The 110,000-nt window shown below is 40.0% G+C and overlaps 3 protein-coding genes across 4 annotated transcripts; all 3 read right to left on the bottom strand.

Moving 5' to 3' along the window:
• Positions 1-8,105: 8,105 nt before the first annotated feature.
• mmaa (metabolism of cobalamin associated A) lies at positions 8,106-18,818 on the bottom strand. Its single transcript, XM_017462762.3, has 7 exons — positions 18,613-18,818; positions 15,954-16,363; positions 14,122-14,244; positions 12,980-13,150; positions 12,720-12,805; positions 12,478-12,627; positions 8,106-10,469 (listed from the first exon to the last, which is right to left on the bottom strand). Exons 2-7 carry the CDS (start codon positions 16,342-16,344, stop codon positions 10,182-10,184), a joined length of 1,209 nt encoding a protein of 402 aa, XP_017318251.1. The 5' UTR covers positions 16,345-16,363; positions 18,613-18,818; the 3' UTR covers positions 8,106-10,181.
• Positions 18,819-46,277: 27,459 nt separating this feature from the next.
• On the bottom strand, positions 46,278-77,622 carry smad1 (SMAD family member 1). Its single transcript, XM_017464841.3, has 7 exons — positions 77,491-77,622; positions 60,687-61,244; positions 57,417-57,695; positions 56,989-57,105; positions 53,669-53,890; positions 52,614-52,870; positions 46,278-51,557 (listed from the first exon to the last, which is right to left on the bottom strand). Exons 2-7 carry the CDS (start codon positions 61,084-61,086, stop codon positions 51,414-51,416), a joined length of 1,419 nt encoding a protein of 472 aa, XP_017320330.1. The 5' UTR covers positions 61,087-61,244; positions 77,491-77,622; the 3' UTR covers positions 46,278-51,413.
• A 12,166-nt stretch (positions 77,623-89,788) lies between these two features.
• Positions 89,789-101,192, bottom strand: LOC108262828 (ATP-binding cassette sub-family E member 1). 2 transcript variants are annotated; one of them, XM_047153876.1, is made up of 19 exons: positions 100,245-101,093; positions 99,857-100,154; positions 98,937-99,103; positions 97,867-97,952; positions 97,615-97,712; positions 97,387-97,504; positions 96,977-97,114; positions 96,812-96,881; positions 95,931-96,027; positions 94,632-94,721; positions 94,080-94,201; positions 93,128-93,349; positions 92,805-92,864; positions 92,669-92,727; positions 92,453-92,563; positions 92,235-92,377; positions 90,684-90,806; positions 90,479-90,590; positions 89,789-90,143 (listed from the first exon to the last, which is right to left on the bottom strand). In XM_047153876.1, exons 3-19 carry the CDS (start codon positions 99,037-99,039, stop codon positions 90,096-90,098), a joined length of 1,800 nt encoding a protein of 599 aa, XP_047009832.1. In that variant the 5' UTR covers positions 99,040-99,103; positions 99,857-100,154; positions 100,245-101,093; the 3' UTR covers positions 89,789-90,095. The 2 variants fall into 2 exon arrangements, with proteins under 2 accessions (XP_047009832.1, XP_017318664.1); XM_017463175.3 differs by lacking the exons at positions 99,857-100,154; positions 100,245-101,093 and adding an exon at positions 101,100-101,192.
• Positions 101,193-110,000: the final 8,808 nt, after the last annotated feature.

Genomic DNA, 110,000 nt, shown 5'->3' with positions numbered 1-110,000 from the left:
TCTCCACGGGGGGTCCGGCCGGTCTTGAGCGGGGTGTAGTTCTGCTGCTGCTTCTTCTTGAAGTCCACAACCAGCTCCTTGGTTTTTTACAGATTTTTCAAGCAGAGACTGTTAGCCTGGAACCCAAGCTATGAGTTTCTCCACCTCATCAAGGTAGGCGACCTCGTTGTTGTTGGAGATAAGGCCCATAACCACTGTGTCATCAGTAAACTTGATGATAGATGATATCTAACTAGATATCAAACTAGACAATATTGATCTTTCTGTCTCTCGTTATAATAATAATTATTATTATTAATATTATTATTATTATTATCATTATTATTGTATTGTTCATAATTCAATGGTTTATGTGGGTTTAAAACAGCAAACATTCATCATCGGTAACAGCTTTATCCTGGTCAGGGTCACAGTGGATTCTGAGTCTTTCCCAGGATGGAACGCTGGTCCATCACAGGACATCATGAACACACATTCACACATTCAATTTCACCTAGGGACAATTTCAATGAAGCGTGTTTCTTTTGGAAGGTTGGAACGTGCAAAACACCATGCAGACTGTAACTCGAGTTTAGGATTGAGCCAGGAACCCTAAAGCTGTGAGACAGGAACCCTGGAGCTGCGAGATGGGAACTCTGAAGCTGTCAGACGGGAACCCTGGAGCTATGAGACGGGAACCCTGGAGCTGTGAGACGGGAACCCTGGAGCTATGAGACGGGAACCCTGGAGCTGTGAGACGGGAACCCTGGAGCTGTGAGACGGGAACCCTGGAGCTATGAGACGGGAACCCTGGAGCTGTGAGACGGGAACCCTGGAGCTATGAGACGGGAACCCTGGAGCTGTCAGATGGGAACCCTGGAGCTATGAGACGGGAACCCTGGAGCTGTGAGACGGGAACCCTGGAGCTGTGAGACGGGAACCCTGAGCTGTGAGACGGGAACCCTGGAGCTGTGAGACGGGAACCCTGGAGCTGTGAGACGGGAACCCTGGAGCTGTGAGACGGGAACCCTGGAGTTGTGAGACAGGAACCCTGGAGCTGTGAGAAGGGAACCCTGGAGTTGTGAGACAGGAACCCTGAGCTGTGAGACGGGCACCCTGGAGCTGTGAGACGGGAACCGTGGAGCTGTCAGACAGGAACCCTGGAGCTGTGAGGGGAACCCTGCAGCTGTGAGACAGGAACCCTGGAGCTGTGAGACGGGAACCGTGGAGCTGTCAGACAGGAACCCTGGAGCTGTGAGGGGAACCCTGCAACTGTGAGACAGGAACCCTGGAGCTGTGAGACAGGAACCCTGGAGCTGTGAGACAGGAACCCTGGAGCTGTCAGACAGGAGCCCTGGAGCTGTGACATAGGAATCCTGGAGCTGTGGGACAGGAACACTACCTGCTATAGCCAACAAATGGATTAAATTTCTGCTTTGCCTACACTCGATTAAAAGGTTAAATCTACAGCTCTTATGTAATTATTTGGGGGGGGGGGGGGGGGGGTCTTCAAGGAGAACCTTTAAATGTTCTATGTAGGACAACAATGTTTCCCTGTCACAGAGCTTTTTTTTAAGTATGACCATTAAAACTTGTATCGTGGACGTTCCATAACATTAAACATTGCTACAGTAGTCTCCGAAAAAAATTAATAAATAAATAAACTGTACCTTTCCTTGTCACTAGGGTGGAACGTTTATCTTTTGTAACTTTAATATGTATCATTTACCTGGATAACACGACTATAATTTACCCGTAAATACAATCTAAAGGCACAACAGGTGTACGCATGAGAGTAGCAGCACAGCGACAAGGAAAAGTACAGTTTAGTTCCCTTATATAGTATAATTTTTATTATTTATTTCTTTATTTATTTTTAAAACAATAACACATGAGTTCATAAGTTGTAATTGTTGGCAAACTGTTGTGGTATAAGAGAAATAAAACAGTTTTGCAGTTATGGGAAACAGTAACTCCACATCAGGCCTCATCACACCACACAGTCGTTGATTATTTTCCCATAACAGCACAACCTCCATTGTTTTATTCTTTACTTAACACTTGCTACTATATAAACAGAACTGAACATTACAGGCAGCTCGGTGTAGCACGTTCAAGCGCCTTGATTTAGACTGAAGGTTGTACTTTTCCGGTTACAAATGAGTGGATAATTATATCACATCGCAGCCCAGAGTCCTTTAACCTGTAAGACACACTCAACATATTTAGATGATTCCTTTTGCCTAGAGCAGATTGCACTGTCCAATAACGGAGCAACACGGGGTTCAGAGTTTTTGCTCAAGGGCACAATGGCAACAGTTTTCAGCGGGGATGAAACCCCTGACTCGATCAAAGCCGCTGGACTAGCACTCCAGATCCACAAAGCTAAGACGATGTTCGAAAGGAAGGCCAAGAGGGAGGGACACACTGCACTTCCTCCCTGTCCACTGCTTTATTATATCATCCCTACAAGACAGAGATGAAGGAGTCAGGCGACGGGCGCAGAAGCAACCTGCAACCTCTCTTGATGTCTCCTTTTCCGCTTGGGAAACGATGCGTCACAGAGAACCGGGTTCACCTCCTTACCAGGCACGCTGCCATGCTCTGATCTTCCTTTTCTTATTTATTTATTTATTTATTTATTTATTTATTTTAAAAATGTGTACATCTGTATGATGATGTTCTGGCCTGCAAAGAAAGGTTTGTACTGGCTTTGCAGTCAGCGAGCAGCTGTTTTCTCTTAAACTGGCAAAGTGGAGCAATTAGAGGGCGGATCATAAAGTATTGAGTTCCGTGGCCCGAGGAGGATCCGGGCGCCATCTTGAGATTCTTTGGTATCGCTGTGAATGAGAAAGGGCTGCCAGGATAAATGAGAAGACCACAATGCGCATATCTCAGTCGAAAGAGGGCAGTTTTGACATCAAAGATATGGGGGTGGAACCACAGGAAAGAGTCGTTCTCTTTTTCTTTCTCTCGGAACGGCCAACCCGGGAGACCCCAGTCTGATCCAGCCCTGATTTTGTGATACAGACCAGATGGAATTCATTAACTGAGCGCTGGCACTCTTCTCTTTTATGCCAATGAGTCATCCAGTGGAACTCATCTGTTTTTTTTTTTTCTTTCTTTCTTTCTCGATACCATCATCCAAAGCTGTACCTCGCAATAATTATTCACTCAGATCCATTACCAGAGGTCTACTGCGTTCGCCTGCTCTCGCTGTTAAACTCTGATTATTCTCGCCAGTGCTTCCTCTATGGGATCAGCACTCAAACACAGCCCAGAGGCAGACGGGAGAATTACAGAGATATTGAGATACACACACACACACACACACACACACACACACACACCATTAGCAAGACGAGCTTTTCCTTTGGCGACTAATAAAGCCTTATCGCATTGACCACCTACAGGCATGTCAGGTTTTGCATGAAAATGAAACGGTAACATGATCTGTTGATCTTCCTATTGCCGGAATGCTTAATGCCATAAATGAAATAAAAAAATAAATAAATAACAAATAAAAAAAACCCAAAACAAAACACGACGCACTGATCGTTTAATTCTCAACCGTGGCCGAAGGGATACCGAACTGGGTCTGTGTTACAGCCTTTTGAAGCTCCAGTCTTCTAACGTTCCTGCAGCACAACTCCAGCACCATTAGGCTTGTACTCATGGGCTCATTTGCAGCAGCTCAGCTCCCGAAACAGAGCCCACCACCCTGGAGGAAATGCTTTACACACTCATCTGTCATGAGAGAGAGAGAGAGAGAGAGAGTGTGAGAGAGTGTGTGTGTGTGAAAGAGAGAAAGAGAGGTAGACAGGCAGCCAGTTGAGCAGTCACTCTGCGTGTGTGTGTGTGTGTGTGTGTGTGTGTGTGTGTGTGTGTGTGAGGAGAGTACAGCAAACACAGCAGGGAGATGGAGGCTTTTGTCAGGCTCCAGAGCGTGACCAGTCTCCACACACTGTACACACAGAACAGTTGCACTTTTTATTATTATTTTTATTTTTACCCATTTAACTTAAAATGGAGCGTTATTTACTGTGATTACTGCTGCTCGTAAAACTAATCACACAGGGAATGGCAACAGAAAAAGTCAGCATGATCCACACGTGAATTTTGTACATTTTGAACACACGTAATGTTCCACACATTTTCCACCTGGAGTGCATGTGGTTGTGTTTTTTTTTTGTTTGTTTTTTAAATTGTTTTTTTTTTAAATGTATATAATGTATATTTATAACCAATACTCTCTCTTCTTTTTTTTTTTTTTTGTTTGCACACGTGACCTTTTCAAGATTCATTCTCACATTTGATTCATGTTCACGTGGACCCCGCCAATCTATAATTTATTTTCACGCGATTCATTTTTCTACACGTGCAATTTCAGGCCATGATACGGTGAAATGTGCTCTCACGTTTTTATACTCTCTCACGTTATTCGTATAATAATCACGTTGTGAAACCCTCGTGATCACAAGGTTGGCGTGTTATTTCTCTGTACGGGTTTGCCGTGTAGTGATTTACATACACGTGATCCAGACGTGCAGGTTCACAGATTCGCAGTGAGAAGAGAAACATGCTCCAGATGAGCTTCAGTACATGAAAGAAAGAGAAGAAAAGAAAAACCCACCCTTCAAATTCTCACAGAGGCCCTGCTGTATATACAGTACACAAGGTAAAGCAGGATAACACAACATGACAGACAAATTGCGCTGTATGAATTCGAGTCCTGCCAGGTTTAGATCCACTCACAGCCCGAGTAGGAGATGAAGATCCTGTGTGTGATTGATGGCGAGGGAGGTCCTTAGGCCTTAAGAGCTTATTAGTATTCACGCCGCATTCAGCATGGAGTCATAAGACAGAGGGCACATGCATGAGAGACAGGGGACACACACACACACACACACACACACACACACAGCTTGTAGCACAAAGGCACAGATTGTCGTATGCACATGCAGTTCTGTATTCATCAGTGCAGAATCAAGGCAGAAGGTCATCCAAACACAGACCTCGAACATTATGAGGTAATGTTCAACAGCACACTTTTTCCCCCCTCCAGTGTGATCACGTAGACAGGAAGCGAGAGGGTTAACGGCACACACACACACACACACACACACACACACACACACACACACACACACACACACACTGCATGCCTCAGTGGCACGACACACTCATGACACACACCACTGCGGACTGAGACACACAGCTGTGGCATGCAGAGAGAGCCTTATTTACATAATGACCAACACTCTGTCCGAGCGCATGGCGCCATCTAGCGTCAGCACAGAAACAATTCAACTACCGAAAAGTCAGATTACTCCAAGTTCACGGCAACGTAAAGATATCTGACGCTAAAGTTGGTGTCTTGCATAAGTATTCACCCCCTATGTGAACTACCCCCCCCCCCCCCCCCCCCCAAACACACATTTTGTTGTGTTATAACCTGGAACTGAATTGGACTTAATTGGGATTCTATATGATAAAAATGAATTAATTCATTAATTAAATAACTGTACTTTTAAAGATAGAAACAAATCAATAGAATTTGTGCAAAAGTGGTGATTGCATAAGTATTCACGCCCACTGCTGCAACTAAGTCACATAATTAGTTACACAGAGTCCTGTGTGTGTGCGATTAAAGTGTGATGTTAAAGTCGCACTGTGTATACACATATTGTTGTTCACCAGAGGTGGTTAGGGAACTGAACTAACAGCATCGTGAAGCCCGAGAAGCTTTCAGAACAAGTCCAGGCCAACATTCTGGGAAAGTATCAATCAAAGTTTGGTTATATATGAAAAATCCAATGGCACACCATTAAATCAATTATTCAAAAATGGAAGGAATACGGCACAAACGTGACTCTGCCTGGTGGAGGCCGTCCACCAAAAGTCTGATGAGGTATAGAGGGGATTAGACAGTGTTTTGTGTAGATTCATGACATACAGGTTTGTTTTATCCCGTAATTTAATTCAAAAAGTGGAACTTTCATTTATTCTAGACTCATTACACGTGAAGTGAAATATTTCAAGTCTTTTTTTTGTTTTAATCTCGATGATTGTGGCTTACAGCTCGTGGAAATCAAAAATTCAGTATCTCAAAATATTGGCATAAAGAATTTATAATACAGAAATAAATGTCGACCTGATGAAAAGTATGTAAATTTATGCACTCGATACTCGGTTGGGGCTTTAACCCTTTTGCATGAATTACTGCATCAGTGCGGCGTGGCATGGAGGCGATCAGCCTGTGGCACTGCTGAGGTTCGCTTTGATAGCGGTCTTCAGCTCGTCTGTATTGTCGGGTCTGGTGTCTCTCGTAGATTCTCTATGGGGTTCGGGTCAGGCGAGTCGGCTGGACAATCAAGCACAGTAATACCATGGTCAGCAAACCAGTTACTAGTTTTGGCACTGTGGGCAGGTGCCGAGTCCTGCTGGAAAAGGAAATCATCATCTCCATAAAGCTCGTCAGCAGATGGAAGCATGAAGCTCTCTAAAATCTCCTGGTAGATGCTGCATCGACTCTCGACTTGAGAAAACACACTGGACCAACACCAGCAGATGACCTGGCAACCCAAATCATCACTGACTGTGGAAACTTCACACTGGACTTCAAGCAGCTTGGATTCTGTTCCTCTCCACTCTTCCTCCAGACTCTGGAACCTTGATTTCCAAATGAATTGCAACATTTACTTTCATCTTCCCCGTGATTGTGGTTGTGTACTGAACCAGACAGAGAGATTAAAGGCTCAGGAAACCTTTACAGGTGTTTTGAGTTAAATCGCTGATTAGAACTCTTCTCAGGTATATTTTGAGATACTGGATTTTTGATTTCCATGAGCTGTAAGCCATAATCATCAAGATTAAAACAAAGAAAGACTTGAAATATTTCACTTTATGTGTAATGAAAAGTTCCACTTTTTGAATTAAATTACAAGGGAAAAAAAACAAAACTTTTCCACGATATTCAAATATATATATATATATATATATATATATATATATATATATATATATATATATATATATATATATATATATATATATATTTTTAGATGCACCTGTATAATCCCTATTAAATGCATTTTATTTGCAGGTTATAACACTACAAATTGTAGAAAATTTCAAGTCTAATTGACTGCAAAAGTTTGACTGCATCCCCAAGAATTTCTCAAAAGAAAAGATTGTGTTTTTGAAGTGTTCTTAAACCATACAGCACAAATCTTACAGGAGTTATGTTCATTAGCAAGATGAAAAGTCTGAGTCTTGTTGACCTGATCTATTTAAATGCGCTCCATCGAGACCTTTAATGACTTCACAATCAACAAACGTTTTATCAATTCAGTTCATATTCCCTGAGTAATTAAGAGTGCTAAACAGTGCTAGGCGTGTTTACAGGATGTTCAGTATGAGCGTACTGGATTGAACACAGGACAGTCTTTATAATTTACAGCAGCAGCGCTTAGGTATCCAGATGAGATTATGCACAGAGAAAACTGAACTCAGCAGTCCACACTGACCTTTGAAAGAGATGGTGAAAGGGACAAAGAGATATAAAAGTGCAAGTAAAGCATATAACGGAAGAAGCCAAAGACATGATTAAAGAGTGTAAGGAAAAGTAACGGGGGGGGGGACTGACCTGCAAAAAGACCTGCAAATAGCAGGATACCTGAAAAAGTCATTGGGGGCCTTAGAATGGAAAAAGTCCACATTTATATAATTCGGGAATAAACTTCCTAGACAATATCTGTGACTATTCCTTCCCTTGAGCTTATAATTTTTGTGTACATACACTTTTTGGTTCTTGAAGTACATTGTAAAAACCTAACTTTTCAGAGTAAGGGTGCGCAAACTTTTGCTCACAACAGCGTAATGGTTATCAGCTCAAAAGTGCATGCTGAAAGTCTTTCTACATTTTTCTATGCCTGTCCCCCATCCCCCCCTTTCCCACACATACTTATTGCTTCTGTTGACATTTTTCTGGCCCAGAAATAAGCTCCGCCCCCAGCTACGACATAGCAGCTCAGTTCTGCCCCTTTTCCCTAAAAGGCAACTCGGGAGGCATGTGAAGTTTCCACAGAGAGGGTGGGATCACAACAGGAGAGGGAAAGGAAAACTAGAATTCTTCAAGATGTTTTAATTGAAACAGCAATTCACCTCACAGGCAGTAGAGGGCTGTAAAAATGACAGACTGCACCTTTAATGCTAGATGTCAGTTTCAAACACACACCTCCAGCGGAAATGTACTTCAATATTAACTACAGCGATTACTGTTTATTCACAACAGCAGTCACACACAGTATATAAAAGGCAGTAGATCGGAATATAAAATAAAAACCTCCACAAGGTCATTTACCTGTCTGTTTATACTCATCTTTACAAAAGAAGTCGGTCTTCAGCGCTGAAAAGAAATATGACGAACCCCTTGAGACTAAAATGAAAGGGGGGGGGGGGGGGACGACAACAAAAAGCCTTCTCAACATAAATGACTATTAATGAATTCAACATGCTGTTTGTTTGAATAGTGCGTATTTAAAACCCGGACAAAGAGGATCGAATGATAGTACGTTTTAACTAATTATTGAATTCATTTCTATCCCTTTTCATCTTCAAGTAATTAAAATACAGCAATCATTAAAACCCAATATAATGTACAAGTGTCAAGGTTTGATACAGTATATTATATATTAAGCAATATTCAGAGAAGGTAAATATTAAACTTCTCCGTCAGTACATTCTGGCTCATTCGTTTTGTCTTCACATTGGAGAGGAATATGATACAAATTGTGACCTCCGTTACAGCACTGGAGGAACAAACCTTCATTTAAAAAAAAATAAAAAAAAAACAACAAAAAAAAACCACTCAGTTGAATGAATTTGAATCCAAATATGAATTTGGATTTTGGGTTAGCATCTCAAATCAAAAGTGAGCTCGCTAAGCAATATCTCCTTTTTTATTTATTTTATTTTTTTTTACACACATTGTAAAGCTGCAGAGTTGCAAAGTGTGTTCCTGCTCTACACCACAGTCATCACACGGGGCAGGGTGGACAAATCAGTAACCCGAGCATCCAGGACATTAATAGTTACTTCGTGGACACGTGGAGGACACGGTAGCTTAGTGTCAGTTTCAAAAGTTTGCCTCGCACCTCCGGGGTTGGGGGTTCGAATCCCGGGTTTCTCCGGGTACTCCGGTTTCCTCCTCCGGTCCATGCGTTGTACGCCGAATGGCATTTCTAAATAGTTTGTGGTGTGTGAACGTGTGCAATTGTGCCCTGCGATGGGTTGCGACCCTGTCCAGCGTGTCCCCGTGACCCTGTGTAAGATAAGTGGTATGATGGATGGTGGACAAATAGGTTCGGTAGACTAGCAGTCATCAGCGTTTTTTTTTTTTCCCCACCTTGCCTCATGCAACAAACAGAGAAAGTAAAAAAAAAAACAACCAAAAACAAAAAAAAAAAACACCGCTATAGGTTTTGGTGTTATAGACGCTGGCGTAACAATACTGCACCTATGGCGCATGCTGCTTGTTCTGAATCCCGCCTCCTGCTGCACTACACACATCTGCTTTTACTAGGTGGATTAATTAGCCCTGCATGATATATCGTGACATACGATCTTGATAAGAATCGGAAATAAAATAAAGTGCAAATCTGTCATGTACTGTAATTCTCCTGCTGGCAAAAAACCGCCCCCCACACATTAAAGAATGTCGAGAGAACATAAAGATCGTATTCATACTTGAATGAATAACTTTCACGTGCACTGTGAAAGCGTCAGCCAATGACGAGGCGCAAACAAGACGCTACGTTAGGAAAAGGATCACTGTGACCGAGTCGTCTCCTATCGACAGTATGCAAGAATTTACATACTAATGTGTGTGCACTTAACTAACTAACTAAATTTTGCATTTGGTATATTAGCTACCACTTGTTTTTTTTGTTTTTTGTTTTTTTTTTTAAAAACCTTGTCAGTTAGGTTTCGGGGCAAAAACATGGGACTAGGCAGCGCACTTTTACCACTTTTATGACCTGTCCACCACTGCTTCATGATTTCAGATTTAAGATGTACAGTATAAGAGCGGGGAGAACCGCAAACTGCACCGTGATTACGCCGACCCAAATACCAAAGCTATGAAACCAGAATCACGATTCATTCCTCACATATCGCTTCTTCACGGAATGGGTTTTCTATCACTGTGTGGTCCTGAAGGCCCTCAGCAGGAGATCGGCTGCCAGTCCGGGAGAGACGTCTCCTTGTGCCACCCTGCGCTCCATCTCGGGAAGCGCCGCCCGTACCTCTGGATGTTCCTGAAAATGGCGGAGGGCGTTTTCCTGGATCAGGCTCCACAGCCAGACCTTCTGCTGCTCACGCCTGCGGGTTTGGAGCTCGCCGCTAGACAACACGGCGTCACGATACTGCAGCATGATGTCCCAGAGCTCGGGCACACCCTGTCCTGTCTGAGAGGAGACCCGGACCACCTGACCATGACGTCACAGAGAAAGAAAGAAAGAGAGAGAGAGAGAGAGAGATTTTATCAAGGGTTCTTTGGTTGTATTGTTCTACACATTATCTTCAATGGTTTTCCAGCTGAAGGACCATTTAGGGTGTCACATTTATTTGAAAAAAACACATTTATTTGAATTTCAAATGGCAATTAATGCACGACTTCAACTCTGTCACATCAAATGTAGGAAGTACTGCTGTAATTTCAGCAATGTGCAGCCACGCGGTCGTCAAGGAAGCTTGCGTATATGACAAAGTTCGTGAACCTTGAAATGGGTTCACTGTATGCAAAAAAAAAAAAAAAAAAAAAAGACGGAATGTTGACTAAACATTTTCGACAGTAGCTTGCAGAAAAACAAAACATTTTGGAAATGAAATATTGATTTGCAGATTCAGCTCGTTTCGCTTCGACACGTGAGCTGAGGATTTGAACAGATAATACATGCAGGACGTCGGCATTTACGCTTATGTCGAAGGAAAGACTTTTTCTCCTGCTTGTCAAAATTCCGATACGAACGGGTCGGAGATACACATCCGGCATGTTAAAGCGACGTGGTAGAAATACTTCGACGGGATAAAGTTAACATCGTCTTTAAACACGCTGATGAAGCTGGACATGCAAGAAGGTTAAGCACACCCACACAGGCCTTCTCGATTTCAATGACTGATGAACTACAGGGCTGGAAAGTCTTCAGACCAGGGGAGAAAAAAAAAAAAAATCAATACGGCTGAGTGAAAGGGATGCTGCACTGAGAGCCCTCTGTGGATATGGAGACAAAGATGTGAGCGATTCTCATGCGAGTGGGTGGCCTCTAATCAGTGAAATGCCATGCTGGAGCGCTGCCAATAGGCAGATGTACTGCTGTGGGGATAGAAGACAAAAGGGATGCGTGCATGTGTCCAAAAGGCAGAGTAGAGCATGCTGGGAATTAGACATTACAGCATGTTACATACATAAACCCCTAAGCTCAATCAGTGTGATGAAAATGTGAAGGAATAGGGGTGGACTGCGGATACCACAGCTGCGAGCTGCTAAAAAAGTCCCTCGTTTAGCAAAATGTTATGTGTGGTGTTAGCGCTGCTGGCATCCCAACCCCAGTGTAAATCAAAGACGATGGATCGGTCCTCTGGTATAAAGGCGAGTATTCACAGGCAGGAATGTCCTCGGAGCTCAGCACTCCATCACTGAGACGCTCTGTGAATAGCAGCCCTGGACTGTTTAACGTATTCTGGACGGGATACGGGTTTCCGGCTCAGGCTGACATCTGCGGACCACATGTGCCGAGCAGAAGCGTCTCAAGCAGGACCGATCCAAAACAGCCTCCACTGCTGGCCACAGGGCCAGGACAACAAGACAAACATCATTTCCTGATAGATTAGAATGAGTTTATAACGAAGAAAGGTAAGGAGGATAGGATCCCAAGACCGTTACAGAGCCAATGTTGAGCTTAAAGAAAAATTTAAATCCATCTTGAACTACTTCCATCAATATTTATATTCTATTCATGGGCACAGGCTCAAGCCCAGTGGGCACAGAATCATCAAAACTGGGTACTTGAAGACAGACGATGTTTTTCCCCAATCTTCAATTGTCCAGTTTGGCGGATCCTGTACCCACTGTACTCGCAGCTTCCTGTTCTTGGCTGACAGGAGTAGACCTTGATGTGGTCTCCTGCTGTTGTAGCCCATCCGCCTCAAGCTTCGACATATCGTGAGATGCTTTTCTGCTCATGACGGTTGTAACCAGTGGTTATTTGAGTTACCGCAGTCTTCCAGTCAGCTCATTCCATTCTGTGTAAACTCCAGAGACTGCGGTGTGTGAAAATCCCAGCAGTTGCGCCAACAACTAAGCCACGGTCACTGATGAGAACTCTAACTGAAGCTGAGTGTATATAAATAATTTAATCTTCATGTTATTATTTGCTGGTGGGTGTTAAACGTGAGCGTCTTAAAAACGAGGACCCACTCGAATGGGATATGTACCTTAGGTGTCCAGGTTTTAGATTTCTTTCGGAGCAGCTTCAACGCGCTCGTGTACTCGGCTTGAATCCTGCGTGCCGGAACGACCAAATCCCCGTCTGACTTCGTGACCACGACCAGGTCGGCTTTCTCGATGATACCTCTCTTTATTCCCTGTATTCCCAAATAAAATAAAAATAAAATATAGAGGAATTATATTCATCTTACCATGTTTAAACTAGAAATAAATTAAGTGAAATCTTAACCTGTAGCTCGTCGCCTCCTGCTGGTGGAATCAGCAACACAAAGAGGTCCACCATATCAGCCACAGCAAACTCAGACTGTCCAACACCTCAACACACACACACACACACACACATCAACATCCAGTCAAGTTAAAAAGCACATATATTAGGGGAAATTCTAGATAACAGTATGCATTTGTTCATATTTTAAGTCAAAAAGCATTATTTTAACTAAATAAATAAAATAAATAAATATATCTTGTAATGAAATAAGTCCTTACCCACTGTTTCTACGAGCACGATGTCATAACCTGCTCCCTCACACAAGACTATGGCCTCATTGGTGGTCCTCGTGACCCCGCCGAGTGTGCCCGAAGATGGTGATGGCCGGATGAAAGCGTTCATGTCTCGTGAGAGCTCGGTCATCCGTGTCTTATCCCCCATCAGCGAGCCTGCGACAGCACAGAGGCTTTCACATTGACATCGCTTTTATTTATATATTTACTTATTTATTTTTAAACTGATAACATCGACGTGTAATAGTATTTAAACCACAGTGCGGTTGAATTCCCGATTCTTTTCGGTCAGAAGGTGTTCCAGTCACAGGCTTTTTATGTTTTATGTTATCATTTCTATAGTAATAAGTAGTTCACAGGGACTTGTATGGCAACGGCTCCACTCTTGAGGTTGACCGATAGTGGATTTTCGCCGATACAGATAACTAAGTTGGCCGGTGCCTAGCTGCCGATAACCGATAATTTATACTTCAATGAAAACATAACACTCAAAGTAAAATAAACAATACTGACTGTACCATGAAAATGTACTGTACTTTTTAAAAATGAAATAAATATATAAATATTAATATACACTACCGGTCAAAAGTTTAGGCACACTCATTCTTTATTTATTTTTTTTTTTCTCTCCACATTTTAGATTAAAAAAAAAAAAAAAAAAAAACTCATCAAAACTCTGGAGTAACACAAATGGAACTATGGGGATTTTGTTGATCAAATCTATGTTGTATGTTAATAATTTATTTATTGTGATTGTCAGCAAATCGCTGTGGTATAAGATGAATAAACCAATCAGTACGTGGCGTTACAGAAAATTAATCAACTTCGGGGTAGTAACAGTGAAGTCCACTTCTCATCGGGTCACATCACTCCACCCTGTCGTTGATTATTATCCTACGACAGAATGCCTCCCCAAGAGTTTATTCCTTACATCATGCTTTTGTTATTAGCTCGAAGCAAAACCAGAACCTTTCATCCAATTCCAGGTCACATGACTACCACAAGTCGAGCTGAGATCGGACTGGTTGCTCATAATGAAAATAGAAGGCTACACAATCCAAGCCTATGTGGTTGTTTGGTCTGAATTGGATTGTATTAGACACCGTCCTGTGTGTTGTGGAGCTCACCTCCAGTAGTGCACGAAGAAGGGTCCACGGCCAATACCGAGACATTGTGGCCTTTTCCCGTCAGCATTTTCCCCAGCACCTCAATGAAGGAGGATTTCCCAGCACCGGGAGGACCAGACAAACCTGCAGTCACAAACACAGCTTGTTACATTTCATTGTCTGAGTATTTTGCAGGATTTCTCTACTTGCTTGACCGCCCACTCTGCTACGCTGTACTCGTTGCCAAATGACTATATGTAAATGACTGGTCGCTTAGATCAGTATGACGGAAGCTACCATAGCTGGAGATGCAGCGAGACAGTCACACTTCACCATTTTTAAAGCTAATTAAATTTGAATGGGATAGTTAGAGTGCAATCATGTTCAGAAATACAGTAAAAACTATATATATATTTTTTTTTTGTATCAGGCATTACTCCTGCGCTGTACTTCATAAAGCCACTCCATTCGTATCAGACTCTACCTCATGCGTTTACGCAGAAAAGACACCCACGCCGCAATCGTTCTGATTATTCCTGTGTAACGTTCATTCATTTTCCTTCCGCTGTTCCTGGTAGGAGTCGCAGTCCCAGCAGACAGAGAATGTCGGTCTCCTTGGCCGTAGATTCCAGCTCCTCCTGGGGGATCTCCAAACATTCCCAAACCAACTGCTAAAAGTTTGTAGACACCTGGCCATAACACTTATATGTGTTTGTTGAGCATCCTATACCAGATTTATTCCCTCTTTGCAGTTATAATAAGCTCCACTCTTCTGGGAAGGCTTTCCACTAGATTTTGGGGCGTGGCTGTGGGGATTTGTGATCATTCAGCTACAAGAGCGTTAGTGAGATCAGACACTGATGTTGAGATGTTGAGGAGGTCAGGAGTGTTCTTCTAGTCGAATCTTTCACTCCAGCCATGTCTTCATGGAGCTCGCTTTGTGCACAGGCGCATCATCATGCTGGAACAGGTTTGGGCCTGTTAGTTCCAGTGAAGGGGAATTGTAAATCTACAGCACACAAACACATTCTATACAATTGTGTGCTTCGAACAGTTTAGAGAAGAACAGCATACGGGTGTGATGGTCAGGTGTCCACATACTTTTGGCCATATAGTGTAATTAGTGTACAGTTCTTTTTTTTTTGTTTTTTATTTTTAATACATTTGCAAAGATTTCAAACAAACTTCTTTCATGTCTTTATGGGGTATTGTTTGTAGAATTTTGAGGAAAATAATGAATTGAATCCATTTGGGAATAAGGCTGTAACATAACAACATGTGGGAAAAGTGAAGCGCTGTGAATACTTTCCGGATGCACTGTATAGATGCTCTGTAGCAGGTCCTGGGTCTGCCCCAGGGTCACCAACCAGTGTAATATACCTGATACAGCTGGATGCATCCTATGTAAGGTGATTCAGAGGAGCAGTGGGGCTACTCTGAGACTTTGTAAAGCCTGGAACCCTGTGGAGGAACTTTACTTCTTATTTATTTGGGCCGCTCAGCGGTGCAGGTCCTGGGTCCCTGGTTTGATCGTGAGCTTGTGTGGCGTTTTGCATGTTCTTCGGTGTCTGTTCGTGTTTCCTCTGGGTTCTCTGGTTTCCTCCAGTGTCCCAAAAACATGCCAGTGGGTAGATTAGTGAGTCTAAAAATTGTCCATACGTGTGAACGAGTGTGTGAATGAGTGTGAGAGTATGTGTGTGTGTCCCATCCAGGGTGTGTTCCCACCTAGTCTAGAGATCCATGGCAACCCTGACCAGGCTAAATGGCTCACAAAGATGAACGAATGTATTTATTTTTAACGACATTTCGCATTTTATTTATCTCCGCAGTAGTTTAAAGACTCCTTTACTCACCCACTCTGAAGGCCACCGGTTTCCCTCCTGCGATCCTTTCGCGCTCTTGCCTGTACGCCAGCACCCTCTGCAGCAGCACCTGGGCCAGCTCCTTCTTCCGAGGATGCTGCGTCTCCACCAGCGTTATACACTCAGCCAGAGATGACCTCTGACCCCTGACCAGCCCGTCGTACAGCCGCTCGAGCACGGTCCTCTCTCTGACCGTCAGATCCGACACACTGTGGCTCAAAGCCTCCTCCGTGGACACGTTCCTCCGGTGGGACAGGACACAGACGGGACCATGATGCAACTCCGCGCTGGTCCTTCGAAGGATTTGGGAGGAATGTCTAGCTGCGGCTGAGCTCAGAGTCCTAGTACGATATAGAAACGGGAGGAGGGCAGTTGGAGCCATGGCACTGTGACGAAGAGGCCTGGACACAGCAACATGGGGGGACAGAGAAAGGAGAGGAATGAGGGACAGAATCACACAAACGTGTGTGTACTGACAGTCCTATACTACAGAAAATACAATTTATTCTTAATGGTATTTATTTATGTGCAAACATTGATTAGACTCTTTATTTATCTTTCCATGTATAATTTTTTTTTTAAATTGAGGTGAAGCAACACTGGATGTGCAAAACGTTGGTCCTTATTTGGCTGTAACAGGGTTTTTTTTCTCATTTTTGTAAAGAAAAAAAACAAACAACAGGAAGTAATATTTCCAAAAAAGTAAAATAAAAGCCTGTTAAAATAAAAACTCTGGACGTTAAAACAAGCAAACACAGAGGGTCTTTAAGTGACTATAACGATGTTTTAGGCTTAAATATATATATATATATATATATATATATATATATATATATATATATACACACACACACACACACACACACACACATATATATATATATATTTATTTATTTATGTAAGGGTAGTCACTAATATTATTTATTTATTTTTAACGCATTTAACACATTTATTTAAATTCTTTTTATACAACACTGGATGTGTAGTGTTATTACACTACCACTGTGTTGTAGATTAAAAAAAAAAAATGTTAAAAAAAGAAGATACATCTTAAATATAGGTATGAATTTTTTTAAAGAGTAAAATAAGATATAAATAAATAAATCCGTAAATTTATATAGTCTGTTTATTTATTTATTTTTACTTGGGGTGAGGTGTTACAACGTTACAATGAACACAGAGGGTCTTTATCTGACTATAACGGTGTTTTAGGCTTAAAAAAAAAAAAAAGAAAAAAGGAAAAATAATAAGAGTAATCTTTCATTTTTAAGCCTTTTATTTATTTTTACGTGCTGTATTTGAAGCAATTCCACTAGATGGACAAATGAAGAAACACATACGTTAGTTTCTGACCAATAATAGTGCTATCTATCTATCTGTATATACACAAAGTTTGTGGACGCTCGACTGAAATGTTTCTCATGGTGTTAAAAGCTTTTGATCTGAAGGTGATTAAACGTGTGGAATCGGTGTCGGAGGCAAAAATATAATCGTGCCGACGTATTCATTTCTTTCATTAGAAAACTAACATTTTATTTACATATTTGTTTAAACGGACAACTCGGAGAGAAATATTCTGGAAAGCAGCCGACAAGTGTCCAGCGTCGGTGTGAACTCCTTTAATCCTGTTTAAACAGCATCTCAGGGAAATTCCTCAAGAAATCACTCGAGAAAATGCGAAGAATACATTTCTGGAAATTCTAGACAAAAAGCGTGTCTACTTTGAAGATGCTAAAATATTTAATTATTTTGGATTTTTTTTATTTATCACAAAATAATTCCCATAGTTCCACTTGTGTTACTCCAGAGTTTTGATGAGTTTATTATTATTCTAAAATGTGGAGGAAAAAATTAAACTAAAGAATGAGTGTCTAAACTTTTGACTGGTCGTATATATGTATCTCTCTCTCACACACACACACACACATACACACATACATACATACATACATACATACATAGACATTATATCATATATATATAAACCAGAAAAAAGGAAGCAATATATTCTAAAAGACATCACACAGACAGGTAGACAGACACAGATAGATAGAGACAGACAAACAGATAGACAAACAGATAGACAAACAGATAGACAAACAGATAGACAAACAGATAGACAAACAGATATTTTTCTACTTCTTTTTGAGGTGAAGAAACACTGGATGTTAAAATGAACAAACACAGAGCCTAAAGTTGTTTCAGGGTTAATAAATAAATAAATAAATAAAAAGACAGAAAAGAAACACGAATAATTATGATGATTCATTATCTATTAGTAGAGATATTGGTAATATTTTTATTTTATATATTATTTTAAGGTTAAATAACACTGTAGGTGTAAAAGAGTGTCCTTATTAGACTAAAACGGTATTTTAGTTAACACTTTTTAACTATTTCATTTATAATTTTTTAAAAAAACAAAACACTTATTTTAAAAACGTGTTGTAATAATAATTGGTACAATCCAGATACAAGGCTGCTGTAAGACACTGCTCCGAGAAGATGATTTTAACCTCTTCACTCATTCATGACTCTCACTAACACTCATGTACCCTGTAACACCAATTCCTTACCATTCACACACACACTCTCTCTCTCTCCCCCTCTCTCTCTCTCCACACACATCTTTCTCACCAACATTATTTACCTTAAACCCGAGCAAACCGCTCCACTGCCCCGGTGCTTGTCGCTCAGTCAGAGGCCGCATCCCAAACACCGTCCTTCGATACACCAAGTGCACTAGATAAGGAGAGAAACGCCGTTATTTCAATACTGCTGTAGTGCGCAGATGGAGGGAGTGAGGAGTTGTTTGGGATTCAATCACTATCGTTGACCTCCCACGTGAGACAACAGCGAGGGCTAACGTTCTGTTCCGGGTTGCGACCTCGAGTCGCGTTTTCTTTTCTTTACATAATAAAAGTCTGTTTAAAAAAAAAAAAAAAAGAAAGAAAGAAAGAAAAAAAAGAGAAAGTCATTCAGCTTCAATCGACATCGACCAAAGATTGTACAAATACAGTCACTGACATTATTATAAATAAAACTAATGACATTAATTATAAATACAATAGTGTTTATAACTATTAATGTAACAACAGTGTATTAGTGTTATTATTATAATTATTATTATTATTATTATCCATCCAATCCTTTTTCCATACCACTTATCCTACACAGGGTAGCAGGGGAGCCTGGAGAACTATCCCGGGGAACTTGGGGCACAAGGCGGGGGACACCCTGGACAGGACAGCACCCCCATCACAGGACACAATCACACACAACATCTTTAACCATCAGTGGCCTGTTCCTGTTTTGGATACCTTGGTTTCATAAAATATAAAAGCCCCCTGTTCCAAGCAGATATGTGGTGTTTTATAAGACAGTCTGGTTCTGCACAAAAACATGTTACTGAGCATAATTGTGATTAGTGTAGGGACTGAAAGATCTGGAGTTTATTACTGTAAATATCACTGGTATCAGTATGAATAATATCAATATTCCACAATGATAAAAGTTACAAACAAACACAGTTCAGCCCGCCTCCTCTCTCCATCCACAGCTCAACCACGCCCCCTCTTTTTATTTTCTTACAAGCCATGTCATCACTTCCTAAATCACACAAGAAAAGGTAAATGAAATGAAATAAATATGTAGTCTGTAAAAACTCAGCCCTTTCTCTGTGAATTGCTTTCAGCTAAATATTTCACATACTTTAAATGCACATGATTGGATAAACTGCAAAAGAGGATTTGATACAGAAGCTGTGAAGGGTTAGGGTTTTTTTTTAATGCTTGGTTTGATCTACTAAAATACTTTCCTGGATCAACATCTGGATGGCAGTCTGCCAGTTGACAACCCCTGAGCTGATGTTTTTCTAATTTCACACATGTAGGCTATGTATTTCAGGGTCGTAACAGTAACTCTGCTTCATCACCTCAGTTCGTCGTTGATTATTTTACTATAACAGCATGAGACACAGTGTTTTTTTCTTTACTTTACTAACAGGAAGAGATTGACAGGAAGTACATTAGGTCTAGGTTTTACGTGACAAAGCCACTTTACAACACATGAAAAGTTTTTTTAAGCTAATGCCTATATTGTTGATGTGTGAATACATTTGCTCTCTCTCTCTCTCTCTCTCTCTCTCTCTCTCTCTCTCTCTCTCTCTCTCTCTCTCTCTCACACACACACACACACACACACACACACACACACACACACACACACACACTATGGGCAATTTGGAAATGGCAATTCAATTAAATTCAATTCAGTTTTAGTTGTATAGTGCGTTTAACAATGGACATTGTCCCGAAGCAGCTTTAGAGAAATATATAAATTCAGGTTATAGATTTTAAATGTATGAATTTATCCTTAATGAGCAGCCACATTTCTATCTATCTATCTATCTATCTATCTATCTATCTATCTATCTATCTATCTATCTATCTATCTATCTATCTATCTGTCTTACTGTTTTTCTATCTATCTATCTATCTATCTATCTATCTATCTATCTATCTATCTATCTATCTATCTATCTATCTATCTATCTATCTATCTATCTATCTATCTATCTATAGGTTTACTTTGCTTCCCTTTATGTAATGAGCATGACATTCAAACACATTGAAAATGAATTGATGTCTAGTACTAGGAGTCTTTCTTTATTGTGTAGTCTTTCAGGCTCTTCATTTCCCTCAACTGCAATTCATTCATTGAACATGGAAGTTCATTTTTTGGCCTCACTATCTGAGCTGTGAATAATAACCAAACTACACAGCTCTATATAACTTCTACAAGTAAATTCACAACATGGAGTGTCTCTTCATGGTCGATCCTCTCTACAGTCACTGCGTCAAGGTGTCCAGCAGCTTCTCACACATGTGAGTGGAGAGAGTGAGTGGGGAAGGAGAACAGCCTCACTGCTGGGTAGCGTTGCTGTTTATCATGCAGTACCAGCACTTGCCTGAGAGGGGCAGCAGTGTGAAAGAATGAAAGTGTTGAACTTGTGATTGGATTGTATTTTTAAATAATTCTTTTTTTTAACATGATTTTTTGCTTTATATTATTATTTTCTTGATTATTTTTTACTGCAGCACCCATGAGAACATGCAAGTTAAGAATCTCATTGTACAATTAACTTTGTGCATTCGATAATAAAGTTCTCAAATTTTGAATCTGTGCTTTTATCTTCATGTCTCAAATGAGTCTGGATGACTACAGGACATGTCACTTCGGCATGTCAGTACAGTACAGTACCTAAAAATCTAGGCAAGAACCAGCATTCTGTGCTGTATAAGACTAATGAATACAACACCGCAATACAAAAGGGACACAGCTAATAGTCTGTACCACATACAATAATGAAACAATAATGTAACTACAACAATCATTACTAGATTTTGAGGAATTTGAGTTTGAGAATGTTTGGGTAAGTAATGATTGTGTATGTAATGTTTGTGTAAGTAATGATTGTGTATGTAATGATTGTGTATGTAGTGTTTGTGTAAGTAGTGTTTGTGTATTTAATGATTGTGTAAGTAATTACATTTACATTTATATTTATTCACTTAGCAGACGCTTTTATCCAAAGCGACTTACAAATGAGAAAGATACAAGCAAAGCGATATATCAAGCAGAGAACAATACAAGAAGTGTTACTATACAAGATCTATTAATTGAATTTCAGAAGAAGCAAAGTGCAGAGTAGAGGTGTAAGTGCATTTTTTTTTAAATGAGTTGGTTAAGTGTTCATAGAAGAGGTGGGTCTTTAGCTGTTTTTTGAAGATGGTGAGAGATTCTGCGGTCCGGATTGAGATTGGAAGTGTATTCCACTACTGAGGAACAGTTATTGTGAATGTTCTGGAAAGGGACCTTGCGCCACGCTGAGTTGGAACTGCTAAACGTCGGTTGCTAATCGATCGCAGATTGCGAGAGGGAATGTAGGCCTTCAGGAGAGAGTTGAGGTAGGAGGGTGCTGTTCCTGACAAGGTCTTGTAGGTGAGCATCAAGGCCTTGAACTTGATGCGGGCAGCTACAGGAAGCCAGTGGAGGGAGATGAAGAGGGGTGTGACATGGGTTCTCTTGGACTGGTTGAAGTAATGATTGTGTAAGTAGTGTTTGTGTAAGTAGTGTTTGTGTAAGTAATGATTGTGTAAGTAGTGTTTGTGTATGTAATGATTGTGTAAGTAGTGTTTGTGTATGTAATGATTGTGTAAGTAGTGTTTATGTATGTAATGTTTGTGTATGTAATGATTGTGTAAGTAGTGTTTGTGTATGTAATGATTGTGTAAGTAATGATTGTGTAAGTAATGTTTGTGTAAGTAATGTTTGTGTATGTAGTGTTTGTGTAAGTAATGTTTGTCTAAGTAATGTTTGTGTATGTAATGATTGTGTATGTAATGATTGTGTAAGTAATGTTTGTGTATGTAATGATTGTGTATGTAATGATTGTGTAAGTACTGATTGTGTAAGTAGTGTTTGTGTAAGTAGTGTTTGTGTAAGTAATGTTTGTGTATGTAATGATTGTGTAAGTAATGATTGTGTAAGTAGTGTTTGTGTAAGTAATGTTTGTGTAAGTACTGATTGTGTAAGTAGTGTTTGTGTAAGTAATGATTGTGTAAGTAGTGTTTGTGTAAGTAGTGTTTGTGTAAGTAGTGTTTGTGTATGTAATGTTTGTGTAAGTAATGATTGTGTAAGTAATGATTGTGTAAGTAGTGTTTGTGTAAGTAATGTTTGTCTAAGTAATGTTTGTGTATGTAATGATTGTGTATGTAATGATTGTGTAAGTAATGTTTGTGTATGTAATGACTGTGTATGTAATGATTGTGTAAGTACTGATTGTGTAAGTAGTGTTTGTGTAAGTAGTGTTTGTGTAAGTAATGTTTGTGTATGTAATGATTGTGTAAGTAATGATTGTGTAAGTAGTGTTTGTGTAAGTAATGTTTGTGTAAGTACTGATTGTGTAAGTAGTGTTTGTGTAAGTAATGATTGTGTAAGTAGTGTTTGTGTAAGTAGTGTTTGTGTAAGTAATGATTGTGTAAGTAGTGTTTGTGTAAGTAGTGTTTGTGTAAGTATTGTTTGTGTATGTAATGTTTGTGTAAGTAATGATTGTGTAAGTATTGTTTGTGTAAGTAGTGTTTGTGTAAGTAGTGTTTGTGTATGTAATGTTTGTGTAAGTAATGATTGTGTAAGTAATGATTGTGTAAGTAGTGTTTGTGTAAGTAATGTTTGTGTATGTAATGATTGTGTATGTAATGATTGTGTAAGTAGTGTTTGTGTAAGTAATGTTTGTGTATGTAATGATTGTGTAAGTAATGATTGTGTAAGTAGTGTTTGTGTAAGTAATGTTTGTGTAAGTACTGATTGTGTAAGTAGTGTTTGTGTAAGTAATGTTTGTGTATGTAATGATTGTGTATGTAATGATTGTGTAAGTAGTGTTTGTGTAAGTAATGTTTGTGTATGTAATGATTGTGTAAGTAATGATTGTGTAAGTAGTGTTTGTGTAAGTAATGTTTGTGTAAGTACTGATTGTGTAAGTAGTGTTTGTGTAAGTAATGATTGTGTAAGTAATGTTTGTGTAAGTAGTGTTTGTGTAAGTAGTGTTTGTGTATGTAATGTTTGTGTAAGTAATGATTGTGTATGTAATGATTGTGTAAGTAGTGTTTGTGTAAGTAATGTTTGTGTAAGTACTGATTGTGTAAGTAGTGTTTGTGTAAGTAATGATTGTGTATGTAATGTTTGTGTAAGTAGTGTTTGTGTAAGTAGTGTTTGTGTATATAATGATTGTGTAAGTAGTGTTTACACAAACATAAGTACTAACGTAAGTAGTGTTTGTGTAAGTAATGTTTGTGTATGACCTTGTTGGAAAAGTTGCAGAGTCATCTGCAGTGAGAGAGGTAGGGGAAGGGGAATGAGGGGGACAGAGAAGAGAAGAAAAGGTTTTGAAGAGAGTGCGGATGTTGGGAGAACTGCCAGTCTTTTCTTGGTAGTATGTGGCTTTAGCAATGGAGATGCTATTGGAAAAAGAGGAGAGAAGTGCTTGGTAATTGGTTAGGTCAGTTGGATTGTTAGATTTACGCCATTTCCTTTCAGATGGTCTTAGTTTGGCCTGGTTGTTACGCAGAGCTTCTGAGAGCCAAGGGCTAGAAGGTGATGTGCGAGCAGGTCTGGAGGTTAGGGGGCAGATCCTGTCAAGAGAAGATGTTAGGGTGGAACATAGCATGTCAGTTGTGGTGTTTAAGTCAAGTGAGGAGAGGTGGCTATCAGAGGGAAGTAAGGTTGTGTCAACAGAGGAGAAACGTGAGGGGGAAAGGGAGCAAAGATTGCAACGAAAAGAAATAGAGGGTGGAAACAGTGAAGGGGGTTGAGGGGAGAGAAATAGAGAACTGGCTAAAGAAATGGTCAGAGGTGTGGAGACGAGTAATGAGAAGATTGTGTGTGGTGCAATTACGTGTGAGGATGAGGTCGAGCTGTTTGCCGGCTTTGGGTGTTGCTGGTGTGGTGAACTCCTTGAAGTCAAATTTGGGAAGCAGAGCAAGAAAGTCAGCTGCATGTGGCTTGTCTAGATGAATGTTGAAGTCACCAAGGACCACAAGAGGAGTTCCATCATCCGGGATCGTGGACAGTAGCATGTCAAATTAATCGATGAACTTCCCCAGTTGACGTGGAGGACGGTAAACAACAAGAAAATGCATTTTGGCAGGGTCTGTGACTATAAGAGTATGAAATTCAAAGGAAGTGTAGTAGCAAGAGGGGGAAAGACAGGTAAATTTCCATGTTTTGGAAAGAAGCAAACCTGTACCACCCCCTCATCTGTTGGGAGGTGAGGTATGGGAGAAGTCGAAGTTGGAGGCTAGGGTAGCAGGTGTGGCAGTGTCTCAGCATGAATCCAGGTCTCAGTCAGAGCCAGCACACTGAGGTTGGAGTGGGTTGCAAAGACAGGAATGAAATCTGCCTTCTTGATGGCCGATTGGCAGTTCCAATGTCCGATAGAGAATGAGAGGGAAATCTGCAGAGGCCACATTCAGAGAGCGTAGGTTGTCCAAGTTGTGTACTTTTCTGGGAGTATGCCTCGGTCTGCGCCTGTGGCAAATAAACAGGGAAAAACTGATGACACATGTTAGTGATAGTATCTGTGTAAACAGGTAAACAGCAAGAGGAATAAAGGGGGGAAAAGAAAGTATACTTAGCAGTGAGAGTGGTGTCTTGTTGGTGTCCTTGCTCGGTGGACTCGCGCAGGTAGACTCACAGGTCTTTACACGAGCTCGGTCTTCACACGACAAGGGCTGACGCTTCCCCTGACACGTCTGCCTCAGCTTTCCTTAATTCTTAACTACTGCGGTGCTTCACAGCTCAGCACACCTCTTTAATTAGCAAAACAAAGAGTAGTCGCGTGAACAAGCGACTCCCGACCGGAACCGGATATGAATACTGGAATTAGCCTTAATCTAGCAATGTGTACACAGCTCGTAGCAACAAGGAAGTGCGGTTACAGCTTCTATCTGACAATCGGTGCTAAAACTGGTTTCAACTAAAAAATCCAGAAAGAAACACTTACCAGTTGTTGTTGCCGCTGACCAAATCCAGACGCCTTAAGCTGCACCATACATACAGTATCTTCAGAGTGTGGGATCTAAATAAACAAATATTGGATATCTTTATTAAAATCACAGTACTTTGAAAACCATATATATTTTTGTATTGAATAATATAATTTAAAAAAACAACATCAAATACCTTACACAATACATGTGCTACAATTACCTGTCTTAAAACATGTGGATTCTTTTAATATGCAATTTGTAAATGCTGCCAAATCTATATAAAATGTGTACACACTGGTTTTTGTAATGTAAAATATATAACCAAGAATAATCATGTCAGATCTTTTTCCACATTTAATGTGATATGGCAACCAACAGAATTCAAGTGCAAAACGTCTGTGTTATGCATGTAACCCTGCTCCCTGAGAAGGGAACGAGAGGTTGCTTTAGCAGCTAATACTTAGCGGTTAGCTAAGCATTGCTAGCTAAGGGTTATCTGAACGCTAACATCGGGCTCTGCTCTGTGCTGACTACTGTGGTGAGCACACCTCTGAACCGGGGGGGACGACTCACTGACCAGAGAACACTGAAAACTCGGGACAGCCTTGGCTAGGGAAGGCCCTACAGTAGCACTGGGGGCTCAGTGGCCTAACAACCTCATATCCCCTGATATGGCCCCTCAGGACTGCTCCTCCTTTGTCTGCTTGGCCTTTATGACCATTCTTAGATCAGGCCTAATAGCAGGCCATGACTGTGCCTGCTTGGTTCCCCTGGTTGTCTGCGGGGGTTGGCGGGCTGCTGTACTCACCTTCTGTGCCTTCGTTGCACTAGCGCTGGTCCGGGTGGACGCCCTGGTGAACTCGAGACAACAGAGAAGAAACTGTCTGAATGCCGCAATATGTCGAGCTCACTCAGTAGGTCTGCTTGGCAGGCCTGCAACACTGTCATTGTCTGCAGTGACCCACAAGCAAGACTACTACTGCATAGGCCTTGCCCACAAATGAAATGGTGGCCTTACATGGCTGGGATGGCAAAGCTGCCCCCCAAATTACCTGCCGTCGATGGAGAGAGGTAGCTCACAAGCGCCTCCTCCACCTTCAGCATAGCTAAATAGCCGTGCCCTTCATTCCCCACAATGGCTGAATAATCCAACATCGTGGGGTTATAAATATGGCTTATGCATGGTTTTTCACCAGAAGGCTGATATTTTGTCATGCACTTCTGGAAGAAAGGGGAGTTTTCTGCAGTGTGAGGGATTCACCTTCACTGGGGAGAAAAAATCTCATCCAGCCTTATTAGTCACTTCAAGCAGCTCTGTATATGCTGCTCTCAGTTTTTAGCACAGCCTTCTGGCTCCTCGGAGTCAGAGAGGAATTTATTTATTTATTTGTGTGTGTTTGTGTGTGTGTGTGTGTGTATTTGCTGTTTTTTTTTTGGCTTTCCATAGCAGAAGGAAGAATTCTCTTCCTCTAACTTGTTCAGTACTTGTAATACAGATTAAATACGTGTGGGCAGATGAAGAAAACTATGGATCTGGTCCAATATTATGTGGGAACAAAGAGCAAGATGAATTTTCTCAACCTAAATGTTGTGTGTAGTTGTTCTCAGATTGTCTAGATGTACATCACACATCTGATGAACGAGATTTCCTCTCCCGTGCTGTAATGATGGCTGGAAACTAGAACTTAATGGCATATACTGTAAAAGGTCATATAGAACATAGAGAAATCTCATTTAGCGCTTTGGGAATTAAGTTAGCTTTCACGTTGCCTTTTATTCTGATCACAACCAGACAGTTATATTGTTTCTGAGTTTATTCTTTGTTTAGACTTTTTTTGATGCTGAAGAAGCAAAAATCTAAGGAACCCTTAACCTTCAGACTAATGATTTGCAATGTCTGAAAAACAATGCTTGAAAAGAAAAATGTATAACGAATTTGAAAAGGTAGAGAGGGGTTCTATGAATTAGTTAGTGGGTATCTCTCTCTCTCTCTCTCTCTCTCTCTCTCTCTCTCTCTCTCTCTCTCTCTCTCTTTATATCGCTATTAAAGTAGTGCTTAAACAGATACATAGCAGACAAATATACATATGGACAGTTTTTATTTTGGACATGCATACCAACTTAATCTTCACCTATCATCGTTCCCTGTTAATGAAATCTTTCACCACCTAATAAAACAGTTTAAGTCACTAACCAAATTAAGTATACAAACTGAAGTTATGATAAAAGAACAAAAACAATGAGCCTTTCTTAAAGAAATTCCTAAATCCTCTGACCAAGTGTATGGCTGTGCCATCTGTCTATTAAATAAATGCCAGTCCTTCAGGCTTAAAAAGAAGGATCAAAATATTCTGCAGTAGTTTGGCACTGTGACTCAAAAAGTTGTTTTTCATCTGACATCTGAAAGCTAACTACTGTCCCAACTGCCGCTAACTACTGTCCCAACTGCCCCAACTACTGTCCCAACTGCCCCTAACTACTGTCCCAACTGCCCCTAACTACTGTCCCAACTGCCGCTAACTACTGTCACAACTGCCGCTAACTACTGTCACAACTGCCCCTAACTACTGTCTCAACTGCCCCAACTACTGTCCCAACTGCCCCAACTACTGTCCCAACTGCTGCTAACTACTGTCCCAACTGCCGCTAACTACTGTCCCAACTGCCCCTAACTACTGTCCCAACTGCCGCTAACTACTGTCCCAACTGCCCCTAACTACTGTCCCAACTGCCCCTAACTACTGTCCCAACTGCCCCTAACTACTGTCCCAACTGCCGTACAATACATATAATGCTCGAACACTTACGAGGACTGAATGGCAGACCTTGTTAAATAATATTATTATATGTTTTCCTTATAATGTCTCATATTTTATAAATATATTCTTATATATCTCATATTACTTTTTGAATTTTCTTATACGTTGACATGGTAGAAGACGTGCAATGGGCAATGCTGGAGTGAAGGTGAGCCTGCACAAGGACATGGCTTTGTAACTGTAAGTGCCTAGTCAAATTAATCCTTCACACGGTGTTCATAAGTTTCCACGAGTTTCTGCTACTCTGTGGATCACGCTGAACACGCTGAAGTTTGAACAAAATGGTTTGACTTAATATCCGCAGCAGTAGTGTACAAGCCATTTCTTCCTAATTTGTTTATTGACATTTATTGAATGCCTAAATGCAATAAAGTTTATTTACCAGATTCAGATCCTAAACAAATTATAAAGTATGAGTTAGTAACTTATCAACAAAGACTGTACTATTATTTCTAATATAATGCATTTAATATGGAAAAATATTTTCACTGAAACATTTCAGAGAAATCCTTTACACTAGTTTACACTAAATGTTTTATATTCTGTTCTGTTGGAAATATGCCTTAATTTGTAACCTTTAAAAATAACTCACCTGCTTCTATACCTTTGACTTAAAGTGTATATAACTGCTCATTGTCATAAACCCATACGAGGAAATAAAAAGTAATCATTTTGACTCCAGATCAGGAGTGGGTAAAGACATACTGGTGATCTGATCTATATTATATATACGTACCTTAGATAATGCCTCTCTGAGGGCCATGTTGGAATTTTTTTGGAATTTTTGGAGATTACCTACAGTGTAGTAGGTTAATTTGTTTATTATGTGCAGGAGTATGTACCCGTTTCTCTGTGGTCTGTTGTAAAAAAAAAATGTGGATACCATAATCTCCAGATTCACGATCCCAGAACATGTGGTTGTTACTGTTCCTAAGTTGGACAGAAATCCAGTGCAGCAACTTGAGGCCATGTCTTGGCCGAGGTTGACCAAATCTGGACTTCTTCAGCTGGGCGACTTCAGACTTGACCTTCGCTATTGACCATGGATTCAGCCACACGATCACATACCACAACCACACACACCTCACACATGCAAACATATTGTACACATTTGTCATAAAGTGATAACTATGGCATTATTTTTGTTTCACTGATAAATTTATATATTACATTTCAGATTTTACTGTCTGGAGATTTATGTCCTACCTGATATAAGGTTGGTTGTTTGAACAGGTCCGGAGAACTGAATTATTTTGAGCAGCATACATTGTTTAAGCCTTAAAAATGTGGCTCAAGTATACTGATTATTTGCTTTCCTTCTCAGACAGTTCTTTATTCTGGCGTGTTACAATAGTAGTTTATCGAGATCACTTCCCAAGACTTCGAGTGGTATTCGCACGCTTTACGACAGGTTACGACAGCATATTCATGTCACGTCACCATTCATATCCAGTGTCATAGTTCAACCATATGAAGTTATTTACCCTCAAGTATGATTCTTCCACTTTCTCCAGGTCAATCTTTTTCACTGTCTAATCAAGAAGAGTCTAATCAAAATTCAACTAAACAATAGTGTGGAGACCATTTATTCAGTTTCCTCTTATAGTCTCTATTTGGGACAGATTTATAGGTTTATTAATTAATTTGTTTGGAGGAACATTTTATTTTTTCAGGAGTTTTTCAATAACTTGACCACTCATTATTACTACCATTACTATCCATTTCCCACCATTGTGTAGTGCAGTGGAGGGAAATAACTGAGTACACACACAAAAAAAAGCTTTTGTAGTTACTTTGTACTTACCATTTTATAGAATTGTAAATAATCTCCTCTGAAAAACAAGTGATTTGAAATCCAAGCTGTGTCCATCTGAGTAAAATCCTTGTAGCAAGTCCAGCAAAATGTAGATCCAAAAAGGTAATGAATGCCTTGGAAGCAGTTTACAGATAAACCATTTTAAAAAAGGATTTCCTTTACAATAATAGGCCATTCTTAGAGATATTAAAGAACCCAGAACTGAGCTGTTGAACTCCAACATACCAAATAACATCACAGTCAAATGTCAGTCAAATGTACAGTGCCTCTCAGGGCAGTCTCTAAGGTGCAAAATCTTAGGTAAAGATTTCTCTTTCTCTTTATAAAAGACACACACACACACAAACACACACCTAACCTAACAATGAATCCAAACTGATCGTTTATCTCAGAAGATGTATAGGAATGTATTTTAAACCTGGTCTACTATTACTGTCTTTTGATTCAGTAATATATTTGTGCCACAGATCTGATTGTTGAGTGTCTATGATTTTCACTGTTCAGTAAGTAGGAGGTCATTTTTTAGGTCAGTCTGAGTAAAGGATTAAAAGTGTATGATGGCATCGTCCTCTGTAGGACTTGGACTCTTCACTTGAATATTACTACAATACCCATAAGCCTCAGCAAAAGCTCTTCCTGTTTGGCTGGGAGGTGACAAGGGGTGGGAAGAATCAGCCATTATACATGTGTCTTTAGTGAAGCCGTGTTTGTAGTAGAAGTCCTGTATTCGAGGTAGAGGAACCCCCATTGTGTTCAGTTTGGTGCAATTATATGCTGATAAGGGGACAAGGCTTGGGCATATTGTATTAATGCAGAAGTGGAGTGTTCTGTAGGTTACTGAGGCTTTTCAAACATGTTTTGAAAATGCTATTACCGTTCTATCACGTGACTTGCAAGCCTGATTGTGTTTGAAGGAAGAGAAGTTTGGCTTATATTTGATCATGTGTCATGAAACACACAAACATTATGCATGAAGTGGGCTACACTCAATATGTTTAAAAATGATTGCATATCAAACTTATTTAAATAGTATTTATTACATACACTATATAGCCAACAGTAGTTGGACACTTAACCATTACACCTATATGTGCTCCTCTCCTGAACTTTTGCTACAAAGTTAATTTTAGCGAATGTATTTGTATGTTATAGCATTACAATTTCCCTTCACTGGAACTTATGGAACTGGAACTGGAACTTATGTATTAAATAATGCCATTACAAGGTGATTTTGAGTGATGAGAATTTTAACATGGCATTGAGGTTACATCCAAATGTCAGACTGTGGCACTGGACTTAATACTGCTCCTCACTCACATTGTTATCACACAAGAAATTGTGCGTAAGCTCAGAATCGTGTCTAACAGTCTTATCTAAAACTTTTCCTTGTGTGGTTAAGTCATGTAGCTTCTAAATAACCCTGAAGTCTTAAGTTGAGTTTGAGGTGTAAAATGTCGATACTCACTACGTAAGCTTAACTTAACTCTAATCATCTTAACTCTAATCTGTCCACATTTTCCATCCAATTTTTTGACGGCTTAAAGATGTGTGTGTTTAAATGCTGCCATCTAGATATTATTGAAAAATCTCCTCTCAAACAGTTTTTACTTTAAAAAAATTATATTATAGGTGACTGTAATAATCTGAAATTGGAAGCACAGAAAATCCATGTAAAAACGCTGAATAAATGTAACCTTCTCTGCATAAATTATGGAAGAAAGTTTTGGACTTAAGTTGCAGAAACCAAATATGATCTTAAACAGTGAGGATTTAGACATCTTTATGACTGTTTTTATCACCACATTTGTTAAACATAATTTCTGAAAACAGATGGCAAGGAAGATTTTCCACATAATTTAGCATATAATATTTATTTTAAAACAATTATATTAAATTAATTAGAAAAATATTATTTACATTAAATATTTAAATGTCGATATTAATAAAACTGATGGTTCACCCATGGCTACCAAATGCGTGTATTACTTGTGGGAATATACACAGTTCTTGAGGCCATTCTGTTTAGCTGGCTGATTTGCATACCCAGGCTCTAAGTGATGCAGTATGTGGCTCGTGGTATGTAGTGTTCAGTTACATAAACTACATAAACAAACCCATCCGTATGAACTCCAACTATGAGGCGGTCCTTATTGCTATCATCGTGCCGGCCAGTATAATATCTCAAGATGCGTTCAGGTAGATCTTGAGATCCTTGCTTCTTCAGATTGCCCAACACGTAGTAGATGAGACCATCTCTAGGCAGGAGATTCTCTCCATTCCAAAATCTGCAAAATCCAAAGTTTGTACAATGCCGTCGAAAGAGTAGGTAAAGATTGTTGTCAAAAAATTGGATAACCCCTAAAAACCAGTTCAGCATTGCACGACCATGTCTGGCCGAGGCCTACCGAATCCAGTCCTCTCCAGCTCCCATTAAAAATGCAGTGTCCATGGTCTAACACACACACAGACACACACACACACAAACACAAACACACACAAATACATTTGTTAAATACCACTAACCTAACACTAATCATTAACCTTTAAAATCACCAAAAATGTTTCAATATTTTTGGTATTAAAAAACAATAAAAATTCACACCATCATTACACATTTTGATTCCATGAATTAGTGAGGGCTGATTTATATCTCTGCTAGCACATCTCTGCATGTACATCAGGACAGTCGGTACGTTTACATGGACAACAATAATCTGATATTAATCCGATTAAGACGATATTCTGATTAAGCAACTAGCATGTAAACAGCGATCTTAATCTGATTTATGTCATACTCGAAGTAAACACAAATGGAATTAAGATGTGTGGAGAATTAAGACGTGCGTTACAGACATGTACACACCTTAATCACACTATTAGTCGTGTGAGAGTTTTCACCGCATTGTGCGACAGGACACGTACACACACAGCAGGGCTCAACCGTTTGACGGCAAACAAGAGAGCACGGCCGCGTCCCAAACCGCGTACTTACCTGCTATGTAGTAGGCGAATACATGTATTTTAGCTACTATATAGACAGTAAGTACGCGGTTTGGGACGCAGCCCACGGCTTCAAGCAGTCGTCTATTTGCACGTACAGAGTGACAAATAATTAACTGTACTTGAAGCATTCGTAAAATTAAAAATACCATAACGGAGACCAACTGTATGTCGATACATGAAATTCTGGAGGGAACGTCGGAGGGGACATAATTTATTCTATTCAATATTCCACAACTATTTCAATAGTAAGACACAGAACCCGAATTGTATTTTTTGTTTTTTTTTAGCTCTTCTGTGCCGTAATTCAGTAAATTCTGATGTGATTTATGTGACAGCGCCTCCTAAAGGACATGATCATGTTAAGTGCAACTATGAATACTTCACCAGTGTCTACACACAGTGATGATGTTTACATGGACAGTAGTAATCTAATTATGGACCTTATTCTGAATAAGACGTATAATATTCTGATTAAGGTGTTTACATGAGTCGCTTTTAGAATATTTCTTTCATGTTCCCGTTTTACATGTTATAGAACATAGATCGATTAACGGCACATGTCAGTAATAGAAGTTAGCATGTAAATAAAGTTGTTGTTTTGTGTGATTAATTATAAAGCATTTGTACAGTGTTTTAGCTTGTCTTTAGTGAGAAGTTTGAGTGGCTTTTGTATCAAAGCACTTGAATGTAACTATATGTTTAATTCCATAATTCTCATTCAGTCTCAATAATTAATCACGGAATAACGATGCTTTAGATAGATTTTTATTGAGTTGCTGTGGCTCACATCACCGACACTGTGTGTTTATTGAGAGCTCATCAAAAGAAAGAGAAAGTAAACTGTTCAATACTGCAGGATTAAACTGGCCATTGTAACAAACCACAGCCAGAGCATTGCACTTTATATATCAATATCATACAATATATAAAATCATATGACAATGATTGACTCAAATTTCACCCATAACAAGTATTTTTAAACTTTTACATGTTTACATGCATAGCTCAAAGGATTGTTTAAAAAAAGGTCTTGTTTTACTGTTATATTTGTATGTTACTTTTCAATGTTTACTACCTGCTTGGGCAGATGCATCTTCCTCGGAAATTCATGGATCAAATGGCAGGTTGCTTCACTGAGATTGTTAGAATGTCTTCCAAATGTTTGGAACCAAATCCTCAAAATGTTGTGTTTGAGAAAACTGATTGCCTTCAAAACAAGCAACTTAATAGCTATTTTAAAATTGCAACGGTTCTTGAGCCAGTATAATCACAAAAAGGCTGTTTTCTTGATAACGGTCAATATTTCTCTACGAATTGTCTCCACCTTCCTGTTGGATGGCGCATAGGAATAGGAAGGTCCAAGGGGTGTCCCACTGTGTAAAATCCTTGTAGCAAAATGTAGATCCAAAAAGGAGATGAATGCCTTGCAGGAATTTGACCAATAACCCATTAAAAACCAGTATTAACAAGCATTTCCGTAAAAAAAATATCCTTAAGCAATCCTAACTAATAAAAAAGAGATTGAGAATGGAGCAACTCCAACATACTTCAAAATCTTAGTTAAAAACTCCAGTCTAGTTTCAGCTCCCTTTAAACAAAACAGATGCAAATCAAATCTACTGCAGAAAACAGATGCAAATCAAATCTACTACTAATTTTTAATAATATTGTTATTCTTTTGCACTATGTTATATCGGACACTTCCACACTAAAACCGTGTACTGTTCGGCACTACTCTATCACTTACTGTACCTATTGTTCTGTTTTAGTACTTACTGTAATGTCTTGTGTTGTTAGCACACGTTAGCATGTGCACTTTATGTAGAAATGTGTAGGTCTTATTTAGTTCTGTGTCGTCTCGTGTGGTTAGTGTGATGTTTTATGTAGCACTGTGGTCTGGGAGGAACGTCATTTCGGTTCACTGTGTACCGTACCAGCTGTATATGGTTGAAATGACAACAAAGCCACATGGTTTGAAGAAAAGCAAAAAAGTTTCAATACCCAGCTTGCAGAAGTCTGCACACCCTTTTATAATTGGGAATGTGGCAGTGTTCAGAATCAACCAATCACATTCAAACTCATGTTAAATTCTAATTAGTATACACCTGGCAATTAAAGTGACTGACCACCCCCAAATAAAGTACAGCTGTTCCTTTACTGTAAAAGAAATGCAGCGATTTCTGGCAAGTACTTGCTGCTCACTGCATGTGGCAACAGTCTCCCGAATTCTTCATATCTCTGGGCTATGGGGTAGGGAGGTAAGACAGAAGGCTTTCTTAACCAAAAAAATTTATTTAAAAAAAATAATGCCATCTCCCAGTACCATGTGGGATAATGTGTTATGGTCTGATGAGTCCAAAGTTTAACTTTTTGGCCATAATACCAAAAGATATGGTTGGCATAAAAAGAACCCACAGCACATATAAAAAGAACATCATCCCCACATGGAAGCATGGAGTCAGCAGCATCATGATGTCATTGATGAGCTGATAATGGTGCTGAACTTCAATACCCATCAACCACAGCATGTCACATGATCATGACACTCACTGTGTCACATGACTGTTTACATCTGATTCAAGTTTATGCTTGCTGAGCACATGTACAGTATGTCACATCTTGTATAGAATTCATGGTCTAGCTTTTGTCATTGACAATGTTGCTTATCACCTAGTCTACAGTACCCTCCACTAATATTGGCACCCTTGATAAATATGAGCAAAGAAGGCTGTGAAGAATTGTCTTTATTGTTTAATTTTTTCAGCTTCTGTTAAAAAAAATCACAAAAATACTCTGCTTTCATGGATATCAAACAATTACACACAAAACAAAGGTTTATCAAAAAAAAAACTTTGTTATATATAGGTGTGTAACAATTATTGGCACCCTTTTAGTCAATACTTTGCGCTACCTCCCTTTGCCAAGATACCAGCTCTGAGTCTTCTCCTATAATTTTTTTAAAAGCTAAATAGAATTTGGTTTGTGTTACTGTCTTTGATGTTTCGCGTGTAATCCTTCCGGAAAAATCTGATAGTAATATGATACTGTGATGTAGAGGCCATGGACACGGTGTTATGATCCATGGGCAGAAGGTTTTCTTAAAAATACACAAACAAACAATCCAAATTGGCAGGCAGTGAGACTTAGTCAAGGTGCAGGCAGATAAAGTCTTGTAACCAAAAGACAGTCCAACTGGAAACCAAAACAAAGGATAATCCAAAGAATTGGTAATTCCAAAAAAACAGGCAGATAAAGTCTTGTAACCAAAAGACAGTCCAACTGGCAAAAAAACCAAAGGATAATCCAAAGAATTGGTCATTCCAAAAAAACAGGCAAAGTCTTGTAACCAAAAGACAGTCCAACTGGCAAACAAAACAAAGGATAATCCAAAGAATTGGTAAGGTTGTCAGGTTTTCCAAGACTACCATACATTACATCTTCATTTTTAAGCAAAATTCCTCGTCTGGCAGATCACTGATGGTCTTAAGGAGCTCAGGGTCAATGCAGAAGGTGGCAGCTGGATTGAAGCATGATTTATCAATGTGCTCAGTAACATAAACCTTACCAATGGAATTTGAGCCCTTTTTAAGGCTAAATAATATTCGGTTTGTGTTACTGTCTTTGATCCATTTATTGTAATTCTTCTTGACGGATTCATCGAGGTTCTCTGCTCCAAGTCTGTTTAGATTGCCCACCTCATAGAAGAGAACATCATTATCATCAGGAAGAAGTTTACAACCATCACGTTCTATGCGGTTATGAAATTTACAGGAACCGAACTCACGCTCATCTGGACGAAATTTCAAGAGTAGGTCACTCTCTGTGAAAGTGATCTCAGTGGTCATCCAGTGGAGCAAATCGAGACCATGCTGGTGTTGCCGCTGTCCAAATCCAGATGCCTTAAGCTCCTCCATACTTTTCAGGATCTTCAGAGGTTGGGGTAAGGATCCTGGTATAGATAAATAAACAAATATTATAAATATATATAGATAAATATTGTATTATAATATTATAGATATAATATAGATAAATAAACAAATATTAGATATCTTAACATATATATATATATATAAAATATTTATGTATATATATATATATATATATATATATATATATATATATATATATATATATATATATATAAAACATTAAATAGACATTAACCTCACGATCCATTTGCTTAGCAGCATGCTAGTTAGCTTTATCTATTTTACAGTTACAAAAAAACTTATACAACTACATGTAAACTAAGCTATATATGTTCCCATTGCAAAACACACACAGGTTCACTGTGAAATTACTACCTGTATGGATAGTTATGCTGTTACCTGGTACTTCTTTGTTCGTTTCCATTCCAAATCCTTTTAACACGTTTTGTTGCTAAGTTCCGTGCGTGTCAATGTGTGTTATCGTTCTGAATGGCGTGTGCATGCGTACTATACATATCCGGATGTCCCGGAAGCGATTCTTAATAAATTAATATTATAGTAATACATTATTATTATTATTATTATTATTATTATTATTATTATTATTATTATTATTACATTGCATAATTCATATTAATAAATGCATTTATTATTAAAAGAAAAAAAAATAAATACAGGAATACATAAAGCAGTTTAACCATATGAAGTTATGTACTCTCAGGTATAAATTTTGACACTTTCTTCCAGTGATTTTTTTTTCACTGTCTAATCTGTATCCGGTATTGTCTAAAACTGAGGATATGTAGGAACACTAGGTTCCCATATCCAATAATATACTGTTGGAGGCACTTTATCCAACTTGCTCTTATAATCTTTGTTTAGATTTATACATTTAGTTAATGAGACAAATAAAAATGAGCATTTATAATTACTTTGTACATACCATTGTATATAATTGTAGACGATCTCCTCTGAACAACATGTGATTACAAGTCCTAGGTGTGTCCATCTGGGTAAAATCCTTGTCTCAAGTCCAGCGAAAAGTAGCTCCAAAAAGGATATAAATGACTTGCACACGTTTTACCAATAACCCAATAAACCATTTTTTTAAAAAGGATTTTTAAAAATAAAGTTATAAAAAGCAATAAAATGGTCTATGAAGAGAGCTACAATGTAAGATTACTGCGGTGATACTTTCAGTTCCCAATGCAAATGCTCATTGTTTGTTCAATCAGACCCAAGAAGTGAAAGTAGAAGTAAATATGGTGCACCTGTTTGAAAGGTAATACCTGTGTATGTAGGTGTTTAGTGTATAGTGCCATTCCTGAATGTGTTTCTATGAAAGTGGTATACCGCGTACTTACCTGCTACATAGTAGGAGAAATATGCATCAAATATGCATCAAACATGCATCTCTATATTCTATATAGTAGGAGAAATACATGTATCTCTATATTCTATACAGTAGGTGAAATACATGTATCTCTATATACTATATAGACGGTAAGTACGCGGTTTGGGACGTAGCCCACGGCTTCAAGCAGTCGTCTATTAGCACGTATAGCATGACAAATAATTAACTGCACTTGAAGCGTTCGTAAAAATTTTAAATAAAAACACCCAAAATTGTATACGGTTCCATAACGAAGACGAACTGTATGTCGATACGTGAAACTCTGGAGGGAACGTCAGACAGCGTGGCGTGGGGATGTAATGATGTGCCATTAATTTAACTATGTTCTATAACATGTAAAACAGGAATATGAAAGGAGTACTCTAAAAGTGACTTGTAAAAAATTTACACAACCTTCATTATCTATATAAACTTCCAAAACATTCAGTTGCTTTCTCTTTAGGATTGTCAACTGTAAATGTTTATGTTTTTTTAGTCATTTATTCATATGCAGTCAAATTTTGACTTTTGGGATTGAAAATAAAGTAGTCATCTGCATAGCAACTCTGGGCCTAAGCCGTGAGCCAGTTTATATTCTTCGGGGCTGCTAAGAAGTGAGTGTGGGAAATGCAACCCCCAAGGAGCTAGTTGTCTGGTCCTCCGCTGTTGGAAAGATGCAGTGGTTTTTCTGGAAAAGTCGTCTTTTCCTCAAGTGATAATTTGGGCCCGGTGTTACATCTGCAGTGGCCCCGGCCCAGGACAATCCAGAAGAACCCCAGACACAAACGGTGCTGCGTGTTCAGCTCCTCCGGGAGTATCCAGGGTCCCCCAGGTCAATCAGGTTCCCCACCCATTACCCGATGCTGCTTGTCCAGCTCCTTCGTGCCCAGGGTGGGTTGCCCCAGTGGACTGCTGTGGGCTTTCAAACTTTCAAAATCAGGGAAAAGAGGTGTAAATTGTTTTCAGGTACACTCAGGTTTACCTAGACTATGATACAGGACTCTTCATTTTTACATTTACATTTTACATTTATTAATTTAGCAGAAGCTTTTATCCAAAGCGACTTACAAATGAGAAAATACAAACAAAGTGATATATCAAGCAGAGAACAATACAAGTAGTGCTACCATGCAAGATCCGTTGATTGAATTCCAGAAGAAGCAAAGTGCGCAGAGTAGAGGTGTAAGTGCCAGAGTAAATTTTTATTTATTTATTTATTTATTATGGGTTGGTTAGGTGTTCACGGAAGAGGTGGGTCTTTAGCTGTTTTTTGAAGATTGTGAGAGATTCTGCAGTCCGGATTGAGGTTGGAAGTTCATTACACCACTGAGGAACAGTTCATTTAAATGTTCTTGAAAAGGATCGCAGATTGCGTGAGGGAACGTAAGCCTTCAGGGGAGAGTTGAGGTAGGAGGGTGCTGTTCCAGACAAAGTCCTGTAGGTGAGCATCAAGGCCTTGAATTGGATGTGGACGGCTACAGGAAGCCAGTGGAGGGAGATGAAGATGGGTGAGACATGGGTTCTCTTGGGCTGGTTGAAGACGAGGCATGCTGCTGCATTCTGAATCATTTGAAGGGGCTTGATGGAGCTGGCTGGGAGGCCTGAGAGTAGTGAGTTGCATCAGTCCAGATTTGAGATAACAAGAGCCTGGACTAGTATCTGCGGAACCTGTTCGGTGAGGTAGGGTCTGATTTTCTTGATGTTGTACAGGATGAACCTACAGGACCATGCAGTTGTTGAGATGTGGTCTGTAAAGGTCAAGCCGTAATCGAGAATCACCCCAAGGTTCCTGGCTGTCCTGGTTGGCTTGAGTGTGGTTGAGCCGAGCTGTACAGTGAGGTTGTGGTTGATTGAGGGACAGACTGGGATGACAAGAAGCTCAGATTTTGCCAGGTTGAGCTTAAGGCGGTGTTCCCTCATCCAGACCGAGATGTCTGACAGGCAAGCAGAGATGCGTGCAGAGACGGATGGATCATCTGGCTGGAAGGACAAATAGGGTGTCATCAGCATAGCAAAGATATTAGAAGCCATGAGACTCAAATACTTCCCCTCCATGATACCTTGAAGGATCTGTCTGAGAGATAGGATTCCACCAAGCGCAGAACCGTTCTGGTGATTCCCAAGCTGGAGAGAGTTGACAGGAGGATCTGATGGTTTACAGTGTCGAAAGCAGCAGAGAGGTCGAGCAGGATGACGACAGATGATCTAGAGGTTGCTCTTGCTAGTCGTGAGGCTTCAGTGACGGAAAGCAGAGCAGTCTCCTTGGAGTAATTGCTCTTGAAGCCAGACTGCTTAGTGTCCAGGAGGTTGTTCTGTGTGAGAAAATTGGAGAGTTGATTAAAAATGGCTCTTTCAAGAGTTTTGGAAAGAAAAGGGAGGAGGGAAACAGGTCTGTAGTTGTCAACCACAGCAGGGATAAGTGATGGTTTTTTAAGCAGTGGGGTAACCCGGGCCTACTTAAATGAGGTAGAGTATGTGCCAGTAGAGAGGGATGTGCTAAAGATGTGTGTGAGTAAAGGTAATAGTTTAGGAGAGATGGACTGAAGAAGGTGAGATGGGATAGGGTTAAGAGGACAGGTTGTGGGATGGCTAGAGAGGAGGAGTTTAGAGACATCAGTCTCTGAGAGGGGAGAGTAGGAAGTCAGTTGGGAATTACATGGAGTAGGAGGCGGTCTATGCATGTCTGGGGTTGAGAACTGGTTCCTGATTAATGTAACCTTGTTGGAAAACAAAGTTGCAGAGTCATCTGCAGTGAGAGAGGTAGGGGAAGGGGAAGGAGGGGGACAGAGAAGAGAAGAAAAGGTTTTGAAGAGAGTGCGGATGTTGGGAGAACTGCCAGTCTTTTCTTGGTAGTATGTGGCTTTAGCAATGGAGATGCTATTGGAAAAAGAGGAGAGAAGTGCTTGTTAATTGGTTAGGTCAGTTGGATTGTTAGATTTACGCCATTTCCTTTCAGATGCTCTTAGTTTGGCCCGGAGCATTCACAATGTGCACAGTCAGACCTCTCGAGGGCTGCCATGGCGTGCTCCACCCCTAAACATTTTATACCAAAATTCCTTAACTCTCTCAATCATACTTTTCTCCCTTTTTTTTAAAGGGACAGAAAAGAAATGACATTTTTCTTCTTTTTTTCAGCAGAGATGTGACTTTTCTGAAAAAAAGGTCAACACAACAGTCATGAGTCACAGTGGAGTGACGTCAACTCCCCTCAATACTTTTGATGGGAAATTGGTCCCATAGAAGTGTTCTAAAAAATAGTTCTAAAAATATAGCTGCAGCTTGCACACAAGTATTGCTTACTGTGAACAGTACTGCTGTTTATCATTGCTATACACGTTCTTTATCGTTACTATACAATTAAAGTTCCCTTATACTCGTCGTGTAGATTCTGTTGACTTAGGACTTGACTTAAAGACTCCAGGCTTGACTTGGACTTGCATTTTATTTCTTGTGAACATCTCTGGTTTGTGTGTGTGTGTGTGTGTGTGTGTGTGTGTGTGTGTGTGTGTGTGTGTGTGTGTGTGTGTGTGTATGTGTGTGTGTGTGTGTGAGTTTCAGTTGGATCAGGGGCAATGTGGGAATGGGGATTCAGTGCAGATTCTGATGTAGACAAGACAGTGTATTTTTCTTTTCTTTTTTTTTTAACTTCTTTTTATTCCATTTTATCAAGTGCAGCCATACAGTACAATTAGTAATTCTGCGATATATCACAGGTATACATGTCTTACAGGGCAGTCCATGGCTTCCAATAGTCTCTCAGTGTCCACACATATTTCCACCTCATGGGACAAAATGGAAAGTAAGGGGTTACAACCACCAATACAGTAAATAGATAAAAACTCAATCAATCAATCAAAAAAGACAAAAATAGAGGCACAGTAATAACGAATAAATAATAGTAATGCGTGAATAACATCAAGATGGCATTCAAATTTAGATAACAAAGAAGATCTACTCCGACTCCTACAACAAATCACATGAGAAAATATGAGATGATCGGGGCCCATTTAACTGAAAATATTTCTGTTTTTAATTGTACTTTTGCAGTTATATATTCCATGTAATAAAGATCCTTCACCCTTTCCCTCCATTGTGATATCGTGGGGGGTTGCGGCTTCATCCAGGGGACCGTAATCATCTTCTTAGCTATTAAAAGCAAGACTCTCAGTAAGAATGTCATATTATTGTTCTCCACCTCCTCCAGAAGTAATCCCAATAAATAACAAGATGGTTCTAAAGGCAGTTCTATATGTAAACATTTTTTAATTTCATATTGTATGTTTTGCCAATATTCTGTTAATTTTGGACAGTCCCAGAATATGTGTGTATGGTCTCCCACCAGGCTGCAACCCCTCCAAGATTGATCTGATCTGTCTCCAAATTTTGAGGTAATAAGAGGAGTTCTGAAAAATCTCATCTTGACTTTCCATTCAAATTCCCTCCAAATGGGGCTGTTTGTTATTTTGTGTGCATCTCCGCAAGATAGTGCCCATTTTTCATCTGGAATGATGGTATTCATCTCCAGTTCCCATTTTTCCTTAATGTCCAAACTGTCATCCTTTAGTTCTTCTTGTAAGATCTTATATATGTGTGATATGATCTTCTTTTTAATGGTTCATTTGATTATTAACATAAAAAGACATTCTATATTGGATGGCGAAGTGCATAGTTTATCCCATTCTTTGTGTGTCTGTAAGTAATGCCTTAGCTGCAGGTATCTAAAAAAATCATGGGCTGGCAAATTATATTTATGTTGGAGCTGTTCAAATGACAATAGGACTCCTCCCTCAAATAACTGATCTAACATAATTAGACCATTTTCTTCCCTGCATCTAATTTGGATGGAAGAAAGTCAGTATTGTGTATCTTCATTGTTCTAGAAAGGAATGTGGGGAGTCTTAGCTTCTTTCTCACACTTTCCCATATCTTTAAAGTGGTTTTAACCCATTGATTGCTTATTTTTTTTACTTTCCAAATATCTTGGTGCATAAATGGGACTGTGTCTAGAGGGACGGTAGAGCATTCACTCTGTTCCATCCCGACCCAAATGGCATCTTTATCTTGAGAAATCCAGGAGACCATTGACCTAAGCTGGGCTGCCCAGTAGTAGTGTTTCAAATTAGGAAAGTCTAGGCCTCCGTTTTCTTTGGAACATAACATTCTTTTAAATTTTATTCTAGGTTTTCTATTTTGCCACATAAATTTGGATAGCCATTTATTAATTATTTTGAATGTAGTAATGGAGACCTCTACGGGCAGGGATTGGAACAGAAAGAGCAGCCTTGGTAATACGTTCATTTGTATTGTTTCCACTCGTCCCATTAGAGATAAAGGGAGTCATTCCCATCTTGTCAAGTCAGTTTTTATTTCACCCAATAATTTCCCGTAGTTAGCCTTAACTAGGTGTGATGTATCGGGGTTTATGAAGATTCATAGGTATTTAAAACCTTGATTAGACCAACAGAAGTTAAATCTTCCTGTTAATTGTGGTGGCCAGTGCCCCACCAACATCATTGCTTCAGATTTCGATTGGTTTATTTCGTATCCCGAGAGTTCTCCGTATTCCTTTAAATTTCTTATGAGTGAAAAGATAGAGGAGGCTGGATCACTAATATATGTCAGTATGTCATCCACGTAGAGTGAAATCTTGTGTTCTGTTTGACTCACATCTTTTCTGCCCTTGAAAGTCTCATTTTGTCTTATTAGTGCTGCTAAGGGTTCAATATTTATGGCAAACAGCAAAGGGCTGAGGCAATTGCCCTGGAGGACCCCCTCTCAACGTGGAAAAAGTCAGAGCAACATCCATTCTCCCTTACTCGTGACTTAGGGTTTGTGTATATAACCTTTACCCAATCCCACCCAAAAATTTGGGGTGGAACCCCATTGCAGCCAATGTTTTATACAGGAATTGGGAATTTACAGTGTCGGATGCTTTCTGTGCATCGAAGCTAATCAACATGGAATTTTGCTTATTTTTCTTGGCATGTGTTATAATATTTAATATTTCTACTTATGTTGTTGGCTCCTTGTCTGTCAGGCATAAAACCTGTCTGATCCGCCTTAATCAACTGTGCTATAATTTTTTGCAACCTTTTTGCCAGGATATTTGTTAGTATTTTTTGATCGTTACATAGCGTAATTGGTCTATACCCCTTGCAGGATAATAGGTCTTTGCCTTCTTTGTGGATCACTGAGACAATGGCCTCAGACCATGTAGCTGGTGGGTCTTCTTTGGAAAGGGCATAATTAAAAACTGTAGTTAGTACTGGTACTAAATCATCAATGAAGCATTTAGAGAATTCACCAGGGAGACCGTCCGTCCCTGGAGATTTTTTATTTTTATTTTTTTTATAACTTCTCGTATTTCACTTTCAGTAACATTTAGTGTCATTTGCAATGCTTCATCTTCTGACAGTGATGGTAAGTGTAGACCGGCAAGAAAGGTCTGAGATTTATCACGTATCGTTTTTGGTTTTGTCTCTTCATACAGTTTTCTATAGAACGATGCAAAGGCATTCACAATTTCCTTTTAATGAGATACTATATTTTTGAAAATAGGGTGCATAATTTTAGGAACCACACGATTAGCCTGGGCTTTTCGGAATTGAAAAGCCAACAAGCGGCTGGCTCTGTTGCCCATCTCGTAATATTTCTGTCTGGAAAATCTTATTGCTCCTTCCGCCTTATATGTAAGGAGATTATCCAAGGCCCTCTTAGTTTCCTTTAATTCTGTATGTAGTGTTTGTGTAAGTAATGTTTGTGTATGTAATGATTGTGTAAATAGTGTTTGTGTAAGTAATGTTTGTGTAAGTAGTGTTTGTGTATGTAATGTTTGTGTATGTAATGATTGTGTAAGTAGTGTTTGTGTAAGTAGTGTTTGTGTAAGTAATGATTGTGTAAGTAGTGTTTGTGTAAGTAGTGTTTGTGTATGTAATGTTTGTGTATGTAATGTTTGTGTATGTAATGATTGTGTAAATAGTGTTTGTGTAAGTAATGTTTGTGTAAGTAGTGTTTGTGTATGTAATGTTTGTGTATGTAATGATTGTGTAAGTAGTGTTTGTGTAAGTAGTGTTTGTGTAAGTAATGATTGTGTAAGTAGTGTTTGTGTAAGTAGTGTTTGTGTATGTAATGTTTGTGTATGTAATGTTTGTGTATGTAATGTTTGTGTATGTAGTGATTGTGTAAGTAATGATTGTGTAAGTAGTGTTTGTGTAAGTAATGATTGTGTAAGTAATGATTGTGTAAGTAATGATTGTGTATGTAATGATTGTGTATGTAGTGTTTGTGTAAGTAATGATTGTGTATGTAGTGTTTGTGTAAGTACTGATTGTGTAAGTAGTGTTTGTGTAAGTAGTGTTTGTGTAAGTAATGATTATGTAAGTAGTGTTTGTGTAAGTAGTGTTTGTGTATGTAATGATTGTGTAAGTAATGATTGTGTAAGTAGTGTTTGTGTAAGTACTGATTGTGTAAGTAATGTTTGTGTAAGTAATGATTGTGTAAGTAATGTTTGTGTAAGTAATGATTGTGTATGTAGTGTTTGTGTAAGTAGTGTTTGTGTAAGTAATGATTATGTAAGTAGTGTTTGTGTAAGTAGTGTTTGTGTATGTAATGATTGTGTATGTAATGATTGTGTAAGTAGTGTTTGTGTAAGTACTGATTGTGTAAGTAGTGTCTGTGTAATGTAGTCAGTGGTCCCGTCGATGCTTCTTTATGAAGGTGTTTTGAGAAGCCGCAGACGTACGAGATCACTCTGCAGTACAGCTTCAGCTACGTGCTGCACATTAAAAGACGACGCTTGAGTCTGTGATACAGAAACAATTTTATTACTGTATCTTCCAGTAGAGTTTTCATATTCATGGCTAAACCCGCTTCCTGGAAAACACTACACAGCAACAACAGCACAAAAAAAAAAAAAGGACGGAAACCAAGACACAAAGCCACTTATGAAAGTGCACGATACGACAGGACGACATTAGATTTTCTTTAAAAAAATACAAAAAAAACAAACAAAAAAAAAAACAAGCAAAAGTTTCCATTTAAAACAGCGGATGGGATTTCTCTTGAATAAAAAAAAATTTATAATAATGAAAGGCAATCACAGATATAAACTTTTTACAAAAAAAAAAAAATCAAATAGTGCCATTTAGAAAGTAACCGAATAAAATCAGTTATTTTACTTTAAAATGCTAAAAATGCTCAGACAAGACTCGCTGCTGCTTTAATGATGAATAATTGGATATTAAAGCATCATGGGGTCAAGATCTCAATTCAAGACGAGACGTTTGGCCTTATGGGGAGTGATAATCATTAAAGTCTCAGTGTGCTATGGTTAATACTACACTGCTTTTGGCTTGGACTAAAATTTAAAAATTCATGGCAGGAGTTCATGGGGATTTGCTTTTGCACCGAACTTGTGACGTGGCAGTAAAGCAGCCCGGCGGTTAGTGATCAGAAGGTCGTGAGGTCAAATCCCAGGATAAAGTGTGATAAATACGTCAATCCGTTTTTACTTTACATGTTGAATAATTCCACATGAACTCTCCGGAGGCCTGATTTATACTTCTGCGTTTCGGTATCTCTGAGACCACAGACAGACGTTTGCATAGTTGTCAGCGAAGGGAAATGGCGAAAGAATGAAATAAAGTAGATGCAGTGGAATAGCTAAAACGGCTGTGTGTGAGGATACGCGTCACGTTGCGTTACCTCTCTAACGCAGAACAAGACTAGACTTTCCACCAAGCAGGTTTTCCTTCTCCGTGTTTGGTCTGAGCCTCTTCTGCTTTACGAGTTCTTCTGTTCCATTGAAAGAAAAGAGCGTCTCTTAACAGTGTTTATACCACAGCGCCGTATCACAGATTAACTTCGAGAGAGAGAGAGAGAGAGACGGAGAGAGGGAGAGACGGAGAGGGGGAGAGAGAGAGAGAGAGACGGAGAGAGAGAGAGACCGTGAAAGAGAGACAGAGAGAGAGACAGAGAGAGACAGTGAAAGAGAGAAAGAGAGAGGGACAGTGAGAGAGTGAAAGAGAGACAGAGAGACACTGAAAGAGAGACAGACAGTGAGAGAGTGAAAGAGAGACAGAGAGAGAGACAGTGAGAAAGAGACGGAGAGCGAGACAGTGAGAGAGACACAGTGAGAGACAGAGAGAGACGGAGACAGATAGTGAGAGAGAGACAGAGATGGAGAGACAGAGAGAGAGAGACAGTGAAAGAGAGACAGAGAGAGAGACAGTGAGAGAGAGACAGAGAGAGAGACAGTGAAAGAGAGACAGAGAGAGAGACAGTGAGAGAGAGTGAGAGAGAGACAGAGAGAGAGACAGTGAGAAAGAGACGGAGAGAGAGACAGTGAGAGAGACACAGTGAGAGACAGAGAGAGATGGAGAGACAGATAGTGAGAGAGAGACAGAGATGGAGAGACAGAGAGAGCGACAGTGAGAGAGAGTGAGAGAGAGACAGTGAGAGAGACAGATTGAGAGACAGACAGTGAGAGAGACAGAGACACAGAGAGAGACAGAGAGAGAGAAAGAGAGAGAAAAAGTGAGGCTGGTGAAGGAACAACTCTGTACAGCTACTTAAAATGTACGTGACACCAGGAACGAACTTGTCTTGCGGACATTAGACGTAAGTATAAATGAATAAAAAGTACGACGTGACGTTCTTCATAAAAATGCGAACTGTTGCGGTATTAGAGGAATAAAACGCTATGGCTTTTATAGGAAAATAATACTAAATGCAACAGCCAAGTGCTGTTATAGAAAAACAATCAACGACAAATCGGTGTGACACAGCTCGCCGTTTACCCACAATCCCTTTCTCTGCATTGTGAAACAGATTCGATACAGAAGAATTAATCCGCCAACTGGCCTGTGGATGAAATCTGCGGCCCAAGAGGATGGAGCCGCTGATGAAACTCCTCTAGTCCTCCGTCGTCGAGCCGAGACTTAAAACTGAAGAACCCGTCGTGAATAATCAAAACACACCTGATTTACCTCGTGATGGTGGTTCGCTTTCAGCACCGAGGGCCAGATGTTCGCTGCTAAATTGTGTGCTCCTGTTTTTTTCCCCCCACACCTCACCGATCATACGCCTGTGTTCCAGGGAGCATGACGTTAAACGTGTAAGAACAGACTGAAAAACAGGAAGTGCGGCTAATTATCTGTTCCGTGTGACGACGCTGTTGTTAAAAGCGCTAAATGAATAAAACGGAACTGAATTGAAATGTCATTTCCTGTGTGATGGGGTAATTAGTAAGGGCCAGATGCGCGTGAGATTTTGTTCTCCTTCTAATCCGGGTGTAAATTAGTGCCATGTGTTTTTGGTGTCGTTTGTATTAATTCATTCTCGTAAATCGTTCTCGTTTTTATTTATGATTCAAACGTGTATTGATAATAAAAGACACCCACGATTGGCTGCTGTGATTGACAGGTGAGAGAGAGTATGCCCCTCCCACCCAGAGAGCACGGCCAATCGTGATCTTCAGACAACAACACGTCCAGCAATGCTCCTCACTTTCAAACACATTAAACAGGACATTTGTGATAAGTGAAATTTGAAATCTTATAAAAGCCACAATTCTTATAAAAGCACAAATCTTATTCTGTCCACATTCCATTAAAAACTATTTAGCGATCAGATGATTACGGGTTTGGTTTTTCCTAACCGTAACGTTCATAACAGAGTCATTGTTCCGTATTGAAACATCAAACGAACATAGATTATTTAATCACATTTAATCAGCTACCAGTTGCGATGGTGGGAAAAAACGCCCCATGATTAACCAATCAGAATCGTGCATTTTTCCTGTTTCGGTGTCACAGCTGTCAGGTAGCTATACGCGGAACTCAAGGATTTTTTGCGGTGACATTAAGAAGAAATACCAGTTTAGAGACGGGTAGAGCTGGGTTTAAAACGTAGGATAACATAAATGTAGTTATTTTGAGCAGAACGCTCATTAACGTGGCACTCTCGCTTCTACAACTCTCCGGGTGCGTCTCAATCTGTTCCTTGGTTCAGTAGTCAGGGCACTGATCAGGGAGTCGGCCATTTTAAGGGCTCTCTCAGTCGCAAAATCCTTCCAGTGCACTGGAACGTTCGGTCCTTAAAAAAAAAATCCCACAATGCACCGCAAAACAAGGGAGCTCCGATGCTCACAACGCTCACTTACTGGAAATGACGTCATGTTTTTTGAGAGGAAAAAAAAAAAAAAAAAAAAAAGCGGACGAACTCTTTAGAGCCGACTTCGTCTACAAACGTAAGCAGCTTGTTATTGTTGGCGTAGCTCTCGAGTAATTACTTACGTTAGTGATTTTTCACTTTATTTGACGTTCCATATACGATTTGTTTGAGTATAATGACTTTTAAGTCATATTTATCCACTAGCTAGCCTACGATCCTGCTTGAAGTACCGTGACAGAAATGAGTTTAAGTGACTAAGCTAACAAATTTATCTGACGTATAATGTCAGAAAGATATCCGTCCTGCCTGTTGGTGATAAATGACAGTGGCGATGTTTTACAACGTGAGTGCGTAGTCATGTCACCGGAAATTGAGTCATCGGTGTCCCAACGTATAGTCCCTTACCGGTGCCCGAACTCGTGTACAAGATATACCGATTCACGACTTAGGGAGCTGATTTGAGACACACCCTCTGGCATCCACTTATCAATTTAACTGCACAGGCTCTAGGTTGAAATTCATTCCTGGCACGAGAGACTTTATTTAATTTATTTACTGAGTAGCTTCCTCATTCATTCTTTGTTGTTGAACTTGTATTGTTATGGACCGAACTTCCATTTTAATCTGCATTTCACACTGAACGCATTTAGCACGTGGTTCCCGAGAGCAATTTGCGTGACGGATACATGTTCATTTCAGGCACATCGCGAGCGTCTCCTGACGTACTGCATCTGGCCCTGAGAGTGATATCGAGCAACACTGGGTTGAAAAAGCAATACTCCGCTCCAAAACACAAACACAATTGAGTTGTCTGTCCTTTAGCGTGATTTCACTTTCATAAGTGAGAACGGACGCCTGGAGTCTTTCGGTCGTTATTATAAACGTTTAGGATAAAGGGGCACATTTCCATTAGGAATTAGGTAAACGATGCTTGCTTCTTCTCTCATACGTCTGACTCTTATCCGTTAAAATTACACTGGCAAAAAAAAAAAATTACAAATAAAATATTCAAATCATAATAAAAAGAGACTGCACAGCCTTTCCTCTAATAATCAGCACGTCTACTTTTTACACTACCTTTAAAATCATCTGAAATCAGTCGGATGCAATAAAAGTAGAGCACGAGTCTGCCTATGCGCTCCTACTCTGCTAAAATCATGCCGTTTAATCCACGAATTGTTTTCCCATTACAACACTTTTGATTATTCACGTTCCACCTCTCCACCCCCTCCCCCACGACTACACCCCCCCCCCCCTAATTTTTGCTACATTTCCTTGCAAAAACAAAAAGGAGCATAAAAACTGCAATACGTTCCGCTCTACACAGCACAGACACTTTCTAGAAAGTTCATCTGACACATAATGTCTACAATTGTTTACTCATTTTTATCTCTAAGCAGGTCAGTTGTGTCGCACAACCCCTCTAATGTACAGTTACTGTACCAACACAACCCCCCCCCCCCCCCCCCCCCTTAATGGAATACTGATGTATTTTGCAAAAAAAAAAAGAAGAAAAAAAAGAAAAGAAAGGAGAAAATGTGAAATAGGAAAACGCCTGCTGTCACAAGACCGAAGGAGGATACTTGCAACGAGTACGATGGCCTCATCAGTGAATTCGATTGGTCACACAGAGTTATCAAGTATCTTCCAGATGTTCGTTGACTGAAGTTTTCGCCTGCTGCCAGTCAAATCATATACAACTTCCCTGCCCCATAGCCCCATCGTTAACCCCGCTCCCTCCCGTCTCCATGGAAACCAGGACACAGAGTTTTTAGGACACGGAGGAGATGGGGTTGTGAGGAGAACCCATCTGCGTCAGAACCTTGTCCAGCCACTGCAGCGGTCCGTGGAGGTGGATCTCGATCCAGCAGGGGGTGCTGGTTACGTCCTGACGATGATATTCAGCTCCCCAGCCCTGGCAAAGGAAATCAACATTCATTAACAATGATCTGTACACACTGTCATGTCTTAAACGTCTCTGTGCAGTAGTGCCCGAATTTTTTATTTTTTTTTTTATAGTTGTGAAAGTAATATTTTTCAAACAAGACTAATTACAAGACTTAATTCTTCACTAATATAGGAGTATAATGGGTTCATAGGTTAATGAATAAATTAAAGGCTGAAAATAAGGAAAGACAGACAGATATATAGACAGACAGATAGACAGACATATAGACAGATAGACATACAGATAGATAGATAGATAGATAGACAGATAAACAGACAAATAAGATAGACAGACAGATATACAGATAGATAAACAGACAGATATACAGATAGATAGACAGACAGATATATAGATAGACAGACAGATATTCAGATAGACAGACAGAGAGATATACAGATAGATAGACAGATAGATAAACAGACAGATATACAGATAGATAAACAGACAGATATACAGACAGATATACAGATAGATAGACAGGCAGATATACAGATATATACACATAGACGGCCAGATAGATAGATAGACAGACAGACAGACATACAGATAGATAGATAGATAAACAGACAAATAAGATAGACAGACAGATATACAGATAGACAGACAGACAGATATACAGATAGATAGACAGATAGACAGACAGATATACAGATAGATAGACAGACAGATATACAGATAGATAGACAGATAGATAGACATATATACAGATGGACTAGATACAGACTTTTCTTATCTTTTATCTCCAAGCATGCACTTCTGAAACAGTGGGCTTTTTCTTATTAAAACACAAACATTACATAATACCTTAAGCCAAGTCTTTTCCAACATGCTGAGTAGACACATTCAATTTGCGATCTGAATTTGATTAATTCGTTTAAAACTCCATTACTAAAGGTCATCTGAATAAGAATGAAGCAAAATGAGACATCAGTATTGGCGTGTCGCTGCAATTCTGCTGATTAATTACAGCCATTAGGCTTGAGTTTTCTTACGGAGGTGAACACACTGAGACGTCCACGCTACCTTGACAAAGCTCATGCGAATAGTGCACATCTTGGTGAGCTCGTAGACGGCCTCGAAGCCGTGGTTGACGGACTGGGCGAGCAGCTCGGCGAACTCCTGGTTGTTGAAGATCTTGAGGCTGCAGCCGCTCGGGATCTTGCACACGGTGGTGGGGTGGAAGCCGTGGTGGTAGTTGCAGTTGCGGCTCTGCACGAAGATGCTGCTGTCGCTCAGGCACTCGGCGTACACCTCGCCTCCTACGTAGTACAAGTGAACGCCTGCCAAAAAACATCCACATCCTTCGTTACGTCAACTTCACTACAACTCCTGGATCTGCTGACACAAATGACTGGATTAGAGCTGGACGTTGTAGATGTAGACGAACATCATTTCCACGTAATTTATTCTGGGTTTAATATAATTAATATAATTAATATATGGGTTCCACATGTATTTTTGATTTTTTAAATAATGAGGTAAAGGTATGTTTATTTGTTTCTGATTGGCTGGAAGACACCCGGACACTGTTAATGTAGTCAAAAATCGAATAATTATTATTATTATTTTTTTAAATCAGAGATTGCAATCATTGCTCATCATATCGTATAATCAAAGATTTTGATCTTAAGACTAGGGAGGTGCTTTAATGAAAATGACAAAAACAAAGTCCACCCATAATAATAACAACACTCATATACCGTAGCTTTTTAATATATTAGAACATTATCTTTTTTTTTTAAATGAACAATTTGCTATTTTTTACCATTCAGTTCAAATTAAACAAAGCAAACGTAGCTGAGCTATAAGCAAGGCGAAGGAAACATCACTCTGTGGTGTTTTTTGTCTCCGCCTAGTCCCATTCGTTTCTGATCTTGGGACACTGTAGTACGATCCTAATGGGAGTGTGTTGATCGATTGAAATCAGGCCATGCAGTACACCGCCAGGAAGTGGACTGCGTAACATTAATCTATATTATCAGTTTGCACGAGCTGCGCCCCGATGAACCGCATCGTCAGGTAAACCGCACAGAAAACCACGAATACATCCGTAATGTACACAGCGTCCCGTCTCGAACCTTTCCCGATGTGCCGGCGCGTGTTCTCGATGGTGGAGTTGCGGTTCACGTTGGACAGCAGGCCCAGGCAGAAGCGGTTACGATTGTTGGACGGGTCGGTGAAGCCGTCCACCAGGACGCTGGTCGAGGACGCCTGGAAGGCCTCTCCGACCCGGTTATTCAGCTCGTAGTACACGATGGAGCACCAGTGCTTGGGTTCTTCGTACGCCACCGACTGCACATCTGCACGCACAGAGACAGACACAATGACATAATGACGTATCATACAGTATATCATATTTATATAACCGCAGTGCTGTTCTGATTGGTCAAAAGACACTCCACATAACCTAGTAATAATAGTAAACAGATTGAAAAATGTGTTGTTGTAATCGCTGATATGGTGGCGTTTTCGCTAAGGAGACGTTTACAGAAGGAGTCTCCAGTGCTAGTGCTTTGTAACAGTCGCTCCGGGTAACGTGACAGACGGGCTGGTGGGGAACGACACTTAATGTGTTAACAGGAACTAACTTATCCTGCACTGGCAGATTGCTCTAGTATAAGACGTATAAAACGATACCTCCAAAAACAGTAACTCTGTTTTGATCCGTCACTGATTATATTCCTACAGCAGCGCACCCTGAAGGTTTTATTCCTCATGTATGATATAAAAGGTATCATAATTAGTTAAAAACGTTAAACCGCACAAGAACATATTCCCTAGGTGCTATAGCGCTCTCTGGTGGCTACACTGACTCTGAGATTGCTGAATGATAATGTGTCTGCAGTCCCGCACTGATTTTTGCAGTTTTAGTACATCATTGGGCTACTCATGTCACGACTACATCATTTAAAAATAAAAACAGTTTGATAATCAATACAAATAGTGATAGATTAATGTTAGGCACTGCTCTATGTACATGTCACAAGCAGTGTGATCTTGCCTACAGTTGGAAAATTATTATTCTGTATTTACATTCATCTACTCGTTCAGATTTGTTTCCGTACTGTTTGACAGCAGGAGCTATGGAAACCATTTGGATTCAATTAATGACATTAACTCAGTACATGATATTAAAAAAATGTGAATCTGGAGTCTGGAGAATTTGAGCTCGCGTAAATAATCTAACCTAATAAGCTGCTATGTCAACATCTCCAAACTGACATTATCTGATCATGTTTTAATCAGATTATCACTAATGTATACAATCTAATTAGGACTCTGATCACACAGCTGTATTGACTAATACGAAGGCTATTCACACACCAGACCCCGTATCTGAATCAGTGTTGTGTGAGGATCTGTGGTGAATATCAGATGAACATGCGAGTCCGCGCCCGTGTCGTGCCCCGTGTCTGCCCACAGCGAGTCAGCCGTGCTGCCCTTCCCTCCCTCCCTCCCTCCCTCCTCCTCCTCCTCCTCCTCCTCTGAGAGAGAGAAAGCTGAAGTGTGTTTATCCAGCACACAGCTCTCCTCTGCTTCCTGAGCCGGGTGGCACCGAGTCACAGGTGTGTTTTGTCTACCCCTTTCCCATCGTTGCGTTCACAATGGGGCAGCGCCCGACGCTCCTACACAGGATGCAGCTTGAGCTCGGCTCGCGAAACTCCCGCTCCACTCACATCTCCGCAACACACTCGATGTCTCCGTACACAGAGCCGTGATCGGATTGATATTTCTACAACGTTCTATTGTCTAAAGCACATATTCTTGGACATTTTATAATCAGGGAGACATGTAACTGTAAATAAAATCACAATTTTTGAGAATTAAAACAGCACAAAACGTCAAATCAGCTGCTTCCAATCAATCAAGAGTATGCAAGTGTTAGGAACCACCCTCCCGAAAATAAACGATAATGAACCATTGTGACGAAATGGGAGGTTGAAACGGATGCAAGTGCAGATAAGGGCTTTATTAGACGAGAGATAGGCAGTCAAATCCAAATAGTGAAACACAGGTGTGTTCAGAACAGGCGAAGGGTCAGGCGATCGGAAAACGGGCATGAAGTAGGCAAGGCAAGGCACAATAGAAGAAACTAGGAACTAGGAACGAGATCAAAACCCATGAACCGAAATACGAGGAACAAAGGTTTGGCACGGTGATAACACTCAATACTTCGCACCACATATAGACACACGAGGGGTTTAAATAACAAACATAATCAAGCGTGAACACAAAACAGCTGAGACTAATGATGACACATAAGGGAACAACCAATGACAATACAAGGGCGGAGACAGGACAGAAATCATAACAAATGCACATGTCAAAAGTAAACAAAGTCAATGTCACTGAAACACGGAAGTGCGCTCGAGCTTCGGAACACGCTGCTTGCTACAGCGCTAGCGCGATGGGAAATCGTGACAATCATGATCTCTAAGGCTACGTCTACATTCATTTTGAAAATGCATCTTTTTCTCTACGTTTTGGCCTTCCGACCGCACCGAGACGGCGTTTTTTTGTCCAGCTAAAACAGAGCTTTTCCCGAGTGGATACATTTGCAAACGCAGTTTTTCGCGTTGAAGTGTGGACTCTTAGAAAACGGAGATTATTCAAAAACAATGAGGCATTTTTATCCACGTGAAGCAGTCATGTGACCCATTCACATGACGGTGTCGTACTGCAGTGGTCATGCCTGCTGTCCAGTTTGACAGCGTTGTTAAAAGATTAAGGTCGCTTTGTACAACCTTCAGATTGCGTTTTTAAATAAACGTCTGACGGAAAGCGACGCAGGCCGAAGCCTCTTACGTTTTTACGCATGCGCAGTATAGGGACGTGAGCCTTTTCAGGCATTTGAGTGTGGACGAGCGGTTCTTGGAAAACGTTTGAAAACGGCCGTGTAGACGTGGAGCGTTTTCAAATCGTGGGCGTAGCCTGAGAAAAAGTGCATTGTGACATCATTTATCACAATATCGGAATTATACTGCCATATGACCCAGCCCTAGTACCCGGACAGAAATGGTAAGCAAATTCATCTCAGGCACGTAGTTATGCTCACTCGATGGCAATATAAGTGAGAAGAAAATGTGGACGGATTTATTACGGTACCGTTCCGCACTGCACAGTGGAAAAGCGGTACAAGTTTAAGACACAAAGACAAAACTGGTAGACGTAGAACCATGGGACACACTGTGTACTGTAGAATCTTCCGGAAAAGCTCAAGCGGATGTGATGGAGAAAAAAAAAAAAACTACACTACGTCTGCACGTGTGTGTATGTGTGTGTGTGTGACTTCCTGCACCTGTAGTGTAAGCACTCAGCTGCTGACAGTTTAAGAGGATGATGTCAAGCAGAGATGATGAATGATATGGGCTGTGTGTGTGTGTGTGTGTGTGTGTACCTGTCCGGTTGTTGATCTCTACGGGCAGGTTGGGGGCCAGCAGGTTGGTGTCCATTGGCTGGGGACAGTCCTGTGTCATCGGCTCCTCAGGGGGCACATAAGCAGGAGGCGGAGTTTCTGTGAGCCAACACACAAACTTTAATCCATGATCTACATGATCCCGAGTCAGTCTCAGTAACCGGACATGCTGTTAGTGGAAAACACCCAACTCTGAAGTGGTGACAGTAAGTCTGCTTCATTCGTCGCTGCATCACACCACCACGCTGTTGATTACTGTCCTAGACCGGCACGTCCCGGAGTGTTTAAAGTTGCAGCTTACGAAATGCTGACACTCAAGACAATTTTTCACAGCCTTCTTTGCTCATATTTACCAATATTACTGGAGCGCACTGTATAATCTACTCTAAGATCCAAATTTTCAGTCTCACCTGGCATCTGGAAGGGGCTGCTGGGCTCAGAGCTGGCCGGTGAGTGTGGGAAGGTGGCGCTGCTTGCCGTGCCGCTGTTGGGCGAGCCGGGGTAACTGTTGGAGGGAGAGTTGGGGCCGAACGGTAAGCTGTTGCCCGGCTGCTGGGTGAACGATTCCGGGTATTTAATGTTGTGGGGCATGTGCGGCTCCGTCTGGTGCAGCGGGTTGCGGAAGCGTGGCAGCATGGACAGCTTGGCGTTGAACTCGCTGTTCCGAGGCACCAGAACCGGTGGCAGAACTGTGCGAAATGATGCAGGAGATACACATCAATCAATTTTGACCAGAGCAGGGAAGAGATTTAATCTGAAGAAAGAGTGTGAAAATATAAACATATAAAGATATGATATCATACCACGCTGTTACATTGTTAACATTATACCACTTTAATGTATTGCACGTAATGGTGTCTTTCATTATACTGAAGTGAAGTGAATCCCTTAAAATACACTCCAAAATGTTTCAAACATCTGCTGCTTTTCGGAAATACTTCGCATAATAAAATGTTCGTTTTCTAATGAAAGAAAGGAATACGTCGGCAGGATGATATTTTTGTCTACGACACCGATTTCAAACATTTAATCACACACCTTCAGATCAAAAGCTTCTTAAAATCATGAGAAACATTTCGGTCGAGTGTCCACAAACTTTTGACCGGTGGTGTATATATAAAGCCGCATTAAAGTAACTGATCGTTCTGAGATACTACCGAGGCACAATCATGAAAAAGCTATCGTCCCAATTCGCCTAAATAGTATCCCAGATTAGAATTGGTGTTTCCCAAACGGTAGTGTGTTAAAATGAGGATCCCAAAGGTACCCGGATGGTCTACTATTCCCGGTAGATTTTCGAAGTGTGGATCCGTGGACACTTTTTCAGCCAACGTTACTCACGACTTCTTGTGCAGAAGGGAATGGTAAATGAAATGATATAGTATGAATTCTATAAGGAATGACGAATGAAGAAAAGCTGACATGCTACGAGGAGTTTGTTTACGGTGACGGTGTGTGTAACTAGGAGACAACGTTCTCCTGCGTTACGTGACGTGTTAATATGTCCCAGCACTTACATACTCCTTTACTGTATAGTATAAGTAGGTGGCTTAGTGGTTAGCATGTTTGCCTCACACCTCCAGGGTCGGGGGTTCGATTCCCACTGTGGCCCTGTGTGTGCGGAGTTTGCATGTTCTCCCGTGCTTTGGGGGTTTCCTCCGGGTACTCCGGTTTCCTCCCCCAGTCCAAAGACATGCATGGTAGGCTGATTGGCGTGTCTGTAGTGTGTGATTGTGCCCTGCGATGGATTGGCACCCTGTCCAGGGTGTACCCCGCCTTGTGCCCGATGCTCCCTGGGATAGGCTCCAGGTTCCCCCGTGAGGAAGGATAAGCGGTATAGAAGATGTATGGATGGTATAAGTAGGCGAATTGGGATGCAGCATGCCATTTTATCTTGGGTTCTGCATATATAATACCTGCTTTAAGGGGGTATTAATTTGCAAAATGAATCAATTTGCATTGACTCTGCATTGGACTTTGCACTTTTGGCTTGAAACGGTCAAATTTGAATATTCTGACACACAAAACCACACACACACACACACATATATATATATATATATATATATATATATATATATATATATATATATATATATATATACATATGTCAGCTATTGGTCATGGTTTGGTCGCCTGCTATAATGAAAGGAGGAGAGCAGTATGTGTAAGACAGGTGCTGAGGGAGTGTGTGTTCGGCAGGCCTGCATTCCTTCCTGCTATTGTGTGAGACGTCGACAGGACTTCCTGCTGCACTTTTCCTCTATGCGGCCACATGTTCGCTGCACACGCGCTCAACACACACACACACACACACACACACACTCGACAAAACAAAGCCCTCATTCTCCCTCTGAATGGAATTTCCTGCTCCTGCTCTCTTTCTCAACACACACACACACACACACACACACACACACACACACACACACACACACACACACACGGTGGACAGCTGTTTCTGTCTTGTCAGCTGACCCTCTTCTTCTGCTAAGCGAACAAAAAGGGGGGCTGTGTGTTTCATGTCGCCTTTTTCCCTCTGAGAAGGACTGGAGGACAGGTTTTGTTTTGTCAGTCACCAACCCCCCCCCCCCCCACACACACACACACACGATAGACAAACTCCTAGATTAGCTAGTTTTTGTCTTGTAATGCTGATGATAAAGTAAAGGCTAGTCAGTTGGTCCAGCAGAGGAGGATGTGGCGGAAGAACGAGAGATAACCCGTGTACAGAGATGTACTTAGACATCAGGCTTAGATCGTCCAGTGATATTTAGCAATGTCTAGCAAAGCTATGCGTCTGTTTACACAGAGAAAGTTATGCGTATTCAGACTCGGGTTACGCACCTGCTTAATTTACATTTCCCCAGTCAAGATCACGCGAATCACCTGCACGCAGTTCATGTCGAGACTTTTCTGGAGTAGAAGACGTATACCCTGTACTATACGTTTCCGTGTGTGTTTTCCGCAGGTGTGTTCTCCGATCACGAATTTGACCTGATTTAACCTGGTTATTGATGAGATAAATAATATACAGCGGGGGAAATACTGGACGCGTCAACATTTTTTTTTCAGTAAATATATTTCCAATGAGGTTATTCACATGAAATTTTCACCAGACATCAGTATTAACTCAAGAAATCCGCAAATATAAAGAATTCACAACGTTAAAAGTCCATAAGTAAAGAAGTTTCTTGTGTGACACCTTGGTAACGAAAAGCCTTTGTATAGACCGTCAATTTACTCACCCAGCTGATATTAATTTGCACAGATAGGGGGTGTAATTACTTACGGATTTCAGCTGGTTCCTTGCCTTACCTTGCCTTGGAGAACTGCTTTTTCTTAGCGTGTTCAATACTTTTTTCCCGTCTCGTTCCACTTTATCACACATAACTTTAACGTTGTGAATTCTTTATATTTGCGGATTTCTTGAGTTAATACTGATGTCTGGTGAAAATTTCATGTGAATAACCTCATTGGAAAGATGAAATAAATCTTAAATAAATTTTTACTGAAATAAATGTTGACGCGTCCAATACTTATTTCCCCTGCTGTATGTAATACAGTGTATATAATTCCTCATTTGTAAGCGGATAAAAGCGTCTGCTAAATGAATAAATGTAAATGGAATACAAGATGATCATGAAGCTAATGTGTTATTCCGTGCCGTGAAGACTCACCTGGACTGTCCACCCTCTTGTAGTGGTACGGGTTGATGCACACGTCCTTCTGCTTGGATCCGAAGGGAAACTGGCAGCACTCGAGCGCTTTGAGCTCGTGGTGCGACTGCAGGTCTGGCCAGCGCCACACGCGGCAGTAGATGACATGCGGCAACCCTTTACGATGTGACACCTGCAGTCGTCCGTCCAGCGAGCGTGGGATGGTCACGCAGCTGCTGGGCTGGCCGGGGCAGCTGAGCGCGCGTTCCAGCTCCTCCATGGCGCCCTTCTTCTTCTTCAGCTTCTTGACGAGCGCGTCCACAGCCTTCTCGGCCCACTTTTCCTCCTCGTCGCCCTGCTTCCAGCCCAGGAGGCGCTTCACCGCCGGGCTGGTGAAGGAAAACAGTGACGTGACGTTCATCCTGCGGGGACAAACACGCCGAACGTCCCGGGTCCTGACTGGTCTTTTCTTGGGTTTTTTTTTTTTTATACCGCAGACACTGAATGTCAGAAAGGCCTCGCACAAACACCAGCAGAACAGGAAACGGTGCCGATAAAGGACGCGGATATCCAGCTGATCTGCAGAGAGAAAGAGATTTGCTCATTATAACACTCCTGTGTGAGATTCTCCCGCGGGAGACCTTCAAAACAAAGCCAGACCAACAGGAGAAGCAACTGGCTGCACATCCTTGACCTTATGGTGTAACATCATTCCCTCACACATCACCGTTTCTGGGAATCAGAGTCACAATGCACTGTTTTCCAGTACGTCCAGTCAACACCGCATTCTCCAAATGGTTTCCGGTACAGCCGTGAGTTCACACAGTGATCTCGGATGTCACCGGTTGCACACATCCGTCAGTGATGCCGAGTGGCTTTGAATATCCTCCTGAGTCACTGCTGGCTTCGTCTATAGAGTTACACGCTTATACGTCAAATTTGTCAAATTTATTTTTCGCCATTTTTTCCCCCGCTCTCGCCATTCTCACGGGGCCTGCCAAAGACAACAGCGCATCTAAAACATTTCAGAGCTTCTGCCCTTGACATCGCGAGAGGAAATGCTGCTTGGATGAGGCTGAAAGTGGCCATGCAGTGAGATCCCAAGACAGCAATTCAGCAGCAGGAGAATGATTGGAGAGAGACGGAGGAGAAAACACGAGTCTGCGCTTCTTTTGAAATTACTCGAATCAAAAGCTTGAAGTGTCGACAAGTAACTCATGGAGCGGTTGGGGAGAGAATGAAAATGGAGCGCTGGGAGAAATATAAAGTCTAAGACTGGTCCAGGCCCACACTTACAACGATAACATTGATCAGAAAATACCCAATCCATCTTAACTTCCTCTCGATTACTAACCGTATAAAGGATTTTTATGGAAAAACTCGACAGCATAATATTTTCTCTCTTGAAGAAGAAGATAATAAGATGGAAATGCAGCTTGTCATGTCACCGAGAGATTCAGAAAGCGCAAACTCCTCTATCCTGAAGACTCTGCCATGTCTGTAAACTTAAACGTTACAGCTTTACAAAAAGTTACGGCTGTTACAGTGCGCTAACATTGGAGACTCCTTATCCAGCCATTTTCCCTACCGCTTATCCTACACAGGGTCGAAGGGAGCCTGGAGGCTATATCCCAGGGTACTCGGGGCACAAGGCTCTGGGGGACACGCTGGACGGGGTGCCGGTCCATCACAGGGCACAACTGCGCACACAATCACACACTACAGACTACAACGCATGTCTTTGGACTGATGGAGGAAACCGGAGTACCTGGAGGAAACCCTTGAAGCACGAGAAGAACATGCAAACTGGCGGGAAGGCGGGAATCGAACCCCCAACCCCAGATCTGCGATGCAAACATGTCCATCATTGTATTTTCTTGTAGTAACAGATGTATCGGGGATTCTGCTTTTACATATGAAGTGTTTAGTCAGTAATCTCACCCTTGTTTTGTCTTCTCCCTCAGTGCAGTTGTTTACGCAACAATCACACTCAGGTGCAGAACGAAACTATCTCCGAGAGCGCCGAAGCGAGTGTCACAATCCTGAGTGGACTCTAGCATGGTCCGATTGCAGTGAGAAAGTGATTCAACTCTGAATCGAAGCAACTCGACTGCATGTAAGTGAACCACGCATGCTGTTTGTAAATGGGATGCTGAGACAATACACAAATTGTTTTCAACTAGATATTTACGGTCCCCTACCGAAACTATTGGAACGGCAAGGCCAATTAGCACTGAAGATCTACTCATGGTTTTAGCCGTCAGTTTCACCTGTGAAGGCTGCATGTGTTGTTAAAAAGGATAAGCCAACATGAAGACCAGAGAGCTGTCTATGGGAGAAAAGCAAGCCATTTTGAAGGTGAGAAAAGAGGGGAAATCAATCAGACGCATTGCACAACACGGCATAACCAATAGAACAGTATGGAATGTCCTGAAAAAGAAAGAAACCACTGGTGTGCTGAGAAACCAGACAGCGAATGGGTCGGCCAAGGAAAACACCAACACCTGATGACAGGAACACTGTGAGAGCTTTGAAGTAAAACCACAAAACAACAGTCAGTGACAACCTCCAACAGGGCAGGGGTGAAGGTATCACAATCTACCATTCAAAGAAGACTTTGAGAGCAGAAATATAGAAGCCATACTTTTGAGGACCAGTCACGTTTGATTTGTTTAATTATGCACAGTGTGAAATCAAAACGAACGAAATAGGAAAGCAAATCAAATGTATCGCTGTGATGGATTGGCACCCTGTCCAGGGTGTACCCCGCCTTGTGCCCGATGATTCCTGGGAGAGGCTCCAGGTTCCCCCGTGACCCTGAAGAAGGATGAAGATGGATGTATCGAGATGACTCTGATTCAAAACTGGCAGATGGACTAATAACTAAAAACACTTTTTAAAGCACATGATGGGGAAAAAAAATCCATTTAGCTTTGTTCCACATTTGTCCACAAACATGTATTTTTATTTTATTTTACTGAGTGATAATCCTGACCAATCCACGATGCTCCACGGAAGCGTCTCTGTTCGGATGAATCATGACTCCGATGTGATTCGACGTGTTTTCAAACAACGCAGGACCAGACACAAAGCACGTCATATGAAAAGTTCATATCGTGTGTTTTGATAGAGTGAAACGCATATCGCAAATGTTTGTTGTTTTTTTTTAAATCCGTATTGTCCGTCTGTACATTCCATCATGCAGTAAAAATAAGTAAAATAGGTCATTTTGACCTGGGGCTTAGGAAACAAACACTGGTTATGTGACTGTTAACAACCGAAGGCTACACGCCCACAGCTGTGTTTTCAGTGCGCTGTTCCTGCCAACTGTTTGGGAAACATAAAATAAATCAGGAACACGCGCTCACAGATTCACAAGGCTGATTAACACTGCGTGATAACAGCTGTCTTATGAGTTTACTGCGTGTCTTCCAGTGTTCGACATGAAAATCTTCCAGAATGTCCGCGATTAAAGGACTATTCGGACAGGATACGATTCACAAAAGTGCTCTCTGAATAAATTAAAGAGAGGGGCGTGGCTTCACGATGTACACATGTTCATCAACTGCATGTTTTGACCTTTATTATGTTGTAGAGCTTGTGGCTGCGTGTCATTATTAAGTCACATGACTTAATCACATGTTACTACTCTATGTTACATTTTAAACTCAACTTGGTTTTCCTTTTGGTTTTGGCTGGCGATTACCGAAAAGAGCGAGCACTTCCTGGAGTCCGTAGACTGAAGAAAACGGACAAAACATCTTTTTCTACTTGATATAATGGACTTCTTCTTTTTTTTTTTTTCTAACAAAAATATCCATTCAGATAGGTTACACAGTATAATCTATACTACCTGGGGTTGTTTTTAATGATCATTTTATACACAATTTCAATCTTTCCAGACTAATGCACAGAATCCATTAAATACGGATACGGAATACGACTAAAAGTCTCAGCGATGTTCCGGTAATAATCACATTGCCTCACCTCGTTATGTAAAAAAAAAAAAAAAAAAAAAAACTAATCCAGTCTGAATAGGGCTTAAGATTCTCTCAGTGATTACATTTACATGGACAGCGGTAATCTAATTATTGACCTTATTCTGATTAAGACAACATTCTGATTAAGGTGTTTACATGAGTCGCTTTTAGAATATTCCTTTCACGTTCCTGTTTTGCGTGTTATAGAACATAGATCGATTAACAGCACGCGTCGTTACGTCGCCGCGCCACGCCGTCCGACGCCCCTCCAGAATTTCACGTATCGGCATACAGTTGGTCTTCGTTATGGCACCGTGTACAGTTTTGGGTGTTTTTGTTTTAAATTTCATGAAAGTTTCGAGTGCAGCTAATTATCGATTCTATACGTGCAAATAGACGACTGCTTGAAGCCGTGGGCTGCGTCCCAAACCACGTACTTACCTACCATGTAGTAGCTCAGATACATGTATTTCACCTACTATATAGCAGGTAAGTACGCGGTTCGGGACGCAGCCGTGCTCTCTCGTTTGCCGTCAAGCGGTCGAGCGCTGCCGTGTGTGAACGTGTCCTGTCACACAATGCGGTGAAAACTCTCACACGACGTTAATAGTGTGATTAAGGTGTTTACGTGTCTGTAACGCACTTCCGTAATGCGACAAACAGGAATACTCCACACGTCTTAATTCCATCTGTGTTTACTTCGAGTATGACTTTAATCAGATTAAAGTCATCAGTAATCTCTGTTCACATGCTAGTTTCTTAATCAGAGTATCGTCTTAATCGGGTTCATATCGGATTATTGTTGTCCATGTAAACGTCCTCTTTGAGAGCTGACCCGGGCAATACGACCATATAATGCAACATGGATATTGACGCTGAAATTATGTTACGGTACGTTTTTCAGAGCCATCGCGGGTATCATTTTTAAAGGATAAAAAACAACAACAACATTATTATAAACTGATTTTTTTGTAACCTCAAAGTAATTACAGGTGTTCTTTTTTTAACGAATCTCTAAAAATGTAACATAAAATTGTCGTTTTCAGCGTTAAATAATTACATTTTATGCCCTGTATATGTCTGGGTGTGTGTGTGTGTGTGTGTGTGTGTGCAGTTTTGACTTTGTGGGGACGTTCGTAAACCGTGAAGTTTTCTACAAAAAACTGAAGCCTTTATTTAAAAAAACAAACAAACAAAAAACTATAGGACCCAAAAAGTTTCCTTTGGTTACTGAGGTTAGGGTTAGATTCAGATGTAGGTACAGCATTATCTATCTGCATTATTAATAATGTCAATGGAAGGACAGATAGTGTGTGTGTGTGTGTGTGTGTGTGTGCGTTTGAGAGATACTGTCCTTGTCTATTACTAGATTAAAAGTCAGAGAGATACACACTAAACTCTGTTGTGCATTAAAGCCCAACATCAAGGCCTACTCATACACGCAGTCATTGTTTTTATGATTTCTTCCACTTCGGTTCCCCCCGCCCCCCGCCCCCCGCCCCCACCTCAGCTCTCATGGCCGAGAGCAACACCAGTCAGAGCTCGCTTTTCTCTCCGAGGCCAGGATCGCAGCTCTGGGAGCCCTTCAATGGAAACAGGTGCTGTTTACACCGATTGTGTAGAGCACCATGACAGGAAAGCTAAAAAGTTCCTCCTATATTTAGAGCCGTGGAGTTGCCAGGAGCTAATTTAAAAGCTCGGGAACTCGCGCTGTTGTCGGGGAGGAGCAGAGCAGACTGGGAAGCACGCCGCTCACAGCCAAGTGCAACAAAGCACCGCTCGACACGTTCGGCGTTCGTACAGCTACGGCCTTCTGATTAACCGGAGCCCGAGATCAAATAACCCACTTTACCGTACGGCGTTCAGTCACACAGAGTGCTTTCTATTTCTGTTCCTTACGAGGGCGTTCTTGCAGGGAGCGTACTCACATAATCTGGCATAAATTCTAACGTTGTCATTCTTAAGGTGGAAGGTACATGCTTTAGTCTCGGACTGAATTGCAAACTGGACGAAATGAATAAAACGAAACGTGTTGCCATTTTACCGTCTTGTGCAAATGTTCCCCTGTGGTATTTGGATAGAAATGTTCCGTTTCTATTGAATGCACACGTGAAAGGATTTCCAAAAGGTTCAACAAGACACCAAACCAAAATCAGGAGAGAAATGATTTTTAAAGGGTGGTTTTCCAGACCGGATCTGAAGGCAGAGGTCTAACTAATACACCTTTTCTTTCTCCTTTTCTTTTAAACTCACGATTTTGTTGTTCCACAGCGCTGTTGAATTCTGTGAGTCAGAAGGCGCTGAGTCATTTTCAGCAGCTTTGACAGTAGTTCTGGCTGAAAGGTTCGTATTAATGTTTCTATAGTGACAAGTTACACACATAAATGGATGACAAATGTTCACGAGGTGAAGGATTCGGCGAGGAGATAACATCGATCGAGTTAGCGTTTACGGAAGGAGTCTCCAGTGTCAGCGCTTTTGACTTTGGTGTGTGCTGTTATAGGGAAATAATCAACCTCAGGATGGTAACAGTGAAACCTCCAGGAAGGTAGATCTCAAGGAAGCGGGTTGGTGATTAGTGGTGTACATCAACACTGCAGAATATTGTATAAAGTAAAGTAAACTGCACTGAAAGGTTTATTTGTAAATTATAAGCCCATACAATACTGTATACAGTAGTATGTAGTGTGATGTGCATCCTCGCATAGCTTTTAGAAAAGTTTGCTCCATTTATAAAGCAGGTTAAAAGAAAATCATTGTATTGTTCAATGTGAAGTATTATTACGTTATGATGAACAGGACGTTCACAGGGAATTGAACTTTAGCCTAGATAATCTAGGTCTAGTCATTAAAGTCTAAAACGGTGCTGGTGGTCAAAACGTGGACGAAGAGAACAGTGCATTAGTCTGGTTTTCCCCGTCTGATTCACTTCTGTGGGTTCAAAGACACTCTCCACTTCTAAAAAAAAAAAAAAAAAAAAACCCTGACTCTCATGGTAAAAGAATGTGGTTGAAACTACAACAGAAAAAATACTGATAGATTATGAACTCCCAATCTGAATTTCCTGACCTGGTTTCTAGTCTAATTAGGAAAAGGTTCAAGACCAGGGAAATGCTTGCCGTTTGATCTGAATTTGAAAATAAAACTTGAGCTCTTACATGGAAATATTTCCCATAATATTGAAGTGGATGGAAAATCAAAATAGCTTGCAAAATTTTTCACAAAGAAACGAACAAAAAAAAAAAGTCGCATAATTAGTCGAATGGGGTCGACCTATGTGCAAATAAAAAATAAAGTGTGACATGTTCCTCGAAGGCCCTAGAGTTTGTCAGAGAACATGCCTAAATAAACAGCATAATGAAGACCAAGGAGCGCTCAGAAAGTCCAAAGTCCTGAAAAAGTATTATAAAAATATATCTCAAACTTTGAACATCCCACAGGACTTGGAACATTTAAAAAAAAAAAAGAATAAATGGAACAACCGTGACTCTGCATATAGGAGGCTGTCGACCAAAAGTCATTGACTGGGTAAAGAAGGCATTAGTCAGAGAAGCAACACAGAGGCCAAGGGTAACTCTGAAACAGCTGGAGAGATCCACAGCTCAGATGGGAGAAAATGTTGACAGGACAACCAGAGCCTGGTCACGCCACAAAGCTGGGCTTTATGGAAGAGTCGTGAGAAGAGAACAAAAAAAAATGAGTATGCCAAAAGGCATGTTGGAGTCTCAGCGAACATGTGGAAATAGTGTTTCTGGCCTAATAAGCCCAACAATTGAGCTTTTTTAGCCTTGGCACAAAGCACTCCATTTGGTGGAAACTTAAGATCATCTGTACAGTGAAGCATGGTGGTGGTAGTATTGTATTGTGGGGATGTTTTTCATCAGCAGGGACTGGTAAACTGGGCAGGGTTGATGGCAAGATGAAAGGAGCCAGCTACAGGGCAATCCTAGAGGATTGAGAAACCCTTGTGAAACTTCCATTCCAAAACACCTACTGTATTTCAGCTGACTCATGGGGGGGTCTGATCATTTTAGCTATGACGCTGTAATTTGACTTCTTCTGCTTTACACTGCCAACACCAACAGGTGAACTGTACTGCGGGCGGCACTCGACCTCAAGACCACATGGCGCAGACACCTGGATAAACTGAACCCAAAAAGGATACACAGAAGCTACATCGAATGTACGACTAGTCGCATATCTGCGGTAGAGAAAAGACTGAGACACGTCTCCAGTACTTGTTCAGCTACAATGGTGATTTTACTTCTAATCGATTAAAAACATTTTTTAACAGTTTCTAACTTTCACACTTCAACAGTATGTAAAAATAAACGGACAAATATCGATACAAATGATTATTTTAGAAGTAACTACTCATGACAAAAGTTTGGTCGAATTTTTCATTGTTTGGGTGGAAATTTGCTAGATCTTTTTAAAAAATTTTTATTTCTATGATGGAATATTTCTGTAAAGCTCATTTTCTAAACGTAACTATGTATAGACATTTCCTGTTAACTGTTTCCTGTGATTCTACTGGTTACTGTCCTTGTTTTCTTTTTTTTTGGAAGTTTTCATGAAGTCACGAATGTCCCGTAGTCCTTTAGAAGCGCTACGTCGTGCGGACGAACGGGTTTGTACCTTCTGTTTATACAAGACGTTGACATAAAGCTTGTCGTCATACAACAATGCAAAATATGTGTGAACAAGAGCGTCTGCAAAATGACGAGATGGAAACGTAAATGTGAACTTGTCATACATGCGAATAGATTAAAAAAAAAAAAATTCAATATAAATAATTCAGTGTTCTGATAAATTTGCTATACAAAAGCCTAAACATTGTTGTATAATCGCTTTATTATTTAAAAAAAAAAAAAAACAGATTTAGATATTATGCGAATTATTTATTCTCAATGCCTCGTTTAGACAATATGTTGATATATATATATATATATATATATATATATATATATATATATATATATATATAGATAGATAGATAGATAGATATAGATATATATCATCAACATTGTGGTAATCTATGGCACAATACACTTTTCTGAGCTATCCTAGATCGTTTTTCATTCTTTTCAATGTTAAATCATTTCTTCTAGATAAATTAAATAAAAGTGTAATCGTTGTCACGGGATTAAAAATAAATATATAACTCTACTGGCAGTTTCTTAGCATTTAACTTCCAAATATGTGTATTTCACATATCATATGATAATTTTGTCAAAAACATAAAAAAAAAAAAAAATTAAGGTCCATTTTGAATCAAGTCCATTTTGATACGAGTAAACAAACCTTTCAGGCTCTTTGTGCCTTCCAGACTGACGGAAAGTGAAGAAACTCCATCGCCAGTTAGTTATTCATATTCTGAACATGACTACGTGGAACAAATTTCCCAACACCTGAAAAATTCCCCACAGCTGTGCTGTTACAGTGCTGCCTGACACACGTTTATCTAAAGCAGGCTTTCTCTCAAGGTCTAAAAACCCACTGGAGATCTGAACAAACATCAGTCCAGGTGTTATTCTGGAGAAAACCTCACTGGTGTGTGATGAAAAACTCCGAAAACACTCTTTTCTAGCCCAAACACATCTCCGAGCTCTTACCCACACGCAGCAGGTGGGCTGTGCTCACGGACGCTGCGTCGTCTTTTTACGTGTCCTTCACCAGCTGTCCTTCAACGTGACTGAGCTTAACATCTGGCCTGCACGACTGACACGTTTTTTCGGTCCAAGCGTTTTGACCTTCGTTCAATCCGAACTTGGGGATCCATATTATCTGACCGCTGGTGTGACCGCATCTTGACTCGAGAGGTCGATACATTAAATATTGACTCTATGCCAGTCTGGGCAGGTCAAAATATATACGGAGGTTGTATAACTTCTAACAGAGAGGGTACTGAAGGCAGGCGTGCGGTCATCAGGAGCATCAATTTGGATATAATCGGGTACGTTGGACCAAATGTGGTCAAAAATAAATCAAATCTAGTATTATTGTAATCTTTATTTTTTTTAAGCATACCTTACCATTCCTTTAGAGGCACTGTAGAGGCGTTACAGTCACTGAAAGCTAATTTGGCTATTTGAATGATGTTGAGTTTTTCTCCAATGTCACATGCAACCAATGAAAATTAGGTGCAAGAGAAATTCATATTATCTAAGTAAACCTCAACACCCTGAAGTTGTTTTTATTCCTCTTACACCACATTAATGTGTACTTTTTATCCATTTATAGTTAAATGTTATGGAATATCTGCAAAAGGAGTTCCTGTTATAACTTACGTTACAGCAGCTAGAAACACTCCCGCATCTCTTTTTCCTCTGTCTTAAAGAGCGTAAACTCCTCTGTCCTGAAGACTTTCCTGTCCTGGAAAACTGGGGCGGGAAAAACGACGACGACCTGACCTCTGACACGGAAAAGAAAGTTCAATGGAAAAAGGAACAGTCATTCAAAATGGAATTCCAGGTCAGGAATAGAGCTGTGCCATATCGTATCGTCCGTGATATACCGATACAATTCCTCGCCGATAAGAATTTGTCATCCGGCGATATTGACGATATAGTTGATGACGTGTTTACGTGCCACAACGTGGGCATCTCACACGTAGGACGAGAACGAGCATGTCGGAAGGCGGCGTTCCAACCAGGAAGAAGAATTAATCCCCGCAAAAAAGGGACTTCCTTCATAATATGGAAGTGGTTCGGATACAGAAGATCAGATGTGAATCAAAAGTCTGTGATTTGTAAAGTGTGTCAAAAACCCGTAAAAAACGCTGACCACTGTACGCTGACGTGACTTGTGGGCGAAAAGATAGTGTCGAATGTTACTACTTTGATATCGTCATTTATATCGTTACTGCAAAAAAATACCGTGAAATATCGTGATATATTTTTACGTCTATATATCGCCCATCCCTAGCCAGGAACTCGGCTTGCCCGAGGTCTCGGACATAAACACACCTGAATCACAATAACACGACGGCATACAGTGTGCATCATTTTCTACTTAAAACTCGATTTTACTCGCTATGTAGCTTGTGAAGACGTGTTTTAACAGCTTTGTAGGTTTCGATTTGTAACATGATTCTGTTGATTTCAGCTCAGCTCAGCTTTTACTAACGCAATCAGTCCATAGTGACAGATCATTGTCCTGAGCAAAGATGAACAAGATTAGCTGACCTCGCTTATATGTCACTTCACATCACTGATCATGCAGAAATAATGCAGATGTACCTAGAACTTCTTAATATGTTTAGCGATTTCAGAGACTAGCCATGCAGACATGAGCTTGCTTTGGGCATCCAGGTTTAAATCTGAACCTTGGACAGTCCCTCTGGGATTTCACGATCGTAGAAATGAACGCGAAATCATGGGAACTCCAGACTATTCCGAGGAGCTTGAAATGATTCAAAACGCCCGCAGGTTCGGGCCGAGGCGCGTCGTCTGACGTCGTCAAAACGCGCGTTCGGCATAAGCCCTCTTCGGTTCCTGTGCGTCGAACATGAGTACAGCTAAAAGGTCTCACTTAGCGACAAACATCACTACAAAAGATCGTACGGGACAATTTTGTGCGATTGCGATTTCGCCGATTCAAGTAGCTTTCCGCAAAAAAGCACAAAACACTCCACGAGTTCGAGCCGTTTTTGTCCGCAACGATCACAAAAAAAAAAAAAAAAACTCTGTGAAATCCTGTACGGACTGTCTGGAAAATCAACTTTTTCATATTTTCATTGTGAAATAACAAAAACGTTTATTACTAGGCGTCGGCTTACGTGGAGAGTCCCGACGTACTGTTTCCGGAGTCCCCGTGAATGAGCCGTTGCTATAGAAACGATAAGGTATCAGGTTAACGAACGCACTGATAGAAACCTGTGATTCGGATTACAGCAGGAACTTCTATCAGTGCTGCTGGTAGGGAAAATTAATCAACACCTTCTGACCAATCAGAATCGACAGACCACAGCGCTGTGGTTTAAATAGAGGTAGAACCTCTTTCCTGCTCTTGACTGATACGTAAATAACATGAAAATTACTGCGATATGATCATTTCTGGGCGTATTTCCAGGTATATCTCATTTGTCGTACTCCAAACACTGCTTTGCTCCTGATTACAGTGATGTATAAAGGATTATTATTTTTAGCCCACTACCTTTCGGTGATACTAATTTCCCCACTCGTTGTACCGTTTGAGCATTTATCCTCATTAAATGTAATAAAATCAGTCGTTTAAAATAAATACATGCGCTAAAATATTCTTGGACCTTTTTTCTTTGTTTCCTTTTAAACGGTTTTAATCGTTGCATGTATTTTGCCGATGAGTTATCCGCCGCCAGTTTTTATACTATAGTTATATTTTAGACTAGAAAAATAAGCGAGTTGTGAAAAAAACACGAAATAAAATCCCTTACAGATATTAGTCACATTAATCCCCCGCTGTGACCCTGCCAGTATAAACGATCCTCCTGTTAGCAATAACGTCAACATTATGCAGCAGAGAACGGTCCTTCGATATTATTGGGCCGTTTTAATGCTCGTAATCCATTTAAGATGCAGTAATGTGGTGGTTTTATAGTAGGAATTTGAAAAAAAAAGAAGAAGAAGGAAAAAAAAAACGAAGACAATTTATACGCGTAACGAGCGAACCCTGATGGGACAATTGATACAGAATGATATATCTGCCACCGAGCAAGCCTCCAGTTGAAGAATCGCCCAAATGAACTGAAATGGCGTTCTCGGATGCCATAAAAGCCCGATAATCGCGGCCAAAAGCTCTCGGAGCCTGAGTGCATGTAAATATTAGCAGTGCGCAGAAACCCAGGCTAATGTGGCACCCATCACACGCCTCCGCCGAGCCCGACCCCCTGCATCATCTCCATGTATCATTTTGCGCCGCTTCAGTGCCGTTAATCAATTTAGGAGGCAGTAATGATGCTCTCTCGGCCCTCTCCTGGGACTTGGCATTATGAAGAACGTACATTATTTATCAAAGCCTGGAACCCGGGGCCTCCATTAGGCCTGGACTGAGATGTACAAAAAAAAAAAGAAGGGTGGAGGGGAAGTAGAGCGGAGATGGACAACCGGTACATAGACGGAGTAACGGGCATTGGCTTACACATCAACTTCTCAGTGAATTTATTCTCATGATCGTGTGGAATGAAGAGCGCCGCAGATCGAGGAGCTCTGAGCCAGGACATGCCTGACGTTCCTAATACGCCTTACGCCTGTGCACACATGGAGGGCAAATGTTTGGGACGGTAAATTAACACACGTCACCTGTGGTATGCAGTCAGTGAGAGAGAGAGAGAGAGAAAGAGAGAGAGAGAGAGGGAGAGAGAGAGAGAAATGGGGAGGGGCGCTTGGGAGGTGAGAACAAGACACAGAGGATCTTCCAAAAGGGCCGCCAAAAAAGTCTGAAGTGGAAGGCAATATGACCAAGATAGCATATCACGATACGCTATATAATATAATAACGACGTTATGATATCGTTTTAAATAATCGTTTATTTCCGTAAATATTCAAAATAACAAATTCTTTTGTAGACATAAAATAAAGTTTTAAATAAACAGTTCTGAAACACTTCTGTATTGTTAGGAAACTGTTTGCTGAGCTATACATCAGGATGCATATCCACGTTGTAGGAACTGTGATGCGATGTTTTTGTTCGATCTTTCGATGTTACGGAGAGGGCTGGGAGCGCTGTACACCTCTATACGCTACGTGTTTACTGACGAATAAAGTACTCGTGCGCACAGATCGATAGGGTACGAGGTTTCATTTCTTTCGCTCGGGTATTTCGTTTTACATTACATTCCCCTGAAGTCGTGGAAAGTTTCACACCGAAAATATTAGAGGACACTGTACTTAAAGATAAAATTAAAATAAGAAAACGTATCGGTTTTGAACAGAAGATTATGATGAGAAGACTAGGGATATGTGTTTTAAAATAATATATGAATTAGGAATAGAAAACTGGCTCAAATATATACACAAAAAAAAAGAAAGCTTGTTCTGTGCGTGTTTTAATGTTTTATATTGTAAAACATTTCTTGTAAATTATTTGATTATTATTAGTAGTAGTAGCATCTTAATTTGTATATTATTAGTATTGTTATTATTATTATTAATAGTAGTAGTAGTAATATTTTGATATGTATACTATTACTATGATTATTATTAGTGGTAGTATATTACTTAGTATATTAGTAGTAGTAATATATTGATTAGTATATTATTATTATTATTATTAGCAGTACTAGTAATATATTAATTAGCATATTATTATTATTATTATTATTATTATTAGCAGTAGTAGTGGTAATATATTAATTACCATATTATTATTAGTAGTAGTAGCAGTAGTAATATATTAATTACATTATTATTATTATTATTATTATTATTATTATTAGCAGTAGTAGTGGTAATATATTAATTAGTATATTGTTATTAGTAGTAGTAGTAATATATTAATTAGTATATTATTAGTAGTAGTAGTAGTAGTAGCAGTAGTAATATATTAATTACATTATTATTATTATTATTATTATTATTATTAGCAGTAGTAGTGGTAATATATTAATTAGTATATTGTTATTAGTAGTAGTAGTAATATATTAATTAGTATATTATTAGTAGTAGTAGTAGTAGTAGCAGTAGTAATATATTACTTAGTATATTATTATTATTATTAGTCGTAGTAGTATTAGTAGTAGTAGTAACTGTAGTAATAATATATTAATTAGTATATTATTATTATTATTATTATTATTAGTCGCAGTAGTATTAGTAGTAGTAGTTGTTGGGGTCTTGTTTCACAATACATGATGTTTATTTTGGCATTTTGTTGCGAGCAAAACAGTAAACTAAAAGAAGTTGTTATATGTAGGGGTGTTTCATGATACGGCAGAAATCTCATATCACACTATGAAAGAAGACTTCTTTATGATACGCGATATGTATCACGATACCAAGATACGTTTTCATTTTGTTTTTTGGGAGTTAAAATGAGTTAACGTTATAAATGTTACTTACATGCCAAGGATGTTGTCAGGAGCTAATGCCAAAATGTTATATTTATAGTTTCCACCAAAATATTAGGAGTTTTAGACAGACATGTTCGATTCAGATTTTTGTTTACGAAATGACATACGTGCCGAGGAACTGAAGAGAAAATACAAAAATGATATCTTAAAGAGCAGTTATCTAGTTACACCTCATGATATTGACGATCGACCTCATGATATCGACGATATTTACAAAAATGTATCGCGATGGTAAGACGTCATGATCAATATCACGTGACGTATCAAACACTGGCTGTAAGTAGCTATAAGTAGCTAACGAGTTAACTAATGGTATTAAAAGCACTGATGATCTCCAGTATACGCTCAGAAAAGTGTATTGTAAACGATTATATATATACATATATATATATATATATATATACATATATATATATATATACATATATATATATACATATACATATATATATATATATATATACATATATATATATATATATATATTACAAATGTACAGCCGATCTCTTGTCTATGTATAAAGTTTGCAAAAAATTTCTTAGCAGATACTATGAATCATTTTCTCTCCCTTCCATTAGCGAGAGATGAATAATGCAACGAGCACACGTGCGGTCACGTGATCGCCAAGCACGCGTCTTAAACGTTTCGTAGCTGTTCGTTATCAATTCCGACCAGCCTCATCGATACGTTCCGACATTCCTGATGTTTATCACTGGGGTTATTATTTATTGATTCCATTGGATAAGGACATCACGGTGATCAGTAAACGCTTCTTAAATTCCACACGTCACAAAACAACAAGAAAACACAGAAATTTTTGATTCCAAGAATAACGAAGCAGCTTTCTTTTTGACCTTGTGAGCTGCGACATAAACATCACGCATGCCCTGAACCGCCTTGTGACACTACCATATACATCTCTCTCACACACACACACACAAAACAAAACAAAAAAAACACTGTCGTTTAAAGAAATCGTGCGGTGGAAAATGATTAAGAATCACTTAAGAGATAGTCGTGGAGTTATGACGAGCCATCAAAGCTGACTCTTCTATACAAAATCAGACAGACAACTGAAGCGGTTTAGCACCAAACTAAAGCAGACTAAATCATGGACAAGGACGAATTCCTGTCCTCTGAGTAATCTGATATGTCATCTTCACTGATGTCAGGAACACGGGCTTCGGTCTATCAGCTCCTGCATCCATGCTGCAATGATGCCTTAATCACTGACAAGTGTATAATAACCATAATGGAGGAAACACACACACACACACACACACACACACACACACACACACACAAGAAATCAACATTCACAGCATGTATGGGTTATAACACAGGGTCAGAAAGACCTATAAAGACAAATGTGAAGTTCTCATGACATGCACTGAGTGAAAGAATATAAAGTGACACCAGCAGCATAATGAAAACTATATTAGGAATAAAAGTGCACACTTAATCCTGGCATTGCAGAGAGAAGTGGAAAAATTAGTTTATGCATGAAAAACAGTGCAAGGACTTAGAACATCTTCATTTACATCACATCATCATCATCATCATCATCATCTCAGTCTATTCTCCTCTCCAGACTTCCATCACTTCTCAACCTCCAACTTCTAACACTACTACACTACTACACGTACAGCCTATGAATAGCACCTTCTTTTAAAAAAAATCCATTTTAACGTCTAAACTCGTAAACTAAGTCCTCATGTCGTTCTTATTCGCGCGTTCGCGACAAAACACTCAGTAGTTGTTGTGTTTTTGGAAGAAAAATAAAGTTTACTGTACCTCCTCTGCGCCTCCTCCCTGAGCACGAAGCGTTCACTCGAGCCGACCGGATCTGCTTTCGCCTGGCGTCAGGGTGTCGCGGGCCGCCTCACTCCTCCGCGTAGGCACCGTGTATCACTGCGCGAGAGAAAGTTAGAGCCGGGCAGAAAGGGGAGCGATTCCTGCATTATTTATTCATGTTTTTATTTATTTGTTTAAAAAAATATATATATTTATGAAGTTAAATTATCGAACCATTTGGATGTATTATTATTATTATTATTATTATTACTATTATTATTATTATTTTATTTTTTATTTTTATATTTGTTATTATTAGTAGTAGTATTATAGTTATTATTATTATTATTGTTGTTGTTGTAGTTGTTTTTGTTATTATTATTAATATTATTATTATTGTTGTTGTTATTATTATGGTTATTTTTGTTATTACTATTAATAATAATAATAATAATAATAATAATAATAATAATAATAATAATAATAATAATAATAATAATTGTATTTATTTAGCACCTTTCAGAGAAATAAATATATATAAAAATACAAAATTTATATAGAAAGTATATAAGGATAAAGCAAATAAAAGTACATTAATAAATGTGTAATATTATAATATGATTTAATAATATAATATCTATTATCTTTTTTTTTAATTCTACCATTCTAATGCACACTTTAAATTACTACATCATAGCACATCATCAATTATTTTAACATTTTCATACGTTTTTTTTTTTCTGTTTATATATAATCCTAAATCTTTGGAAGTCTTTGGAAATAAACACTCTATGGGTATGATGATTAGCATATCATATATCAAAATACTGTAAAAGTCACTGTGAGGCTTTTATATTTCATTATGTGTTTATTAATGTCTAGTCTGATACATAACCCTACATATTTGTTGTCTTGCATCGTATGATTGTAAAAATGATATAGTCTCTATATAATATATAGTATGTAATAGTGAAAGGACACTGTAGGGTTATGATGAATAGATGGATGAATTATAAACATGAAAACAACACATATGATGAACACGATCTGGAAGGTTAGTGCATTGAAAATGAAAAGGCAGCAGAAGATGATCTCTCTGGTTCATTATTTATTCTGTATCTGCCAAAGTGAGAAGATGGGAAGCAGTGAGAAGAAAAATGCACACCCATGGCTTGATAAGGTGTTGTTGTTGTTGTTGTTGTTGTTGTTTTGCAATGCATAATCTATGCAATATACATGTACTGTACATATGTAGCTCCAAAACAAATAGAACTGTTATCAATGTCTAATCTGTTGTAAAATGCAATAGATGTACTTAATATGATTGTCTTTAATAATATACAGTCATGGGAAAGTTCACATTCTGCATGTGACACTGTGTAATGCACTGTAAACAGTTATTTCCTATGACCTTTTTTTCCATATTATGGTGAGATATAATAGGTTTAAGTTTGTAAGTTGATCAATAGAGTTCATTTTTCTTATCAGCAAAGCTTTATTAATTTAAACTGCTGTTATATAGTTTGAAATCCCGATCCAAATGAGCGCTGGTGGAACTATACCATTCAAGATTCACCGGCGGAGGGATACACGAGAAAGGCAGGGGCGCTGCGAGGGCGGGGAACGTCACGCGGTTGGCGACAGCAAGTCTGAGGCTCCGTCCAGAAGCCCGCATCCTAGCGCACTAAAGAGTGTGTAAGGATAGTGCGCTACACCGCTGCAGGTTCCAGCAGTGAGGACTCGAGGGGTCCGGCTTTAGCGCACTGTTTAGTAGGATAGTATGCGGTTTGGGACGAGGGCCGAGTCTGTAATGTGAATGTGAAATCTGGGAAAACACTGCGAGTTGGAAGAGTGTGTGTGTGTGTGTGTGTGTGTGTGTGTGAGAGAGAGAGAGAGAGAGAGAGGGAGGGAGAGAGTAGCAGCGAGAAAGATTCATTAATCATTCTGTCTAGAGATCCACATCAGCAAAAACACTTCTTTAATAAATTCTGTAAAATTCTGCAATTAAAAGAAAAAGAAGAATAAATGATGATGAGGATGATGATTGGTCCAAGCACATAGAGTTGGGAACATCTTCTTCTTCTTCTTCTTCTTCTTCTTCTTCTTCTTCTTCTTCTTTTTGTTGTTGTTGTTGTTGTTATTATTATTATTATTATTATTATTATTATTATTATTATTACCCTGTGCAGGGTGTACCCCGCTTTGTGCCCTGCTCCCTGGGATAGGTTCCAGGTTTCCCCATGACCCTGAAGGAAGGATAAGTGGTATAGAAGATGGATGGATGGAATATTATTATTATTATTATTATTATTATTATTATTATTATTATTATTGGTCCAAGTACATAGAGCTGGGAACCTTCTTCTTCTTCTTGTTATTGTTATTGTTGTTGTTGATATTATTGTTATTATTATTATTATTATCTTCTGTTGCATGAAAACAAGCTGCTACCCACTAGTCCCTTATTTGCATGTCATGTATAGACACGCCCCAAGTTACCCTCATGTACATTCATTCATCTTCAATAACTGCTTTATCCGGGTCAGGGTCAGACTGGACCCGGAGCTTAATCCCAGGAACACTGGGTGGGAGAATTTACCACAGATAGATTAGGGATGCTAGTCCATCGCAGGACAACATTATAATATCACACACATCACATCACACACACACACACACACACATAGGGGCAATTTAGAATAACATACAATCTGTCTGTATGTTTTTGGGAGGAGACAAGAGAACCCAGAGGAAACCTATGTAGACACAATGTAGACAGTAACCTGAGCCTGGACCCCGGAGCTGTGAGACAGCGCCGTGCCACCATGAGTACATTTAAATGATTTTGAAACACACCTTAATTTCTTGTCAGCGTCTTCTGTTTAAATGCCTGTCACTGCTTAAGGGAGGAGAAGTCTCTGAAAGAACTCTCACTTTTTTTTTTTTTCCCACTGAGAAGTCACTGATCGTACCCTAAAACACACTAGCGCTTCCAAAACGCTGGAAAGATAGTTTTATAGTGTATTCTAAGGAATTCACAAACATATGTTTCCTTATAATGCAATCCGGTAATACCAGTCTACCGTCACACCCCTCTTTCAGACCCTGGCAACACCGCTTTCGTTTTGTGCCATCTGGGATTTTTGGCGATGTGTCAGAGTTTTCAGTAATGCCAAACATGGCGGCCGAGCATCAGGCAGCTCGCATTACACAGCACAGCACAGCGCCAACAATCCCGGCTAGAAATAATATCTAGAGTAATTTTTAAATGCTGTCTCCAAGGCCTTTTTTTAAATTCAGGCCACATTTGCACTACAGTGGTTCAGACAGCCTCTTGCTTTCAGTGGTGAGCATGGGATATAGCCTAATTAAAATAGATACCAGAATTCCTGAATGGAAATGCTGAATTCATCCCTTATTGTTTAACGTACTGAAATGATCCATCCTTAAATATGTTGCATGAAATAATCAGAGAAATATTCACAAGCTCACAAAACAGCCGCGTTTCTATAGTGACCGCTCATACATAGAGATTGAGTCGCTTAATGAGTCTCCAATGTTAACTAGTCTCTAACTTATTCATTTCAAGAAGCTCAAGAACGAGGAGAAAAAAGGAAATAACTTTTTATGTAGACGTTCCACCATATTAAAAGTAACTATAAATGGATAAAAAAAGTATGACGTGTTCTTTAATAAATAAAACATTTTCGAGGCAAATAATTGTTGTCCTATAAGAGGAATAAAACACTTCAGGATTGTCATATCACCAGTTAGGATACATAGACGTCATGTTCCATGTCAAATTGGAAATGTTTCTGCTTTGTGGGCGTGGCTAAGGAAAGAATTGTCGTTTGGAATTTCTAAACAGCTACCCACAGCTAACTTATATATATATATATATATATATATATATATATATATATATATATATATATATATATATATATATATACAATTTATACAATTGGGATCCGATTGATCCCCATTGGATGATTGAGCTGTCATATATATATATATATATATATATATATATATATATATATATATATATATATATATATATATGTCTAACGGCTCAATCATCCAATGGGGATCAATAAAATCCATCCATCCATCCATCTATCTATCTATCTATCTATCTATCTATCAGATATTAAGCACAATGATATTCTCTTTGACTCATGGACAGCTGTGACACTGCTGTGATTAAAACAGTTGTGCCCCGTCTTGCTGTGCTTTCCACTTGGTGTGTGTACGACTAAAGCTGGCCACTGAATGATTCAGATATGACACAACTGGCATGTGATAATTATTGTGTATGTCTTATTAATGACCGAGTGAGAAGCACACCGTCACTGTGTAATCCATACGTGTGGTGCGGAGTTAGTGTAGAGATTACGACACTGTGGTTTCGTCTCTTTGATTCAATAACAGTTTGAATGATTGTCTCGAACTGACAATGTGTTATTAGGACACGGGGGGCGTGTAAGACGAGCCTCGCTCTGAGACCCGACAGCCGTTCCCAAACACGCAGTTGGCTTTCCCACCCCAGCGGGTGAGGAGGGTGGTCTGTCCCTCTGCATGGAGGAGGTGTGTGATGTGGTTTTGAGCAGCAGGTGACTGGAACAGCTGCCATGTTCCCTTAAGGACAGGGCTACACTGTGAAATACTCCACACCTAGTAAGCGTATAGAAGTTTGATATGTATTTAAGTAGAATCTTTCCAACTTTCCCTTGATGTTTTAGGAAAAACATCAACAACAGAGTGGCGTGATGGAACCTGATGCAAAGGAAAGTCACTGTTATCACCGTGGAGTTGATTTCTTTCTAATAAAAGCACATCCCAGAATAATTTATTCCTTCGTTTACCAACTGGCAATGTTTATATATTTTTTTAATTACTAAAAAATGGCATATCGAACTTTCATTTAATGTTGTGGAAATTACTTCATAATAAAGAGTAAGACAACTGATATGATGTAAATCATTACATATTCATCTACATATTCCTACATAAAAGTTGTAGTATTTTTATTTTTATTTGTTTATTTATATTAATTAGGCCATGTGTCCATTTTGCTTCTGTCAGTTATTTTATTTATTTATTTAATTACGGGATCAATCGTATTATTAGATCTAAATACATTCATTTCTTAGGGGGGAGGGCTCTAGGGGGGTGATTTGGGGGAGAAATCCCGCCTTAAAAGTCACAGTTTTCATTTTTTCTGGTAAATGGATTTAGGAAATAACTGAGGTTTGGAAAGAAGGACAACGCAGGCAGCTACACCTTCTTGCTGTAAATCCCCATCTCTCGCTTTCTCCACAAGTGATAGTTTCCACAAGATGGGACTTTCCATCAAATAAACCAAACGCAAGCACTTCTCCTGCTGAATTCATACTAAGCGTTTTCCTGCATAACTCGGAAATCAACTTCAAGACGGTCTTGTATCCCTTGCGTATCCTCCGAGGACTTTCAGGTCACACTTCAAGATCGCAGTTTCTCAACTACAGCTATGACCGGACCAAGAGACATCGTCTCAGAACTCAGACTCGCACTCAGTTTAACATGGGGTTCCTTATTGAGCTGGATGTTCAATGCGAAGCAGAATCAGTCAGGAACTCCTGGCCAAGTTCTCAGAGTTTATGAGGAAGACCTTACCCAAAGCGCCACCTTCTTTCCAGTTGACATGTAACTCTACTAGTAACCTTGCTCACCTACCACCGCTACGTCTTCTTCCTACTATTCAACAACTCTTACCCAAGTGTTTTTAGAGTGGAGCACGGATGTTCAGTGCAAAGCAGAAGCCGTCCAGATGTTCTCACAGTTCTACTCCCAATACACATCCACAATGAGTCTTTGTGGCATTTAGTTCAGGGCTTGGTCTGCACTTGCAAAGTATCCTCTGTATTACCTCTAATCCATAACCTTAATAGTGTGAGTACGCCATATAACAAAAACTCCCTGATGTTCTGATGTCTTGGCACTTGAGCCATAGCAACTGATCTGACATCTCAGATAAAAATCGAAGGAAATATATTACACGTCCAAAATTATAGTTGAAATCAGATGTTCGGTTATATCAAACTTCTTACCATTGTTTTCTGCTGGTGATTTGGGGAAAAACAAGTAACATCTGCTTTTATTTCTCACATCTGGACAACTCTTTATCTCTTTAACAGTCCTGATGCTGTGTGAAGAAGAAGAAGAAGAAGAAGAAGAAGAAGAAGAAGAAGAAGAAGAAGAAACATATTACTCACACTTAATTTCTCCGCTTTAGAGTTTAATATAATGGCTAATGATTTTTTATTTTATCATTTGTTTTTGAAGTTAGTCGTTTTTGTTGTTGTTGTTGTTGTTTTAATCATGCAAATTGATTCAGAATGTAACGTTTAAAGTAAATAAAATGTACTAATTGACTTACTTGCCCATGTACCTTTTCTGCTGTAGGAGACAGAGTTTTATTTATGGCACGACAGGTTTATGTTTCAAATTAACTCGAAGACCTGACCAGCCCCCCCCCAACACACGCACACACCCATTTACACATACACATACACATATACAGTACACACACACACACACACACACACACACACACCCATTTCTGACATTTATTATCCTGCTTGTAACACTAGTAAGATGATGTCAGGTTCTCTAAGGCCATTTGCTGAAGCCGTTAATGGATTATTAACAGACTTTGTGAGACCTAAAAGACAAATGTGCAAAGAAAGGAGCTGGATGTGGCTTGAAACATGGACAATATGACACGAATAATTAACCGAGACATTACATTCATTGTAAGTAAATCAGAATTAGCCAATAAAACTGATGTGAATTGGTGAGGCTCGATACGGTACTGTAAAACCTGCCACTAATGATTGTTCAAAGCGTTAAATAACATACGATACCAGCTAGAATAAGCTAGTATAGAACTGGGTAGATATAGAAGGTATATCTAGATTCATCTCTAGCTAAAACTCATATCCAGTAATAAAATGACATCGTCGCAAAACATTTATCGAAATCAGTGCGTGGACTGAAGTCATGATGATTTACTGAGCATCTCACAGATGTTCCTCTAACACAACACAGTGAGGTCATTTCTCATGAGATGAGAGAGTGTGTGTGTGTGTTTGAGAGAGAGAGAAAGAGAGAGAAAGAGAGAGAGAGAGCGAGAGAGAGAAAGAGTGGGGGAGGTATCCATCTGGAGATATTGTAAGTGATAGAACACTGACATCACCCTTTTCCTGTAGAGTAATAGAAACACAGTTTAAATAAAGGCAAGTTTCCCATGTCTGATGTGTTTTCTTACAAAGAAAGACATTAGATCACTACTTATAAATAAACCATTGCATTACTACATAAGAACAGACAAAGCACACAGGTGTGTACTATTCCTGTCACAAAAGGACTTTTGGAGAAATGTGCTCAACGGAGACGAGTAATAAATTCTTACCTAAAAATAAGATGGATGAAAATGAAAGATAATGATCACAGGTGTCTATTAATACCTTATCATTTCCATAGTAACGTCTACTGCAATACACCGGGGGAATCCAGATTGAAATCATGTGTCGTTGTCGATATCGTCCCTGAGCTGATGTTTATTTAGGATTTAGGGAAGGAGTCTTCTGAGTCAGCGCTAGAGGTAATGTTTTATGAAACAGGAAAAAGTTCAGAATGGTGGAGTTTGTGGTTTCTGTTCATATTGTTGTTGTTTGTTGACTTGTATTTAAACAAAACGTGTATAAAGACGAGGTATTTGATGTTTTAGCTAATCGACTGCATAGTTTTTTTGAAGATAAAAGTTTTTTTTGAAATCGATGCATGCAAAACGTTCCAAAAAAGTTGGGACAGCGACAATTTAGGACTAATAGCGATGTGACAAATTGAAAGAAGAAGGTGATGTGAAACAGGTGAGGCAATCGTCTAATCATAGTATACAATAACGAGCGTCCAAAAAGGTCTAGTTCTTCAAGAGAAAGGATGGGTCGAGGTTTGGCAATCTGCCAACAGAGGATTTGGGGCATTTCACCTTCTACAGTGCACAATATAATCAAAAGATTCAAGGAATCCGGTCAAATCTGGGTGCGTAAAGGGCGAGGCCGAAAAACACTTCTGAATGCACGTGGTCTCTGATCCCTCAGACGTCATTGTCTTAAAAACCGTCATGAGCCTGTAACGGATATCCTGACATGGGTTCAGGAATACTTTGGTAAATCTTTGTCAGTTGACACCACTCGCCGCATCCACAGATACAAGTTAAGCACAAGTACAAGTACATCAACACTGTCCAGAAGCTCTGCCCACTTCTCTGGGCTCGGTCTCATCTGAGATGGACAGTAGCACAGTGGAATCGTGTTTTGTGGTCCGACGACTCGACATTTCAAATAGTTTTTGGACAAGTTCTCCGGGTCAAAGAGGAAAAGGACCATCCAAGCTGTTATCAGCGTCAGGTCCAAAAGCCAGCATCTGTCATGGCATGGGGGTGTGTCAGTGCTCATGGCATGGGTAACTTGCACATCTGTAAGGGCATCGTTAATGCAGAAAGATATGTACACATTTTGGAGCAGCATGCGCTGCTATCCAGAGCAGGACAAAACCAAACCCACATTCTGCCCGGATTACAAGCACATGGTTGCGTAAGCAGAGAGTGCAGGTGCTAGCATGGCCTGCTGCAGTCCTGACCTGTCTATGATTGAGAATGTGTGGTGCATTATGAAGCGCAACATAAGGCAACGAAAGGGAAAATTCCGCTTGCTAAACTTAACCAACTGGTGTCTTCACTCTGCGCCCAAACGCTTAATAAGTGATGTTACACAGGGGTAAACGAAAAGGTGATGTTACACAGGGGTAAACAGTAAACTGTCCCAACTTTTTTGGAGTGTGTTGCAGTCATCAGATTTGAAGTGAGTGTATATTTTCAAAAATAAATAAAATTCACAAAGTAAAACATCAAATGATGTGTTAATAATGTGTTTTTCAATATAGTACAATTTCAATTCCCTATACTGTCCCAACTCGGAATTGGGGTTGTATATATAGCTATATATAGGGGAGCCCAGTGGCTTAATGTTAGCACGTTTGCACCGCACCGCCAGGGCTTGCTGGTTCCATTCTCACCTCTGACCTGTGCGTGGAGTTTGCACGTTCTCTCCGTGCTCCGGGGGTTTCCTCCGGGTACTCCGGTTTCCTCCCCCAGCCCAAAAAACATGCGTTGTAGACTGATTGGTATTTCCAAATTGTCCGTAGCGTGTGAATGTCTGAGCGATTGCGCCCTGCGGTGGGTTGGCACCCCGTCCAGTGAGTGAATGAAATTTTTGATAATTTAATAAATAAAATAAAAATGATGATGATAAAAGGGTTTAAACCAAAGAACTGATCACAGGAAAAAGAATTCATGTCAATATTTTGTCCAAAAAAAAAGAAAAAAGAAAAAAGAAAAAAAGATTTCCCTTAGCACTGTGGAAAAGATATCAGTATGAAGAATGTAATCTCTGTGTCTTAGTTACTAGGACCTTACATGTCTTTGAGAAGGATAAGGTCTGAGAGGCATGATGTCACCATCAAACGCTCCATCGATCTTCCCTCTGCCATCGCAGAGACCGAAGTGCTCTAACTATAGCAACGGGGGTCGAAGGTCACGCAGTTAGCCCGGTAAACTGCCTTCATCGAACCGGCTGATTTCCGAGAGGGCTTGTGGGTATCAGGTTTACCCATCCTCCCCTCCCTCTCTCTCTCGCCCGCATGCTCCCTCGGTTTCTAGCGGAGGAGCACCATCGATCAGCGCCAATTAACCACGGCACTCTAAAGACACTGAGACAGACCCTCCTCGCTCACAGTCCCAGACTATCCACTGGCCTGTGATAAGCTTTCCCATGTGGGGTATGTGCATAGCATGATAACCAGCCAATGCTTTAGCATTATTTATTTATATCTTTATATCTATTAAAATAATCTGGTGCTGATTCACATCACAGGTTTAACAACAGGTCTGATCTGAGTGAACATAATGTATGCACAGTGTGTGTGTGTGTGTGTGTGGTTGTTGAACCTGTAGATAAATTCATAACTGCCGTTGCTTGTGTTACATGCAGTCCTGGGATCTCAGTAATGTAATGCAGCTGCAAACAAAATTACATCTTAAATGGACCGAGCAGAGACGAGCCATCTGTTCTATAAACATGAAAAAGTTCAATATGGATAATAAATGTGCTTCTTTAACATTAAACTGATGAGTAGAACAGGCACTAGGATTGAAGTGAAACCTCGTTAGCTATCTATTCGTTACCGTGGAGCCTGTAACCTGGAGCCTGTCCCAGGGAGCATCGGACACAAGGCGGAGTACACCCTGGACAGGACGCTGGTCCATCGCAGGGCACAATCACATACACACTCACACACCCATTCATACACTACAGACACTTTAGACATGCCAATCAGTCTACCATGCATGTCTTTGGACTGGGGGAGGAAACCGGAGTACCCGGAGGAAACCCCCGCAGCACGGGGAGAACATACAAACTCCACACACACAGGGCCACGGTGGGAATAGAACGCCCGACCCTGGAGGTGTGAGGCGAACGTGCTAAACACTAAGCCACCGTGCGCCCTTTCATAAGTATTTCTTTCTTTTTTTTTAACCTAGCGTACTAGGTTCAGGTTTTGTGGCAGTTGTATACAGTGTTTTACGATCAAAAAAGCCCTGTTTACACTAGTGTGTTTTCTAGTGTAACGCATAACTGTTGCCACGGTTACCCCTGTTGTCTACACTACGCCGACGTTTTCGACCCTCGGAAACAGAGACTTTCGGAAACGCCGAAGACCCCGTTTTAATTTGAAAACTCCGGGCTCGCGTTTCAGTGTAAACGGACCAAAACAAAGACTTTTGAAAACGAAGGCGTGGCTCCGCCTACGCTCGAACCCTGATTGGCTCTTCTGGATCGTTACGCATCCTTCTCTGATTTCTCAAGCCCGTACCGTATGACCGTTATGCTACCTTGATCGTATGAAGACTGAACCGCAAACTTTTCTGGCTGTGTTATCATTCTTAGCAGCCATTGTGCAGTTCAATTCTGTATTTTATAATACTGCAGATGCTACATGCACAAGAGGCGAGCTACGATTAGAGCGATCGGCAACAAATCTCATTTCGAGCGGCGTAAGCCCTACATGGAACGCCGGTTTGCAACCAACTTCCTGTTTACACTCGTATGTGCATGCCCAGTGTGCACAAATGGTCATGTGACATGCGTATTCGGTTGTGTAGTGTGGACGGAGGTCGTTTCTGAAACACGGCGGAAACGCCAGCGTGGACGAGGATCGTTTCCATCCAAGATATGCTTTTGACGGAAAATACTAATCCCTTCTATGAGTCACTTTGAAGAAGGACATCTGCTAAATTCTGTAAATGCAATGTAAAATGAACTTTACTTTAGGAGCCTAATAATAAATACTTTGATAATGATAGAAAAAAAATTGTAAATGGCACACTTATATAGCACTTTTATCTAAAGCGCTTTGCACTGTGTCTCATTCACCCATACACTGACACACCAATGGTAGCAGAGCTGCCATGCAAGGTGCTAACTTGCCATCGGGAGCAACTTGGGGTTCAGTGTCTTGCCCAAGGACACTTCGGCATGTGGAGTCACGTGGGCCGGGAATCGAACCGCCAACCCTACGATTAGTGGACAACCCGCTCTACCACCTGAGACACAGCCGTTTTTGTATGTGGACTGCATTTATCCTTAATGAAGCAATGGAAGAAGGTGGCCCGGTTTGATGAATCTTAACGTCTTGGTGCCAGATACCACAGCACAACTTCAGAGGTCTTGTGGAGTCCATGCCTTGACGGGTCTGAGATGTTTTGTACCCAAAAGTGGGACCTACACAATATTAGACAGGTGGCTTTAATGTTATGGCTGATCAGTGTATATATTATATATTAGAAGATATTTAACTCGTGTAACGTTGCCAGTCTGGGAGCAGATAAAATGGAGTCAGATCTTGAAATAAAAAATAAATTAAACTAGCCAGTGCATTTGAGAAATATGATCTGAATATATGCTCACCAGATATCATTTTGATGGCTCAACACTGCGTGCATCAACTTGTGAATTTAGAGCTGCAAGATTTGAGAAGTCGTGAATGCCACTAGAATTGTTCGCTTCATAAATGAAATAATACAAAAAAATGCCGATAATATCTGCTCAGCAGTGGTGGCACGCTGACAAACAAATCAAAGCGTAGTGTAGATCTGAGCTGTGTGTAGACATTAAAAACCAAGGACGGCATCTCTCATCCATATCACTTTTAATCCACATATTAAAAGACAGGAGAATTTAGAGCCATACTGACAGCAGTACTGATAGCCTGCTGCCCTCTAGTGGCCAAACACTGAAATTGGATTAAGAAGAACCACACTGAGGAAATGATTACATTGACAGTATTGCCTCTTAAATACTGATGGATGGATGGAAAACCAAATCCACCTAACCGCAGAGGCAGAAGCCCACTTAAAGCAGCATTACAGAAGACCTCAGAAGCAGCAGAGTATCGTTTCTCCTGCTTCATTCTCTCATCGAGGTTTATGAAGTGTGGGGCTAATCGTCGAGGAAGAAATAATTGCCACTTCTCTTCTGTTCGACATCCTGTGGATTAATGAAGAATAAAAGAAACAGACAGTTAGATCAGACAGTGTATAAGCAACAAAAAATACACAAACCTTTTGCAGAGTTCTGGTTTATAATCTGAACAAAATAACATTTTCTTTTGACTGCTAACTGGATAAATGTTTTTAAAATGTAATGTTACACTAAAACAATGGGAGCTAATAAGTGAGAAAGAAATAAAAGGCAATTTTCTTTAGACTTTAATCCAAATTCATTGACTAAAGACCCCAAAAAGCTCCCAATTAAATAACATCATACGGTTACATGATATAATGATAATGTAGATAAGCTGACAGAGAAGGCCAAGAGTTTACCTTAATGGAATTGAGCTTGTTGATTCTTGGCCTGAAGTTGTTGGGGTCTCTTCTGAACGTAATCTCCAGCAGTGAAAGGAACTTGTTCATGCCAGCAAGCAGCATCTGTGGCCTGGAGGCAGGTGAACAAACCATTACGAGGATAAAAATGTACTGAAATACGAGTTATGTCTAATCTAGCTCCAAAAATCTGATGTATGCTCACGTGTTGGCGGTCGTCCTCTGTGACGGAACTCCGTCGAACACAATAACGCGATCAGCCAGGTAGGTGGCCATGATGAAGTCATGCTCGACTACAAAAGCTGTCTTCTTTGCATGGAGGATGAATCTGTGAGGATAGAGCAAAGGTAAGTATATAAGACAGCAAGAGACAGAGAAATGCAGGGAGATAGAGAGAGACATAGAGAGAGACAGATATATATATATATATATATATATATATATATATATATATATATATATATATATATAGAGAGAGAGAGAGAGAGATACACACACACAGAGAGACAGAGATATAGAGAGATAGAAAGAAACATAGAGAGAGATACAGAGACATAGAGAGAGAGATACAGAGAGAGAGACATAGAGAGAGATACAGAGAGAGAGACATAGAGAGAGATATAGAGAGAGACATAGAGAGAGATACAGAGAGAGATAGAGAGAGATATATACACACAGAGAGAGAGACAGATACAGAGAGAGAGAGATAGAGAGAGATATAGAGAGAGACATAGAGAGAGAGAGAGAGAGAGAGAGAGAGATACACAGAGAGAGATAGGGACAGATACAGAGAGAGAGAGATAAAGAGATAGAAAGAAACATAGAGAGAGATACAGAGACATAGAGAGATACAGAGAGAAAGACATAGAGAGAGATACAGAGAGATAGAGAGAGATACAGAGAGAGATACAGAGAGAGACATAGAGAGATACAGCGAGAGAGAGAGAGACATAGAGAGAGATACAGCAAGAGAAAGAGACAGAGAGAGATACAGCGAGAGAGAGATAGAGAGAGATACAGTGAGAGAGAGAGAGAGACAGAGAGAGATAGAGAGATACAGAGACTGAGAGAGAGATAGAGAGACACAGAGAGGGAGACATAGAGAGAGATAGAGAGAGAGAGAGAGGGAGAATGAGACAGACAGACATAGAGAGAGATACAAAGAGAGCAAGAGAGAAAGATACAAAGAAAGAGGGAGACAGAGACAGACATAGAGAGAGACACAAAGAGAGAGAGACAGACAAACAGAGAGACAGAAACAAGGAGATACAGAGAGAGAGAGTGAGAGAGAGAGAGACAGACATAGAGAGAGCTACAAAAAGAGCAAGAGAGAGATACAAAGAAAGAGGGAGACAGACAGAGACATAAAGAGAGATACAAAGAAAGAGGGAGACAGACAGAGACATAAAGAGAGATACAAAGAAAGAGGGAGACAGACAGAGACATAAAGAGAGATACAAAGAGACACAGAGAGAGAGAGATAGACAAACAGAGACATAGCGAGAGATACAAAGATAGATAGATAGATGGAGAAAGACAAAGAAAAAGAGAGACAGAAAAACAGAAAGAGAGATGTATAGAGGCAGAGAGAGAGAGAGAGAGAGAGAGAGAGAGACAGACAGAGAAAAGAGAGATAGACCCCCACTGCTCAGGGTCTACAGCAGAACCTGGACCTGCTGCAGCAGTTTTTTCTCAGTACGAGGAAACCAGTTCCTGCAAATACACCAGAGCGGTATTTTTATAAGCAGAACATTACCGTTTGATAACTCTGGCAGCCATCAGCCTCTGTTCTGAGTCCAGGTATGCCGAGGGCTCATCTATCAGGTAGACGTCTGCAGGTTTACCCAGACACAGAGTGAGCGCTACTCTCTGCAGCTCTCCTCCAGACAAATTCTGAACCTGTAACGACCATCTGTCACTGCAGCTGGAATTCACATCTCAAACAGCAGAAAGCTTTAAAACCTCAACGCTTACATCCTGATCGATGATGCTGTCAATCTGCATAGGTTTCATGACGTCGGTGACGAACTGAGGGTGTGTGTACGCATCCCTGATCTTCTCGTGCAGCATGGCACGCACGCTACCCTGCGGCGAAACGCGACCACAGGCAGGAAGTGTTAGACAGCGATAGTGTCTGACTCAGAGTCACAGATACACAGCGGCGTACAGTAGAACGGCACAGCATCGTACCTTGAATTTGGGGCTGATCTTTTGAGGTTTGTAGCTGACGTTGAGGATCGGGACCTGCTCTGGAACAGAACAGGTTGAATTTAAGACTTTTTACATACGCAGGTGGTAGCCACAAAGAGTTATACACATCGCTCACCTTCATTATCTGGTTTTAATCGACCAGCGAGCAGCCTGATGAATGTAGTTTTGCCAGTTCCTGGAAGAATTCAATTCATATTAATACTATTTGGACTATTTGAGACTTTTCCAATGCTTTATTAATGCACAGCATATGCAGCGCGTCATAGTAAAAACACACAAAAGTGTGTGAGAACACAACACGGACACTCAACGGACTAAAACTGACAGTACAGATGCTTAATTAAAGCAAGGTGAGTTGTAACCAAGTAATAGGAAAGATATAACACTCGTTTTTTTCCAGCCAAAAGGCCCGGTTCTCACATCTCAATCATGTCTCACCGTTTTCTCCAAGCATGACCATGATCTCAGAGTCGGTGAACTCGCCCTCGATGATCCGCAGCTCGAAGTCACCCATGGTCTTCTTCATATTGGGGTACTGGTAGCGACACATCTTCTTCACATCCTCTTCGGCGGCTGTCTCAGCTACTTTGAAAACCAGTGAAGCGTCACGGAAACGGAGGTTCTCGGTCGGCACGTATCCGTCCAGGAAAATGTTGATGCCTGGGATATTGGGTTAGGGGCCGTGAAAGAGTGGAAACAGAGTTGGTAGTCAACCTGTAGTGGATTTGACCCATAACTAAATTGGGCGGTACCTGCTGATTAATCAACCGATAGTTTTTAAAATTGATACTGAATGAAAACATAACACTCAAAGTAAAATATTGCTCAACTTTATTACAAAAATGCTGAGTGTACTATGAAAATAAATAATATAGTAAATAAAAGATATACATCCAAACAGTAACACCCCAAATAAATAAAAATAGAGATGTCCAAAATGAATACAAAAAAACACTTCAAATAACAAAACAAAATTGGTCAGTGAGAGTTTTTATTTCGCCTCTAGAGGCCGCTCTCGTACTGTATAAAGACAGCAGACCCTTCTAGCACGCTCCAAGTCAATGACAAAATTTGTCTCTCTCTACCACCAATACGGATCAACAATTTTGATGACATCATTCTGCACTTCAGCTTTTCATCCGTTTTTCTGTCCAATCAAATGCTGTCTAGAATCTGAAGTGTCCCGCCCCCAAAAGTAGTAGGTTTCCTCACTGGGAGGTAAGCTAAACGCTATTTAAAAAGGAGGACGAGCCACTCGACATGTCCCACCCTGACTTTCTGTTTCAGTGGAAATGACATCAACACATCGAATAATGCTACGCACTTATTCACAGACTTTAAATTCGCGAAACATGGATCGCATATACGTGATGGTAAAGGTGATCGATACCTTCTCGAACACTGAAGGGCATGGTAACGACGCCGTAAGCGCTGGGCACGCCATACAGACAGCAGATGAAGTCAGACAGGTAGTCCAGAACACTCAGATCATGCTCCACAACAATTATGTATCTAAAAGAGGTCAGAGAGATGCACTAAGATAGTTAGAGGAAGTGTAGATAATATGAATAATAATAGAGCACTTTTAGCTCCAGTGACTGTGCAGGAGGTCCTTTATGCCTGTCTCATTCAAAGCAATTACGCAGTGCAATCCAGAGGAGATAGTAACAAGGAAAAGCTCCCTGAGACAACATTAAACAGGATGTTCCAGGATCTTCCGTATAAGACGACTGTGAATAAGAGTCCTAGGATGAGTGCAGGATAGACTCTACAATTAGTTCTTAGGTACAAATCTACAATACCGGGAAATCAGGATGGGGGCAAATAATTTTTCACAACACTGTATTTCATTTGAGTTGGATCTTTTCTCAGCATAGCACTTCTAGATTTACACTTATATATGGCACAGCAGTGATATGAGGCTCTGTTATGCTCCACCCACCTGTCTGGTGTGATAAGAGAGCGAATGGTGATGGCGGCTTTCAAACGCTGCTTCACGTCCAGGTAACTGGAGGGCTCATCAAACATGAAACTAATGGATAGAACACAAACAGCAACAGTAAGAAGGATTAGCATCCATGAGAACAATACAAATAAGGTTATTACAATACAGCAGAGCGCTTGCAAATCAACTTTTGTGATATTCAGGCCCAAAAAGTAATTCAGGCCCTACTCTACAATCCAGTTTTAGTCAAAGACTCTTAATCTCATATTTATGGAAACAAAGCCTTAAGGCAAGACACTACAGGTAGAAACGAGAATTTTGTTCAGGTCAGATTTTTAGATAAACTGCGTTTGTAACACATCAGCTCTTGAAACCTAGTAAAAAAAAAAATCAAAATGTAACATAAAAATGTTTATTTAACTGTTTTTATCTACTCATGCCAACCACATTATATGAAATTATACACTTTGATGATGGATTTAAGCCCCGCCTACTTAAAAAAAAGTCACATATCCCTGAAAAGCTCAAATACTATATTTTCTATATTCAGTAACAAAAATAACCTACATTCGTGAAATCTTACATATACATTTCTATTAGAATCCATCCATTTTCTGTACCGCTTATCCTACACATGGAGCCTGGAACGTATCCCAGAGGACTGGCGTACGGGGCGAGGCACACCTTGGACGAGGTGACAACCTATTGCAGGGCGCAATCGCTCACACATTCACCCACTACGGACAATTTGGAAACGCCAGTCAGCCTACAACGCATGTTTCTGGACTGGGGGAGGAAACCGGAGTGCCCTGAGGAAACCCCAGAAATATGGAGAGAACATGCAAGCTCTGCACACGCAGGGCGGAGGCGGGAGTTGGACCCCCAGCCCCGGAGATGCGAAGCAAACATGCTAACCGCTAAGCTAACCACTCATATTACAATTAATTAAAAGGATATTACAGAGGAATTTCCCAAAGGTTGGTTTGGACTGTTGTTGAATGTTATGTTAGACTACTGAAAATAAGTATTTAGTAATTATTTAATATTTTAGTAATTATTTACTTTTCAGTAAAAGTTTTTTCCTGTTTTCTTCATCATGAACAAGATTTAACAAAGTCAACTCCTGATCAAACAAACGAATCCTAATTGGTTATCAGTCATCTAGTCATCCGTAAGGTTTATATACACGCACACACACACACACACACGCACACACACACACACAAGACACAATGCGATACATCCATGCATTACTGGATTGTACTGTTGTGTATAAATAGGATTTCAATAGCATACATGTCTGCTCTCTGGATGCACACCACTGCACAGGCGAAACGCTGTAGCTCTCCTCCTGACAGATCCTCAACCTTCCTGTCCCTGAGATGAGTCAGATCTGAGTCACAACACACACACACACACACACACACGATCACATTATTTAAATTCAAGAGAATATGTTAAATGGAATGAATTATTGACAAAATCAGAGTATGGCAATATCCAATATTTTTAACTATCATCATCTAACTAGCTTTATAACTCCAACACTGTTTAGTTCTCAGCTCTGATTGGTCAGAAGATATTGATCCATTTTCTATAATAGAAGCACTGACAGTAGTTCTGGTTGCACAGGTTTATACTCATTCGCTCATTGTAATACGTTGTCATTTATATAGCGACGATTTACGCAGGAATTTGTATCGCAGATGCTTTACATTATTATTATTTAAAAAAAAACCAAAAACAAATATGTGTAATCATTGATATGGTGAGGTTTTCCGTAAGGAGACGTTTATTTAACATTTATGGAAGGAACCTCCAGTGTCAGAGGTAAAGCTGTAACTTTCACCTATCAGGACGGAGGATTTCCCAGTTTCCCAATCATGACATGACATGACAAGCTTCAAGAGAGAAAATAAAAGACAGGCTGGTGATGGGCTGACTGTTTATAGGCATTCCACAACATTAAATGTAACTATAAATGGATAAAAAACAAAAAAACAAAAAAAAAACCATGATGTGTCCTTCTTAAGAAATAAACATTGAAATCATCGGCACAGTGACTCCATTTTGCATCAGGCTGTGTCATGCCAACAAAGTTGATTATTTTCCTATAACAGCACTGCTCTAAGTGTTTACATTACATTACAAAAAAACCCAACAACAAATAAACATACCGAGTTGCTCACAGACTACAGCCGCTGTCTTACAGTCATCCTTCCTGCTCAGAATAGAGCCTACGTTTCCCTGAATAACAGACACACTGATTTACAATCAACATGCATACTTAATTAACACCAGGAAAACATCCAAAATGATCTGAGAGCAGCTAGACGACAAACCGTGACAGTGTTGGGGATCTGGTCGACGTACTGAGGCTTCACTATAGCTTTCAGATCATCTTCCAGGATCTTTGTGAAATAGTTCTGCAGTTCAGATCCTCGAAAGTAAGCCAGGATTTCCTGCCAGTCAGGAGGAGTCTGCCAAGAGAGAAGCAAGCGTTAGCATAACCGCTATGCTGTGTGTAGGCCTCGCTAATAATAAGTGGTTATGCAAAGCCTCCAGCTTTGGTAACTATTGTCTGATTTATTTCAGTATTTATTTATTGTAAGCACAACAACTGCATTGGGTGATTTGGAAATTTGGTAAATAGCAACTGACTTCAATAAGAAATATCAAACAATGTAGAAAAAAATGTGTAAACTTCATATCTAGGCGAACGTTAAAGGTGATATTGCGTTATCTACAGTACATCATATTTCCCCAGATTGGGCTTCTGTTTTCCAGCGAGGATCTTAAGTGCTGTTGATTTTCCAATGCCGTTAGTACCGACCAGCCCTAAAACCTCTCCAGGTCTGGGGATTGGTAACCTGTAATAATGAGAACGAAACATACAACCAAAGCTAGCATACAACACATAGCCACAACACATAGTTTATGCATTTCTTTTAAATATTTTATCTGAACCTGATCTACTTACCGGTGTAGTTTGAAAGAGTTGGCACAGTATCGGTGCGTGGTCTCTTTCTCCAGGTTGCTCGGCAGGTTGACGATAGCCAGAGCACCAAATGGACACTTCTACAGAAATGAAATGAAAAACTTTTTATTAATTGCGGATTTTATTGTTTCTTCTCAATCCATCACACTCTGACTGGCAGCCAAAACAGTGTGGCTGATTAAATTGTTTTGCACACAGTCTTGCTCTCAAGCAAGTTCTCTTAACTTTACATACCTTAATGCAGATAGCGCATCCTATACAGAGTGATTCAGCTATCCATACGATTTTGCTTTGAGCGGTGACCTCTATACACAGTTTGCCTGCAAAGCATTATTCACAGTTAGACCAGAAAGCAGCGCATACTGTATAAACATTAGGGGTGTAACCGTGCATCGTGACATGATGGACAGTGGTGGGCTTGAACTGCCAAGCTGCCACTGTTGGGCCCTTGAGCAAGGCCCTTAACCATCTCTGCTCCAGGGGCGCTGTGTCATGGCTGACCCTGCACTCTGACCCCAGCTTCCTGACATGCTGGGGTATGTGAAGAAAAAAAATTTCACTGTGCATATATATATGTGACCAATAAAGACTCCCTATCATTATGATGCAAAATGTGCGATATCAGCATTCTATTAATTATGCATCTAATGCAGTTACACAATTGAACACCAGAGGTCTTGATCTGCGCACCGCATAGAGTTCAAATATATGGAGTGCACTTTGATAACATGATTGCATTCTTTCGTGGAGATCACATGATTGCATTCTTTTTGGGAAGTGAATTGATAGCAAAATCTGATACACATTATACATTGTATGGTTACACATATTATAACGGTTAAAAGGAGTTCTCCAAAAGCTTTCAAAGGACACCAGTCCCACTTTACTTCAATCTACAGTGCCCAAGAAAGAGGCTGCAGAAATCGCCCATTTTAGCCGACTTTGGAGCTCTTTTTTCGTTCAAAATGACACCCCAGTCGCTTCTACGGAGCTCATTGTGTTTCAATCAATCATTTTCCCCAGGTCAGAGACATTTTATAAATACACAGATGTGTCTATTTCTTTTTAAGCTATAGTGAACTTGTAGTACATTTTCGAATTGAATCGTGAGGCCAGTATCGTGAATGAAAATTGGATTGTGAGTTTAATAAACATGCCAATATATTTGTTGTGTCTTATGTCTATTTCACTATGCCACATAACTATCCAATAACTTGGTCAACCATAGAAAGACAATCTATGTAATTAACTTGCTGGTAGATGATATAGATGTGCATTGTAATTTTGCACCTATCTGTTCTTACCCATTCGGACCACCGGGCAGCTCTTTTTGCACTCCTGCTTGCATTTCTTTGGCTTGCATTTATCGTGGTTCACGATGGCAATTCGGATTGGTTTTTCAGACATTCTTTGTGGGTCTTGTTAGGAAAGGGCCAAACTGAGCCCTTCCCAGAGCTTAGCACAATGTACACTGCAGAAACAGAGGGTCACATTTTAGCATCACCACAACAACAAGTCCTATACTTCCTATACTATACTTTCTGTCTTCAATCCTGTAGCTAGACTCTGGAACAATCTTAATCATAAGTTTAATCATTAGCATGTGATTGGATAAACCACAACAGAGGATCCAGTCCACAGTCTGTGATTGGTTCATGTTTAGAAATGTTTAGATTTGCTGAACTCTGCACTCGGTTCAGGCCGCTGAAATGCTCTGGGCGGAGCCCTGAGCTAGAGCCACTGTCAAGTGGGTCATACCAATAAAATTAATTTAGTCGACCAATAACAACTCCTCTTCAGTTTGTTATCTGGAATGGATAGAACATATATCATGTACAAAACAGATGAACAGACTGCAATTCACTTTCATATGGACTTCAGTTGCGCGTACTCGCAAAGTCTACGAGTCCGTAGTGTGTCCCATTTCTGATTTTAGCGCTCGTGAGGGTTCTCGCGAGCGCCCCCTTTGCACCCTCGATGTGGTCTTCTCCGCTACTCAACAGTCGTTGCGACAGACCAATCAGAAAGCAGAGGAGGAGGGAAGTGGAGGAGGAGTTTCAGGTTTTAGCCAACATCACAGAGAAGAGGATTTTTTCAGTGTAACTGAACTGAAGCTGTAGTTTTTAGTAATATTTCATTATATAGTTTGAAGATAAAAAAACGTGAAACTATAGTCAATTAAAATGGAATGGAACTTCAGGCTATGACCATTGTCAATGGTTACCTGATGAAAATGATGCTGATGTCTCTGCATAGCAAGCCATCTGGCTAGCGCCACAGTGAAAACAACAACAACCGGCAACATATTCCTCTTTCCGACGTCACGATGTCGAGTCCACCCCCAAAAGCCATCTATTAATAGCCCCCTCGCCCTTGTGGACACGCGCCTTAGCGCCCCATAGGTCTGCATTACCTGATGTCACCAAAGTGTGGATTCGGAGGAGGGCCACAAGGGTGGCGTGTGCCATTTGGGACAGGGTGTTAGTCTGTAGCTGAGCTTAAGGCCATGAATTTATTGCCCCCTAGTGGAATAACAGAAATTAGCTCAGTTTTTAAAGAGCATTTTTAAAATTCCGTTAGTGGGCCGTATCCCCTGCATGCAAATTTGTCACCTGAATTTTCGCTCCCATTCATTTCCAACAGGGAGTAGTGAAAAATATGTGAGGGATTATGAGATAGTCAGCGGCAAGATCTTCTGTTGTGGATCGGCAGGAAAAGCTGAGCTGGTTTCAACTTCATGAAAACTACAAGCAGATACGTAGCAGTGTCTAAGTGGACAAAACACATCTGTATGCAATTGCGTCTTTTCACACTGTACCGTCTACATACAGTTCCGTCTAGACGAAACGACATGCAGGAAAAATGAGTAACTGCCACAATATTCATGCCGTGTGCGGTGGACATTTAGCCTAGCACTAAGCCGTGCATTGTGGGATTTCATAAACACAATATAATTCTCTACTATGCTTTCTGACATGGATTAAAAACAACCACAAAAAAAAAATAAGGCCCACAGAATACTGCACTATCTAGTGAATAGGGTGTAGTTTCATACATAGCATAGATTAATTAGCATATTAATGCATTCATCGATGACGTCAGGGAGCGCGAGATCTCGCGATCGCATGAAGTTATCATCACTAGCGGGTTTTTGGCGTTCCATAATACAAACTGACAGCTGTCAGATAACGAAATTAGCTTATATGAACTGTCACCATTATAATCTCTACTAATTCCTCCGAACGTTTTGTAATCAATAATCTTCAATAAATTATCACTATGCAGCTGTGGGTTTTTTAGAAGCTATCTGACGTTAGGCAACTAGCCTTAGCACGCCTCTAAACAGCTAATGTGCGGTCACCAGTGGACAAAGTTATAAACGACAACATGAAAAACATACTAATGTTTACGTGTTAATCGTTTTTTTTTTCTTTTTTCTTTTTCTTTTTTTTCCCCCACAGACTCACCACTGGTGCTCCACCACGGCTTACTTAATACATACAACAGCTACGGTGCACCGTTGGTAAATTAAAACCGGTCATTTTTTCCTACCCGTATTTGTCAATAAGTCCCGCCTCCTTTCTAGGATTGGCTGTTTTTACCTACAAGCAGTCCACATACTGGATAGAGAAAACATGCCTGTTAGACCTTTATATTCTACTTTATCCTCTCAGTACGAATATAACTATTTAAAACAGGCTTGCTATACCTTTCTAAATGATTCTAATGTATTTATGATAATTTCCCATGTATTATATCTTTATCTTACGCAACTTATCAACTGTCCAATCACCGGACTCCTTCGATGAAGTACTAACCAATCATAGTAAGGGAGGTGGGATTTGTCGGAATATGGGTATAATAAAAATGAAGCCGGTTCTAACAGTGGGTAGGTGACATTATAGAAAGCCGTTAGGGCCAAAAGCTCTGAAAAATAGGAAACATTTTAAAATATTCTTTCATACATATTGTTACCATTAGAGGAGTTATAAATAATCTCTTATGATTATGAGATCAAATGGAAATAAAAGGCAGAGGTCTGCTTAAGAACAAATAAACGATGTGTCAAGTTCATTCAAATATTCCACTATGTTTACTACGCACATACTAATGTAATTATGAAGAGATGTACTTTTTATTTTAAGCTTATTTTAAGCTTATTTGAAGAAAAGTACACTATGGTATTTTTTATTATGCCAATTTAAGTACTTAGACAAAAGTACTGCTTTTTATATGCTGGCATTTATAGTATACTTGTAGAGAAGTAGTCTAGTTGACAGGCATTTTATGTTCCATCTGTTATTTTAGTTATAGATTTCATAATAAACCATTAAAGATAATAGACTGGTTGTTAAGAAGCAGTGCAAGATGTGTTAAATAAAATAACAACTCAATCTTGAGACTACAATATGTCATGAGCTACAAGATGTCAGGCGCAATGGCATTGATGACTGTTTGAGCAGTGTACATATGAGGAGCTGGACAGGTTAAAGGACTAAAGTACATCACTCTCTTTAGGTAGAGATGAAGCGAGGGCTAAATCTCACTGGTACCACTATCAGCAGATAGGAAATATAGGAAACTAGACTATGTTGATGAAAGACTAATTATCTGTGTAAGGTTCTTCATGCAATGTTTAGCTGCATTAATGCAATTTTCTCTCAGATTCATTCATAAATTAATTTAAGGAACTGCAAGTACAATATGTAAAACATACTTTGGTTTAAAGTTAAAGAATGCAAATATGATTCCTAAAAATATGTATACTAAAACATGTATACTAAAACATGATAAAAAAAAAAAAAAAACGGTATTTATTGCTTAAATTTTGTTTGCCTTTGCCTTATATTCCACTAGATGTCAGCATATCCAAACAGGGGACAAACCTAAACCACTCATTTTATTCTGATTGACTGTCGGAAAACTTTCTTAAACAGTTTGCTGTTACATTAACTGTGGAAATGCTCTAGAACTTTCTTTTTTTTTTTTTTTTCAAAATGATTTATAAAGTTTTCCCCATTAAAAAAAGAAGAAGAACTTTTATGGCAATGGAGAGCACTTTGAAGCATAAAAGCAATCTGCATATAATTCATACAGACATTTATAGCATATTAAAAACATCTGTAAACTGAGATGCACTGCATTCTAATATTAAAAGAGAGCGATCAGGTTGCAGCAATGTTCCTCAGATTTACCCCAGAACAGGGTGGAGGTACAATTTCAGATTGGTCTAAGTCTGTTAAAAAAAAAAAAAAAAGAGTATGTATGTATGTATGCACTTATGCATGTATGTGTGTACGTATGTATGTATGTATGTATGTATGCACATATGCATGTATGTATGTATGTACATATGTATGTATGTATGTATGTATGTATGTATGAATGTATGTATGTATGTATGTATGTATGTATGTATGTACTTACGTAGGTATGTGTGCACATATGCATGTATGTATGCACTTATGTATTTATGTATGTACGTACGTATGTATGTATGTATGCACTTATGCATGTATGTGTGTGCGTATGTATGTATGTACGTATGTATGTACGTATGTATGTATGCACATATGCATGTATGTATGTATGTACTTACGTAGGTATGTATGCACATATGCATGTATGTATGCACTTATGTATTTATGTATGTACGTACGTATGTATGTATGTATGCACTTATGCATGTATGTGTGTGCGTATGTATGTATGTACGTATGTATGTACGTATGTATGTATGCACATATGCATGTATGTATGCAATTATGTATGTATGTATGTATGTATGTACGTATGCATGTATGTATGTACGTATGTATGTATGTATGCATGTCTTTGGATTGGGGGAAGAAACCAGACTACCTGGGAGAACATGCAAACTCTGCACACACAGGTCGGAGGTGGGATTTGAACCCCCAACCCCGGAGGTGCAAGACAAACATACTAAACATCAATCCACTGTGCCTGTAAATTATATATTTTATATCACGTAGTCAGTTTTAACAATCAGAGTTAACATCGTTTACACGTTTGAGGTTTGTATTAAACACATTTCATTCAAGTGACCTGTCATTTAAACATATAAACATAATTAATAAACTTAGAGTTAGTGCTTGATTGGTCTTCCTCACTGTTCTGATTGGTCAGAAGGTGCTGATTAATTTTCAATAACAGCAGCTCTGACAATACTGCTGACTGTTATTCAAATCACAGGTTTTTATATGAATGTGCCCGTTCTAATACAGTATTCCTACACAGGGACCATAAAGTATGGTGGACACTTTACATAATCTAAGCCAAATATAACTAATGGATTTAAAAAAATGTGTTGTTATTTAACAAAGAAAAAAAAATCATATATTATTGTTGTTATGGTGATGTTTTCTGTAAGGAGATGTTTGTTTAAAATTTTTGGAAGGAGTCTATATTGTCAGCACTTGTGGTTTTGTGGTTTCTCTGAAACATAGCATGGTTTTGTCTAATAAACTTCAAGAGAGAGAGAGAAAAAGAGAGAGGCTAGTGAGGGAATGACTGTTTATAGCTGCTATAATGTAAGTCATAACAGGAAATAACTTGTATTCTGGATGATGCACAACATGAAGTGTAACTATAAATGGATAAAATGTATGATGCCTTGTTTTGGGACATGCCAAAAATAATCAATTTCAGGATTATATTATTAACATCATTCTATGTTAGTCTACACTACACCACTATGCCATGTCTGATTATTTTCCTATAACAGCACACCCTCAAGTGTTTTATTCTTCACTCTTGTGCTGCATAGTCCACAATTTGAAAACCAGGCCTCTAAATCCTTGCTTGTTATGGCAATAAGTTGGTATTGTTGTTGGTATTAATGGAAGTGTGCACATGTGTACCTGTAAAATCTCTAGGCATGTGCACACCTGAGCTTCGAGGGAGAGTTAATGCGATTTTACAGGAAAAGAGGCCGAGATCTTGAACAGCGAGAAAGAGAAGTGAGAGTGCCAAGAACCCAGACGTCCGCCGCAGCTGTTCTGTCTTGCTCCACAACGCTTCCACTGTTTCACTTCCAGTACAACACTAATTAAATCTGTGCTTATTGCTGCTACTGCCAGATCCCCCCCCTTCCACCACCACCACCACCAACACCACCACCACCACCACTACCATCCGCTCCGCGCTCCCAAACCTCCCTAACAACAGCTGCCCAGGATCGCACGTTTCAATTGGGTTATTGACCAGCTCTTTTCTAAACTAAATTTACTGCTTTCACCCTTTTCCCTACCCTCCTTTTCATTTAATCGGGGCATAATTGATTCCTTCACTATGGTCTTTTTTTCAATTTATTGTAGTCTACCAATGGCACCCCCTTCTCTCATTCAACATTGGAAACAGGACGTGTGCAAGGCAGCAACGTGACACTCTCTCACTCACGACCAGAAAGACGGCTCTCTCTCTCTCTCTCTCTCTCTCTCTCTCTCTCTCTCTCTCTCTCTCTCTCTCTCGCTTTCTCTTGTGGAGGCCACCAACACAGATATTTCAAATACCCAGGATTGTGATTCAAATTCCTCCTTTCGTGGTGACCCGTGAATGATCGCCTGTTATGTTACCATTAGGTGATCTCAAGCAGAATTAGTCGTATCAAAGCAGAAATCGCCTGGACTAATCAGTATACAGAGAAAACACTTTCAGAAGCAGCAGCTCCTCTCCTGGTCGCTTCCTTCCCCTTGCAGCATGGCACTTAAAAGGGAATTCCCATCCACGAGGAATACTGTTGTAGATTAGGATGAAAATCTTTCCTGTTCTGGAGGGATAATCCCAGGGGTAAAGCCACTCCAGGAACACACTCCATGTCATTCCGGCTACCGGTTTCTGTCCACCCCTTGGGTCAGGATTTGTCGGGTCTCTGTTTTGCGGGTGGGAATCATTTTTTGGCAGGAATTTCCCGTAAAAGAATAAGAATTGATACAGGATATTTTGGTTAAATACAAAAAGTCCCACTGTTTGTATGTGAGATAAGACATACTGTAACGTCTCACCACAAACCTGTACTTTCCAAAAATGTACAGTTTTGGAGGTCATTTAAACACCTTCCTTTGTTCTTATACTGTCTACAGGTTAACCAATCATCTTTAATGTTTCCTGTGGATGCTTCTGTTGGAACAGAAGAAAAGATCAACGTCAACTCATACACTACACATTACTTCAGCCACATGTACAAGTCTGCTAGCTGACCTTCAGTCTCTGGCTACACTGGAAAGTTCAGTTCTATTAAGCATAGGCCTACTGCATGTAGCTACACTCTTAAAAATAAAGGTTCCAATTAGAACCAAAAAGGCTTTTTCAGCCTGATGCCATAGGAGAACCCTTTTAAGTTACACAAAGAACTTTTTACTCTCATGTTCGTCAGAGGACCATCTATTTACTGGTGCTTTAAAGAACCCAGAAATGGTTCTTCATAGCACTGCCACAAGGAACCGTGTTATTATAAGTTTGCTAAAAAAATCAATCCTTAGTGCTTTAAGGACCCAAAATAAGGTTCTTAACAGTGATGCCAGGAGACCCTTTTCCTGTCCCACAAAGAACTTATATATATATATATATATATATATAGGGTTCACTTTAACCTGTTAAGGGATGATACCTTGAAGAACCAATACACTGCTCTGAAGAACCTATAATGAAACATAAAGAACGTCTTTAATCTCCAAAGAACCACATAGCTCAACTCAAGAACTCTGTAAAATGAAAAATTGTTCATGAGAAGAAGAAGTTCTTTACAGTACCTGTGGTGCTGTAAAGAACCATTGAAGAACCTTTATTTTTAAGAGTGTACCTAATGTTAGTAATATTTAATGCTAATGTTATCTGATGTTAGCTGCAACATTATTTTTGCTGTGCTGAAGGTTTACACACTGTAAAACCATAAACATGTCCTGTACCTATTTTATACATTTACTTTTATTGCTCTCATGGAGCATATGTAGAACATCTACATCTAACTGTTATGTTCTCAGTCTTCAGGTCTGTTGTTTTCTCTCAGGCTGTAAAGAGAACATGGAACATGGGTGTTCATCGTATGTTCATCCTGAATGATGACTGATTGCCAGATCCACCACAATCCTCCTGTATTGAAATTTACTATATGTGGGGGTCTATGAAATTCACAGCATTTTCAAAAAGTCCTACGTGTCTGTAATATCCACATGAATATAATACTTTCTGAATATTCGTCTGCGTCCTAGAAAGGTCTCATCCAGTGGGGGAAATAAATATTTCAACATTTTTTTTTCAGTAAATATATTTCCAGTGAGGCTATTCACGTGAAATTTCCACCAGAGATCCGTATTAACTCAATAACACCTTCATCCACAGGAAATATTAAAGATGTTTGGTTAACCTGTAGGCAGTATGAGAACAAAGGAAGGTGTTATTGAAAACGAATCAATCCCTTCTGACCAATCAGACCTGAGCATTTGGCAGCGCTGTGGTACAAACTGATACAGCCATTAATATGGACCATGTTACAGTTTCAGATTTATCATGGTATATGAACACAGCCCGATTTTTATTCATGAAAAAATATAAATAAATAAATAATTATGGTGCCGGATCTGATGATGTTCTGTTTTTTTTTTTTTTTTTAAAAAAGAGAACATTATTTCACGCTTGCGGTGAAGCGTCAGACGTCTAAAAAGGTGTTTCTGTAACCACATTCCTGAGTCAACATGATTTAAAACCCTCCCCTCAGGCAGAACTTATCATCATCATCATCATCACCTCTCTCTCTCTCTCTCTCTCTCTCTCTCTCTCTCTCTCTCTTGTTGTCTCTCTGCATTGGCATTACGAAAGCATGGCAGACTGATGGCCCTGCTTAACACCCCCTTTTAACTGAAAGGGGCAGTCTGGGTAAAGCAGGGTTTCTGTGGTTTTACACTTCACTACCTGGGTTTCCAGTGCACGCTCTTTTCAGCAACGTGGGTGGCAGGTTATACTACCATCACACTCTCCCTCCTCTCTCCTCTGTGTGTGTGTGTGTGTGAGGCTTCGTATTGTGGTTGGCCCTCCGCACCCCTCCGAGTCATCACTCACCCCGGCTGCCTGGAAAACGGAGATATTGTTTCATAATGAAAGCCGAGCTGGGTGCCGAGTTCCTAAAGAGCCAGGCTCGTCTTAACTGCAGATGTCCAAATTAGATTTACATATTTATTGTTTTCCCTCCTGAAACATGGTACAGGCTTCTCAGTGTCATCGACTCTTCTCGGGATGGTACAAATGATACAGAGGACATGTAGAAACTTTCCGCTTTCCCGTTTCCTTTTCACTTTCTCTCCTCCTCTGTCTTTGCTATCCTGGCTGCTCCCTGCTTCCTTCCCTCCCTCCTTCCCTTTCCCTTCTTGTTTCCTTTATTTGTATCCCAGTCACTGCTTGGCATTAAATCTTATTATTTTTCAGTAAATAAACCAGTTTCTGGTAGGAATTACACACAGCTTAGTGTGAGGTCCATTTCATAACAGGGGCCTGGAACCTTTTATCCGCAATGTTGTTCTATTTGAGCTTTAGTAGAGACACTTTCTGATGGCTCTGAAAAGAAAGAGACCAGGTTTCTCCCCCGCTACTCCAGGCATTGTGGTGCAAGTTATTCGAAGAGGCTGCATTTTTCCTTGATTTCACCCCTTTGTTCTTGGCTGTTCCGTAAGTAGTTCCAGGGTTGCAGGGTGCTTTAGCCCTGCATGCGAGCCTGAGGGTCCGGTGTGACACCTGCTGTGGTGAGAATGAATGATGTCAGGGACAAACTCTCGCTGCAGCTGCTCCTTCCCACTGCTGTCTCTGGACAAGATGCACCTCTTACACTGGGTCATATACACATTGGGAGTATATATGTATCATCTTAGTACTCCAAATATCCATACCTGTATCTGTATTCTGATTCTCATTTTATTGAAATACAGTTGTGCTCATAAATTTGCATACCCGTTGCAGAATCTGCAAAATGTTAATTATATATATGTATATATACATAATCAACATTTTGCAGACTCTGCAATGGGTATGCAAATTTATGAGTACAACTATAGAGGGTATGCAATGACTTTCCTTCCGGACTGTGCGGCAAAACATCCAGCAAAATGGCTGGTTTTAATAGGGGGAGCTGCGAAAACTCTAGTATAACTAACGATTATCAGCTTAAATTAAAGGCAGGTGAACTCGACGGTGACCCTTACAACTTGCCCAAGAACCCGTGGTCCATGGACATTGGCATGTGGTGAGAAATCGATTTTCCCCACATTTATATGTACCTGATTTTGACGCTGGGGAAATACAATAAGAAAACCTGAAGGCAAACAAAAGCCTTGACGCTTGGTCCTACTTCAAGGTGGGACACTTACTAGCGTTATATATTTGTGAAGGTAAAACAGACAGAGAATGAATGAGCCCCCGTTATTCATCAATGGAAACAGGCGGCATTTAAAAAGAAATATGTAGAAAATGATTCATCATTGTACAACACGAATACCACGTGACAAAAGCACTTACACTTACACCGCTCCACTTAGTAAAAAAGGACTGAATGGTTTTTTTTGGCACTTTGTAAAAAGATAGCTCTGAATTCTTGTTGAATCTGTAAGCACAGTCGATCGCACAACAGCTTTTTCCCATTTTAGATGCGTTTTTATATGCGTCTGTGTGTTCATGGGATTAACGCTGTACACTAATGCTGCTGCTCAGTCTTTTTGTCACTCAGTGGGTGTAACCGCAGCGAGTTCCGGCTACCGTGACGTCACGTGCACACCCTCTGTAAATATGACCACTAAGAATCTGCACCGCCCCAGAACACAGCAAAACACTTGAAACAACCCTAGGAGGAGAGGTAGAAATGTCAGCATGGTGTGTGAATTCTGGCTATGACAGTTTCTCAACCTCATCACTCAAGTTCATACTTGGTCTCAAAAAAGAGATATGGAAAAAAAAAAAAATCCCACTCATGCAGTTTTCATTTTTGATGTTGATTTTTTTTTGGTACTTTTTCCACGTCGTAAAAAATAATACATACGAATAAATATGAATATTGTACATCATATTGATATCATATATCATATAATCTGTTTAGAAATATATTACCTGTTCAATCAGAATACTGTATTCATATGCAGTTGCATCTGCAATAAACATACATACATTCTCCCAGTCAAACTCCATCTCTGTTGCCCGGGCTGTTCCACAATATTAACTGCAACTATAAATGGATAAAAAGTGTGACACTCTCAATTTCAATCAAACTGAGGGGGGGGGGGGGGGGGGGGGATTTAGACCTCAAACTTCCTCATGTTATTGATAAATAACAGTATGGAGGCACGTTCAAGGGTAAAATACAATAAAGA

Source organism: Ictalurus punctatus, chromosome 3 (assembly GCF_001660625.3).
Source record: "Ictalurus punctatus breed USDA103 chromosome 3, Coco_2.0, whole genome shotgun sequence".
Lineage (NCBI taxonomy): Eukaryota > Metazoa > Chordata > Actinopteri > Siluriformes > Ictaluridae > Ictalurus > Ictalurus punctatus.
The sequence above is the reverse complement of the archived record's forward strand: the minus strand, read 5'-3'. Positions and strand labels throughout refer to the sequence as shown.

Excerpts from the sequence above, each read along its gene's own strand:
- smad1 (XM_017464841.3), bottom strand. The coding sequence starts at position 61,086 with ATGAACGTCACGTCACTGTTTTCCTTCACCAGCCCGGCGGTGAAGCGC. Across the intron at positions 57,106-57,416 it reads CAGCCCCTTCCAGATGCCAG|AAACTCCGCCTCCTGCTTAT; the intron begins GTGAGACTGAAA and ends GTTGGCTCACAG. Across the intron at positions 51,558-52,613 it reads TTCGCATGAGCTTTGTCAAG|GGCTGGGGAGCTGAATATCA; the intron begins GTAGCGTGGACG and ends TTCCTTTGCCAG.
- LOC108262828 (XM_017463175.3), bottom strand. The coding sequence starts at position 99,039 with ATGTCTGAAAAACCAATCCGAATTGCCATCGTGAACCACGATAAATGC. Across the intron at positions 97,713-97,866 it reads GATGCGCTATCTGCATTAAG|AAGTGTCCATTTGGTGCTCT; the intron begins GTATGTAAAGTT and ends TCATTTCTGTAG. Across the intron at positions 96,028-96,811 it reads TGTAGTCTGTGAGCAACTCG|ATCTGACTCATCTCAGGGAC; the intron begins GTATGTTTATTT and ends GTTGTGACTCAG.
- mmaa (XM_017462762.3), bottom strand. The coding sequence starts at position 16,344 with ATGGCTCCAACTGCCCTCCTCCCGTTTCTATATCGTACTAGGACTCTG. Across the intron at positions 12,806-12,979 it reads CGTGCTCGTAGAAACAGTGG|GTGTTGGACAGTCTGAGTTT; the intron begins GTAAGGACTTAT and ends GTGTGTGTTGAG. Across the intron at positions 12,628-12,719 it reads CAGGAGGCGACGAGCTACAG|GGAATAAAGAGAGGTATCAT; the intron begins GTTAAGATTTCA and ends TTGGGAATACAG.